General features: G+C 42.0%; 17 protein-coding genes across 27 annotated transcripts in view; 4 read left to right on the top strand and 13 right to left on the bottom strand.

Annotated features, from left to right (window-relative positions):
• Positions 1-2,513: 2,513 nt before the first annotated feature.
• Positions 2,514-4,726, bottom strand: LOC137601984 (cytosolic sulfotransferase 3-like). The gene is made up of 9 exons (XM_068324495.1): positions 4,654-4,726; positions 4,267-4,405; positions 4,036-4,164; positions 3,670-3,770; positions 3,416-3,542; positions 3,152-3,249; positions 2,860-3,034; positions 2,608-2,741; positions 2,514-2,543 (listed from the first exon to the last, which is right to left on the bottom strand). The coding sequence occupies exons 2-9, from the start codon at positions 4,403-4,405 to the stop codon at positions 2,514-2,516; spliced, it is 933 nt and encodes a 310-aa protein (XP_068180596.1). The 5' UTR covers positions 4,654-4,726.
• Positions 4,727-5,751: 1,025 nt separating this feature from the next.
• On the bottom strand, positions 5,752-7,685 carry LOC137609195 (cytosolic sulfotransferase 3-like). Its single transcript, XM_068336044.1, has 8 exons — positions 7,544-7,685; positions 7,313-7,441; positions 6,947-7,047; positions 6,726-6,819; positions 6,508-6,605; positions 6,212-6,386; positions 6,070-6,093; positions 5,752-5,840 (listed from the first exon to the last, which is right to left on the bottom strand). The coding sequence occupies exons 1-8, from the start codon at positions 7,680-7,682 to the stop codon at positions 5,752-5,754; spliced, it is 849 nt and encodes a 282-aa protein (XP_068192145.1). The 5' UTR covers positions 7,683-7,685.
• Positions 7,686-10,926: 3,241 nt separating this feature from the next.
• Positions 10,927-12,678, bottom strand: LOC137608794 (cytosolic sulfotransferase 3-like). The gene is made up of 7 exons (XM_068335378.1): positions 12,537-12,678; positions 12,306-12,434; positions 11,940-12,040; positions 11,686-11,812; positions 11,468-11,565; positions 11,170-11,344; positions 10,927-11,051 (listed from the first exon to the last, which is right to left on the bottom strand). Exons 1-7 carry the CDS (start codon positions 12,673-12,675, stop codon positions 10,939-10,941), a joined length of 882 nt encoding a protein of 293 aa, XP_068191479.1. The 5' UTR covers positions 12,676-12,678; the 3' UTR covers positions 10,927-10,938.
• A 6,085-nt stretch (positions 12,679-18,763) lies between these two features.
• On the bottom strand, positions 18,764-20,771 carry LOC137604945 (cytosolic sulfotransferase 3-like). The gene is made up of 7 exons (XM_068329213.1): positions 20,630-20,771; positions 20,399-20,527; positions 19,992-20,092; positions 19,738-19,864; positions 19,521-19,618; positions 19,223-19,397; positions 18,764-19,104 (listed from the first exon to the last, which is right to left on the bottom strand). Exons 1-7 carry the CDS (start codon positions 20,766-20,768, stop codon positions 18,992-18,994), a joined length of 882 nt encoding a protein of 293 aa, XP_068185314.1. The 5' UTR covers positions 20,769-20,771; the 3' UTR covers positions 18,764-18,991.
• A 1,343-nt stretch (positions 20,772-22,114) lies between these two features.
• LOC137604952 (cytosolic sulfotransferase 3-like) lies at positions 22,115-24,063 on the bottom strand. The gene is made up of 8 exons (XM_068329226.1): positions 23,922-24,063; positions 23,691-23,819; positions 23,325-23,425; positions 23,071-23,197; positions 22,853-22,950; positions 22,555-22,729; positions 22,413-22,436; positions 22,115-22,203 (listed from the first exon to the last, which is right to left on the bottom strand). Exons 1-8 carry the CDS (start codon positions 24,058-24,060, stop codon positions 22,115-22,117), a joined length of 882 nt encoding a protein of 293 aa, XP_068185327.1. The 5' UTR covers positions 24,061-24,063.
• Positions 24,064-29,501: 5,438 nt separating this feature from the next.
• LOC137614036 (cytosolic sulfotransferase 1-like) lies at positions 29,502-32,981 on the bottom strand. Its single transcript, XM_068343477.1, has 8 exons — positions 32,710-32,981; positions 31,354-31,492; positions 31,123-31,251; positions 30,717-30,817; positions 30,463-30,589; positions 30,246-30,343; positions 29,948-30,122; positions 29,502-29,829 (listed from the first exon to the last, which is right to left on the bottom strand). Exons 1-8 carry the CDS (start codon positions 32,713-32,715, stop codon positions 29,717-29,719), a joined length of 888 nt encoding a protein of 295 aa, XP_068199578.1. The 5' UTR covers positions 32,716-32,981; the 3' UTR covers positions 29,502-29,716.
• A 1,796-nt stretch (positions 32,982-34,777) lies between these two features.
• LOC137614028 (cytosolic sulfotransferase 3-like) lies at positions 34,778-38,858 on the bottom strand. Its single transcript, XM_068343466.1, has 8 exons — positions 38,764-38,858; positions 38,377-38,515; positions 38,142-38,270; positions 36,911-37,011; positions 36,656-36,782; positions 36,393-36,490; positions 35,151-35,325; positions 34,778-35,032 (listed from the first exon to the last, which is right to left on the bottom strand). The coding sequence occupies exons 2-8, from the start codon at positions 38,513-38,515 to the stop codon at positions 34,896-34,898; spliced, it is 906 nt and encodes a 301-aa protein (XP_068199567.1). The 5' UTR covers positions 38,764-38,858; the 3' UTR covers positions 34,778-34,895.
• Positions 38,859-38,954: 96 nt separating this feature from the next.
• LOC137614020 (cytosolic sulfotransferase 1-like) lies at positions 38,955-43,197 on the bottom strand. Of its 3 annotated transcripts, none has more exons than XM_068343442.1 (7): positions 42,884-43,197; positions 42,432-42,570; positions 41,929-42,329; positions 41,675-41,801; positions 41,505-41,602; positions 40,287-40,461; positions 38,955-40,181 (listed from the first exon to the last, which is right to left on the bottom strand). In XM_068343442.1, the coding sequence occupies exons 2-7, from the start codon at positions 42,568-42,570 to the stop codon at positions 40,069-40,071; spliced, it is 1,053 nt and encodes a 350-aa protein (XP_068199543.1). In that variant the 5' UTR covers positions 42,884-43,197; the 3' UTR covers positions 38,955-40,068. The 3 variants fall into 3 exon arrangements, with proteins under 3 accessions (XP_068199543.1, XP_068199533.1, XP_068199552.1); XM_068343451.1 differs by lacking the exon at positions 42,884-43,197 and having other exon boundaries at positions 39,345-40,181; positions 41,929-42,029; positions 42,201-42,329; positions 42,432-42,867; XM_068343432.1 differs by lacking the exon at positions 42,884-43,197 and having other exon boundaries at positions 42,432-42,867.
• A 260-nt stretch (positions 43,198-43,457) lies between these two features.
• LOC137614039 (cytosolic sulfotransferase 1-like) lies at positions 43,458-49,036 on the bottom strand. Its single transcript, XM_068343490.1, has 8 exons — positions 48,768-49,036; positions 48,376-48,514; positions 48,145-48,273; positions 46,584-46,684; positions 46,340-46,466; positions 46,076-46,173; positions 45,688-45,862; positions 43,458-45,584 (listed from the first exon to the last, which is right to left on the bottom strand). Exons 2-8 carry the CDS (start codon positions 48,512-48,514, stop codon positions 45,472-45,474), a joined length of 882 nt encoding a protein of 293 aa, XP_068199591.1. The 5' UTR covers positions 48,768-49,036; the 3' UTR covers positions 43,458-45,471.
• Positions 49,037-50,171: 1,135 nt separating this feature from the next.
• On the bottom strand, positions 50,172-64,369 carry LOC137604879 (cytosolic sulfotransferase 3-like). 4 transcript variants are annotated; one of them, XM_068329095.1, is made up of 9 exons: positions 64,333-64,369; positions 63,146-63,338; positions 54,877-55,015; positions 53,424-53,552; positions 53,101-53,201; positions 52,782-52,908; positions 52,587-52,684; positions 50,698-50,872; positions 50,172-50,592 (listed from the first exon to the last, which is right to left on the bottom strand). In XM_068329095.1, the coding sequence occupies exons 2-9, from the start codon at positions 63,314-63,316 to the stop codon at positions 50,480-50,482; spliced, it is 1,053 nt and encodes a 350-aa protein (XP_068185196.1). In that variant the 5' UTR covers positions 63,317-63,338; positions 64,333-64,369; the 3' UTR covers positions 50,172-50,479. The 4 variants fall into 4 exon arrangements, with proteins under 4 accessions (XP_068185196.1, XP_068185186.1, XP_068185205.1 ...); XM_068329085.1 differs by lacking the exon at positions 64,333-64,369 and adding an exon at positions 64,185-64,322; XM_068329104.1 differs by lacking the exons at positions 63,146-63,338; positions 64,333-64,369 and adding an exon at positions 55,484-55,596.
• A 957-nt stretch (positions 64,370-65,326) lies between these two features.
• wdr46 (WD repeat domain 46) lies at positions 65,327-69,804 on the top strand. The gene is made up of 5 exons (XM_068329127.1): positions 65,327-65,648; positions 66,090-66,237; positions 67,914-68,104; positions 68,238-68,351; positions 68,443-69,804. Exons 2-5 carry the CDS (start codon positions 66,132-66,134, stop codon positions 68,560-68,562), a joined length of 531 nt encoding a protein of 176 aa, XP_068185228.1. The 5' UTR covers positions 65,327-65,648; positions 66,090-66,131; the 3' UTR covers positions 68,563-69,804.
• Positions 69,805-70,214: 410 nt separating this feature from the next.
• On the bottom strand, positions 70,215-72,721 carry b3galt4 (UDP-Gal:betaGlcNAc beta 1,3-galactosyltransferase, polypeptide 4). Its single transcript, XM_068329072.1, has one exon. The coding sequence runs from the start codon at positions 71,932-71,934 to the stop codon at positions 70,819-70,821; it is 1,116 nt and encodes a 371-aa protein (XP_068185173.1). The 5' UTR covers positions 71,935-72,721; the 3' UTR covers positions 70,215-70,818.
• Positions 72,722-74,089: 1,368 nt separating this feature from the next.
• nr2c2 (nuclear receptor subfamily 2, group C, member 2) lies at positions 74,090-86,502 on the top strand. Of its 3 annotated transcripts, none has more exons than XM_068342348.1 (15): positions 74,090-74,240; positions 76,575-76,659; positions 77,210-77,305; positions 77,415-77,615; positions 77,693-77,798; positions 77,906-78,085; positions 78,857-79,013; positions 79,097-79,187; positions 81,401-81,546; positions 82,608-82,788; positions 82,997-83,118; positions 83,411-83,550; positions 83,684-83,821; positions 83,916-84,021; positions 84,350-86,502. In XM_068342348.1, the coding sequence occupies exons 2-15, from the start codon at positions 76,600-76,602 to the stop codon at positions 84,522-84,524; spliced, it is 1,899 nt and encodes a 632-aa protein (XP_068198449.1). In that variant the 5' UTR covers positions 74,090-74,240; positions 76,575-76,599; the 3' UTR covers positions 84,525-86,502. The 3 variants fall into 3 exon arrangements, with proteins under 3 accessions (XP_068198449.1, XP_068198468.1, XP_068198459.1); XM_068342367.1 differs by having other exon boundaries at positions 74,102-74,240; positions 77,229-77,305; XM_068342358.1 differs by having other exon boundaries at positions 74,102-74,240; positions 76,630-76,659.
• A 1,434-nt stretch (positions 86,503-87,936) lies between these two features.
• On the top strand, positions 87,937-91,078 carry mrps25 (mitochondrial ribosomal protein S25). The gene is made up of 4 exons (XM_068341241.1): positions 87,937-88,136; positions 88,792-88,898; positions 88,992-89,079; positions 89,705-91,078. Exons 1-4 carry the CDS (start codon positions 88,003-88,005, stop codon positions 89,901-89,903), a joined length of 528 nt encoding a protein of 175 aa, XP_068197342.1. The 5' UTR covers positions 87,937-88,002; the 3' UTR covers positions 89,904-91,078.
• On the bottom strand, positions 90,226-96,241 carry LOC137612610 (rabenosyn-5). Its single transcript, XM_068341228.1, has 12 exons — positions 96,149-96,241; positions 95,208-95,476; positions 94,818-94,949; positions 94,581-94,681; positions 94,413-94,458; positions 94,153-94,314; positions 93,806-94,068; positions 93,577-93,647; positions 93,410-93,496; positions 93,227-93,329; positions 93,036-93,140; positions 90,226-92,954 (listed from the first exon to the last, which is right to left on the bottom strand). Exons 2-12 carry the CDS (start codon positions 95,368-95,370, stop codon positions 91,875-91,877), a joined length of 2,313 nt encoding a protein of 770 aa, XP_068197329.1. The 5' UTR covers positions 95,371-95,476; positions 96,149-96,241; the 3' UTR covers positions 90,226-91,874.
• A 1,766-nt stretch (positions 96,242-98,007) lies between these two features.
• On the bottom strand, positions 98,008-100,197 carry trh (thyrotropin-releasing hormone). Its single transcript, XM_068342558.1, has 3 exons — positions 100,117-100,197; positions 99,449-99,649; positions 98,008-99,038 (listed from the first exon to the last, which is right to left on the bottom strand). Exons 2-3 carry the CDS (start codon positions 99,633-99,635, stop codon positions 98,473-98,475), a joined length of 753 nt encoding a protein of 250 aa, XP_068198659.1. The 5' UTR covers positions 99,636-99,649; positions 100,117-100,197; the 3' UTR covers positions 98,008-98,472.
• Positions 100,198-123,873: 23,676 nt separating this feature from the next.
• Positions 123,874-137,780, top strand: part of tmcc1a (transmembrane and coiled-coil domain family 1a) — a 38,538-nt gene continuing 24,631 nt past the window's right edge. The window contains exons 1-4 of one of the 4 annotated variants that reach the window (XM_068329398.1): positions 123,874-123,938; positions 124,665-124,738; positions 134,831-134,880; positions 135,600-135,880. In XM_068329398.1, coding sequence (XP_068185499.1) covers positions 134,874-134,880; positions 135,600-135,880 — 288 coding nt within the window. In that variant the 5' untranslated portion in view covers positions 123,874-123,938; positions 124,665-124,738; positions 134,831-134,873. Of the gene's footprint in view, positions 123,939-124,664; positions 124,739-134,830; positions 134,881-135,599; positions 135,881-137,578; positions 137,706-137,780 lie in introns of those variants that run through there. The other 3 variants (XM_068329408.1, XM_068329457.1, XM_068329446.1) reach the window with 3 other exon arrangements.

Here is a 137,780-nt window from a genome sequence, read left to right on the forward strand (position 1 = left end):
ACTTCTGCAAGATGCCTTTCAACACCAAAACCATCACTAGTCCATGCAAAAAACAAATGATATTGTATATTAATGTACAGTGGGCAAACATCTGTGTAGATGGAACGGTCCCGTATCACCAATTGCTGTGTCCTCCAGCATGAAGACACACCGACAGAGACGGGGGCAAAGCTTTCAGTTATCAAGAGCTCTGTTAAGGTGGAATCATCTCCCTAGTCTGCTTGGGGAACCTCCCATGACACTGAGCTCCTCTCTCACCATCTGTTTCGTATGTTGCTGTTACTCAAAGGAACAGCAACCTGGTGCCGTCTACCGACCAGCTGCCCCTGCTAATGTTATCGGAATTTTGTGCTTAAAATGTCTTAAAATACATAATAGGGAACTATCTATATTCAAAGCAACTTCAGTGAAAAATTATTTTGTTTGCCGTAACATGTGGTTCTTCTTTTCCTTTCGGCTTTTCCCTTCAGGGGTCGCCACAGTGAATCAATTTCCTCCATCTAACCCTGTCTTCTGCATCCTCTTCTCTCACACCAACTACCTTCATGTCCTCTTTCACTACATCCATAAACCTCCTCTTTGGTCTTCCTCTAGGCCTCCTGCCTGGCAGTTCAGAACTCAGCATCCTTCTACCAATATATTCACTATCTCTCCTCTGGACATGTCCAAACCATCTCAGTCTGGCCTCTCTGACTTTATCTCCAGAACCTCTAACATGTGCTGTCCCTCTGATGTACTCATTCCTGATCCTATCCATCCTGGTCACTCCCAGAGAGAACCTCAGCATCTTCATCTCTGCTACCTCCAGCTCTGTCTCCTGTCTTTTCCTCAGTGACACTGTCTCTAGACCAAACAACATCGCTGGTCTCACCACAGTTTTGTACACCTTTCCTTTCATTTTAGCTGAAACTCTTCTATCACACATCACACCTGACACTTTCCTCCACCCGTTCCATCCTGCCTGGACACGCTTCTTCACCTCTTTTCCACACTCTCCATTGCTCTGGACTGTTGAGCCTAAGGACTTCAAATCCTCCACCTTCTTGATCTCTTCTCCCTGTAACCTCACTCTTCCACTTGGGTCCCTCTCATTCACACACATGTACTCTGTCTTACTGCGGCTAACCTTCATTCCTCTCCTTTCCAGGACAAACCTCCACCTCTCTAGCTTCTCCTCCACCTGTTCCCTGCTCTCACTGCAGATCACAATGTCATCTGCAAACATCATAGTCCATGGAGATTCCTGTCTGACCTCGTCTGTCAGCATGTCCATCACCATAGCAACAAGAAGGGGCTCAGAGCTGATCCCTGATGCAGTCCCACCTCCACCTTGAACTCCTCTGTCACACCTACACACACCTCACCACTGTCTTACAGTCCTCATACATGTCCTGCACTGCTCTAACATACTTCTCTGCCACTCCAGACTTCCTCATACAATACCACAGTTCCTCTCTGGACACCCTGTCATCAGCTTTCTCCAGATCTACAAAAACACAATGCAGCTCCCTCTGGCCTTCTCTGGACTTCTCTATCAACATCCTCAAAGCAAATACTGCATCTGTAGTACTCTTTTATGGCATGAAACCATACTGCTGCTCACAAATGTTCACTTCTGCCCTTAGTCTAGTTTCCACTCCTCTTTCCCATAACTTCATTGTATGGCTCATCAGCTTTATTCCTCTTTAGTTGCCACAACTCTGCACATCTCCCTTGTTCTTAAAAATGGGCACCAGCACACTTCTCCTCCATTCCTCAGGCATCTTCTCACTATCTAAGATCCTGTTGAACAACCCAGTCAGAAACTCTACTGCCACCTCTCCTAGACACTTCCATACCTTTACAGGTATATCATCAGGACCGACTACCTTTCCACTCTTCATCCTCTTCAGTGCCCTCCTCACTTCATCCTGACTAATCTTTGCTACATCCTGGTCCACAACAGTCACCTCTTCTAGTCTTTGTTCCCTCTCATTTTCCACGTTCATCAACTCTTCAAAGTACTCTTTCCATCTTCCCATCACACTACTGGCACCTGTCAACAGACTTCCATCCCTATCCTTAATCACCCTAACCTGCTGCACGTCCTTCCCATCTCTGTCTCTCTGTCTTGCCAACCGGTATAGATCAGTCTCTCCCTCCTTACTGTCCAACCTAGCATACAAGTCATCATAAGCTTCTTGTTTGGCTTTTGCTACCTCTACCTTCACCTTACGCTGCATCTCCCTGTACTCCTGTCTACTCTCCTCAGTCCTCTCAGTGTCCTACTTCTTCTTAGCTAACCTCTTTCTCTGTATACACTCCTGTACCTCCTCATTGCACCACCACGTCTCCTTATCTACTTGCCGAGTCTCTTTATCTACTTCCAAGTCTTATCTACATCTTATGTGTTTGAATCCAAAAATACAGCAAACAGAATACAGTTACCTCTCCTTGCGATGACATTAGAAATAAATCACCATATAAGGTTTGTACAGCATAGCCTTTATTAAGACACCAGCCTCCATTTACTGTCATGATCCATAATAATGCCTCAGAGTGACCTGCCAGCATGTGACGACAATGACTGTCAGTCTGACTGTAACATAAAAAGCTGCTATAACTTACAATCATGATTCCCCTCCCATCACAGATGTCAGTACGGAAATGAAGAGTGGGATCCTTCATCTTTCTCTTGTAGTCTTCATCAAACTCTTCATTCTGGGCCACAGTGAAGTGGTTCTTCCAGTCACCAACCTTCCCTGTGGAAGAAAAACAGAAACAAGTCTGTTGTTTTAGCTGCAGGTGGAGAGTGTGTTTTCTGTAATGCCATATTTGTGTAAGATAATGCATTTCATTATGTGTCATTTTCCACATTACCTTTTCTCATGAAAGGTGAAATTTTTAAATTCATGCGTGGGTTTGTAGAACAGTTGACCATATCATTGTTTTTCATATTGTCAAACTGCACTTCATTTATAATTTGTTTCTTCTCCTCAAGTGATGGAGACAAACCGAGAAAGGAGCAGAGTTTGTCTAATTCTTTTGCACAATCCTGAAAAATACCATGAAAAAATGAAATCATTTCAATTTTCCCAATTAGACAGATAGAATTGTTGCCTGAATACAAAAGCACAAATTAATCATCATAAAATAACCTGTTGGTGTGTACCTCAGTCATATCTTCATAGAACATGTAATGGAGGTTTGAATAAGTCTGTTTTTTCTTCCACCAGCCGTTCACATGGTCGTACCAGGATCCAAACGCCACTGAAGGAACACAGTTAAACCCAATGAGACTGTTCATCAGTGTGTTTGTCTCATCCACACGTCTCTGTTCCACCAACAGACTGATATATACCCTTTCCATTCATACATTTATGGAAATTATAATTCCAAAATGAAGAGCTGTGTTATGATTATATTTCCGATTTACCCTTCCCCTCCATGAATCTCTTGAGGTAGCTGTTCCAGTCTCCAGGGTCAGGCTCAATCATGAACATGCAATCGAAATGAAAATAAGACACCACGTCGTCTTTGGCGTTGCGGGCTACATAGACAATCTATAGAAGAAAGAACATTAATATTTCAGGTGTTTTCCGTCTATCAATGGAATCACCCTTGTTGTTGAATGGACTTTACATGTTGTGATTATACCAAAATAATGTTAATAACACTCAAACTACTGACCTTACAGTTTTGCTCCCAAAAGGACTTTGGTATGAACTGGACTGGAAGATGAGTTTTAATGATTCGTGGAGAGGTGGGAAGATTCTCTGCCCGTTCAACTCCTTTATAAAAAAAGAAATGGAGAAATCAATCTGAAATCCTCATTATAATGTTAAATGCATCATATGTGATATTTAAGTGTTTGAGCCCTCCACATAGCAGCATGTACGCAATCAGGTACATGTAGTGAGTGGATAATCCAACATGGCCCAGTTTGTAAGTCTATAAAACCGAGGCACCTGCATCAGCCAGTATGTGGAGTTAGTTCTGATGAGTGAATGACTGACAAACAGGTAAGGAGGTTAAGTATATTTTCATTAATGGAACCTGAATGCATTGGTAGGCGTGCGATCTCCAAGAAAGGCACTCTGTCATAGATTGGGATGGATGTCAGTCTCTCTGGGGATGTCTGACCAAAGTACAGCAGGTCAAGAATGTAGGAGACCCATGTTGTTCCTAAAAGACAGAGAAAGGAGAACACTTCTATGTACTGAATCCACACATCCATGTCCTTCACCCACTGTAAAGCCTTCACACTGACTGATCACATGGACTGACCTGCTTTAGGATACGTTACAATCAGAATGTCATCTGGTCTGGCCTTAAAGGTCTGAACTCTCTCCCAGGTGTCAGTGAAATAATGGGTCATTGAGACGCCATGAAAATCAAAGAGTTCTGGTCGAGGAGGAAATTCCATCTGTTGAAGATTTTTTGATTACTGAACCACAAACTCTTGCTGGTCTATAAGATATCAAAGTGTTCATTAGCTCAATATTTCACATGCCTCAAGTAATGAACTCCACTTAACACTCAAGTACACTGAATGATTTAGATATACTGTATTAACAAAGGGACACACCTTGGCTAAAGCAAACATCAAGACTTCTGAATTTCCCAGTTTGGGATCAAGAAAGTATATCTTATCTCATCAGATGCATTTCTTACCTCTTCTCGCGCTGTGACATCCAAGATAATCTGATTACTCTACAATCAAAAGGTCACTGTTTTAATGTTAAACTCAACTCAGGAAAAAATGTTCCAGACCAACCCCTCCTTCTCTCTTTGGAGTTTTATTCAGGTGAGTCCTTTATTGGTTTTGACTCACAGTAACAATGTCATTACTTGGTTCACATTCACCGTGGACGATCCTGTTTGGAGTTTGAATATTGTCTTCCACGACCAGAAACATGCAATGTAGTTGACTTGATGATTCTAAACTGCCCATAGCCATGAATGTGACTGTGTTTGGTTGTTTGTCTTTCATTTGGCCCTGTGTGTCTAGGGCATACTCCATGTTCCTGTGTCTGACTGTGTTCTAGTTCTCTACCATATTTTCAGAGAGCAGGAGTCCCCACAACTGTTGTGGCATGCCTTTCAGAGGTTGTCTGCCCACAACTTCCTTTCAGATTGCTCCATTAGGGGTCACCACAGCCTGTCACCCTTCTTCCATATTTTTTTGGCAAAGTTTTTCATCAAAAGTCTTTTTATATTCTTTCAAGAAGTTACCTGAAGTCCTTCACAGTAAAGAGAATTTTTTTTACTTTTTTTATTAGTTTTATGGCAAATACGAAGTACATATGATTGACAACCTTTTGGAGGATTGGATTTTGATTCCTCCCATTGATTTCTGTGTCATGCATACTGATGAAAATACAAAAACAACATATTTCTTCATGCTGTCATTGTTCTTGAGTAAAGTGAAAAACGTAACAATTTGTCTATGCACAGAAAATGGTTATTCCCCTCAATTTGGGGCTGGTTAGTAGCTCAGTCCACTAGGTTTTGGCTCGTGGACCAGAGGTGGACCAGTTCAAGACCATCAAGGAGTAGTTTACCTCCTTAGCACTGCTGAGGTGCCCTTAAGCAAACACCAACCCTCCCCACAAGTTGCTTGTTGAGTGCTACGTGGCTGCCAGCATCTCTACAGTAGATTTGTTGGTTAGTTGGCAGATTGATTGATCGTTTGTTCGCTCTTTGTTCATTCATCCTTTGTTCGACTTTCGTTTGTTCGTTTACTCATTGAATCGGATTGTTCGGTCCTGCTTAGATTTCAGTGCGGAAATGAAGTGTGGGGTCTTTCATCTTTCTCTTGTAGTCTTCATCAAACTCTTCATTCTGGGCCACAGTGAAGTAGATAGATAGATAGATAGATAGATAGATAGATAGATAGATAGATAGATAGATAGATAGATAGATAGATAGATAGATAGATAGATAGATAGATAGATAGATAGATAGATAGATAGATAGATAGATAGATAGATAGATAGATAGATAGATAGATAGATAGATAGATAGATAGATAGATAGATAGATAGATAGATAGATACTTTATTAATCCCGGAGGAAATTGTATTCAGTGGTTCTTCCAGTCACCAACCTTCCCTGTGGAAGAAAAACAGAAACAAGTCTGTTGTTTTAGTTGCAGGTGGAGAGTGTGTTTTCTGTAATGGCATATTTGTGTAAGATAATGCATTTCATTATTTGTCATTTTCCACATTACCTTTTCTCATGAAAGGTGAAGTTTTGAAAGTCATGCGTGGGTTTGTAGAATAGTTGGTCATATTGTTGTTTTTCATATTGTCAAACTGCACTTCATTTATAATTTGTTTCTTCTCCTCAAGTGATGGAGACAAACCGAGAAAGGAGCAGAGTTTGTTTAATTCTTTTGCACAATCCTGAAAAATACCATGAAAAAATGAAATTATTTCAATTTTCACAATTAGACAGATAGAATTGTTGCCCGAATACAAACAACACAATAAATTAAACATCATAAAATAACCTGTTGATGTGTACCTCAGTCATATCTTCATAGAACATGTAATGGAGGTTTGAATAAGTCTGTTTTTTCTTCCACCAGCCATTCACATGGTCGTACCAGGATCCAAACGCCACTGAAGAAACACAGTTAAACCCAATGAGACTGTTCATCAGTGTGTTTGTCTCATCCACACGTCTCTGTTCCACCAACAGACTGATATTTACCCTTTGTTATGATTATATTTCATATTTACCCTTTCCCTCCATGAATCTCTCTATCATGAACATGCAATCGAAATGAAAATAAGACACCACGTCGTCTTTGGCGTTGCGGGCTACATAGACAATCTATAGAAGAAAGAACATTAATATTTCAGGTGTTTTCCGTCTATCAATGGAATCCCCCTTTTTGTTGAATGGACTTTACATGTTGTGATTATACCAAAATAATGTTAATAACACTCAAACTACTGACCTTACAGTTTTGCTCCCAAAAGGACTTTGGTATGAACTGGACTGGAAGATGAGTTTTAATGATTCGTGGAGAGGTGGGAAGATTCTCTGCCCGTTCAACTCCTTTATAAAAAAAGAAATGGAGAAATCAATCTGAAATCCTCATTATAATGTTAAATGCATCATATGTGATATTTAAGTGTTTGAGCCCTCCACATAGCAACATGTACGCAATCAGGTACATGTAGTGAGTGGATAATCCAACATGGCCCAGTTTGTAAGTCTATAAATCTGAGGCACCTGCATCAGCCAGTATGTGGAGTTAATTCTGATGAGTGAATGACTGACAAACAGGTAAGGAGGTTAAGTATATTTTCATTAATGGAACCTGAATGCATTGGTAGGCATGCGATCTCCAAGAAAGGCACCCTGTCATAGATTGGGATGGATGTCAATCTCTCTGGGGATGTCTGACCAAAGTACAGCAGGTCAAGAATGTAGGAGACCCATGTTGTTCCTAAAAGACAGAGAAAGGAGAACACTTCTATGTACTGAATCCACACATCCATGTCCTTCACCCACTGTAAAGCCTTCACACTGACTGATCACATGGACTGACCTGCTTTAGGATACGTTGCAATCAGAATGTCATCAGGTCTGGCCTTAAAGGTCTGAACTCTCTCCCAGGTGTCAGTGTAATAATGGGTCATTGAGACGCCATGAAAATCAAAGAGTTCTGGTCGAGGAGGAAAATCCATCTGCTAAAGAAAACAATCATATGACAAAAGATTTATAATAACTATATGGTTAAAGCAAATGAATACTTACTGTTTACAGAAGAAGTCAGATTTTACTTGATTACCGAACCACAAATTCTAACTCTTGCTGATGTATAAGGCGTCAAAGTGTTCATTAACTCAACATTTCATGTTTATCAAGTGATAAACTCCACTTTACTCTGAAACACACTGCTTCCTTTAGTAAATCTTAAAAAAGAGACACACCTTGGCCAAATCAAATATCAAGACATCAGAAGTATTTCTTACCTCTTCTCACGCTGTGACACCCAAGACAATCTGATTATACTGTTTTAATGTCAAACTGAACTCTGAAAGTTTTTGAAGTCCAGCTCCTCTTTTTCTCTTTGGAGTTTGAATCAGGTTACCCGTTTATTGGTTTTGACTCACAGCATGAATGTCATTCCTTGTGGAGTTTGCATGTTCTCTTTCACGACTAGAAACACGCGATGTCATTAATTTGGTGATTCTAAACTGCCCATAGCCATGAATGTGACTGTGTTTGGTTGTTTGTCTGTCATTTGGCCCTGTGATAAGCTGGCAGTGTGTCCATTCATCGTGGACAATCTTGTATGGAGGATTGTCCACAGTGATTGGAATCATGAGGCCCTGTGATAAGCTTGGAGACCCCTGCCATAGAGAGTGCACTGGGTGACTGCATTGGCTGCAAGGTGCAACATCCTCAACCAGAAATCTTTATGCTGAAAGGCTCTGCTCAGCATATCACCAGGATGGTCCTCGCCCCCATAGAAGGGCTTTACACCTGACAACGTTGGAAAAAGGCAACAGGGATTATTAAAGACCCACGAAATTAGAAAGTAATACACAAAACTGAGACAAGAATCTACCCAGACATTCCTGTGTCCATACACAAGGAGTTGGTCTGTTACCAAGTACAGCATACAAAGTAAAGCATGGTGCTTTAACAGGGAACAGTCTCTGACTCCAATCTGATTATAAGGAAGAAAAGGACTATCTATTGATTTCTGACATCTACTACTATTCCTGCATCACTGTTGGTGAGATCAAACCAATGCATCTCTCTATGTACCATTTCCCTCAAGACGACTATATTCTCCCCATACATAGATAAATGATTATCTCCAACACTTTGAACAGCACATACAGCAGCAGTCCGAGAAGGTGTTCATAATGTACCTGTGCAAAAACATTATCTTACTCTCTAAAACATTTTTTGTCTCGACTTTGGATGCCTCTGTCTCACAATAAATTCTTTAAGATGTCCAAACATAACTCAGGAAGAAAACACATTGGAGTCCTATTTATTCTGTATTGTCCTGTACATTGGAAGTGGAAGTTAACCTGCTGTAACAAACTGAAGTCAAAGGGAGGCAGCATTCAGTATGATAATAGTTATTCAATCAAAATGCAACCAAATGCATTGTATTATATAGTTCTATACCGGACAATTAGTAGCTGCTGCCTGAGAACATTCCATTCATCAATCTTCTTCCGCTTATCCATATTAGGGTTGTTGGGGCAGCAGCTTCAACAGGGAACCCCAAACTTACCTTCCTCCGGCCACATCCACCAGCTCTGACTGGGGGGTCCCAGGGTGTTCCCAGCTAGTGTTGAGATATAATCCCTCCACCTGGTCCTGGGTCTGCCCCGAGGTCTCCTCCCGGTGACCTGAAGGCATTGGCACCAGATCCCCAAACCACATCAACTGACTCCACGCGAAGGAGCAGCAGCTCTACTCTGAGCCCCTCGTGAACAGCCATATTTATCACCCTATCTCGAAGGGAGACACCAGCTATCCGCCTGAGAAAGCCCATTTCCACCACTTGTCTCTGCGATGTCGTTCTTTCGGTCATGACCCATCGCTCATGACCATAGGTGAGGGTAGGAAAAAAGATTGAAAGGTAGATGGAGAGCTTTGCCTCTCAGCTTAGCTCCCTCTTTGTGACAACAGTGCGGTAAAGCGACTGCAATACCGCTCCTGCTGCCCCAATTCTCCGTCCAATCTCACGCTCCATTGTTCCCTCACTCATGAACAGGACCCCGAGATACTTAAACCCCTTCATTTGTGGAAGGACCTCATTCCCCACACGGAGAAGGCAGTCCACTGGTTTCCTGCTGAGGACCATGGCCTTGGATTTGGAGGTGCTGATCCTCATCCCCGCTGCTTCACACTCGGCTGCAAACCGGACCAGTGAGCGATGCAGGTCACAGGCTGATGACGCAAACAGGACCACATCATCTGCAAAAGCAGCGATGCAATCCTCAGGCCACCAAACTGTAACCCCTCCTCTCCACCACTACGCCTCAATATCCTGTCCATGAAAATCACAAAGTACAGCCCTAGCAAAGGCAACAGGTACTCGGACAAGTTCGATTTACTGCTGAGAACCCGAACACAGCTGTCTTCGGGCGTACAGGGATTGGATGGCCCTGAGGAGAGGCCCCCCCACCCCATACTCCCACAGTACCTCCCACAGTATACATTTACACAGTACACAGTGAACATTTGTGAAGCTAGATTAAGGGCAGAAGTGAACATTTGTGGGCAGCAGTATGGTTTCATGCCAAAAAAGAGGCACCCAAGACCTTGAGACCACAGCTTTGAGCTGCAGCTTCAGCAAAAGAAGCTCTGAACATCGACCATTCAGGTTCAATATTGACAGCCTCCACAGATATGCACGAGAAGCTCTTCCGGAGGTGTGAATTGAAGGCCTTGCGGACCGAGTCCTCCTCCAGACGTTCCCAGTTCACCCGCACTACTCGTTTGGGCTTACCAGGTCTATCCAAAGGTTTCCTCCGCCAAAGGACCCAACTCACCACCAGGTGGTGATCAGTTGACAGCTCTGCCCCTCTCTTCACCTGAGTGTCCAAAATACACAGTTGAAGGTCAGATGATATGATCACAAGATCGATCATTCACTGAAGGAGAAAATCAAAAGAAATAAAGTTGACAGAATTTCACTTTATTTTAATACAGTTTGACAGGAGACAAGCAGTAACGGATGAAGTGACAAGCGGTGAATACAAAGGGAGAAAGAGAACAAATCACAGAGGAAGGATTGTTAACATGATTCTCATGCATTACTGAGAAACAGATGATCGATGCCACTGCACACTGACGTGATTCTAACCAACTGTTTTCTCAAGTTTGTGCTCGTCCTCAGATTAAACACTGGAAACTATAAGTTCAAACCCTGATTCGTTAGTTATTTATATACAATGTTCCCATCATTGTTTAGATTTCAGTGCGGAAATGAAGAGTGGGATCCTTCATCGTTCTCTTGTAGTCTTCATCAAACTCTTCATTCTGGGCCACAGTGAAGTGGTTCTTCCAGTCACCAACCTTCCCTGTGGAAGAAAAACAGAAACAAGTCTGTTGTTTTAGCTGCAGGTGGAGAGTGTGTTTTCTGTAATGCCATATTTGTGTAAGACAATGCATTTCATTATTTGTCATTTTCCACATTACCTTTTCTCATGAAAGGTGAAATTTTTAAATTCATGCGTGGGTTTGTAGAATAGTTGGTCATATCATTGTTTTTCATATTGTCAAACTGCACTTCATTTATAATTTGTTTCTTCTCCTCAAGTGATGGAGACAAACGGAGAAAGGAGCAGAGTTTGTCTAATTCTTTTGCACAATCCTGAAAAATACCATGAAAAAATGAAATTATTTCAATTTTCCGAATTAGTCAGATTTAGAATTGTTGCCCGAATACAAACAACACAATAAATTAAACATCATAAAATAACCTGTTGGTGTGTACCTCAGTCATATCTTCATAGAACATGTAATGGAGGTTTGAATAAGTCTGTTTTTTCTTCCACCAGCCGTTCACATGGTCGTACCAGGATCCAAACGCCACTGAAGAAACACAGTTAAACCCAATGAGACTGTTCATCAGTGTGTTTGTCTCATCCACACGTCTCTGTTCCACCAACAGACTGATATTTACCCTTTGTTATGATTATATTTCATATTTACCCTTTCCCTCCATGAATCTCTTGAGGTAGCTGTTCCAGTCTCCAGGGTTCGGCTCTATCGTGAGCATGCGATCAAAATGAAAATAAGACACCACATTGTCTTTGGCATTACGGGCTACATAGACTATCTATAGAAGAAAGGACATTAATATTTCAGGTGTTTTCAGTCTATAAATGGAATCACCCTTTTTGTTGAATGGACTTTACATATTGTAATTATACCAAAATAATGTTAATAACACACAAATTACTAACCTTACAGTTTTGCTCCCAAAAGGACTTTGGTATGAACTGGACTGGAAGATGAGTTTTAATGATTCGTGGAGAGGTGGGAAGATTCTCTGCCCGCTCAACTCCTTTATAAAAAAAGAAATGGAGAAATCAATCTGAAATCCTCATTATAATGTTAAATGCATCATATGTGATATTTAAGTGATTGAGCCCTCCACATAGCAGCATGTACGCAATCAGGTACATGTAGTGAGTGGATAATCCAACATGGCCCAGTTTGTAAGTCTATAAAACCGAGGCACCTGCATCAGCCAGTATGTGGAGTTAGTTCTGATGAGTGAATGACTGACAAACAGGTAAGGAGGTTAAGTATATTTTCATTGATGGAACCTGAATGCATTGGTAGGCGTGCGATCTCCAAGAAAGGCACCCTGTCATAGATTGGGATGGATGTCAGTCTCTCTGGGGATGTCTGACCAAAGTACAGCAGGTCAAGAATGTAGGAGACCCATGTTGTTCCTAAAAGACAGAGAAAGGAGAACACATCTATGTACTGAATCCACACATCCATGTCCTTCACCCACTGTAAAGCCTTCACACTGACTGATCACATGGACTGACCTGCTTTAGGATACGTTGCAATCAGAATGTCATCTGGTCTGGCCTTAAAGGTCTGAACTCTCTCCCAGGTGTCAGTGAAATAATGGGTCATTGAGACGCCATGAAAATCAAAGAGTTCTGGTCGAGGAGGAAATTCCATCTGTTAAAGAAAACAATCACATGACAAAAGATTTATAATAACTGTATGGTTAAATCTATAAATACTCACTGCTTACAGAAGAAGTCAGATTTTACTTGATTACCGAACCACAAATTCTAACTCTTGCTGATCTATAAGGCGTCAAAGTGTTCATTAACTCAACATTTCATGTTTATCAAGTGATAAACTCCACTTTACTCTGAAACACACTGCTTCCTTTAGTAAATCTTAAAAAAGAGACACACCTTGGCCAAATCAAATATCAAGACATCAGAAGTATTTCTTACCTCTTCTCACGCTGTGACACCCAAGACAATCTGATTATACTGTTTTAATGTCAAACTGAACACTGAAAGTTTTTGAAGTCCTGCTCCTCTTTTTCTCTTTGGAGTTTGAATCAGGTTACCCGTTTATTGGTTTTGACTCACAGCATGAATGTCATTCCTTGTGGAGTTTGCATGTTCTCTTTCACGACTAGAAACACGCGATGTCATTAATTTGGTGATTCTAAACTGCCCATAGCCATGAATGTGACTGTGTTTGGTTGTTTGTCTGTCATTTGGCCCTGTGATAAGCTGGCAGTGTGTCCATTCATCGTGGACAATCTTGTATGGAGGATTGTCCACAGTGATTGGAATCATGAGGCCCTGTGATAAGCTTGGAGACCCCTGCCATAGAGAGTGCACTGGGTAACTGCATTGGTGCCTGTTATGGAAGGTGCAACATCCTCAACCAGAAATCTTTATGCTGAAAGGCTCTGCTCAGCATATCACCAGGATGGTCCACGCCCCCATAGAAGGGCTTTACACCTGACAACGTTGGAAAAAGGCAACAGGGATTATTAAAGACCCACGAAATTACTAAGTAATACACAAAACTGAGACAATGATCTATCCAGACATTCCTGTGTCCATACACAAGGAGTTGGTCTGTTACCAAGTACAGCATACAAAGTAAAGCATGTTGCTTTAACAGGGAACAGTCTCTGACTCCAATCTGATTATAAGGAAGAAAAGGACTATCTATTGATTTCTGACATCTACTACTATTCCTGCATCACTGTTGGTGAGATCAAACCAATGAATCTCTCTATGGACCATTTCCCTCAAGACGACTATATTCTCCCCATACATAGATAAATGATTATCTCCAACACTTTGAACAGCACATACAGCAGCAGTCCGAGAAGGTGTTCATAATGTACCTGTGCAAAAACATTATCTTACTCTCTGAAACATTTTTTGTCTCGACTGTGGATGCCTCTGTCTCACAATAAATTCTTTAAGATGTCCAAACATAACTCAGGAAGAAAACACGTTGGAGTTCTATTTATTCTGTATTGTCCTGTACATTGGAAGTGGAAGTTAACCTGCTGTAACAAACTGAAGTCAAAGGGAGGCAGCATTCAGTATGATAATAGTTATTCAATCAAAATGCAACGAAATCCATTGTATTATATAGTTCTATACCGGACAATTAGTAGCTGCTGCCTGAGCACATTCCATTCATCCATCTTCTTCCGCTTATCCATATTAGGGTTGTTGGGGCAGCAGCTTCAACAGGGAACCCCAAACTTACCTTCCTCTGGCCACATCCACCAGCTCTGACTGGGGGGTCCCAGGGTGTTCCCAGCCAGTGTTGAGATATAATCCCTCCACCTGGTCCTGGGTCTGCCCCGAGGTCTCCTCCCAGTGACCTGAAGGCATTGGCACCAGATCCCCAAACCACATCAACTGACTCCACGCGAAGGAGCAGCAGCTCTACTCTGAGCCCCTTGTGAACAGCCATATTTCTCACCCTATCTCGAAGGGAGACACCAGCTATCCGCCTGAGAAAGCCCATTTCCACCACTTGTCTCCGCGATGTCGTTCTTTCGGTCATGACCCATCGCTCATGACCATAGGTGAGGGTAGGAAAAAAGATTGAACGGTAGATGGAGAGCTTTCCCTCTCGGCTTAGCTCCCTCTTTGTGACAACAGTGCGGTAAAGCGACTGCAATACCGCTCCTGCTGCCCCAATTCTCCGTCCAATCTCACGCTCCATTGTTCCCTCACTCATGAACAGGACCCCGAGATACTTAAACCCCTTCATTTGTTGAAGGACCTCATTCCCCACTTGGAGAAGGCTGTCCACCGGTTTCCTGCTGAGGACCATGGCCTTGGATTTGGAGGTGCTGATCCTCATCCCCGCTGCTTCACACTCGGCTGCAAACCGGACCAGTGAGCGCTGCAGGTCACAGGCCGATGACGCAAACAGGACCACATCATCTGCAAAAAGCAGCGATGCAATCCTCAGGCCACAAAACTGTAACCCCTCCTCTCCACCACTACGCCTCAATATCCTGTCCATGAAAATCACAAAGTACAGCCCTGGCAAAGGCAACAGGTACTCGGAACAAGTCCGATTTACTGCTGAGAACCCGAACGCAGCTGTTTTCGGGATTGGATGGCCCTGAGGAGAGGCCCCCTCATCCCATACTCCCGCAGTACCTCCCACAGTATATCCCTGTGGACCCAAAAGCTGTTTAAGTCAATCCACTGGATGTTAAGAAAGTTCTTGCCAAGAGACTGATCATGCCCCAGCTTATAAACCCTGTTGGGTGTGGATATCCACCTGAGGATATCCTGACTGGACCTTTGTGAAAGCCCACACAGGATCCAGAAATGAAAACAACCCAGTGAGGACAGAAGTGAACAAGTGCAATGGTATAGTGATCCCATATGTGTCTAGAGTTTCGGAAAACCTGAGGAGGATCTTTAACAAACACAAGGTTCCTGTGTATTTTAAGCCAGGCAACACCCTCCGACAAAGACTGGTCCACCCAAAAGACCCCCCACCACACAGTCAGAAGAGCAATCTGATGTATGCTGTTAAATGCAACGAGGAATGCTCAGATATCTACATAGGGGAAACCAAACAACCACTACACAGACGCATTGCTCAACACAGAAGAGCCAACACTTCAGGATAGGACTCAGCAGCCCCCCCCCCCCCCCCCCCCAAGGAAGAGGGACACTCATTTGAGGACACTGATGTTCAGATCTTGGACAGGGAAGATAAATGGTTTGAGAGAGGAGTGAAAGAGGCCATCCACGTCAAAGTGGAGAAGCCATCTCTGAACGGGGGGGGTGGTCTGTGCCATCACCTTTCTCCCATTTATAATCATGTCCTTCTGCGCTTAGCTAGACTAAGGGCAGAAGTGAACATTTGTGAAGCTAGACTAAGGGCAGAAGTGAACATTTGTGAGCAGCAGTATGGTTTCATGCCAAAAAAGAGTACTACAGATGCAGTATTTGCTCTGAGGATGTTGATAGAGAAGTACAGAGAAGGCCAGAGGGAGCTGCATTGTGTTTTTGTAAATCTGGAGAAAGCTGATGACAGGGTGCCCAGAGAGGAACTGTGGTATTTTATGAGGAAGTCTGGAGTGGCAGAGAAGTATGTTAGAGCGGTGCAGGACATGTATGAGGACTGTAAGACAGTGGTGAGGTGTGTGTAGGTGTGACAGAGGAGTTCAAGGTGGAGGTGGGACTGCATCAGGGATCAGCTCTGAGCCCCTTCTTGTTGCTATGGTGATGGACATGCTGACAGACGAGGTCAGACAGGAATCTCCATGGACTATGATGTTTGCAGATGACATTGTGATCTGCAGTGAGAGCAGGGAACAGGTGGAGGAGAAGCTAGAGAGGTGGAGGTTTGTCCTGGAAAGGAGAGGAATGAAGGTTAGCCGCAGTAAGACAGAGTACATGTGTGTGAATGAGAGGAACCCAAGTGGAAGAGTGAGGTTACAGGGAGAAGAGATCAAGAAGGTGGAGGATTTGAAGTATTTAGGGTCAACAGTCCAGAGCAATGGAGAGTGTGGAAAAGAGGTGAAGAAGCCTGTCCAGGCAGGATGGAACGGGTGGAGGAAAGTGTCAGGTGTGATGTGTGATAGAAGAGTTTCAGCTAAAATGAAAGGAAAGGTGTACAAAACTGTGGTGAGACCAGCGATGTTGTTTGGTCTAGAGACAGTGTCACTGAAGAAAAGACAGGAGACAGAGCTGGAGGTAGCAGAGATGAAGATGCTGAGGTTCTCTCTGGGAGTGACCAGGATGGATAGGATCAGGAATGAGTACATCAGAGGGACAGCACATGTTAGAGGTTCTGGAGATAAAGTCAGAGAGGCCAGACTGAGATGGTTTGGACATGTCCAGAGGAGAGATAGTGAATATATTGGTAGAAGGATGCTGAGTTTTGAACTGCCAGGCAGGAGGCCTAGAGGAAGACCAAAGAGGAGGTTTATGGATGTAGTGAAAAAGGACATGAAGGTAGTTGGTTTGAGAGAAGAGGATGCAAAGGACAGGGTTAGATGGAGGCAATTGATTCGCTGTGGCGACCCCTGAAGGGAAAAGCCGAAAGGAAAAGAAGACAATCATGTCCTATCAAAACTCCCAAAAAGATTGTCTCAGCAGATTGACCCAGGTGATGTGTTTCATGCTATTGACCCTCATTAGCATACAAAGCGGAAACTCACATCTCAGCGACCCCCTTTGGCACCCACACCAACAATCGTTGAGGAGCCAGACGGGATTCGATGACGGTCGGTGGAATGTGAAAAGCACTGACCACACCCCACAGGGTTTATAAACTGGGTCATGATCAGCCACCCTCTGAACTGAATAAGTCTCTTGGATGACGTCTTCAAGAACTTTATTAACGTCCAGTGGATTGACTTAAACAGCTTTTGGATAACCATGACCAGGATGACTGAGAACCTACGCAGACAGCCCTGGGGACCCGATTGTACGCCTCCAAGTCCACAAAACACATGTAGACTGGATGGGCATACTCCCAAGCTTCCTCTAGGATCCCTGCGAGAGTAAAGAGCTGGTCTGTTGTTCCACGACCAGGACTGAACCCACATTGTTCCTCCTCAATTCAAGGTTCGACAATAGGCCGGACCCTCCTTTCTAGCACCTTGGAGTAAACTTTCCCAGGGAGGCTGAGGAGTGTGATTCTCCTGTAGTTGGCACACACCCTCTGGTCCCCCTTTTTAAAAAGAGGAACCACCACCCCAGTCTGCCACTCTTTCTGCAGTCTCCCAGACTTCCACGCAATGTTAAAGAGGCATGTCATCCACGACAGCCCCTCATCACCCAGAGCCTTCAGCATTTCAGGGCAAATCTCATTAACACCCGGGTCTTTGCCACCATGAAGTTGTTGAACTACCTCGGTGACTTCACCCAGAGAGATTGATATAAAATCCTCCAGCTCTGCCTCTACGAAAGAGGACAGGTCAGTTGATGTAGTTGGATTCAGAACTTCCTCAAAGTGTTACCTCCACCAACCAACAACCTCCTCAGTCGAGGTCAACAGTACCCCATCCTTACTGTATACAGCTTGGATGGTCCCCCGTTTCCCCCTCCTGAGGTGTCGGACAGTCCTACAGCACAACTTTGGTGCCGTCCGAAAGTCCTTCTCCATGGCCTCTCTGAACTCCTCCCACACCCTCTGTTTTGCCTCCATCACAGCCGAGGCTGCAGTCCTCTTGGCCTGTCGGTACCCTGCAACTGCCTCGGGAGTCCCCAGGGACAACATGCCCCTGAAGGCCTCCTACTTCAGTCGGACGGCTTCCCTGATGTGACTCCACCACCGTGTTCGAGGGTTACCGCCCCTTGAGGCACCCAAGACCTTGAGACCACAGCTCTCAGATGCAGCTTCAGCAAAAGAAGCTCTGAACATCGACCATTCAGGTTCAATATTGACAGCCTCCACAGATATGCACGAGAAGCTCTTCCGGAGGTGTGAATTGAAGGCCTTGCGGACCGAGTCCTCCTCCAGACGTTCCCAGTTCACCCGCACTACTCGTTTGGGCTTACCAGGTCTATCCAAAGGTTTCCTCCGCCAACGGACCCAACTCACCACCAGGTGATGATCAGTTGACAGCTCTGCCCCTCTCTTCACCCGAGTGTCCAAAATACACAGTTGAAGGTCAGATGATACGATCACAAGATCGATCATTCACTGAAGGAGAAAATCAAAAGAAATAAAGTTGACAGAATTTCACTTTATTTTAATACAGTTTGACAGGAGACAAGCAGTAACGGATGAAGTGACAAGCAGTGAATACAAAGGGAGAAAGAGAACAAATCACAGAGGAAGGATTGTTAACATGATTCTCATGCATTACTGAGAAACAGATGATCAATGCCACTGCACACTGACGTGATTCTAACCAACTGTTATCTCAAGTTTGTGCTCGTCCTCAGATTAAACACTGGAAACTATAAGTTCAAACCCTGATTCGTTAGTTATTTATATACAATGTTCCCATCATTGTTTAGATTTCAGTGCGGAAATGAAGAGTGGGATCCTTCATCGTTCTCTTGTAGTCTTCATCAAACTCTTCATTCTGGACCACAGTGAAGTGGTTCTTCCAGTCACCAACCTTCCCTGTGGAAGAAAGACAGAAACAAGTCTGTTGTTTTAGTTGAAGGTGGAGAGTGTGTTTTCTGTAATGCCATATTTGTGTAAGATAATGCTTTTCATTATTTGTCATTTTCCACATTACCTTTTCTCATGAAAGGTGAAGTTTTGAAATTCATGCGTGGGTTTGTAGAATAGTTGGTCATATTGTTGTTTTTCATATTGTCAAACTGCACTTCATTTATAATTTGTTTCTTCTCCTCAAGTGATGGAGACAAACGGAGAAAGGAGCAGAGTTTCTCTAATTCTTTTGCACAATCCTGAAAAATACCATGAAAAAATGAAATTATTTAAATTTTCCCAATTAGACAGATTTAGAATTGTTGCCCGAATACAAACAACACAATAAATTAAACATCATAAAATAACCTGTTGGTGTGTACCTCAGTCATATCTTCATAGAACATGTAATGGAGGTTTGAATAAGTCTGTTTTTTCTTCCACCAGCCGTTCACATGGTCGTACCAGGATCCAAACAACACTGACGAAACACAATAAACCCAATGAGACTGTTCATCAGTGTGTTTGTCTCATCCACACGTCTCTGTTCCACCAACAGACTGATATTTACCCTTTGTTATGATTATATTTCATATTTACCCTTTCCCTCCATGAATCTCTTGAGGTAGCTGTTCCAGTCTCCAGGGTCCGGCTGGATCATGACCATGCGATCAAAGTGAAAATAAGACACCACGTTGTCTTTGGCATTGCGGGCTACATAGACTATCTATAGAAGAAAGGACATTAATATTTCAGGTGTTTTCAGTCTATAAATGGAATCACCCTTTTTGTTGAATGGACTTTACATGTTGTGATTATACCAAAATAATGTTAATAACACTCAAACTACTGACCTTACAGTTTTCCTCCCAAAAGGACTTTGGTATGAACTGGACTGGAAGATGAGTTTTAATGATTCGTGGAGAGGTGGGAAGATTCTCTGCCCGTTCAACTCCTTTATGAAGAACAAATGATAGAGACAGCAAACCCTTTTAATCTGAAATCCTCAATCCTAATGTCAAATGTATCTTGTATGATATATTAATTTTTGAGCCCTCCACAAGGGCAGCACCAAAATCTTCCCCCTAAAAAACCCAAGGTACCCAATCAGGTACATGTAGTGAGTGGATAATCCAACATGGCCCAGTTTGTAAATCTGTGAATCCGAGGCACCTGTATCAGCCAGTATGTGGAGTTAGTTCTGATGAGTGAATGACTGACAAACAGGTAAGGAGGTTAAGTATATTTTCATTGATGGAACCTGAATGCATTGGTAGGCGTGAAAACTCCAAGAAAGGCACCCTGTCATAGATTGGGATGGATGTCAGTCTCTCTGGGGATGTCTGACCAAAGTACAGCAGGTCAAGAATGTAGGAGACCCATGTTGTTCCTAAAAGACAGAGAAAGGAGAACACATCTATGTACTGAATCCACACATCCATGTCCTTCACCCACTGTAAAGCCTTCACACTGACTGATCACATGGACTGACCTGCTTTAGGATACGTTATAATCAGAATGTCATCTGGTCTGGCCTTAAAGGTCTGAACTCTCTCCCAGCTGTCAGTGAAATAATGGGTCATTGAGACACCATGAAAATCAAAGAGTTCTGGTCGAGGAGGAAATTCCATCTATTGAAGATTTTTTGATTACTGAACCACAAACTCTTGCTGGTCTATAAGATATCAAAGTGTTCATTAGCTCAATATTTCACATGCCTCAAGTAATGAACTCCACTTAACACTCAAGTACACTGAATGATTTAGATATACTGTATTAACAAAGGGACACACCTTGGCCAAAACAAACATCAAGACTTCTGAATTTCCCAGTTTGGGATCAAGAAAGTATATCTTATCTCATCAGATGCATTTCTTACCTCTTCTCGCGCTGTGACATCCAAGATAATCTGATTACTCTACAATCAAAAGGTCACTGTTTTAATGTTAAACTCAACTCAGGAAAAAATGTTCCAGACCAACCCCTCCTTCTCTCTTTGGAGTTTTATTCAGGTCAGTCCTTTATTGGTTTTGACTCACAGTAACAATGTCATTACTTGGTTCACATTCACCGTGGACGATCCTGTTTGGAGTTTGAATATTGTCTTCCACGACCAGAAACATGCAATGTAGTTGACTTGATGATTCTAAACTGCCCATAGCCATGAATGTGACTGTGTTTGGTTGTTTGTCTTTCATTTGGCCCTGTGTGTCTAGGGCATACTCCATGTTCCTGTGTCTGACTGTGTTCTAGTTCTCTACCATATTTTCAGAGAGCAGGAGTCCCCACAACTGTTGTGGCATGCCTTTCAGAGGTTGTCTGCCCACAACTTCCTTTCAGATTGCTCCATTAGGGGTCACCACAGCCCATCACCCTTCTTCCATATTTTTTTGGCAAAGTTTTTCATCAAAAGTCTTTTTATATTCTTACAAGAAGTTACCTGAAGTCCTTCACAGTAAAGAGACTTTTTTTACTTTTTTTATTAGTTTTAATGCAAATACGAAGTACATATGATTGACAACCTTTTGGAGGATTGGATTTTGATTCCTCCCATTGATTTCTGTGTCATGCATACTGATGAAAATACAAAAACAACATATTTCTTCATGCTGTCATTGTTCTTGAGTAAAGTGAAAAACGTAACAATTTGTCTATGCACAGAAAAGGGTTATTCCCCTCAATTTGGGGCTGGTTTAGTAGCTCAGTCCACTAGGTCTTGGCTCGTGGACCAGAGGTGGACCAGTTCAAGACCATCAAGGAGTAGTTTACCTCCTTAGCACTGCTGAGGTGCCCTTAAGCAAACACCAACCCTCCCCACAAGTTGCTTGTTGAGTGCTACGTGGCTGCCAGCATCTCTACAGTAGATTTGTTGGTTAGTTGGCAGATTGATTGATCGTTTGTTCGCTCTTTGTTCATTCATCCTTTGTTCGACTTTCGTTTGTTCGTTTACTCATTCAATCGGATTGTTCGGTCCTGCTTAGATTTCAGTGCGGAAATGAAGTGTGGGGTCTTTCATCTTTCTCTTGTAGTCTTCATCAAACTCTTCATTCTGGGCCACAGTGAAGTAGATAGATAGATAGATAGATAGATAGATAGATAGATAGATAGATAGATAGATAGATAGATAGATAGATAGATAGATAGATAGATAGATAGATAGATAGATAGATAGATAGATAGATAGATAGATAGATAGATAGATAGATAGATAGATAGATAGATAGATAGATAGATAGATAGATACTTTATTAATCCCGGAGGAAATTGTATTAAGTGGTTCTTCCAGTCACCAACCTTCCCTGTGGAAGAAAAACAGAAACAAGTCTGTTGTTTTAGTTGCAGGTGGAGAGTGTGTTTTCTGTAATGCCATATTTGTGTAAGATAAGGCATTTCATTATTTGTCATCTTCCACATTACCTTTTCTCATGAAAGGTGAAATTTTTAAATTCATGCGTGGGTTTGTAGAACAGTTGACCATATCATTGTTTTTCATATTGTCAAACTGCACTTCATTTATAATTTGTTTCTTCTCCTCAAGTGATGGAGACAAACCGAGAAAGGAGCAGAGTTTGTCTAATTCTTTTGCACAATCCTGAAAAATACCATGAAAAAATGAAATTATTTAAATTTTCCCAATTAGAAAGATTTAGAATTGTAGCCTGAATACAAACAACACAATAAATTAAACATCATAAAATAACCTGTTGGTGTGTACCTCAGTCATATCTTCATAGAACATGTAATGGAGGTTTGAATAAGTCTGTTTTTTCTTCCACCAGCCGTTCACATGGTCGTACCAGGATCCAAACGCCACTGAAGAAACACAGTTAAACCCAATGAGACTGTTCATCAGTGTGTTTGTCTCATCCACACGTCTCTGTTCCACCAACAGACTGATATTTACCCTTTGTTATGATTATATTTCCTATTTACCCTTTCCCTCCATGAATCTCTTGAGGTAGCTGTTCCAGTCTCCAGGGTCAGGCTCTATCATGAACATGCAATCGAAATGAAAATAAGACACCACGTCGTCTTTGGCGTTGCGGGCTACATAGACAATCTATAGAAGAAAGAACATTAATATTTAAGGTGTTTTCCGTCTATCAATGGAATCACCCTTGTTGTTGAATGGACTTTACATGTTGTGATTATACCAAAATAATGTTAATAACACTCAAACTACTAACCTTACAGTTTTGCTCCCAAAAGGACTTTGGTATGAACTGGACTGGAAGATGAGTTTTAATGATTCGTGGAGAGATGGGAAGATTCTCTGCCCGTTCAACTCCTTTATAAAAAAAGAAATGGAGAAATCAATCTGAAATCCTCATTATAATGTTAAATGCATCATATGTGATATTTAAGTGTTTGAGCCCTCCACATAGCAACATGTACGCAATCAGGTACATGTAGTGAGTGGATAATCCAACATGGCCCAGTTTGTAAGTCTATAAATCCGAGGCACCTGCATCAGCCAGTATGTGGAGTTAGTTCTGATGAGTGAATGACTGACAAACAGGTAAGGAGGTTAAGTATATTTTCATTAATGGAACCTGAATGCATTGGTAGGCATGCGATCTCCAAGAAAGGCACCCTGTCATAGATTGGGATGGATGTCAATCTCTCTGGGGATGTCTGACCAAAGTACAGCAGGTCAAGAATGTAGGAGACCCATGTTGTTCCTAAAAGACAGAGAAAGGAGAACACATCTATGTACTGAATCCACACATCCATGTCCTTCACCCACTGTAAAGCCTTCACACTGACTGATCACATGGACTGACCTGCTTTAGGATACGTTGCAATCAGAATGTCATCAGGTCTGGCCTTAAAGGTCTGAACTCTCTCCCAGGTGTCAGTGTAATAATGGGTCGTTGAGACGCCATGAAAATCAAAGAGTTCTGGTCGAGGAGGAAAATCCATCTGTTAAAGAAAACAATCACATGACAAAAGATTTATAATAACTATATGGTTAAAGCAAGTGAATACTTACTGTTTACAGAAGAAGTCAGATTTTACTTGATTACCGAACCACAAATTCTAACTCTTGCTGATCTATAAGGCGTCAAAGTGTTCATTAACTCAACATTTCATGTTTATCAAGTGATAAACTCCACTTTACTCTGAAACACACTGCTTCCTTTAGTAAATCTTAAAAAAGAGACACACCTTGGCCAAATCAAATATCAAGACATCAGAAGTATTTCTTACCTCTTCTCACGCTGTGACACCCAAGACAATCTGATTATACTGTTTTAATGTCAAACTGAACTCTGAAAGTTTTTGAAGTCCTGCTCCTCTTTTTCTCTTTGGAGTTTGAATCAGGTTACCCGTTTATTGGTTTTGACTCACAGCATGAATGTCATTCCTTGTGGAGTTTGCATGTTCTCTTTCATGACCAGAAACACGCGATGTCATTAATTTGGTGATTCTAAACTGCCCATAGCCATGAATGTGACTGTGTTTGGTTGTTTGTCTGTCATTTGGCCCTGTGATAAGCTGGCAGTGTGTCCATTCATCGTGGACAATCTTGTATGGAGGATTGTCCACAGTGATTGGAATCATGAGGCCCTGTGATAAGCTTGGAGACCCCTGCCATAGAGAGTGCACTGGGTAACTGCATTGGTGCCTGTTATGGAAGGTGCAACATCCTCAACCAGAAATCTTTATGCTGAAAGGCTCTGCTCAGCATATCACCAGGATGGCCCTCGCCCCCATAGAAGGGCTTTACACCTGACAACGTTGGAAAAAGGCAACAGGGATTATTAAAGACCCACGAAATTAGAAAGTAATACACAAAACTGAGACAAGAATCTACCCAGACATTCCTGTGTCCATACACAAGGAGTTGGTCTGTCACCAAGTACAGCATACAAAGTAAAGCATGGTGCTTTAACAGGGAACAGTCTCTGACTCCAATCTGATTATAAGGAAGAAAAGGACTATCTATTGATTTCTGACATCTACTACTATTCCTGCATCACTGTTGGTGAGATCAAACCAATGAATCTCTCTATGGACCATTTCCCTCAAGACGACTATATTCTCCCCATACATAGATAAATGATTATCTCCAACACTTTGAACAGCACATACAGCAGCAGTCCGAGAAGGTGTTCATAATGTACCTGTGCAAAAACATTATCTTACTCTCTAAAACATTTTTTGTCTCGACTTTGGATGCCTCTGTCTCACAATAAATTCTTTAAGATGTCCAAACATAACTCAGGAAGAAAACACATTGGAGTTCTATTTATTCTGTATTGTCCTGTACATTGGAAGTGGAAGTTAACCTGCTGTAACAAACTGAAGTCAAAGGGAGGCAGCATTCAGTATGATAATAGTTATTCAATCAAAATGCAACGAAATGCATTGTATTATATAGTTCTATACCGGACAATTAGTTGCTGCTGCCTGAGCACATTCCATTCATCCATCTTCTTCCGCTTATCCATATTAGGGTTGTTGGGGCAGCAGCTTCAACAGGGAACCCCAAACTTACCTTCCTCTGGCCACATCCACCAGCTCTGACTGGGGGGTCCCAGGGTGTTCCCAGCCAGTGTTGAGATATAATCCCTCCACCTGGTCCTGGGTCTGCCCCGAGGTCTCCTCCCAGTGACCTGAAGGCATTGGCACCAGATCCCCAAACCACATCAACTGACTCCACGCGAAGGAGCAGCAGCTCTACTCTGAGCCCCTTGTGAACAGCCATATTTCTCACCCTATCTCGAAGGGAGACACCAGCTATCCGCCTGAGAAAGCCCATTTCCACCACTTGTCTCCGCGATGTCGTTCTTTCGGTCATGACCCATCGCTCATGACCATAGGTGAGGGTAGGAAAAAAGATTGAACGGTAGATGGAGAGCTTTGCCTCTCGGCTTAGCTCCCTCTTTGTGACAACAGTGTGGTAAATCGACTGCAATACCGCTCCTGCTGCCCCAATTCTCCGTCCAATCTCACGCTCCATTGTTCCCTCACTTGTGAACAGGACCCCGAGATACTTAAACCCCTTCATTTGTGGAAGGACCTCATTCCCCACACGGAGAAGGCAGTCCACTGGTTTCCTGCTGAGGACCATGGCCTTGGATTTGGAGGTGCTGATCCTCATCCCCGCTGCTTCACACTCGGCTGCAAACCGGACCAGTGAGCGATGCAAGTCACAGGCTGATGACGAAAACAGGACCACATCATCTGCAAAAAGCAGCGATGCAATCCTCAGGCCACCAAACTGTAACCCCTCCTCTCCACCACTATGCCTCAATATCCTGTCCATGAAAATCACAAAGTACAGCCCTAGCAAAGGCAACAGCTACTCGGAACAAGTCCGATTTACTGCTGAGAACCCGAACGCAGCTGTCTTCGGGCGTACAGGGATTGGATGGCCCTGAGGAGAGGCCCCCTCACCCCATACTCCCACAGTACCTCCCACAGTATACATTTACACAGTATACAGTGAACATTTGTGAAGCTAGATTAAGGGCAGAAGTGAACATTTGTGGGCAGAAGTATGGTTTCATGCCAAAAAAGAGTACTACAGATGCAGTATTTGCTCTGAGGATGTTGATAGAGAAGTACAGAGAAGGCCAGAGGGAGCTGCATTGTGTTTTTGTAGATCTGGAGAAAGCTGATGACAGGGTGTCCAGAGAGGAACTGTGGTATTGTATGAGGAAGTCTGGAGTGGCAGAGAAGTATGTTAGAGCGGTGCAGGACATGTATGAAGACTGTAAGACAGTGGTGAGGTGTGCTGTAGGTGTGACAGAGGAGTTCCAGGTGGAGGTGGGACTGCATCAGGGATCAGCTCTGAGCCCCTTCTTGTTGCTATGGTGATGGACATGCTGACAGACGAGGTTAGACAGGAATCTCCATGGACTATGATGTTTGCAGATGACATTGTGATCTGCAGTGAGAGCAGGGAACAGGTGGAGGAGAAGCTAGAGAGGTGGAGGTTTGTCCTGGAAAGGAGAGGAATGAAGGTTAGCCGCAGTAAGACAGAGTACATGTGTGTGAATGAGAGGGACCCAAGTGGAAGAGTGAGGTTACAGGGAGAAGAGATCAAGAAGGTGGAGGATTTGAAGTACTTAGGGTCAACAGTCCAGAGCAATGGAGAGTGTGGAAAAGAGGTGAAGAAGAGTGTCCAGGAAGGCTGGAACAGGTGGAGGAAAGTGTCAGGTGTGATGTGTGATAGAAGAGTTTCAGCTAAAATGAAAGGAAAGGTGTACAAAACTGTGGTGAGACCAGCGATGTTGTTTGGTCTAGAGACAGTGTCCCTGAGGAAAAGACAGGAGACAGAGCTGGAGGTAGCAGAGATGAAGATGCTGAGGTTCTCTCTGGGAGTGACCAGGATGGATAGGATCAGGAATGAGTACATCAGAGGGACAGCACATGTTAGAGGTTCTGGAGATAAAGTCAGAGAGGCCAGACTGAGATGGTTTGGACATGTCCAGAGGAGAGATAGTGGATATATTGGTAGAAGGATGCTGAGTTTTGAACTACCAGGCAGGAGGCCTAGAGGAAGACCAAAGAGGAGGTTTATGGATGTAGTGAAAGAGGACATGAAGGTAGTTGGTGTGAGAGAAGAGGATGCAAAGGACAGGATTAGATGGAGGCAATTGATTCGCTGTGGCGACCCCTGAAGGGAAAAGCCGAAAGGAAAAGAAGACAATCATGTCCTATCAAAACTCCCAAAAAGATTGTCTCAGCAGATTGACCCAGGTGATGTGTTTCATGCTATTGACCCTCATTAGCATACAAAGCGGAAACTCACATCTCAGCGACCCCCTTTGGCACCCACACCAACAATCGTTGAGGAGCCAGACGGGATTCAATGACGGTCGGTGGAATGTGAAAAGCACTGACCACACCCCACAGGGTTTATAAACTGGGGCATGATCAGCCACCCTCTGAACTGAAGAAGTCTCTTGGATGAGAAATGAAACGTCTTCAAGAACTTTATTAACGTCCAGTGGATTGACTTAAACAGCTTTTGGATAACCATGACCAGGATGACTGAGAACCTACGCAGATATTCCTGGGGACCCGATTGTACGCCTCCAAGTCTACAAAACACATGTAGACTGGATGGGCATACTCCCAAGCTTCCTCTAGGATCCCTGCAAGAGTAAAGAGCTGGTCTGTTGTTCCACGACCAGGACTGAACCCACATTGTTCCTCCTCAATTCGAGGTTCGACAATTGGCCGGACCCTCCTTTCTAGCACCTTGGAGTAAACTTTCCCAGGGAGGCTGAGGAGTGTGATTCTCCTGTAGTTGGCACACACCCTCTGGTCCCCCTTTTTAAAAAGAGGAACCACCACCCCAGTCTGCCACTCTTTCTGCAGTCTCCCAGACTTCCACGCAATGTTAAAGAGGCATGTCATCCACGACAGCCCCTCAACACCCAGAGCCTTCAGCATTTCAGGGCAAATCTCATTAACACCCGGGTCTTTGCCACCATGAAGTTGTTGAACTACCTCGGTGACTTCACCCAGAGAGATTGATATAAAATCCTCCAGCTCTGCCTCTACGAAAGAGGACAGGTCAGTTGATGTAGTTGGATTCAGAACTTCCTCAAAGTGTTACCTCCACCAACCAACAACCTCCTCAGTCGAGGTCAACAGTACCCCATCCTTACTGTATACAGCTTGGATGGTCCCCCGTTTCCCCCTCCTGAGGTGTCGGACAGTCCTACAGCACAACTTTGGTGCCGTCCGAAAGTCCTTCTCCATGGCCTCTCTGAACTCCTCCCACACCCTCTGTTTTGCCTCCATCACAGCCGAGGCTGCAGTCCTCTTGGCCTGTCGGTACCCTGCAACTGCCTCGGGAGTCCCCAGGGACAACATGCCCCTGAAGGCCTCCTACTTCAGTCGGACGGCTTCCCTGATGTGACTCCACCACGGTGTTCGAGGGTTACCGCCCCTTGAGGCACCCAAGACCTTGAGACCACAGCTTTGAGCTGCAGCTTCAGCAAAAGAAGCTCTGAACATCGACCATTCAGGTTCAATATTGACAGCCTCCACAGATATGCACGAGAAGCTCTTCCGGAGGTGTGAATTGAAGGCCTTGCGGACCGAGTCCTCCTCCAGACGTTCCCAGTTCACCCGCACTACTCGTTTGGGCTTACCAGGTCTATCCAAAGGTTTCCTCCGCCAACGGACCCAACTCACCACCAGGTGATGATCAGTTGACAGCTCTGCCCCTCTCTTCACCTGAGTGTCCAAAATACACAGTTGAAGGTCAGATGATACGATCACAAGATCGATCATTCACTGAAGGAGAAAATCAAAAGAAATAAAGTTGACAGAATTTCACTTTATTTTAATACAGTTTGACAGGAGACAAGCAGTAACGGATGAAGTGACAAGCGGTGAATACAAAGGGAGAAAGAGAACAAATCACAGAGGAAGGATTGTTAACATGATTCTCATGCATTACTGAGAAACAGATGATCGATGCCACTGCACACTGACGTGATTCTAACCAACTGTTATCTCAAGTTTGTGCTCGTCCTCAGATTAAACACTGGAAACTATAAGTTCAAACCCTGATTCGTTAGTTATTTATATACAATGTTCCCATCATTGTTTAGATTTCAGTGCGGAAATGAAGAGTGGGATCCTTCATCGTTCTCTTGTAGTCTTCATCAAACTCTTCATTCTGGGCCACAGTGAAGTGGTTCTTCCAGTCACCAACCTTCCCTGTGGAAGAAAAACAGAAACAAGTCTGTTGTTTTAGTTGCAGGTGGAGAGTGTGTTTTCTGTAATGCCATATTTGTGTAAGATAAGGCATTTCATTATTTGTCATCTTCCACATTACCTTTTCTCATGAAAGGTGAAGTTTTGAAATTCATGCGTGGGTTTGTAGAATAGTTGGTCATATTGTTGTTTTTCATATTGTCAAACTGCACTTCATTTATAATTTGTTTCTTCTCCTCAAGTGATGGAGACAAACCGAGAAAGGAGCAGAGTTTGTCTAATTCTTTTGCACAATCCTGAAAAATACCATGAAAAAATGAAATTATTTAAATTTTCCCAATTAGACAGATTTAGAATTGTTGCCCGAATACAAACAACACAATAAATTAAACATCATAAAATAACCTGTTGGTGTGTACCTCAGTCATATCTTCATAGAACATGTAATGGAGGTTTGAATAAGTCTGTTTTTTCTTCCACCAGCCGTTCACATGGTCGTACCAGGATCCAAACGCCACTGAAGAAACACAATAAACCCAATGAGACTGTTCATCAGTGTGTTTGTCTCATCCACACGTCTCTGTTCCACCAACAGACTGATATTTACCCTTTGTTATGATTATATTTCATATTTACCCTTTCCCTCCATGAATCTCTTGAGGTAGCTGTTCCAGTCTCCAGGGTCCGGCTCTATCGTGAGCATGCGATCAAAATGAAAATAAGACACCACGTTGTCTTTGGCATTGCGGGCTACATAGACTATCTATAGAAGAAAGGACATTAATATTTCAGGTGTTTACAGTCTATAAATGGAATCACCCTTGTTGTTGAATGGACTTTACATGTTGTAATTATACCAAAATAATGTTAATAACACTCAAACTACTAACCTTACAGTTTCGCTCCCAAAAGGACTTTGGTATGAACTGGACTGGAAGATGAGTTTTAATGATTCGTGGAGAGGTGGGAAGATTCTCTGCCCGTTCAACTCCTTTATGAAGAACAAATGATAGAGACAGCAAACCCTTTTAATCTGAAACCCTCATTATAATGTCAAATGTATCTTGTATGATATATTAATTTTTGAGCCCTCCACAAGGGCAGCACAAAAATCTTCCCCCTAAAAAACCCAAGGTACCCAATCAGGTACATGTAGTGAGTGGATAATCCAACATGGCCCAGTTTGTAAATCTGTGAATCCGAGACACCTGCATCAGCCAGTATGTGGAGTTAGTTCTGATGAGTGAATGATTGACAAACAGGTAAGGAGGTTAAGTATATTTTCATTAATGGAACCTGAATGCATTGGTAGGCGTGAAAACTCCAAGAAAGGCACTCTGTCATAGATTGGGATGGATGTCAGTCTCTCTGGGGATGTCTGACCAAAGTACAGCAGGTCAAGAATGTAGGAGACCCATGTTGTTCCTAAAAGACAGAGAAAGGAGAACACATCTATGTACTGAATCCACACATCCATGTCCTTCACCCACTGTAAAGCCTTCACACTGACTGATCACATGGACTGACCTGCTTTAGGATACGTTACAATCAGAATGTCATCTGGTCTGGCCTTAAAGGTCTGAACTCTCTCCCAGCTGTCAGTGAAATAATGGGTCATTGAGACGCCATGAAAATCAAAGAGTTCTGGTCGAGGAGGAAATTCCATCTGTTAAAGAAAACAATCACATGACAAAAGATTTATAATAACTGTATGGTTAAATCTATAAATACTCTCTGCTTACAGAAGTCAAATATTTCGTGATAACTGACCCCTGAAGGGAAAAGCCAAAAGGAGAAGAAGAAGAAGTCTGAACCACAAATTCTAACTCTTGGTGGTCTATAAGGTATCAAAGTGTTCATTAGCACAAAATTTCATATTTATCAAACTATACAGTAAGTCACATGATTTAGAACATCTTAACAAAGAGATGCACCTCGTCCAAATCAAACACCACGACATCAAAAGTATTTCTTACCATTTCTCACGCTGTGACATCCAAGATACTCTGATTACAGTACAATCAAAAGGAGACTGTTTTCATGCTAAACTCAACTCAGAGAAAGATTATGAAGTCCAGCTCCTCCTTCTGTCTTCTGTCTGAATGTGTTATAGTTCTTGTCAATTTATAAACCATATTTTCAGAGAACTACAGGAGTGCCCATAACTGTTGCTGACACCACTCTTTCAGAGGCTGTATCATGTTTTTTGTGGTAGTGAGCATTGAACAGCCACACAGTTTTCAGGTGCCAAATTGTCTGCCCATAACGTCCTTTCAGATTGTCTCCTTAGGGGTCACCACAGCGCGTTACCCTTTTTTTATTTTTCATCTTTTTATTCATTTATTTTTCGTACATGTGAATATAACAGACTCCACACCTTCATCACATTTACACCATCAACAACAACATCTGTAAAATAAAGGGCTGACGGGTAGAACCCAACAGGCTTGTGAAATTCCCGTCCCCCAGAATCAATAAACATCTCATTACATGATGTTGTCAGCCAATTCAGACATTAAATGTTTTCAACCAGTTCATCCATTGAATTTTGGAAGACGTTCATACTCTTATCCACTTCCAGATATTAGTCTTTGTCCCAGATACAACCTAGAGCATGATCAAGTTTACATTCTTCCTCGGAACACAAGGTTTGTTGACATCATAGATGGTAAAAACAAGAAGTTGACCTTGCCAGTGTTCTTCACAACGATATCATGATCATATTCACCTTTTTCAGCAGACAGACTTTTTTAGTGACATCAGCATTGTTCGTAGTGAGATTCTCATAAATGTAGACATGTTTTCCTTTGAAGCCTTGTTTCAGAAGATTAATTTTGTGTTTACGATTCTGTAATTTTATCAGCACTGCAGGTGGTCTCTTACCTCCATATGGCTGTCTCAGTCTGGTCCAGATCTATACATAGTTATCTCCAGATCCCTCAGTTGAGAAACCAGTTGTTGCTCCACAGCCTCTGTGTCCACGCTGCGCTCAAGTTAGGGTTTGGCTCTGAACAAAACCCTCTTCAGTTCTTTAACTCAGTTGAGAGGTTTATCTTCAATGATGACACAAATTGTCTTCCAAAAAGGGTTTACTGAAGAAGTTCAGCAGTTTACCAGTTGGTGAGGATATAGCACTGGGCTCTCCAACAGATGCAGCAACACACCTCTGGAGAAGAGCCCCGAATGTTCATTGGCCGTGATCTTTATAGTGTTTGGGTTAGACTGTCATTGAGTCATCAGCCATCTGACTTATCCTCACATGTACCAGTTATCTATTTGCTGTGCTTGTGCTGTACTTTTGTGTTTAGAAAATGATGTGATAGACAAGAACTGAGTGTTGTGCTTTGTGTGTTTGTGTAAGCAGATGCGTTTTGTGCTCATTTCCATAGTTAAATGGAAATTCCCAACACTCAGGTCCCTCTCCTCCCACCATAGCATGTGCGTTATTCCTCGACTTGATTTTGATGCCAGTGAAGATCACATCATTTATACGAATGCTTTGTTCCAATTTTTCCATGGCGTCTAGCACCGGTTTAAGCTTTTATTCCAACTTTTTATCAAAGACACTCCTTAACTTATCAAAGTCGCTCTTTAGTGCAGCTTCATTCCTCAACATTACTTGCATGCTAGATCATCTCTGTAATCCAGCGTGATCAAGAAAACTGAGACAATGATCTGCAGACACTGCTGTGTACAGACACATAGAGTTGGTCTGTTAACAACAAAAATAGCATATGTAAAACAACATGGTACTTAAACAGGGAACAGTCTCTGAAAAAGAAGGACTATTGATTGATTACTGACATGTGAGAAAACCTTCAGGTCTAAGGTTTGACTTGGACTGCATTGCACTGTGTATACAGCGGGTCGTCCACTGTTCTAAGACCGGCAGTTCGATTCTCGCTCCTGCCCAAAAACACACGTTGTGTGAGCTGACAGTGGGAGGTGTCAGCTCACCTCCGGAGCACTGCCGAGGGGCCCTTGAGCAAGGTGCTGTCCCCTTTACAAGTTGCTCATTTGAGACGCACCAAGAAGGAGCTGCCACCACTCTACCACCCCCTGCATGCCCACAGGCCCCTTGTGTGTGTTTGTGTGTATTACACAATCCCCTTTGGGGACCATAATAGTATACAAAATTAAAACCAAGAAAGGAACAGATCTCATCTATTTCACATTCAGTATCCTGGAAACACATTAGCTGCATGGGTTATCCTGTGACTATTGGCTTTAGCTCCGTCCAGCTACTTATTCCATGTTTTTGGAGATTTGTCCCTCGATGACACGACATTGTTGATTTAACAAGACAAATCAGCTGCCCTAACATACGTTCCCTCACAGACCTATGTCTATAGCTTATCAAGACCACCCTGCTCACCTATCTATACGATCTGGACTTCTGTAAGACGCCTTTCAACACCAAAACCATCACTAGTCCATGCAAAAAATGAATTATGTTGTATGTTAATGCACAATGGGCAAACCCCTGTGCAGATGGAACGGTCCCATATCACCAATTGCTGTGTCCTCCAGCATGAAGACACACCGACAGAGACGGGGGCAAAGCTTTCAGTTATCAAGAGCTCTGTTAAGGTGGAATCATCTCCCTAGTCTGCTGGGGGAACCTCCCATGACACTGAGCTCCTCTCTCACCATCTGTTTCGTATGTTGCTGTTACTCAAAGGAACAGCAACCTGGTGCCGTCTACCGACCAGCTGCCACTGCTAATGTTATCGGAATTTTGTGCTTAAAATTTATTAAAATACATAATAGGGAACTATCTATATTCAAAGCAACTTTAGTGAAAACTTATTTTGTTTGCCGTAACATCTTATGTGGTTGAATCCAAAAATACTTAAAATTGAATCACCTCTACTTGTGATTACATTACAAATAAATACTGTTACCAAAAAAGGTTTGTACAGCATAGCCTCTATTGAGACACAAGCCTTTATTTACTGTCATGATCCATCATAATTCCTCAGAGTGACCTGTCAGCATGTGACCATAATGTCAGTTTTACTGTAGCATTACAAGCTACTATACTGTAACGTACAATCATGATTCATTCTTTATTTATATGCTACGTTCCAATCACAGATTTCAGTGCGGAAATGAAGAGTGGGATCCTTCATCTTTCTCTTGTAGTCTTCATCAAACTCTTCATTCTGGGCCACAGTGAAGTGGTTCTTCCAGTCACCAACCTTCCCTGTGGAAGAAAAACAGAAACAAGTCTGTTGTTTTAGCTGCAGGTGGAGAGTGTGTTTTCTGTAATGCTATATTTGTGTAAGATTATGTATTTCATTGTTTGTCATTTTTTACATTACCTTTTCTCATGAAATGCAAAATTTTGAAATTCATTCGTGGACTTGTAGAAAAGTTGACCATATCATTGTTTTTCATATTGTCAAACTGCACTTCATTTATAATTTGTTTCTTCTCCTCAAGTGATGGAGACAAACCGAGAAAGGAGCAGAGTTTGTCTAATTCTTTTGCACAATTCTAAAAATAACGTGAAAAAATTAAGTTATTTAAATTTTCCCAATTAGACATACAGTGGTACCTCTACTTACGAATGTCTCTACATACCTAATTTTCTACTTACGAAAATTCTCTGCAGGAAAATATTGCCTCTAGTTACGAAAGAAATTTCGACTTACGTAAGGTAAAAATACAGTATGGGCTGATACTCACAGGTCCCACAGGTTCCAGAATGCAATATTCTCATTCTCATTGCTGCTCTGCCATTGGCTATTACCTAGTATCTTCCTGGCATCCCATTGGCTAAGAGGGACCTCTGTGTGGAGCTAGATACTGTAGGTGTCTATGCAGCGTCCTCGTCATTCTGCCCTTGACCCATGAGGTGTTCTGATAGTTTTACGTAAATATATTAACTTTTAGAGTATTCACTATGGACCCCAAGAAAGTGACGGAGAAAAGAGGAAAAGAAAAGACGAAGAAAAGAGTTTTTTTGTCCGTACAAACAAAGCAAGAGATGATAGAAAAGCCTGAAAAAGGGATGCGTTTGGTTGATCTCACCAAAGAATATGGCCGTAATGCATCTACAATCACCACGTTATTAAAACAAAAGGAAGTTTAAGGAGTTTAAGGCGTCGCGTGGGTGGTTGGAGAAGTTCAGAAGGAGGACTGGAATTCACTCTGTTGTTCATGGTGGGGCAAGAGGGCATTAACCAAAGAGGGCAAAAAAAATGAGGGCAGCAGTTAAAAGGTAAATGACCGTCATTTTTATTCTTTACTCTATTCTTTGTTTTTTTCCATTATGCACAACTCTCATTTATTGTATAATAATCTAATTTTAACATGTATTTGTTACATGTTTTGATGCATTTTTATACTTTATAAAACATTTGTGTTGGAATTTTTGGGGGCTTGGAACAGATTAGGGCATTTGCATGGAAAACGCGTCTACTTTCAAAATTTTCCACTTACGTAATTTCTTCCAGAACCAATTAATTTCGTAAGTAGAGGTACCACTGTATATAGAATTGTTGCCTGAATACAAACAACACACTAAATTAAACATCATGAAATAACCTGTTGGTGTGTACCTCAGTCATTTCTTCATAGAACATGTAATGGAGGTTTGAATAAGTCTGTTTTTTCTTCCACCAGCCGTTCACATGGTCGTACCAGGATCCAAACACCACTGAAGAAACACAATAAACCCAATGAGACTGTTCATCAGTGTGTTTGTCTCATCCACACGTCTCTGTTCCACCAACAGACTGATATTTACCCTTCCCATTCATACATTTGTGGAGAATTGTGTTCCTTTGTGAAGAGCTGTGTTATGATTATATTTCATATTTACCCTTTCCCTCCATGAATCTCTTGAGGTAGCTGTTCCAGTCTCCAGGGTCCGGCTCAATCATGTCCATCCGACCAAAGTGAAAATAAGACACCACGTTGTCTTTGGCGTTGCGACCTAGGTAGACTATCTATGGGAGAAAGAACATTAATATTTCAAGAGCTGTTCAGTCTATAAATGGACTCTTGAGTGTTGTTGAATGGACTTTACATGTTGTGATTATACCAAAATAATGTTAATAACACACAAACTACTAACCTTACAGTTTTGCTCCCAAAATGACTTTGGTATGAACTGGACTGGAAGATGAGTTTTAATGATTCGTGGAGAGGTGGGAAGATTCTCTGCCAGGTCAACTCCTTTATGAAAAGATAAAGATGGGAAAAACAAACCTTTATAATCCAAAATCCTCAGTATATCATCAAATGTATATGATGTGAAACATGTTTTTGAACCCTGAGTTTTTGAGCCCTCCACAAGAGCAGTGCGGCAGTTTTCTCTCTCAAAAAGCCAATATACAGTATGCAATCAGGTACATGGTCTCCCTTTGCTACCTGTGATCTGCACCATCCCAGACCACACGTCCCTCATGTTGTTCAGCTAGAATTTGGCCTCCAGCTTGCTCTTTACAACCCCTCAGTTTCTCCTTGACTTTGTGCTGCACTCTCTTCAATTCCCCTTGGTCACCAGACCTGAAAGTCCTCTTCTTCTTAATGAGTGCCTTTAGGTCACTGGAAATCCACTGCTTGTTGTTATGGAAGCAGCGGACAGTCCAGGTTGGTATGGTTGTGTGTTCACAGAACCTGATGTATTCTTTGATGCAGTCAGTCAAGTTGTTAATGTCCTCCCCATGTGGCTCACAGATCACATCCCAGTCCATGGTGTCAAAGCACTCCAGCAGCTCCTGAGTCCATATCTGAACCGTCTTGGTGTGGACAGGCTGCCTCCTAACAAGGGGGGGGGGGGCGTACTTGGGAGTTACCAGGGCTAGGAAACAGGTTAAACTTGTTAAAAGTTAAACTAATTAAAGGATAAATTGAAAAGTGCCTGGTAACCAGATACAAAACAAACACTCTATATGTTTATTTACACACACAAGTGGACCAGCAAAAGGCAGGATAAAAGATGGACAGACCGTGTCCAGTGAGGTACAGCCAAAGCTTGTGGTCAGAGATGTAAATCTAGATTTTTGGGATGGGAAGAAAATAGATGATTGCAAACAGGCAGGGACAGAACTGTGAAGGCAATCACACAAAACTGGAAAGTCTTGCATGAATGGCAATCCAGGAGGGAGTCCATGTTGGGGAGAAGCATTAATGGAGGCTTGAGGCACCTGCAGCAGCAAGTATGGGGAGTTAGTTCTGAGGAGTGAGTGGCTGACAGGTGAGGAGGGATAGGTGGAGAGTACAGGATGGGACATAGAGAGGAGAGAATGTGTTTGTGACGCATGTTTGTGAAAATGTGGTGAGTATATCTTAATTCATGGAACCTGAATAGAAAGATGGGTGACCAAGCTCCAAGAAAGGCACCCTGTCATAGATTGGGATGGATGTCAGTCTCTCTGGGGATGTCTGACCAAAGTACAGCAGGTCAAGAATGTAGGAGACCCATGTTGTTCCTAAAAGACAGACAGAGAAAAGAAAACACATCTATGTACTGAATCCACACATCCATGTCCTTCACCCGCTGTAAAGCCTTCACACTGACTGATCACATGGACTGACCTGCTTTAGGATACGTTGCAATCAGAATGTCATCTGGTCTGGCCTTAAAGTTTTGAACTCTCTCCCAGAGGTCGGTGAAATAATGGGTCATTGGGACGCCATGAAATTCAAAGAGTTCTGGTCGAGGAGGAAATTCCATCTATTGAAGATTTTTTGATTACTGAACCACAAACTCTTGCTGGTCTATAAGATATCAAAGTGTTCATTAGCTCAATATTTCACATGTCTCAAGTAATTAACTCCACTTAACACTAAAGTACACTGAATGATTTAGATATACTGTATTAACAAAGGGACACACCTTGGCCAAAGCAAACATCAAGACTTCTGAATTTCCCAGTTTGGGATCAAGAAAGTATATCTTATCTCATCAGATGCATTTCTTACCTCTTCTCGCGCTGTGACATCCAAGATAATCTGATTACTCTACAATCAAAAGGTCACTGTTTTAATGTTAAACTCAACTCAGGAAAAAATGTTCCAGACCAACCCCTCCTTCTCTCTTTGGAGTTTTATTCAGGTCAGTCCTTTATTGGTTTTGACTCACAGTAACAATGTCATTACTTGGTTCACATTCACCGTGGACGATCCTGTTTGGAGTTTGAATATTGTCTTCCACGACCAGAAACATGCAATGTAGTTGACTTGATGATTCTAAACTGCCCATAGCCATGAATGTGACTGTGTTTGGTTGTTTGTCTTTCATTTGGCCCTGTGTGTCTAGGGCATACTCCATGTTCCTGTGACTGACTGTGTTCTAGTTCTCTACCATATTTTCAGAGAGCAGGAGTCCCCACAACTGTTGTGGCATGCCTTTCAGAGGTTGTCTGCCCACAACTTCCTTTCAGATTGCTCCATTAGGGGTCACCACAGCCCATCACCCTTCTTCCATATTTCTTTGGCAAAGTTTTTCATCAAAAGTCTTATTATATTCTTACAAGAAGTTACCTGATGTCCTTTGCTATAAAGAGAACATTTTTCCTTTTTTCATTAGTTTTATTGCAAATACGAAGTACATATGATTGACAACCTTTTGGAGGATTGGATTTTGATTCCTCCCATTGATTTCTGTGTCATGCATACTGATGAAAATACAAAAACAACATATTTCTTCATGCTGTCATTGTTCTTGAGTAAAGTGAAAAACGTAACAATTTGTCTATGCACAGAAAAGGGTTATTCCCCTCAATTTGGGGCTGGTTTAGTAGCTCAGTCCACTAGGTCTTGGCTCGTGGACCAGAGGTGGACCAGTTCAAGACCATCAAGGAGTAGTTTACCTCCTTAGCATTGCTGAGGTGCCCTTAAGCAAACCCTCCCCACAAGCAACTTGTGGGGAGAGTTGGTTACCATCGTCCTACGGTAAGAAATGCCTTTATAAATGGAATAAATGGTTGTTTGATTTGCGTTGGGTTTCATTCTGAGCGTCAGCAAAAGCAAGGGACTGTTTGAGGGCAAAACAACTGCAATGGAGAGCCATCAGCTTCAGGTTCCATGCAGTATGTATCAGTGAGCACCTGACATGTAATCACCTCACAGACTCTATTACCAAATCATCCACACTATGGTTCTGCTTCCTCTGCTGGGTGTGGAAACTCTATCTGGACTCCACAATAGTCTGCAGCTTCTATATGTACATTAGTGCCTGTTATGGCAGGTGCAACATCCTCAACAAGTGATTGAGTAAATAACTGATTAAATTTCAGTGCGGAACTGAAGTGTGGGGTCTTTCATCTTGTTCTTGTAGTCTTCATCAAACTCTTCATTCTGGGCCACAGTAAAATGGTTCTTCCAGTCACCAACCTTTCCTTCAGAACCAAAGACAATCAGTCAGTTTAAAGGTGACATTTACTTTTGTTTCATGTTTGATTGTCTAATGTGAAACACTTGCAGTAATTCTTTTGTCACTTTACCTTTTCTCATGAATTTAGATATTTTGAAATCCATGGTTGGAAACGAAGAGTAGTTGGCCATGTTGTTCTTTTTCATACTGTCAAAATGCACTTCACCTCTAATTTGTTTCTTTTCTTCAACTGATGGAGACAAACCAAGAAAGGAGCAGAGTTTGTCTATTTCACCTTCAGTATCCTGGAAACACATTAGCCATATGAGTTACACTGTAACTATTGGCTGTCTCTCCACCCAGCTACTTATTCAATGTTTCTCAGTCCAGATATATCAGTCCAGATTCCTCTTTCAAAAATAGGAGAGCAGGGACTCTCCTGGTTGTATGAGGTTACACATTATTGCTATTGACTGTTTTTCATAATGTCAAACTTCACCGATAATTTTTTTTTGTCCTCAAGTGAGAGAGACAAACTGAGAAAGAATCAGAAAGTGTACCATCCTAAAAGTACCATGGAACGATATAATTTCATTATTCCCAACAGTCAGAAAAGGGTGGAGTGCCCTCTCCAGGTTGGGGATGAGATCCTGCCCCAAGTGGAGGAGTTCAAGTATTTTGGGGTCTCGTTCACGAGTGAGGGTACGATGGAGCAGGAGATCGACAGGCGAATCGGTGCAGCGTCTGCAGTGATGCGGAGACTGTATCGGTCTGTCGTGGTGAAGAAGGAGCTGAGCCGAAAGGCAAAGCTCTCGATTTACCGGTCGATCTACGTACGTTCTCACCTATGGTCACGAGCTGTGGGTCGTGACCGAAAGAATGAGATCCCGGATACATGCGGCCGAAATGAGTTTCCTCCACAGGGTGTTCGGGCTCTCCCTTAGAGATAGGGTGAGAAGTTCAGTCATCCGGGAGGGACTCAGAGTTGAGCCGCTGCTCCTCCGCATCAAGAGGAGCCAGATGAGGTGGCTCGGGCATCTGGTCAGGATGCCTCCTGGACGCCGGGAGGAGGCCCCGGGGACGACCCAGGACACGCTGGAGAGACTATGTCTCCTGGCTGGCCTGGGAACGCCTTGGGATCTCCCGGAGGAGCTGGACGAAGTGGCTAGGGAGAGGGAAGTCTGGGCTACCCTGCTTAAGCTGCTGCCCCGCGACCCGACCCCGGATAAGAGGAGGAAGATGGATGTATGGATGGATATTCCCAACAAGACAGAATTACAAATGTTGCCTGAATACAACAAATAGAGAAAGTATGTGATACAATATGAGATAACCTGTTGGTGTGTACCTCAGTCATATCTTCATAGAACATGTAGTGGAGGTTTGAATAAGTCTGCTTTTTCTTCCACCAGCCGTTCACGTGGTCATACCAGGATCCAAACAACACTAAGGAAAGAAAATATATTAAATCATCCAGTGATGAGATAAAGCTCTATTATGATTATATTTCATATTTACCCTTCCCCTCCATGAATCTCTTGAGGTAGCTGTTCCAGTCTCCAGGGTCAGGCTGGATCATGAGCATGCGATCAAAGTGAAAATAAGACACCACGTTGTCTTTGGCGTTACGGGCTACATAGAAAATCTATAGAAGAAAGAACGTAAATATTTCAAGCATTGTCAATCTAGAAATTGACTCTTGAGTGTCGTTGAACGGACTTCACAGTTTGTGAATACATAGAAATCATGCAAATAACACTAAAACTACTGACCTTACAGTTTTGCTCCCAAAAGGACTTTGGTATGAACTGGACTGGAAGATGAGTTTTAATAATTCTTGGAGAGATGGAAAGATTCTCTGCCTGTTCAACTCCTTTATGAAAAGGTAAAGATGGAGAAAACCAACCCTTACAATCTGATGAGTGAGTGGCTGACAAACAGGTGAGGAGGGGCAGGTGGAGAGTACAGGATGGGACATAGATAAGAAAAAGTGTGTTTGTGATGCACCATGCAAATATGGTGGGTATATTTTCATTGATGGAACCTGAATGCATTGGCAGGTGTGAAAACTCCAAGAAAGGCACCCTGTCATAGATTGGGATGGATGTCAGTCTCTCTGGGGATGTCTGACCAAAGTACAGCAGGTCAAGAATGTAGGAGACCCATGTTGTTCCTAAAAGACAGAGAAAGGAGAACACATCTATGTACTGAATCCACACATCCATGTCCTTCACCCACTGTAAAGCCTTCACACTGACTGATCACATGGACTGACCTGCTTTGGGATACGTTACAATCAGAATGTCATCTGGTCTGGCCTTAAAGGTTTGAACTCTCTCCCAAGTGCTGGTGACATATTGGGTCATTGAGACGCCATGAAAATCAAAGAGTTCTTGTCGAGGAGGAAATTCCATCTGTTGAAGAAAACACATCACAAAAAATTAAATGCATAAACACCGTGTGAAAGAAATAAAGCTGACACTTTGATTGCATAGAAAACATTAACTATTCACAGAGAGTGAACTCAGATTTTTTATTGATTAATGAACCACAAATAGTAACTCTTGGTGGTCAATAAGATATCAAAGTGTTCATTAACTCAACATTCCAATTTATCAATCAATAAACTCCACTCCACACTAAAGCACACTGCATGATTTAGTAAATCTTAATGAAGAGACATGCCTTGACCAAATTAAACATCAAGACATCAGAAGTATTTCTTACCTCTTCTCATGCTGTGACATCCAAACTGAATACTTCACAGGCTCAGAAGTCTCTGTTTTAATGTTAAACTAAACTCAATGGAAAATATGTTAAGGTTCAGTTCCTCCCTCTCCCTATGGAGTTTGATTGACGTCAGTTGTTTACTTTTGGTTCACAGCAAGAACCTCATTCCTTGGTTAACATTCACCGTGGACGATCCTGTGCAGAGTTTGCATGTTCTGTCCATGTCTTTGTGGGTTCTCTGGCTTCTTTCCAGGAACAGAAACACACTATGTAGTTGACTTGGTGAATCTGAATTGTCCATAGCCATGAATGTGACTGTTTGGTTGTTTGTGGCCCTGTGATAAGCAGGCAGTGTGTCCAGGGTATACCCTACATCCCACCCAATGTCAGTTGTGATGGGTCCCACAGTGTCAATGTGTTCACGTTCTTCACAATAAGTTAGGGACAGTGTTATTTACATTAGTGCTTTTCCTATTTGGTCTGAATTTTAATGAAATAAGTAAAAGTTTCCTTTGATATTACTAATAATGAATGAGAAGAAACACAATTTTCATTAGTTTAATATTTATTACCCCAAAAATTTAGACAATAATAAGGATAGCCCACGAATAACAAAAATTGACAATGTCAGCAGTAGGTGTTTTCACCATTTACCGCAATGGTAGCTTGACAGTGAAGTCTCATGCTCCTCACTAGCCTCGTGATGTTGTTCTGAGGCAATGCCTTCCACTCTTCCACAAAGTTCGCCCAGGGGGTGGGGTACGATATCGTAGGAGGGACTCTGACTTCCTGAAGTCAAGCTGTGACAATTCTGGCACGATGTGGTGGAGCATTATTATCCATGAACAGAAAGTTGGGGGTGTGTTGGCGGAATTGGGGGATGATGATGGGTTCGGTGATGTCTTAAGGGAACAACGGGCAGTGACTGAGTCATCTACAATAACCAAATCTGTTTTGCGCTGGCCGGTGATGCCTGCCCAGACTGTTTCACCTCCTGCAACAGTGGTGACCCGACACTTACCAGTGAACAGGACGGTGGACCGCTGTTGCATTGTCCAGGTCACATGATCTTGTGCTCAGTGCAAACGTTCATGGCTGTGTCTTGGTGTCAGTGGAAATGAGGTGTGTTATCACCCCAATACAGTTGCCTCCCTATCGCTGAAGTGAAACAAACACCGTATGTATGACACCCACTAAGTCTCTCAAAATATCCCTCACTCATTGTGAGTAGTATATATGCCATATTTTCAGAGAACTACAGGAGTGCCCATAACTGTGCTGACATGACTCTTTCAGAGGCTGTGTCATGTTTTTTGTAGTAGTGAGCAATGAACAGTCTCACAATTATCAGGTGTCCTGTTATCTACCCACTACAGCCTCACAGTTATCAAGGGCCCACTTGTCCCCCCAAGTTGTGTCAACTAAAATATCATCCACTACCATCAGAAATGTCTTTAGCTGCTCAAGACTTCTTATCTAATGTCCTTCATAGTAAAGAGAGCTCCTTTACATATTATTAGTTTTATTGAAAAATGCAAAGTACGCATCATTGACAATCTTTTAGATACATTTTGATTCATCGCATTGATCTTATCACAAATGAAAATTGAAACTGCCATTGTTCATGAGAAATCTGAAAGATGTAAGACTTGTCTATGCGTAGAAAAGGGTCCCCACAAATTTTGTTCAGAAGTTTCCAAATACATTCCCTGTTTAAGGTAGAAATAACACAACAACTGCCTTCAGAAATGAATGGTTGTTGGATTTAAATTGGGCTTTATTTTATGTCGTCAATGCAGTACATGTATTTTATGTGCATCATGAGCCCTGGTAGGTGCAACATCCTCATCCACAAATCTCTATGCTGATAGGATACATCTGCTCAGCATATCACCAGGATGGTGCTCGTCTCCATAGAAGACCTTTACACCTGGCAACATTTGAAGAAGGCAACTGGGATTATCAAAGACCCACGTTACCATAGCAACAAGCTCTTCTCCCTGCTGCCATGTGGATGACGGACTGCAGCATCTGGGTCCACACCAGCAGGTTGAGAAACACCTTCATCCTTGTTCTGCACATACAATGCCACCAAATTGCTGAGTTCCTTTAGTTTTATTTTATTTTGCTCTATTCTACTTTTGTGTATATTCTGTTAATAGAAATTGTATTCCTCTATCTCATCACCTAATATAATTTGTCAATCACTACTTTCTAAGCTTCAACTGAGAGAGCTGTCAAAACAAGGATTTCCTTGTCAGGGACTGAGATTGTGTAAATGACTTTAAAGAATTGATTGATTGATCCAGTGACTGATCAATCGATCATTTGGTCAGTTGATCTAGTCTGTCGGCTGGCTGGGTGACTGACTAGTTTGTTCATTCATTCATTCATTCATTCATTCATTCATTCATTCATTCATTCATTCATTCATTCATTCATTCATTCATTCACGTAGCATATTTAATTGCCTTAGTTTGATCAAAAATATCAATGAAACGCGAACCACACTTCTGCTATTTGACAGAAATGCTACATATGCAGTCACAGGTTCATCTCCACACATACAGCTTGTTAAATCCTCGCTAGATTTCAGTGCGGAACTGAAGTGTGGGGTCTTTCATCTTGTTCTTGTAGTCTTCATCAAACTCTTCATTCTGGGCCACAGTAAAATGGTTCTTCCAGTCACCAATTTTCCCTTTAGTAGCAAAGACAATCAGTCCGTTTAAAGCTGACGTTTACTTCTGTTTCATGTTTGATTGTTTAATGTGAAACGTGCAAAAATATATTTGTCAGTTTACCTTTTCTCATGAATTTAGAAATTTTGAACTCCATGGCAGGAAACAAAGAGTAGTTGACCATGTTGTTCTTTTTCATACTGTCGAAATGCACTTCACCTCTAATTTGTTTCTTTTCTTCAACTGATGGAGACAAACCAAGAAAGGAGCAGAGTTTGTCTATTTCACCTTCAGTATCCTGGAAACACATTAGCCATATGAGTTACACTGTAACTACCATTCTAGGAGTGAAGAGACTTTGTCTCCACCCAGCTGCTAATTCCATAGTTGGAAAATACAAAGTGGGCCTGCCATGAACCCTTCATGGCAGGCCCACTTTGTTATTGCCTGAATACAAAAAGCCCACAAATACAATAAATTAAACATCGTAAAATAACCTGTTGGTGTGTACCTCAGTCATATCTTCATAGAACATGTAATGGAGGTTTGAATAAGTCTGTTTTTTCTTCCACCAGCCGTTCACATGGTCGTACCAGGATCCAAACACCACTGAAGAAACACAGTTAAACCCAATGAGACTGTTCATCAGTGTGTGTGTCTCATCCACACGTCTCTGTTCCACCAAAACACTGATATTTACCTTTTCCATTCATACATTTTTGGTGACCTTTGTTGCATTGTGAAAAGCTCTGTAATGATTATATTTCATATTTACCCTTCCCCTCCATGAATCTCTTGAGGTAGCTGTTCCAGTCTCCAGGGTCAGGCTCAATCATGACCATGCGATCAAAGTGAAAATAAGACACCACGTTGTCTTTAGCATTGCGAGCAAGGTAGACTATCTATGGGAGAAAGAACATTAATATTTCAAGAGCTTTTCAGTCTATAAATGGACTCTTGAGTGTTGTTGAATGGACTTTACATTTTGTGATTATGTTAATAACACACAAACTACTAACCTTACAGTTTTGCTCCCAAAAGGACTTTGGTATGAACTGAACTGGAAAATGAGTTTTAATGATTCTTGGAGAGGTGGAAAGATTCTCTGCCAGTTCAACTCCTTTATGGAAAGATAAAGATGAGGAAAGGAAATCCTTTTTATCTGAAATCCTTAAATACTCTTTGGTCTGCTAATATGTGGTAATGTAATGATTTCAAACAGCATAATACTGTTAACGTCTACTGTAATAATTCAATATGTCAATGAAACGAAGGAATCTTCAAAACAAAGGTTCGACCCGGAGCTAAAAGACCTGCTGAGGGAACGAAGGATCTTAAATCCAAACCCAGTGCAATACAAAATGATCGACAATAAATTTCAGAAAAAGTGTAAGAAGGCAAAAGACAACTGGCTATTGAAAGTCTATCACTTAATCCAAAGGAGATGTTTAAGAAGATCAAGGAGATCGTAGGAATACAATCGTCTCCCACCTCTGAATATACTAAATCTAACGATGATCATATCCTCCATGAGTCAAAAGATATGTCTGCTTGATGGGAAGAGTACATCACAGACCTGTTTTGCAACGATCAGCAACAGGAAGAAATTAACTAAATTAACCCAGAGTACGCTGAAACCAGTGCCTCCATCCTCAAGTCAAAGATAAGATGGACATTAACCAAATTGGAGAAAGAAAAGTCCAGTGGCCCAGATGGTGTACGCACAGAGATGGGAAAAGCATTAGACAATGAAGGAACGTGATATGGAACCAAATTTTTGACATTTATGAAGCTGGAAAGTGACCAAAAGACATGTTTAAGTCCATTTTCATGACCCTGTCCAAGATCCAAGGACTGCAAACCACGGGACCAGTAGCCTACAGTCGCATTTACTCAAAGCACTGCTAAAAATTGTTCAACAGCGAATCAGAAGACCAATACTTTCAGAAATTACAGAAAGTCAGTTCTGTTTCATGAGAGTAAGATGGACTAGAGACGCAGTCTTCATCTTGAGAATGCTGGGAGTACCTGCTATCAAATGTGAGCAAGACCTGTATCTCTGTGAGCTCCTGCTTGACTTCTGAGAAGGCTAACAGCTCTGCTGGCAGGTCCCTTGGACATCCCTGACAAATGTAGAAGCATAACTGGATCCTGCTCTGAGGCTTCCTTCAGGTCTTGTAGAGTGACCGTGAACTCAAGCGAAGTGTTTGTCATAGAATACAGACAGTATCCAGTACGGTACAGCCAACGCTCCTGATCATTGAAGGAAGTGTAGAAGTTTGGGATGGTAGCAAAATGGAGATCCGTAAACAGGCAGAGACACAACTAGGATGGCAATCACACAAAACTGGAAAGTCTTGCATCAGTGACAAAGACCTATCTGGCAGGGAGTCCATTGGGGAGCAGTGTGAATGGAGGGTTGATCTGAGGCACCTGCAGCAGCAAGTTCTGATGAGTGAATGGCTGACCAACAGGTGAGGAGGGACAGGTGGGGAGTACAGGATGTGACATGGATAGGATAGAATGTGTTTGTGGTGTATGTTTGTGAAAATAAGTTGAGTTTATTTTCATTTTCTGAACCTGAAATCATAGGTGGGTGTGCGATCTCCATAAAAGGCACTCTGTCATAGATTGGGATGGATGTCAGTCTCTCTGGGGATGTCTGACCAAAGTACAGCAGGTCAAGAATGTAGGAGACCCATGTTGTTCCTAAAAGACAGAGAAAGGAGAACACATCTATGTACTGAATCCACACATCCATGTCCTTCACCCACTGTAAAGCCTTCACACTGACTGATCACATAGACTGACCTGCTTTAGGATACGTTGCAATCAGAATGTCATCTGGTCTGGCCTTAAAGTTTTGAACTTTTTCCCAGTTTCTGGTGAAATATTGGGTCATTGAGACGCCATGAAAATCGAAGATTTCTGGTCGAGGAGGAAATTCCATCTGTTAAAAAAAAGTTTGATTGTTTAGTAAAGTTTTACCGTTTAAAGAAGTCAGATTTTTCTTGATCAATGAACCGTAATTTCTAAGTCTTACTTGCCTTTAATTTATCAAAGTGTTCATTAACTCAACATTTCACATTTATCAAGCAATAAACTCCACTCCACACTAAAGCACACTGCATGGTATAGTAAAGATTAACAAAGAGACACACCTTGGCCAAATCAAACATCAAGACATCAGACATATTTCTTACCTCTTCTCACGCTGTGACATCCAAGCTGAATACTTAACAGTCTCAGAAGCCACTGTTTTAATGCTTCACTTGAACTCAGTGAAAGAATGTTGAACTCCAGCTCCTCCCTCTCCCTGTGGAATTTGATTCAGCTCAGTTGTTTATTGCATTTGATTCCCAGCAATAACGTCATTTCTTGGTTCACATTCAGCCTGATAATCCTGTGTGGAGTTTGCATGTTCTCTCCATGTCTTTGTGGGTTCTCTGGCTTTCTTCCATGACCAGAATTATGCAACGTAGTTGCATTAGTGACTCTAAGTTGCCCATAGCCATGAATGTGACTCGTTTGCTTGTTTGTCTTTCATGTGGCCCTGTGATAAGCTGGCAATGTGTCCAGGACATACCCCTCCTCCCACCCAATGCCAGCTGAGATGGGATCCACAATCTGAATGTGTTTTAGTTCATACTAAAGGCATATTTTAAGAAAACTACAGTTCACACAAACATGGATAACACAACTTTCTTTCAGAGGATGTAGAATGCTTTTTGTAGTAGCAAGCATTGAGCAGCCTCACATTTAGCAAGTTGGGATTAGGTTTATGTTCACCCGACTCGTGATGACACACCCTGTTTGGCCATCATTGGCTGCAGGTAATCACACTACATTACTTGGCCAATCTGTGCTGCAGGACATTTGGTGTAGCCAATAGTCGATTCAAATTGAGCAACTACAGTTTAGCACCAACAAAACTAAGAGAACACTTCCTTAAGCTGCATGGAGATGGGCAATACAAGAACACAACTTTCACTGAATTCAAGGGGAAGAAAGCCAGATTCAATGAAAAACCTGGTCTGCCCGTTCTCACCCATCATCATACTGATTCTCACAGTATCGTACAAAGTTGCTTTTTTCATTGCAAACAGGGCCAACCACATACCATTGATGAAACACTCAAGACACCAGCTGTTGAAGAACCCTAACCCTAAACTTTAGAGTCTTCCCGGTCATATTGACTAAATATGAATCACTGCTGTCATAAAGAAGTGTTATTAGCTGCTCGAGTGTTCTTACAAGAAGTCATCTATCTATAAAGTGATCTGTCTGTCTGTCTATCTATCTTTAAAGACTTTGTGTGCAGAAAGATTTTATTGCCCTCAATTTTTTTTTTATTTATGGTAGAATTAACATTAAAAAATGCCTTAAGAAATGAATGGTTGTTTGGTTTGCATTAGGCTTTATTATAGGTCGTCTATGTGTTATATATGGTACATGTGTTCTATGTACATCATGAGTCCTAGTATTTTGGCGCCATGACCCTGATCTCATTCTGAACATCAGCAAAACCCTGACCCTAACCCTAACCCTAACCCTGCGCCTCCAATGCCAATAAATTACACATCGTTCTTTTTATTTTTTTTGCTTTATTTTGCTTTGTGTATATTCTGTTTATATAGATGTTAGGCCTTCATGTCATCACATATTTTTTGAGTCAATATATTTGTTGAACCAGCTTGTAAAACAAGAATTTCATTGCCGATGACTATGCGATTGTGTAAACGACTGTAAAAGATTGGTTGGTTGGTTGGTTGGTTGGTTGGTTGTTTGGTTGGTTGGTTGGTTGGTTGGTTGGTTGGTTGGTTGGTTGGTTGGTTGGTTGGTTCATTGATTGATTGATTGATTGGTTGGTTGGTTCATTGATTGATTGATTGATTGATTGATTGTTCGGTTCTGATTAAATTTCAGTGCGGAACTGAAGTGTGGGGTCTTTCATCTTTTTCTTGTAGTCTTCATCAAACTCTTCATTCTGGGCCACAGTAAAATGGTTCTTCCAGTCACCGACCTTCCCTTCAGAAGCAAAGACAATCAGTCAGTTTAAAGGTGACGTTTACTTTTGTTTCATGTTTGATTGTTTGATGTGAAACACGTGCATTAATTTATTTGTTGATTTACCTTTTCTCATGAATTTAGAAATTGTGAAATCCATGGTTGGAAACGAAGAGTAGTTGGCCATGTTGTTCTTTTTCATACTGTCGAAATGCACTTCACCTCTAATTTGTTTCTTTTCTTCAAGTGATGGAGACAAACCAAGAAAGGAGCAGAGTTTGTCTATTTCACGTTCAGTATCCTGGAAACACATTAGCCATATGAGTTAAACTGTAACTACCATTCTAGGAGTGAAGAGACTTTATCTCCACCCATCTTCATAATCCATATTTTTGAAGATTTGTCCACCGATGACACATGACATTGTTGATTTTACAACAAAAAAACACATCAGCTGCCCTGACATGAGTTCTCTCACATAACTACATCTATACCTTAGTAAAACCACCCTGCCCACCTATTTATGTAACGTATATGTATGAAACTTCTGTAAGATGTCTCTCAATGTCAAAACTATCACCAGTCCATGCAAAAAGCAAATTATGTAATTAATGTACATTGTGCAATCATATCATCGACTGCTGATGTTTCCTCAGCCTTCAGGTAGCTCTTGCACCATTACTCAAACATGCTCCCAGCATGAACAGGTGGTGCCAGTTGAGTCCTTGCCAGTTGAAAGGTCTGTACCATGGAAATGGAAGGTCTCTTGGAGGGTGGACAGTCCTTTCAAGGCTCAAGCCCAGAGCCAAAATCCACAGGAAATGGATTTAAACAGAACCGCTTGGTCTTTGAAAGAAGGTCTTTGTGGGTTAGAAAGTCTTGGGGTATTTTCTCTGTCACTGGTGAGATGCCCAAGTACCAGACCATGAGATACCTGCTCACGGCAAGAGGCAGTGACGGGGCAAAGAGTCAGAACAAAGGGGGAAAGAGAGGATAAAGGGGGTCCTGTTGGTTTAATCCATGGATGTCAGGGACAGCTGAGGCCATGTCTGAGTCACCACTAGAGGGAGTCTCCATTGTGCCTGGCTTGGAGCTGCTGTTGCCTCACTCCCTGGTGTAGTGGGTTTAGTGGAGAATGTTCAGAGGACCACACATCCACATCCAACCGCACAACACAAACAAATACAACACCTGGTGATGTAAGGCCCCGTCCACACGATGACGGATTTTTTTAAAACGCAACTTTTTAGTTGCGTTTACGCCTTCCGTCCACACGACAACGCAGATATCCAGAACGAAAACGCAACTTTTTAAAAACGCTGGCCGAGGTGGGTTTTTTTAAAACTCTGGGTCTGCGTTGTCGTGTGGACGGCGTATCCACAACTTTTTAAAAACGCTGACGTCTTGCCAGCGACGAAAACCTCTGTGACGTCATATTTATGGGCCTGTGTGTTGTGACAACAAAACACGGAGGATTCCTATTGGATAAAATTTGACTCAATACTGCCACCACATGGTTTGGCATGCTTATAGCTGTCTTCGTAAATGCACTGCTGCGTTTACGTGTGGACGGAGATTTTTTGAAAACGCTGCCGTGTGGACGCGAATCGTTTTCGATGCGTTTTTAAAAAGTTGCGTTTTCAAAAAAATCCGTCATCATGTGGGCGGAGTCTGAGACAACAGCTCTGCATACAAGACTGCCTTTCTTCAGAAGATTAGAAAATAGTTGATTTTGTCTTTTTCCAGCAGTTTGTCTTGACGGGTCAGCATTGAGATTTGAAAATCTGATTGATGACATACACAATGATGTCTTTAGATTTAGATTGTGTGCCTGTGAACAAATGCCATGTGTCTCACAAAGTAATCTATAACACCTGACAAATTCCTGTACTTGGCCAACATGTTGCTGGTTGGAGTGATAATGTTGATTGCAAACAAGAACATCATTATTTCCAACATGAATAGTTCTTTGGAAAAGTTGAATAAGAGGAACCAACACAAACAACTTTTAGTACCTCAATCATGTCTTCATAGAACATATAATGAAGCTTTGAATACGTCTGTTTCTTCTTCCACCAATTGTTCACATGGTCGTACCAGGATCCATCCACCACTATAGCAAAGAACAATAAATATACACTTTGATAATGTTTAGTAAAAACATGTGTTCCAGGATCTAAACCTCCATTATTATTGTATTTTATAAATACCATTTCCCTCCATGAATTTCTTGAGGTAGCTGTTCCAGTCTCCAGGGTCCGGTTGACCCATGTCCATGCAATCAAAGTGAAAATAAGACACCACATTATCTTTGGCATTGCGAGCTACATAGACAATCTGCAAGGGGAAAAACAAACACTGCAATTACAACAATATGCAAAACATATTTGGACACAGATTTGATGTGGAAGCTTCAAGCAGACTTGTCTCAAATTCACTTGTTGCATATTGCCTCTGTACTGTTCCATGACCTACTTTGCCCTCTATTATCTCGGTATCTTGATGTTATGCAATTCACAAACTACTGACCTTGCAGTTTTGCTCCCAAAAGGATTTTGGCACCAACTGAATCGGCAAATGAGTTTTTATGAGTCGTGGAGTGGTTGGAAGGTTTTCTGCCTGGTCGACTCCTGCATGGTGATGCAAAGGTGGAATAAGTTAAACCCAAATCTAGGGAAGTGTGTTAATAGTTTTGGTAAATATTGTCTTCTAAGAGAAATGCTACTTAAAAATTAAACTTTAACATATTCAATTATTCTGAAATAAAGTGCATTGAAATCTAACTAAAAGTAAAAGCATTTGAATTAGATGATATGCTTGATGCAAATTTGTGTTTGTTCATTTGTTCAAACCTGCTTCCATAGAGGGGTCACTGATTTCTAAGAAAGCCACTCTCTCATGTATTGGGATGGAAGTCAGTCTGTCTGGGTCTGTTTGACTGAAGTGAAGCAGTTCAAGGATGTAGGAGACCCATGTTGTTCCTGAAAGAGAACAGAGAAAGGAAACTCTGTGTGTGTGTGTGTGTGTGTGTGTGTGTGTGTGTGTGTGTGTGTGTGTGTGTGCGTGCGTGCGTGTGCGTGTGCGTGTGCGTGTGCGCGTCGACTTCCATGGGATCTTCCCCCCTCTGGCTTTTACATCTCTTCCTCTGCTGAATCCTCAGGGGTGAAGAGGCTAAATTCAGCCCTAATCCACTGAACTGACCTGAATGACGCGCTGATGTCACTTCCTGCTCATCAACAGACACGCCCCTTTCTGTTTTATGTCTGTTTGATTTCATGAAGTTTCTCAGTTAATCTACCAATAGTTAACATCAAGTAGAAAACATTCAACTAGAACATGTTCAGCATTAGCGTCAGTTAATGCTTCCAGGCAGAAACCTAACCCGAAAACATTGGTTCCTACATCATTTAATTCCTACAGGAGGACAACATTGGTTCCTACATCATTTAATTCCTACAGGAGGACAACATTATTCATTACTTATGACCCCGTCAGTAATGAATAAATGTGAACTAACAGCAGGTGGTGACAGAGTTACCTGACAGGTAATCTAAAGTCTACATTGCTGCTCTAACTTTCAACCTGACCTAAATTGTCTTCAGTCTCCATGTTAGTGGACGTCTCTATGAACAGAAATGCATTGTGGGTTTGTTTCCTGCTTGGAGTTCAAAGAGATGTGGAGAAAAGAAGGAGGAAATGCTGCAGATGACGCCATCAGGAAAGACCAAAAGACTACAGGAAGTGACATCAGAGCAAATTGTTCACTGAGTTTGAGATGTGCTGAGTCATGTTAACATGACACGTGAAACCTGAACCTATGGGGTGCTAAGGTTGTGTTTTGCAGACCGCTAGTGGTCTGTAAGACTCTGGCCATGTTGGTGTGATCGCCCCTTTTCATTGGTCCTGAAGCCTAGATAAGAAATCTTCATCATATCCAATCCTATTCATCATCTTCATCTTCCACATTGTGGCCAGGACAGAAAATTGAATGTGTAATGTCTTGTTCAGTTTTTTTATTAAATATGACTGTTCAACTGTTCAATATTTAAGCTTAGGGGCCTACCATAAACCTAAAAAGGAATTAGACCTGTTGATTGCTTACATTTTCATTATTAAAAAAAACAACAACACACCCCTCATATGTCTGTGTAGATGTGCACGCAATTGTTCAGGTTTATGTGTGTTTTCCTCAGTTGTGTATTTATCTGTCTCTGTACTGTAATTGTTTTTCTCTGTATGTACTTATGTAAGGTAAATACCTATCTTTATCTAAAGCATTCATGCTGACTGATCACATGGACTGACCTGCTTTAGGAAACGTGGCAATCAGAATGTCATCAGGTCTGGCCTGAAAGTTTTGAACTCTCTCCCAGGTGTCGGTGAAATAATGGGTCATTGAGACGCCATGAAAATCAAAGAGTTCTGGTCGAGGAGGTAATTCCATCTGTTAAAGAAAAACATTGCATCACATCAGACAAGATGCATATTAACTGTTTGAGAGTAATAAATCTAACAGTTTGATTGCAATAATAAAGATTAACCATTTCCAGACAATGAAGTCAGATTTTTATTTTTGATTGTGGAATCACAGATTCTAACTCACGACGTCTATAAGGTATCGAAGTGTTGATTAACTCAGCATCTTATGTTTATCACGTAATAAACTCCACTTTACACTAAAGCACACTGCCTGATTTAGCAAAGCTTAACAAAAACACACTTTGTTCAACTCAAACATCAAGACATCAGACATATTTGTTACCTCTTCTCACGCTGTGACATTCAAGACAATCTGATCACTCCACAATCTCACAAGTCACTGTTTCAATGCTGCACTGTAATCAATGTGTAACATTAGAGTCCAACTCCTCCCTCTTTCTTTAGAAGCAGTTATTGAGTGTTTTTTACTCACAGCAAGAACAACATTCATTGATTCCATCTTTCACAAAATGGGGAAGGGAAATTCTTCCTGGTTCAACGTTGACAGTCTAATTCTATGAAGAATTATATTTGTTCTGATGGCTCAGATTTCTTTATTATATGCACCATAAAGAGAAGATTTGCAGAGTTTTCTTCCACAGCTGTAATATCTATACAGATTTTTTACCCTTTCAGACCAATCCACAACAACACGACGCCTAGGAACCCCCCCTGATTCCACAAGGTGCTCTTCAATTCACACTGTTGTATAAATACCTTTACCATTTCCCACAGAAAAACTCACACAGAAATCTCATAGCTTGTGCAAATATTTCACCCACAGTGATGTCGTTCAAAGTGCAGAAGGAGTTTCACTGAATGTGATAGCAAGTTAAATATTAAGAGATATAATGTTTTATTTCCTGGTAATGTGTTCCACACTTTTGAACTATAGTGGATAAAAGCAGCATCTGTGATTTTCTGAATGACAGAAAACCTCCATTAAACTGTTAGCTTATTAACACAGTGTTCTTGAAGGTAAAAAGTGAAGTTGGTAGAATGCTATCCGATTATGATTTTGTAAAGGAGGACCAATAAGTCTTTCAGCAGTTTTCCAATTTAAATAAATACTTATATTCTTGCCACATTTTAAAGATCTCTCTTTCTATGTGACGTAAAACATTTCAATTTCAGATTTAATCCAGTTTATATGATTTTGATCTCCTTTAATTTAAATAAACAGTTATTCGTCCATTTATGAAAAGCCCAAGGGAAGGTGGTAAGGGAGTCCATAGCAGCAGTATCATTTGGTTCAATTGAGATGTACGGTTGTCCTTGTGAATAATGAAATTATGAAGTAGCTCAAAATTATGCTCAATTTCTTTCTGAAAACAGCATAACAGGGTTATTTAGTCTTAATAAACATATATTTTTTAAATGAAAAAAATTTCTCGAAATAATATCGAATTCATTAAAAAGTAACATTTTTATTTCGTGTTGAAAGGGTTAAACATTGAAGCCGGAAACATAATTTCCCACGAAGAAAACTAACGTACGTCACCGGAAGTGAGAAACGTACACAACAAAAATGGCGTCTTCTAGTGAGTCCGTGGTTACCGGTTCACACGTGGGGAAAAAGAAAAAGGTATCTTCTAATAATAAGATGAAGTCACTGCAGGTGTTTTATTATTTATTGTCAACTGTTGCTGATTTATGTCTCATCTGGACGGACATTGACATCATTGACTGATTATTTGTGCTACTTATTGTCGGCTAATGGAAGTAGCATTAGCTCTTTGCTAGCGGACAAGTATCGTTTTACGATAAGTCAAACTCTGTTCTCTCGTTACAGTTACCATTGCTGACTTGTTGTCGTTTGTGTATTTTAGTCGGCAGCCCGTTACTGGCAAGAACAACGAGAGGAGAAGGGAAAAAATGATAAAGTGGGACAAGACGGAGATCAGAAGCATCAACTGCAAGGCGAACAGAAAAAGAAACAGAAAGCCAAGAAAAGAAACCATGAAGACCAACAAACAGATGGAAAGAAGTTCATATCAGGGGTAAATTGTGTGTGTGTGTGTGTGTGTGTGTGTGTGTGTGTGTGTGTGTGTGTGTGTGTGTGTGTGTGTGTGTGTGTGTGTGTGTGTGTGTGTGAGAGAGAGAGAGTATTGTGATCGTGCAATACTTCGGGTCAAAAGAATATCGTAATATTTTTGATGCAATACCTAATCACGAGGTTCTGACCTTTTAATTCAGTCGATTTAAGCTTCTAAAAAGCACAAACATTTTACTCCACACTAGTTTGCAGCAGTTGCCAGTTTCATGGTATATAATTTGATTGTCTAACCATGAAAATGTGCTTATTACAAACTTAATAATAAAAGTTGAAGTGAGTTATTCGTACTTTCACTTTGAGAATATTGAAATGTGTAAAAGGGAAATGGTGTTACAATATCATTGCTCTCCTTTCCCTAGAAAGAAAACAAAATCAGACACGTGGCTTTAATTATTTTTTCTTCGTTAGTATCAATATGATCTTACTTAAAATCATAGTTAGATGATAGTTTTATCACAACTCTCATTGTCATTATTAAAACACGTTCCCAAAAGTAGTCAATCAACATTACTATGATAGTCTGATGTCAGGAAAGTTGTAAGTATATTTCTGAACTTTGTTTCTCCTCTGCTTTTGTTAATTTAACACCACAGATTCCAAATGGCATGCCTTTTTATACAGAAGTGTTGCATCTAATTCAATAACTTGCTTTAATGTATGTTAACAAAAATCTACAGTTTTTAAAATTATTGTTTATATTTCTACAGAAATCTGACCCTTTCCCTGGGCCTGCTCCTATTCCAAAAGAAAACATACAGAAGTTCAAGAGGAAAGAGAAAGTTAAAAAGGTAATTACCTCATACTGTATGTGTATAATTTAGAATTTCTCTTAGCAAACAGCGATAGCTTTGGTCACTCGCCAACATCTCATTCCTCTCTTCTTCTTCCTCTTAGCCTCACTACAGACACTACAAGCTGAGGGAAGTGATCCATAAGTCAGAAGTGTCTTCAAAAATGGCCCAGAAACAGGCTGCCCGATTTGACCTCCTACTTCCAGAGGATGCTGGGTAATTTCTTCTAAAGTTTGTCGACTGTTTCCCATCATGCTGTATGATGTGTAGAAAAAAAATGTTACTCTAAGCCTGTTGTTTCAATGCAACATTTTCCTCTCAAATCAGGTTCCTAGAGGGAGATGAAGATGAAGACACATGCACAATATCGCAGGAAGATATCGCCGAGGCTGTGGATATAACATCAGGAGCAAAGGTGGTACACAGTCTGGACACCAGTGTGGATGCTGGAATGCCCGGATAACTGAAAACAAACTGGAAACCCACAGTTTAGCTAATCCCATGTATCTGCATCTGTCTGTGTTTGCGCTGAAAGACCAAAACATATTCACCCAAAGAAAACCGGAACATCGTCAAATATGGATTGAAGCAGATTAGTTTGAAGGATTAAAACATGCTGTGAATTTTAAGAATTTTTACATTTGCCATTTTTCATGAACCTTTGTAAAACCTAGAATTATTATTAATATTTGGATCAGTCATGTTGGTTATAAAAAGTTCTCTCCAACCACTGACAGTCTGATAATAATGTTACTAATAATGTAACACTGATATCAATAGTTTTGTAAGATCTTCATTTACAACTGTGCAGAAAAGCTAATGGCAACAGAAATTTGCATGGATCATTCTAAAGAAATAAATTTATCTCAAATCTACATTTTGTGAATCAACACAGCGAAACTTTCATTAATTTGTTGTTTCTTTCTCCCACTTCCTCCTCAGTACTTTAATCTGAAACTGCCTCAGTTTGGACCATATCGAGTGGATTACAGCAAGACTGGACGGTTGGTAGTGCATTCCACTCTGATGGATACTTGTCTGTCTTAAACTTGCTTGCATGTTGTTCTTTCAAGCTGCATCCTAGACAGATTAACCCTTAGCTCAGTTTGAGCAATACAACCATAACAGACAGCATCTCTGGATTAAATGAAACAGACATGAATGTTCTTAATGACACTTCATAATCTGTCATTTCTCTGCTGGTTCATCTCTGAGCAACAAGGCATCATAAAGGAGAAATTGTCACTTAAAATTTTGAGTTTTGGGTACATTATGCTTTTTTTTCTTTTCTTTTTTTTCCCCCTTTAGTCACCTGTTGCTTGGTGGGAGGCGAGGCCACATTGCTTGTGTCAACTGGCAGTCCAAGCATCTAATGTGTGAGATAAATGTGATGGAATCTGTGAATGATGTAAAGTAAGTTGTCCAACAATAGATTGTACATCACATGTTTCACCTGCCAGGAGTTGTGATGACTATGTGTGTTTCCCCGTCCTGTAGGTGGCTCCACAGCGAGGCCATGTATGCTGTGGCTCAGAAGAAGTGGCTGTACGTCTACGACTCCAAGGGAATAGAGCTTCACTGCATACGCAAATTCAACGACGTCCTGAGAATGCAGTTTCTCCCCTACCACTTTCTGCTTGCCACAGCAGTAGGTTCAATAAGTCTGGAGTAACGTGTTTCACCCAAGTTGTATTCAATGGATCAGCAGTAATGATCACAACATCGACTGCCTAAGATAACGTGAATACAGTGCGCCCTCATTCCTCGCGGTTAATGCATTCCAGGAACCACAGGCGAATAGCGAATTGCGCAATGTTGTGAAAAATTATTTATTTTATTATTTACAGTAATTGCCGGTCCCAAGCCCGGATAAATACAGAGGGTTGCGTCAGGAAGGGCATCCGGCGTAAAACTTTTGCCAAATCAAATATGCGAATCAAACCTATGACTTCCATACCGGATCGGTCGAGGCCCGGGTTAACAACGACCGCCATCGGCGCTGTTGACCTACAGGGCGCCGGTGGAAATTGGATTACTGTTGGTCGAAGAAGGAGAGGAGGAAAGTGCGTTCGCACGAAGAAAGAGAAGAGGAACACCAAGAGTATAGGACTGAGAGTAGGGACGTTGAATGTTGGAACTATGACAGGAAAAGGTAGAGAGTTGGTTGACATGATGCAGAGAAGAAAGGTAGACATACTGTGTGTCCAGGAGACCAGGTGGAAAGGTAGCAAGGCTAGAAGTTTAGGAGCAGGGTTCAAGTTGTTCTATCATGGTGTAGATGGGAAGAGAAACGGAGTAGGAGTTATCTTGAAGGAGGAGTTTGTTAGGAATGTCCTGGAGGTAAAAAGAGTGTCAGATAGAGTGATGAGTCTGAAGCTAGAAATAGAAGGTGTGATGTTCAATGTTGTTAGCGGGTATGCTCCACAGGTAGGATGTGAGCTGGAGGAGAAGGAGAAATTCTGGTCGGACTTTGATGAAGTGATGCAGAGCATGCCTAGAAGTGAGAGAGTTGTCATTGGAGCAGACTTCAATGGACATGTTGGTGCAGGAAACAGAGGTGATGAGGAGGTGATGGGCAGGTTTGGTATCCAGGAGAGGAACGCAGAAGGACAGATGGTAGTTGACTTTGCAAAAAGGATGGAAATGGCTGTAGTGAATACTTTCTTCCAGAAGAGGCAGGAACATAGAGTGACCTATAAGAGTGGCGGTAGGAGCACACAGGTAGACTACATCTGGTGTAGACGGTGTAACCTGAAAGAGATCAGTGACTGCAAAGTAGTGGTAGGTGAGAGTGTAGCCAAACAGCATAGGATGGTGGTGTGTAGGATGACTCTGGTGGTGAGGAAGATGAAGAGGGCAAAGGCAGAGCAGAAGACGAAATGGTGGAAGCTGAAAAAGGAAGAGTGTTGCATGACTTTTAGGAAGGAGTTAAGACAGGCTCTGGGTGGTCAGGAGGTGCTTCCAGATGACTGGACAACTACAGCTAATGTGATCAGGGAGACAGGCAGGAGAGTACTTGGTGTGTCATCTGGAAGGAAAGTAGATAAGGAGACTTGGTGGTGGAATGAGGAGGTACAGGAGTGTATACAGACAAAGAGGTTAGCCAAGAGGAAGTGGGACACTGAGAGGACTGAGGAGAGTAGACAGGAGTACAGGGAGATGCAGCGTAAGGTGAAGGTAGAGGTAGCAAAGGCCAAACAAGAAGCTTATGATGACTTGTATGCTAGGTTGGACAGTAAGGAGGGAGAGACTGATCTATACCGGTTGGCAAGACAGAGAGACAGAGATGGGAAGGACGTGCAGCAGGTTAGGGTGATTAAGGATAGGGATGGAAGTCTATTGACAGGTGCCAGTAGTGTGATGGGAAGATGGAAAGAGTACTTTGAAGAGTTGATGAACGTGGAAAATGAGAGGGAACAAAGACTAGAAGAGGTTACTGTTGTGGACCAGGATGTAGCAAAGATTAGTCAGGATGAAGTGAGGAGGGCATTGAAGAGGATGAAGAGTGGAAAGGCAGTCGGTCCTGATGATATACCTGTAGAGGTATGGAAGTGTCTAGGAGAGGTGGCGGTAGAGTTTCTGACTGGGTTGTTCAACAGGATCTTAGATAGTGAGAAGATGCCTGAGGAATGGAGGAGAAGTGTGCTGGTGCCCATTTTTAAGAACAAGGGAGATGTGCAGAGTTGTGGCAACTACAGAGGAATAAAGCTGATGAGCCATACAATGAAGTTATGGGAGAGAGTAGTGGAAGCTAGACTAAGGGCAGAAGTGAACATTTGTGAGCAGCAGTATGGTTTCATGCCAAAAAAGAGTACTACAGATGCAGTATTTGCTTTGAGGATGTTGATAGAGAAGTACAGAGAAGGCCAGAGGGAGCTGCATTGTGTTTTTGTAGATCTGGAGAAAGCTTATGACAGGGTGCCCAGAGAGGAACTGTGGTATTGTATGAGGAAGTCTGGAGTGGCAGAGAAGTATGTTAGAGCGGTGCAGGACATGTATGAGGACTGTAAGACAGTGGTGAGGTGTGCTGTAGGTGTGACAGAGGAGTTCAAGGTGGAGGTGGGACTGCATCAGGGATCAGCTCTGAGCCCCTTCTTGTTGCTATGGTGATGGACAGGCTGACAGACGAGGTTAGACAGGAATCTCCATGGACTATGATGTTTGCAGATGACATTGTGATCTTCAGTGAGAGCAGGGAACAGGTGGAGGAGAAGCTAGAGAAGTGGAGGTTTGTCCTGGAAAGGAGAGGAATGAAGGTTAGCCGCAGTAAGACAGAGTACATGTGTGTGAATGAGAGGGACCCAAGTGGAATAGTGAGGTTAGAGGGAGAAGAGATCAAGAAGGTGGAGGATTTTAAGTACTTAGGCTCAACAGTCCAGAGCAATGGAGAGTGTGGAAAAGAGGTGAAGAAGCGTGTCCAGGCAGGATGGAACGGGTGGAGGAAAGTGTCAGGTGTGATGTGTGATAGAAGAGTTTCAGCTAAAATGAAAGGAAAGGTGTACAAAACTGTGGTGAGACCAGCGATGTTGTTTGGTCTAGAGACAGTGTCACTGAGGAAAAGACAGGAGACAGAGCTGGAGGTAGCAGAGATGAAGATGCTGAGGTTCTCTCTGGGAGTGACCAGGATGGATAGGATCAGGAATGAGTACATCAGAGGGACAGCACATGTTAGAGGTCTTGGAGATAAAGTCAGAGAGGCCAGACTGAGATGGTTTGGACATGTCCAGAGGAGAGATAGGGAATATATTGGTAGAAGGATGCTGAGTTTTGAACTGCCAGGCAGGAGGCCTAGAGGAAGACCAAAGAGGAGGTTTATGGATGTAGTGAAAGAGGACATGAAGGTAGTTGGTGTGAGAGAAGAGGATTCAAAGGACAGGGCTAGATGGAGGAAATTGATTCGCTGTGGCGACCCCTGAAGGGAAAAGCCGAAAGGAAAAGAAGAAGAAGAAGAAACATTTATGAATCCTACCCATAATGATATTAAACCACCTTCTATTTGTATTACCTTTTCCCAAACTCTGATAGACTGTTTAAAGCACTTTTGTGTCTCACCGAAGTCCAAAACTCACAGAATGTAGCGCACTTCTGGACGTTAGCCAATAGAATGCGCGTACGGTATCACATAACTACCTACTAAAAATCAGTGATAACCATGACCTGGATGACTGAGAACCTACACAGACAGCTGTCTGTGAACATGTTTTGTTCTCATTGTGCTCCTCAGAGCGCTACGGGCTTCCTGCAGTACCTGGATGTGTCTGTGGGGAAGGAAGTGGCAGCGATCTGCACCAAAGCTGGTCGCCTGGACGTCATGTGCCAAAATCCACATAATGCCATCATCCACTTGGGTCACCACAACGGTACGGTCACCCTGTGGTCGCCCAATCAGAAAGAGCCTCTGGTCAAGATGCTCTGTCATCAAGGAGGCGTTCGGTCTCTGGCTGTGGACAAGACGGGAACGTGAGTAACCGAAACATTTTGGAGAATATAAGGAGTCTGGTTGGTCTGGTTATCCAGTTAAACCACCTCCATAAGTCAGCCCCATGATCACAACAACCAGGTTTCATTTCTCATTAATGTACACATCATGTTCCCTTAATTACACACTAAAGCACAGCCAATCACTAGCAATAACAGCTGTGTGTGACGTTACAGGAAAACAATTAACATGCAGTATAATTCAAATTCAAAAAACTACATTTGTCCCCAAGGGACAACTAAAGGCGCATAAAGCAGGATTAATGCACAAAAAAGAAATGCAGAGTGCAAAAACCAGAATTAGTACACAGAAAATTAATACTAACACTGAAATATACAATAAACAGAACTGTACAATATAAAATATGAAAAGGTATGTGCAATGGTGTAAATAAAGATATCTAAATAAAGACCCTTCATATGTAATGTGGGACTTATGAATCTGTCAGTCATTTATATTCTCAGAGAAAGAGGGAAAATTTACCTCAGCTATAAAACTATGATCAACAAGAACTGAAATAACTCCCTCACTGTCCGTTTAAGTCAGTTTTCCATGTCCTGGTGTGACGTAACCCAACCAGAACCATCGGCAAAGCTGCCTGCAGCTGAATGAAGGGGTTCTATGAATGTCATGATATTTATGTGACACAGTACTAACGTTAACGGCAGCATGATCAAGAGCTGCGCAAAATAAAACCCCAGATCACGACCGAGGAGATCCACAAGACGGATGTGTTTCCAAAGACGATAAGCAAAGGTATCCCTGAAAGATCACGAAGTCATGACATGACAGGAGGAAAAGGTGAAACCTGACGAGCAGTGAACCCAACATGTGGGGCGTCGACCCCGTCTGGGTTAGAGGAACTTTGCTTTACAATCCCAATTCCAGTGGCGATGAGGCATTGTGTAAAAAAGTAAATAAAGCTGAATAAAACTTCAATCAAATAAATTTCCTACAGCCGATCGGTTCTTCAGTTCAGTGCAATGGTGAAATATGTTCTGCCCTCCAAATGAGGTTAACAAGTTTTTACTTGTCAGCCTGACTACATACTTGCTTGATGACTCTCCCGTATCAGCTGAATCCAGTTCTGCATCAATCATCAAGAATTTCAGTGAGAGCTGATTAAGGGAAAAGCTAACGACCTTCTCTCTTTTTCATTCAAATTCTCTCTCTCGCTTGATTTGCAAAGCATGCAAAGTAGATATTACTTAATGTTAACATTTACTCTTAGAAGTCAAAAGTGATAGAATATTAGCCAACAGAAGGTTAAAGATTTAAATGTTATTAAAATACCAACATTTAAATTAGTAGTTATTTAAACTAAAGCTTGTATTTTTTTACATCTTAGTAAAAAAATACAAAATAATTCAAATAATTGATTTTTTTAAAATAATTTGTGTATCTGGTGATCAAATCTTTTTTTTTTGGGGGGGGGGTTTGTTTCTATTGCAATTTCTGATCAACCACTGTTTTGTTCAATTTCTCAATTTCAGGCAACAGAGATTAAATTTTGGTTTAAGCGTCAACTAGTTCCAGTTTAAGGAGCCGCTTGAACAAAATTCACTCTATGGTTTATTCGCTCATCCTTAATTCTTCCTGTAATCACTGAACAGTATCTGTTTTTTTCCTTTCTGGATCATTGAAAAATTAGCAGAAAAGATCCTTAAGTGATGGAACTGCTTCACTGTTAAACTGGATAATTATTGCCTCTTAAAACCTGCTGTTATTCACAAGAGAGCGTGTTGTTTTCCTTTTCTTTTGGCAGATACATGGTGACGTCTGGCATGGATAAAAAGCTGAAAGTATATGATATCAGAGCCTTCAAGCCCCTCAAGTCTTATTTCATCCCAGCTGGAGCTTCCTGTTTGTCACTGAGCCAGAGAGGGCTGCTCTCTGCAGCCACCGGAGATATTGTCCAGGTTATTAATACTTCCACATTACACATGTATGAATGGTCTGTGAAAACCAGTCCAGCACATCATACAGTATGTGTTTTGTGGAAAATGGATTAACAGACGCTGGTTGTCAAGCGGCTAATGTCAAAGAATCGTCACATCGCTGATCGGGGACATCTTTGTTTTTCGCTTCCTGTCTCATCAGGGACTGCAGCGCTATTTATAGGGAAGCAAAGACTATGTTTTGGGGCGGCTAGAGTCTGGTTAATATTTTTGGATTTAAAAGTTCATTTCCAGGAACATTGCAGAAAAACACAAAGAACCCTTTTCATCGAGATAAGGAAAAAAGGGCTGCATTCATACTTTGCTCGTTGTCCGTAAGTCATATAAAATCCTAAAGAATGCTGTAGGGAGAAGTAAAGATATGCTGTATAAATAGGCTCATCTATAAAACCTGACTGGGAGAGCACAGGCGTTCAGGTGTGGCTGGTTTAATTAGAAACCCTGAAAGGGTTTGTATTTGCTTAAAACTCATGCTGTGAAATTAATCATTAACTGTAGCACAGCTCATGTACAATACACAACACACACACAATACATTTAAAAGTAAATATCGTTAGAGGGAGGAGAGAGAATCACTGAGCACCAGTCACTCCGCAAAGCAGCGGGGAAGAGAAATCAGTTCCATAAGTTTCTTTTTAATCAAATGACAAACTGAAAAAAGATCACATTTTTGATCACATGAAAATGTGAAACATCTTCTTCCCTGTTTGTTCCCTCCTCCCTCACATCACTTCATGTGAACTTTGTCTCTGCAGGTGTACAGGGACGTGTGGAGCACCCCGGTGGACAAACCCTACATGGCTCACAGAGTCCACGGGACAGTTTGGGGGCTCAACTTCTGTCCTTTTGAGGATGTCCTCGGTGTTGGACACGGAGATGGTTTCACCAGCATGCTCACACCAGGTCCTTCTTTTTTTTTCCACCTACATGTTATCAAAAACATTAGACATTGTGTGTGGGGTACCACAGGGGTCAGTGTTGGGTCCAAAATTCTATATACTTTACATTCATGATTTATGTAAGGTCTAAAAGGTCCTTAAAATGATACTCTTTGCGGATGATACAACCATCCTTTGCAAAGGAAACGATATAAATAAACTAACTCAAACAGTAAACGAGGAATTAGCCAAGATGTAATTATGGTTTGGTATAAACAAATTATCCTTGAATCTAACCAAAACTAAGTATATGTTATTTGGGAAGAAAAGTTGCAAACACAAAATCAATATTAAGGTGAATGATGTAGATATTGAACGGGTTAATGAATTTAAAATGCTAGGAGTGATTATTGATGAGATGCTAAATTGGAAACCTCATTTAAGACAACTGCAAATTAAGTTAGCTAGAAGTGTATCCATACTCTGGAAAACTCAAAAACTATTAAATCAGAAGGCAGTCCATATAATATAGTGTGCACTAATCTTGCCCTATCTGGACTACTGTGCTGAAGTTTTGGGAAACACATATAAAAGTGACTTGCAACCTTTATTCCTGACCCAGAAAAGAGCCTTGAGAATTATTCACAATGAACATTATAGAGCTCACACAAACTACTCATTTATTACATCTAAACTACTGAAAATACATGACATCATCAGCTATAAAACTGTACAACTTATGTATAAAGCCGCCAATAACTATTTACCTCAAAATACACACTCACAGATAAAAATTAATGAATCCAAATACCAACTAAGAGAAAACAGCATTTGTACAGAAGAAAGCAAGAACAACATTAAAAACATTTTCATTATCGTTCACTGGTGTCAAACACTGTAATAAAGTGGATAATGAAATTAGGAGTATGGGAACTCTAACTGCCTTTAAAAAAGCTTTTAAAAACATGATTTTGTAAGGTTATATTTTTGACATGAATGATGATTAAAGGACTAAACTGGTATGGCGAATTAAACTTCATGTTGTCAATCCTGTGAAACAAATGTCGCTGTAACCTTTGTGCAGTAACTGAGTACATGCAAGATGTTACGACTGCTATGAAAGTGGAAAGGAGAGGAATGCTGAGTAAACAAGGACACTACTGACCAGAAACAACCCTTGAAATGGGTAACAAAATGAACATTAACAAAATTTGGACTTTATTCAAGAATTGACAAAGAGGTGTGCAAAGATGCACGCCTATTGGACTGAATGTATAGATTAAAACAACGATGTACCAGAATAAAATAATTGAAACTGATTTGTGACTTGCAATGTATGAACTGGTTGACAATGTGCTGTAATGAGAGAGATGTTGATGATTTAGGGGACGGGAACCTTACAAGCCAATGGCTTCTACCCGTCAACCCTTTTTTTTCTTTTCGGATGTTGTTGCTGATGTCTCAACACTGATGGAAGTGAAGTCTGTTGTAATAACATGTCTGGAAAGAATAAAATTAACTGAATAAATAAATAAAACATAAGTAAATAAATATAATTGTATAATCCGATCAGCTTCACTGGGTTTCCATCCTTGTAAAACAAAACATCCTTAAGCTGTGTTTTTCATGTTTCCCATTCATTTGTGTTCATTAAAACCGTCTCTTGACTGTCCTCTCATCCTGCTGCGTTTGTCTCCACAGGGGCAGGAGAGCCCAACTTTGATGGTCTGGATGCAAATCCATATCGCAGCACAAAGCAGAGGCAAGAATGGGAGGTTAAAGCCCTGCTGGAGAAGATCCAGCCAGAGCTCATCAGCCTCAACCCAACTGACCTGGGGAGGGTCGACCGCGCCACGTTTGACCAAAGGCACCAAGACCGAGTTGAAGCTCTGGTCAGTTTCTGGAATCACTTCACAGAGTTTGTTAGATTAATTACTTGAACCTGACAGACACTCATCAGAGAGAGAAATAAATCGAAGGAGTGACTCTTCATCATCTTCTATAATCATGTTTTTGTCTTCTCAGGGCTTCGACCCACTCGCCAAAGAAAAATTCACCCCCAAGTACAAGAAAAAAGGTCGTAGCTCTGCTGGTAACATCGAAAGGCGTAAAAAACAAGTGGCTCACGAGGACCAGAGAGTAAGTCGTCCAGATCTGAAATGAGTCTCAGGAACGTCGTGAAATTCTTTTGTCTGCATTGTTTAACTGCCTTCTTTGGGTTTCCCCACAGGATGAGATCAGACTGGCTGTGGAGGACAAAGTGAGAATGCAAAAGGAGAGAAAGGACAGAGAGAAGAAGGCAGCAGTGTTATCGAGCCACAGATCTGCTCTGGACAGATTCAAAAAATAAAGGGGGGGGGGGCTTTGTGCAGCACAAAACACTCACATTCTGTGGGAGTGACCTTCGAACTTTTCACAAAAAAGACATTTTTTGGTCACATTACCCCCATGTGGGAACAAAATATGAACTGGAGGACTTCAGGAACAGCAGTGGATGAGTTCTGTGTCCTGTTAACACACGTGTCTCCAGAATTTATGTTGTTTGCTTCTCTGTACTGATTAAAACAAATCAAGTTTTTCATGTTGAATGGATGAATTGTCTATGTATGTTGGATGTTTCATTCCCTGGTTGGATGATTGGTTTTCTTCACTAAAGTTACGAAGAGATTTTGATAGTTCTTGCAGCGGCCGGACATTTACTGAGAAGCAGCTTCGATCTGGATCATCTTTACATCTTTAACTTTGCAGAATATGAAGCAGCAACAGAGTTTTTGCTTTTAATTCATGTCTAATGCAGAGAAGTGTTAGACAAGGTCACATGATCACATCCTTATTAGAACTAACACAAAGAAGTCTGGTCTGGATTCACCTTATTTACATTTTTAGAGCTCAGTAGCTGAGAGACGATAATAAATCAAGATTTTTTTTTCCTTTTCCTTTCCATTGTTTTTACAGAGTTCACTGACCTTTGAGATTAAAATATGAGTGGATGGAGATATCTGCAACACAATTCAGCAGAAAGTGGAAAAACAGAATCCAGGAAATGGTGTGATAGTTGGAACAAAAGTGATCTCACACCTGTGGAATTGAGACCCACAGGAAATGTTTCCTTTTCCACTCAAAGCTAGTTGGATTCCAGAAAACTTATGTGATGATTAACTGCAGGTCGGATGTACTATCAGGTCAATCTTATTTTCAGAATATTCATTCTATTTCCTTCCTTATCAGTATTAAAAATACTTCTTATTCTGTGTGACTGTTTACTACTTGGAGCTCACAATTGAAAATACAATCTAGAAAGAATGATGATTCACATTCTCCAATATTTGTTTTTTTGGTGATGAAGAACCAAGGGCAAAGCCAGAAAGAACATCACCCACCACAAAGCTGCTCTTCACACTTTATCTAAGTTGTTTAATCTACATACAGACTCTACAGATCTTAGGCCTGTTTTTACGCCAGTTTCATAGCAACAGGAAGAAGCAGTGTCTGTAATTGAAGAAGCAAAACTTCCTGTGCACATCTGGACGACTGTTATTGCTCAGTCGTGCAATAACAGTCAAGTTGAATGTAACCCAGAAGTAAGCACAATATTAAATCCGTGCAATGCATTCTTAGTCTTTTTAAATATTCATGGTTTTATCTAAGACAGATTTCATATCCTGGGGAATGAAAGCTGCAGTTTTGGACATTTAGGTATTTTAATATTTTTCTACATTTGAAATGACTGGTAATGAATTACACGGGTTATTAGTATTATTGAGCTTAGCAGCATGAGCCATGCTGGACTCGTTTTACTGCAGTTAATGCCCCAGCAGATATTGACCCTAAAAATATGCTGTGAGTCATGTACCCTGCAGCACAGAATGAAACCGCTGTCGGACAAAAGAGGAACTTTAAAACCCCTGGGAAATACATTTTTAGTTTGCATACATAAAGTATTCAGTTGAAATGAAGTCATCATGAAATAATTATTTATAGTACAGATAAAGAGAAGAAGGCAACATTTTTATGATTTAATGAATGGAAATATTTTTTTAAAATATTATTTACAAATGCCATAAAGCCTGTACATGAAAATATTCATAAAATGTTGAAATAAATATTTCCATAAAGATAAATATCTCTACTTTTACCAGTGGATTTCTTTTGGGCTCAGGTGTAGCAGCACTGTTGAGTGGTACTGATTAATAGTTGGCCAAGCTGAAGTAGCTTGTTTGACACATTTCACACTCGCAGCAGGCATTCAAGACAGAAAATGTGATGTGAGTCCGACAGTCGGTGCCCTGGTGTAACTTCAGGTCTAACAATGGGTGCCCAGCTTCTGTGGCTGTATTCCTGTCCGAACAGTAGCACACTGATGTCATTAGTTCTAACCCTACATGAACAAAGTAAAATAATGCCTTAAACAGTCATAGGTAGACTATCACAATTCCTTTTGTGTCCATCTGCTTTTCTGCAAATTGAAAAGCTGATTTAAATACATTACAGTGTGTAAAAAATACAGATATAAAAAAAATACGGTGACATTTTCTCAGTTCACATTTGTGGCTTCCCATCCTGACGAGCCTCTGAGCAGCGGTGGTGCTCCCGGCTCTGACGGCCCTCACAGTCCCTGCTCCAGCCCCAGAGCCGTGCCGAGCATCGCCCGGACTTTGCACACCCCCAGAGAAACACGCACACTCAGCCACGAGCAGCGCTGCGACGAGTGGCTCTCGGCCCAGTAGCGCGTCATCTCCCCGGGGGAGATGTGGTGGACGGCCACCATGGCCTGATAGCAGCATCGCCCGTACGGCACGCCCGGCCCACCGGAGAAAAACGGGCAGTGTGAGGGCAGCACTCCGGCCACCCGAGCGCACAGACCCACAAACACGTCCTCGGGGGGCAGAGGTGCAGATAAGGGTAACGCAGAGGCTGCCAGGGAGATTTTGAGCAATGCAGAGCGGGACAGGACGTAGGCCGTACCGCTGCAGTAGTCCGGATAGACAGAGGGAGGGTAGGCCCCCGGGGGGTGGTAGTGCTTGCTGTCCGGGTCGCGGTCCGGAGCCACTTTGAGATGCACCCTCCCCAGGTACAGGTCCTCCTGTTCGTACGGGTTACGGCTTTTGTTCAGGAAGTGCAGGAGGGCGCTGGGGTTGAACAGGACATCGTCGTCCACTTTGGCCGTGAAGTGCGCCTGAGGGCAGAAGCGCCTCGCCCACCCCAGCATGGAAAGAGTTTTCAGGGTGAGGTTGGAGTAGGTGTCCAGAAAACGCCCCTGCACGACATCTCCACGCTCTCTGGCCTCTTCTATCAGCAGCTTGGACAAACCAGGGTCGGACGCCACACCCACCATGAAGAGGGTCATGACCCGCAGGCCCCCGGCCTCCACCACCCCTCCCCAGGTGTCCCTGATGGCTTGGCGGGCCCTCTGATTGGCAGGAGCTGAGATAACCATGGTGATGAGGTGAGGCTTGGCGCGCTGGCACACCAGCGGGCTGGGCATGAGCAGGAACTCCTCCGGTCTGGTTGGAGGGACGCTCTGCGGGGGGAGGACACCGACCTGCGGCTCCAGCGCTGCGTTCATGCTCATGGATGTGACCCACGACTCGATCAGGTCCACGAAGAGCAGCGCCAGCAGCGCAGCGCCCGACACCGACGCGCAAAGGAGCGGCGCAACGCCAAGCCTGGTCCCTCGCTTCCCCAACCGGATCTTGCATACCCACAGCCCCCGTCCCACCATGACCGGCCCCTGTCTGGCTCCGGGACCCGCTGTAGCCGACGCAATCAGTCCGCTTCTCGGTGGTTCCTCTTTGCGCCCACGACTAGAATTTGTCCGCCGTCATTGCGCGTCCTGGTGTCCGGAGGGTCTGCAGCCGGAGGATGCGGCAACAAAGAGGTCCTCTTGTGTCGGTGCTGCAGCCCCTGATCCAACCCGGCTGGTCTGACAGAAGTAGGATATGCAGCTGCGCAAACGAAGAGGTCGATGTGTTCGCTGCCCGCAGCTCTTTTTTTTTTTTTTTACTACAAAGATGCTTTTAAATACCGCGGACCGACTCTGATTCTGACGCAGGCTGTGACCGGATTCTGCCAATGATCGGACTCCCCCTCCCTCAGGCTGCTGCTGCCTCGAATGATTGCTTTTTCTTGTTTTCTTTTTTTTCTCTCGACAGTATTGGGACAGATTGGCTATTACGTGGACGAACCAGTCCGGAATTCTGATTTCAATCCGTATCAACACATTTACATCTAAATGTCTAATCGCATCAATACATGCCATCTGGAAGCTTTATTATTAAAAGGTTGTCTTATTATTTAACCAGCGGTACTTGTTTCATCTTTTGTGTGTTTGTAGGTTTAAGTGTATATTTTAATGTATGCATGTGATATAAAATCAGATGAATCACTAGTGGGTTGTGATTTGTTATGTTAGAATCTGAGAACAGAATTGGAATCAAGTTAGAACATGGGAGAGGCAAGAACAGTAGAGAATGTTATTTTCGTGGGGTCATTTGATGAGGCGTGAAGCTCCTCCGGGCGCTTTCCGCTGCGCCCACGTCTCCTGAGCGCCGGTGGGGCAGGGCGACATCTGGTGGTCATTCTGAGGTACTTTCTGACGTTACCAGAGGTTCAGTCTCTGCATTTACATTGACAAAGGTCAATGTAAATCCAGTCAAATCGCACAGGCAAATAGAGATTTCTTTTCTTTTCTGCTTCACAGATTTAAATAAGTGCACGAAGGAAAAGAGAACAAGTAGACAAGCCCCAGAGATGTCTGCACATTCGATATGTAAGGTGATCGTTCACTTGATAACAGCTGTACTACACCTTACTACCTTACTTTCATTTAGTGAAACACAAAAGAGAGATTTCTAGATTTTTATTTTGTGCAGATGTTTATTTCCAAAGAATGTTGGCACAGATCCTTGTATGTGGGTGGCAACTTTCAAGTGTTTGCATCTGCAACTGCTGTAAACTAGAAGAGGATTGATTTGCAATGTCTTTAAATCCTGTTTATACATCCACATTTCCTGAAACTGGTTTATGATGAGCGCTACAAAAGTTTACACTTGACAGGAGATTGAAGTGAATTTTTTTTTCTACTGTTAAATACTCAGGTTAAACGGACAAAAATGAACACACATATGAATGGATGTTGAATTATATATTACAAAACACATATGATCAAAAGTTCAATGTCAAAGAGGATACTATGCTACACTCAGTGATTTATATGCCAAAAATGTTTTAGGATACTTTTGATTTATCTATCTATCTATCTATTTAAATCAAAAGTATCCTAAAACATTTTTGGCATATAAATCACTGAGTGTAGCATAGTATCCTCTTTGACATTGAACTTTTGATCATATGTGTTTTGTGACCCATAAGTGCATGATTAAATTGTATCTATATCATTAGTGTTATTAATAATAACTTATCAATAATTAGTAACTACTTAGTAATATACTTGTAGAATTTCTTAGCATAAACAACAGCCGCACTAGATTTACTTTCTATAATAATACAATATTAAATAAATAGTATACCATAATAAAGAGGAATGCAGTTCTTTAAAGAGTCAGATCTAAAGCCATGACCACATAAGTATGCTATATTAATCTCCATTTGTTCTCAATAAATTTGAATTCATTCCTATGGCTTTAACTGAAATTAAAACTATTAATACAATAAATATGAATAAATTGTCATATTTCAGTTGATTTTGGGTGTGTGTGAAATGTATGACATACTATCTCTTTAGTTTATTACTATTTTATAATCTATAAATTGGATTATGCATATCCATACCCGTTGGCGACCGCACGTGATGACGTCATTCCTGTCTGGCTGTCTGGGGGTGGGGGCGGGGCTGGAGCGGGGCAGAGGCACGCGGGGACTCGAGAGGAAAAGAAAAAAAAAACGAACCCATCACCGACGCGCTGGCAGACAGGGGTCACGAACTATGACCTTTAACAGACGAAAACCAAAACAAACATTTTATAACACCTCAGAGAGCCCGGATTCTCCGACCCCCGTCTCCCGGAGGTAAGTGTCAATCCCGGATTTAAATCCGATGAAAGCTCTGAGAAGCTGGACGGTCTCGCGCGCGGCTAATCTGCAGCTAGCTTGTTAGCCGGCTGATGCGGAGCTCCGACACCAGCCTCCCGGAACCCAAAGGCGGAACGCAGGGCGCTGTCCGGCTGCGCGGACATGATTCACTGACATTTAAACTAATTATTACTATCTTAAGTGTCATTCGAGAGACTGGTCCCCAGGGATAGTGCGTCAAACCCGGGAGGGAGACGAGAGCAGTCCGCTCCGGGCGGTGTGGTTCACTTGTGTCAGCTAGCTTAAACGGCTAGCAGCGCAGCTGTAGATGAACTCGACCCTTTTACCTTTGCCACACCGGACAAACAAGTGGGTTGTCATTACTGACTGTATTCACCAAAGATTATTATTTTTTATTTATTATAACTGCATCAAGACTTTCCCACCCAGCTGTCTGGAAGGATAACCGCTCCAATTTATTTATCATTAAGATTCCTCTCCGGTGATACTGGCTGACAGCCAGGTTCTCCATTTTGTTCTGTGTTGTGATGCGTTTGGGGGTATTGATGGTCATCCTGTTGGAACAATCGGTCCTGGATATGGACCGGGATGCCCCTCCCTGTGGGGGGAGAGTTGCAGTGGGGCTGCCGTGGGTAAATGAGTCCGTACTGTCAGTGTTTATTACCAGCTGACAGAGACTCGAACACAGCTGTAAAGAAGTAGATGTTCTGACTCTGAAGGATTCCTGAACGCACCATTCTCCATTCAAAGAGATGTTCCAGCACCAGTAAACTGTTCAGTGTATTATGGGATGTTTGGGTAGGTGTCATCAGCTGGGTTATTGTTAAAGTGCATGGGAAATGGATTTATGGATGATCAGAATAAATTATTGTTATTTCTCCACCGTTTTTACACATTCTGTCAATTTTAATCAAAAGAAAATCAATGCAGTTATCTTAGCTTCACCCATTCCATCCATTCATCCAAGCATCACATATAATATAATTATCAGAACATTTAGCAGATGTTTAAGCACTCAGAGTTTTATTATTTACTTCTCAAAACCTTATTCTTACTTCTGTGGTGTCACCTCATTCCCTGAGAGTGAATGGGAAACAATTTAAGTTCATAATTCTGTGTGAAGAAAAAAAAGAAACATAGATAAAAGACAAAATGGCTCAAATATTATAAGTAAAGTTAATCAATTAAAAACATAAAATATGGATAAAAACAAAAGCATATAATCAGAGCAATAAAAAGTAAGATAAAAAAGATAAGACAAAATGAAATCTGGTGTCTATCTAGATGTTAAAAGCCAAGGAGAAGAGGTAGGTCTTCACACGAGATTTAAAAACAGACTTCTAATGCAGGGACGTGTATATTAAAGCTGCGTATTAATTTCTATATAGGGATGTCATTTGTTCATATTTGTGTCATATAAGATACAATGAGGTGAGAACTGTGATGTAACCTGATTATCAGATATCTCTTTTATAGGCCCAGGTCTCACTTAGAGGTTATAGTCCACACTCATATGCAAGTGGAATAGATGTTGAGGCTTTAAGTAAATTATTTTTCTGTCAGTTATTCACATCATGATTCTTTTGTTGACCCCTGCTCCCCTAGTACTATACTGGTAGTACTATACTGTACTACCAACTTGAGTGCCACACTCTTTATATTAAATTCGTATTTCAAATACTCCTCAAGTTGCGTGGATCGATTGCCTCCTATACTACTCGCTCAAGGAGAGAATGTGAGTACCCACTGGTTGTGTTTAATAATCAATAGGTTTTTTTATATTCAGGTGGTGTTCCAGAATATTTGAGGACTAAAACTTTTTTATGCAACCACAGATTTTAAAAAATCTACCGTTACCCATCAGGATACAGCAAGTCCTGACCAATGACAACTTTTCTTGTAATTGTAAAATTGCTTGAGAAAATGGTCTCAATAAAAGTCTTCAAATCACAGAGACAAACATTTATGAACAATTTAAGTCAGGATTGAGGTGGCATCTCAGCTAATATTTGAGATGCATTTATGGTTGACATTTTCAAAGGCTGTGTTAGAGTCCACCAATCCTCTACGATTTTAAATACTCATATTTCAACCTTGTGTTGGTGGATACAGCCTTCGAAAATGTCAAACATAAACGTATGCTCTATGACTTTAAATACACTTTTATTTACCTTTCAAATTCACACATGTAGATTTTATATTTGTGGTTTTGTGCTTGTTAGAAAGCCATTTGTGGTGATGTTGCTTCTATAATGTTCTATGCTATGAAACATGTGACATCTTTGAAACATTTGACATTTTTTCAAACAGACCTCACTAATGACCTTGCACCATCATGACAACCAACCTCAATCTGCTCTCTCAGCAGAACGTGGACTCTGACCATGAGGCAGAGGTGAGAACGCAGTCTGAGTTGTTTCATTTAGTCCGTGTTATAGATGCTTCTTATTCAAATCACTGTGGTCATCTTTAGTTTCTGTTGTTGTGGGTGATGCTTTATTTGAGACTTACCTCCTGTGTACAGAGCTTCTACAGACATTTTTTATAAATTTTATCCTTGATCAGATAAAGAACATATTTTATTTTCAACTGCAGAATGGCAGAAGGTAGAGCCTCTAAAAAGAGAGGGGAAAAGGTTATAAACAAAACAAGTTTAAAATACAACAGGCAGGATAAAGATGAGCACAGCATCAGTCGACAAATTAACAAAGTGACCAATATAGAAATCATCGATTAACCAGAGAAACAGGAAGGCTCTCATTCCATATGACAGAAGTATGTTTCTTTAAAAACGTCTTGAGTCGTGTCTATGTAAAACAGTAGATTATATTATATGTATAATAACGTCTTTATGTTTCACAGTCTCAAGTAGAATATATTTGTGACACATTTACTCATAATTTGTATGCATGTTTAAGCTTGTTGGAATGTGTTTGAAATCGTAGGTGTCATCCTCTCCTTCAGACTCAATGATGAGTGAGTCTCCACAGCGCTTTCAGGTCATCTCCGCTGAGCCTGCCACAACGCCACAGCGAATACAGGTAACTGCTGTGCTCTAGTTCATGTTTTCAGCAATGTTAGCAGTGAAGAAGTTGACATAACAACACCAAACTTGCTCCTGCCTTCTCCTTCCAACTTTAACACCCTCAGATTGTAACCGACCAGCAGACGGGTCAGAAGATCCAGATCGTGACAACCATGAAAGCGTCTGGTGCTCCCAAGCAGCAGTTCTTTCTGACTACAGCAGACAGCTCAGGGGCCGGCAAGGTGATCCTGGCCTCACCGGACAGCCACAGCACGAAGCAGCTCATCTTCACGTCTGCTGACACCTTGATGCCGGGAAGGATACAGGTATTATTAGCGATATGGTGGTTTTGGTGTCTGTGATTTTTCCACAGATTAATGGTAGATGTTGGGCTTTATCTCAGATTGTCACAGATCCATTGTCTATGGAACAGCTGTTGGGACACTCGGGGGACTTGAGCCGACCGCAGCCAGTTGAATACTGTTTGGTGTGTGGGGACAAGGCTTCAGGTACTGAAGCTTACAGCTGCATAAGATGATGATTTGAGGTTTTGAATGCTAAGAATCAGACATGCACCCTTACATAAAGAAACACAAACACCATTTCTCTGTGTCAGGGCGTCACTACGGAGCTGTCAGTTGTGAAGGATGTAAAGGCTTCTTTAAGCGGAGTGTACGCAAGAACCTGACCTACAGCTGTCGCAGCAAACAAGACTGCGTCATCAACAAACATCACCGCAACCGCTGCCAGTTCTGTCGGTTGAGGAAATGCCTTAAAGTGGGGATGAAGACAGAGTGTGAGTTTGCGTCCACATCCAGTGCACATACAGTATTTTAAGAAAAAGAAGAAGAAAACAGGAAAACTAAAGAGATTAGGGATTATTAGGTTGTACACAGGTCTGAAATTAGGCTATCAGGAGATGTCATACATCCCTAAACTACAAGTGAATCTGGTTAGACAGGAGGTCGTTTAATCCTTTTTGCGTAGCTTCAGTCAGCACCATCAGATCTATAGCAGACAGTTGTCAGGAACATCGTCTTTTACAAGGCAAGTGTCAAGTTTTGCAAAATAATAACATCAACTTAGAGATAATTGGTCAAATTTGATTTAATTTATCATGAATTAGACCATAAGTGTTCAATTTATTGATGAAAGAATAATGACTGAATGAATATATTGCAGTTTTGTCCTGTGGTAGTTGTGGTTATAGCTGGCAGCAGCTGTGGTGAAAATAGAAAACAGTCTGTTTGGTTAGGATACAGTGGTACCACTGTCATTACTGAGCGTATGTTGTCACTTTAAAGAAATGACCAAAGCCAAATTGATATACAGGTATTTATATGTGACTATTCGAGGGTTTGTGGTTCCTACTGGGATTTTATCGTCATGTGCCTCTAAAAAATAAAAGTGTCTTATTAACATTAATCTATTGGTAAATCATAACTTTGGCGAAATCTGAAAAACAAAACGGCAGAACATTTATCTGTGCGAAGTTTTATGATTCTAAACCAGCACTCATAACTAGAAGTACATATTGATATACGTTCTCTGATCATTTTCCAATCAGCTGTTCAGAGTGAGAGGAAGCCCATCGATGTGGTTCCCAGAGAGAAACATGCAAACTGCGCCGCCTCCACCCAGAAGATCTACATCCGCAAGGACCTAAACAGTCCGCTCATCGCCACGCCGACCTTTATATCTGATGCAGAAACTGATGGCTCCAGGTCGGTGTCGTCACTGCAGACGTCACTGTGTAGTTTTATTGTGGTGATGTGAACTGTGTTCTGATGATCTGTGTAATGTGCAGATCCAGTCTGCTGGACCAGGGGATGCTGGTTAACATCCAGCAGCCAGTCATCCAGAGTGATGGAACTTTGCTGCTGGCCACTGACACAAAGGTAGAGCCACCTTTAACATAAATCTATTTTTATTTATTCAGTTTATTCTTTAAACTAATTCTTGAGAAAAGTCCAAATTTTGTTAATGTTCATTTTGTTACCCATTTCAAGGGTTGTTTCTGGTCAGTAGTGTCCTTGTTTACTCAGCATTCCTCTCCTTTCCACTTTCATAGCAGTCGTAACATCTTGCATGTACTCAGTTACTGCACAAAGGTTACAGTGACATTTGTTTCACAGGATTGACAACATGAAGTTTAATTCACCATACCAGTGCAGTCCTTTAATCATCATTCATGTCAAAAATATAACCTTGTAAAATCATGTTTTTAAATGCTTTTTTAAAGGCAGTTAGAGTTCCCATACTCCTAATTTCATTATCCACTTTATAACAGTGTTTGACACCAGTGAACGATAATGAAAATGTTTTTAATGTTGTTCTTGCTTTCTTCTGTACAAATGCTGTTTTCTCTTAGTTGGTAATTGGATTCATTAATCTGTATTTGTGATTGTATATTTTGAGGTAAATAGTTATTGGCGGCTTTATACATAAGTTGTACAGTTTTATAGCTGATGATGTCATGTATTTTCAGTAGTTTAGATGTAATAAATAAGTAGTTTGTGTGAGCTCTATAATGTTCATTGTGAATAATTCTCAAGGCTCTTTTCTGGGTCAGGAATAAAGTTTGCAAGCCACTTTTATATGTGTTTCCCAAAACTTCAGCACAGTAGTTCAGATAGGGCAGGGTTAGTGCACAATATATTATATGAACTGCCTTCTGATTTAATAGTTTTTGAGTTTTCCAGAGTATGGATACACTTCTAGCTAACTTAATTTGCAGTTGTCTTAAATGAGGTTTCCAATTTAGCATCTCATCAATAATCACTCCAAGCATTTTAAATTCATTAACCCGTTCAATATCTACATCATTCACCTTAATATTGATTTTGTGTTTATAACTTTTCTTCCCAAATAACATATACTTAGTTTTGGTTAGGTTCAAGGATAATTTGTTTATACCAAACCATAATTACATCTTGGCTAATTCCTCGTTTACTGTTTGAGTTAGTTTATTTATATCGTTTCCTTTGCAAAGGATTGTTGTATCATCCGCAAAGAGTATCATTTTAAGGACCTTTTAGACCTTACATAAATCATGAATGTAAAGTATAAATAATTTTGGACCCAACACTGACCCCTGTGGCACCCCACACACAATGTCTAATGTTTTTGATGTCCTCCCGCCCAGAGTGAAGTATTGAGACCTCTCATGTAAATAACTCTTTATCCAATTTAGTACTGCACCCCTAAATCCAAATCGTTCTAGTTTCTCAATTAAAATTTTATGATCAATTGTGTCAAAAGCTTTTTTAAGGTCAATAAAGATTCCTATGGAGTACATCTTTTGATCCATAGCATCAGTAATGAGTTCTATTGTTTCTGTCAGCGCTAACGCAGTGGAATGATCCTTCCTGAAGCCGTACTGACTACAGTCAAGGAGATTGTGCTTTTTGTGAATTTATCCAGTCTGTTATTGAACAGCTTCTCTAGGATTATTGATAACTGTGGTAGTATTGAAACAGGTCTGTAGTTTGTAAATTCACAAGCATCCCCATTTTTATATATCGGAACCAATTTGCAATCTTCATTTTGTCAGGAAACACCCCAGTTTGAAATGACAGATTACATATGTGTGTAAGTGGTTGCAGAATTCCATCCAGTGTGTCCTTAATTAGCTTCATATCAAATCCATTCACATCAGTAGAAGCCTTTGAAACGCATTGACTGACCAGGTGTCTTATCTCGGCGTCCTTCACTGGCGCCAGAAACATTGAGTTTGGGTTCCTTCCTCCAATGTCGTCCAAATAATCCCAGTGCGAGTGTGAGACAGGAATGCTTCCTGCCAGCTCTGGCCCAACACCCACAAAGAATTCATTAAATTTATTTGCTACTTATCCATGTCCTCTAATTTTGTATTTTTAATATTAAGGTATTCTGGATAGGATGATTTGGCCTTTTCATTTCCATTTCCAAACTTTGTCTATAAATATTGTTGTTCACAGTTTGACCTGGTTTGTTTTTTCCATATGGTTTTAGATGAAGGCAATAATATTGTGTGTAGATTGACACTGATTTAGCTCTTTGAACACCATACTAGCTGCCCACACTGTGTTGGATTTAATGACTGAATATAGATGTTTTCTCCTGTCTTCAGATGGAGTCTGGTCAGGGGGACTTGGGGACACTAGCCAATGTGGTGACATCACTGGCCAACCTTAGTGACTCGCTAAAAGAGAACCTAAACAATGGTGATACCTCAGACAGCCACCAGGAGGAGCAATCTGCCAGCGACATCACACGGTGAGTTGGCAATGCACTGAGAGGAACTGTGTCATCTTAGACAAGTAGTCCTCGACCTACAAACACAACTGGTTCCCAGAGGACGTTCATGAGCTGTTTTGTTTGTAAGTTGTTATTTATTAAATTTCAGTCTTTAATGGACTGGATTGTGGACTGTCAGGTCCGAAGGTTTGAGTTTGTGCGTGAATGGTTTTTTGTCTTTCGTGTGGATTTGCGAAGAAATGAGAGTGAGAAGTTATTGTCGATGAGGGTCAGAGCTGTCACTGAAGAGATCATTGCCGTTACCACTATCATCACTAGCCTCATGCTTTTTCCTGATAACGCTAGCAGTAGCTTTTACTTTCTCATCCATGATAAACAGTAAAGTATCCAAGGGGGGGGACGAAGCCTGACGCCCTGAGATGCTCACAGAGACAACAAACAACAACAAGAGGGAGAAACGAGTGTTTGAGCTGCGTGAAGGCAGTGGTGCTGCCCCCTGAGGGTTGTGGCAGGAAGGGAAACTACAGTAGTCGGATATGACGGTTTGTTCATTTCTACGAATGTTTTTAAGTCAGATGTTCATATCTTGAGGACTGCCTGTGTCTCCTCTCTGCCATCTCAGGTGTTTTTAACCCTCGAGGACCTATTAAAATGGATACACACATTACCTTATTGGGTCAGAAAAGGGCCGTCTCATACAAGTGTAAAAAATGTAATACAGAAATATTTTTTTTCTTTAAATGCACCAGATCTTTTCCATTACTCCAGATTTATCCATAGATATAAAGGTTATTAGATATTTTTTATTATTAGATATGTTTATATGGAATTTGCTATTAGAACCCTGTTTTTATTTAAATGGGAAAACACAAAATATGGAATATTTCCAAGTTAGTGCACAGTTTAATACTTCTGATAAAGATATTACAACTATTGGATGAATGTTTTTGCAGGTGTGTAAACACAGACAGTTGATTAATCAAAAGGTGTGTGTGTGTGTGTGTGTGCGTGCGTGCGTGCGTGTGTGTGTGTGTGTGTGTGTGCGTGCGTGCGTGCGTGCGTGTGTGTGGTACACACAGTGCCTTTGACACCCTGGCCAAAGTTTTCAACCCTCCTGACGTCGGGGTTGGACACAGACTGACAGAGAAGTCCTTGCAGTGCGTCGGTGGAACCACCATCCATCTGATTGGCCAAGACCAGGAGACTCCGATCATGGAGGTGGAGGGGCCGCTCCTCACCGACAGCCACGTCGGCTTTAAGGTGAGTGGAGAGGAATCCTAGCTAATGGCCAAAGCCACACTAACATGACCAGACGTTATTAGTGGGTGGCTGGGGGGTTTTTCTGTGGGTTCGTTACACTTTAAACTGAATAAACTTTCTCCAAAACTGCTGATGACATGCAGATTTGTTTTCAAAACTCCTTCTTATGTATTTTACGGTCTGAATGTGTCTGCTGCTCTCTGTCTAGCTGACTATGCCCAGCCCCATGCCCGAATACCTGAACGTACACTACATCTGTGAGTCCGCATCCAGGCTGCTCTTCCTGTCCATGCACTGGGCGCGCTCCATCCCAGCATTCTCAGCTCTCGGGTGAGAAATCACTTCCACATAAAAGCTGCAGTGGTAATCACTCCTGGTTTTACTTTAGTAACACCGCCTGTCAGTTATGAAGGTAAAACATACAGAGAGGAAGAAATTAGATGCGTGTCTTTCACCTCTTGTGATAATTTTGATAATGTACAGTGTTTAAAAGGCAGGTGCGTAACGCCACAGGCTCCTATCCTTTACAGTTTCACTCCCTGAACATTACAGGAATGCAGTGCGTTAGCTTCTGTCTACTCACTCACACTTCACTTTTTTTTGTTTGTTTCTTTCTTCATAGTCAGGAGACGAACACCAGTTTGGTCCGAGCCTGCTGGAACGAACTCTTCACTCTGGGTCTGGCTCAGTGCGCTCATGTGATGAACCTGTCGACCATCCTCACCGCCATCATCAACCACCTTCAAAGCACCGTCCAGGACGGTAGGACCGCCGAACGCATCGCTCCTCCACGCGTGTATTGAAATACGATAACTCGATGTTGTTGACGTCTTTTTGGGGTTTTTATCAGTTAGTTATGAACGCTGACTCAAACCGGTCCCTTAATGTCTCTCAGACAAGCTTTCGGGGGAGCGGGTGAAGCAGGTGATGGAGCATGTTTGGAAGTTCCAGGAGTTCTGTAACAGCATGACACGGTTGGAGACTGATAGTTACGAGTACGCCTACCTGAAGGCGATTGTGCTGTTCAGCCCTGGTGAGTCACATCACAGACATTAAAGTATTGAATGTGACCTGTAGATGCATTCTGGGAGACGACTGTAATCTGTATTATCTATCCGATCGATCAGATCACCCAGGAGTGGACGGCAGCCTGCAGATTGAGAAGTTCCAGGAGAAAGCCTTGATGGAGCTGCAGGACTATGTGCAGAAAACGTATCCGGATGACACTTACAGGTAAATTCATTCACACCTGAGCCAGGCTCACGGTTACATGGACAAACAGGATTGTCTTCTATGTAATCAATAGTGTTAAACACTATGAAGTTGAAGGTCCATTGAATTCAGTACCTTTAGGACTAGATGGGGGTGTTGAGAGCTGCTTGAGCCGATGGGGTCCTGTGGGTACATCAGATTAGGATTGCCATAGGATTAAACGGCCAATTTGTTCAGCTGATGTGGAATTATGATTTCACTGTAGAAACAGAGCTGAGCGTTCAAAAGCATTACAGAATCAGTCAGGAGATTTGACGGTAACGGCAGGAACCGCTGTTTGTTTCCGCAGGCTGACGCGTATCCTGACGCGCCTGCCGGCGCTGCGCCTCATGAACTCAAGCATCACAGAGGAGCTTTTCTTCACCGGCTTGATCGGTAACGTCTCCATCGACAGCATCATTCCCTACATCCTCAAGATGGAGACGGCTGAGTACAACAGTCAGGACTCTGACCTCACAGAATGACAGCCAATCACTCCAGCACCTAAACATGTTCTGTTAAAGATTAACGAGTGTCCACGTCAGCTCCTCCAGTCCTTATAGAATGAAGTCATGTCGGGGCACTTTGTTTTTTAATGTGGGGCAAAGCCATTCAGGAACCTTCGGCATATTACGTTACGTTTGGCGCTGGAGAGCCCAGGGAGACAATTTGAATGTTTTCTTGAGCGGACATAGCATGGGAAACTTTGTGGCATAAAAACATTTTGCTCAGACTGAATGAAGAAACAATCTTCTCCTGAACTCTTCAAGAGTTTCATGACACTTCAAGCTGACAGCCCTCTGAGTTAAGTGTTTGTAAGCCTTAAGAACGCTCTTGTAATAACATTCAACAACACTGACTGTGGCTGAAGACGATCCAAACATCAGAAACACATCTGAGTGCTGGACTGAATGAGTTTAAGAGCCTGTTTTTAATTGAGGCATTCACAAAGACTAGGTCACGTCACACAACAGAGAACGAAATAAATGGAGCAAAAGTCTCCTTTTTCAGTTTTGGAATGTACACAATTCTTTAGAAGGTACATCACAATAATAAACACTTCTTAAAAATCTAAATAGTGTATTGGATTGAGAACTGACGTGGAACAGAAACTAATCTGAATAATGACGGATCTGTGTTCTACGGACTGGCTCTTATAACACTGATGAGCCAGAGTCCGTTCATAGCTCATGAAATGTACAACAGCTTGCAGTTTCTCGTTAAACTCGCAGTAATAAGATGACAAGTCAAATTAGCCATTTTAACGGACCTGTTGTCTTTATTTATACTGAATGAAATCAATGCATTTTGACATTTGGGAGTATTTTAAGTTTAAGGTACGCTTATTTATGGTGTGTCATTATGGCGCTAATATAATCTGTGCAATCACCTCATCACTTATCCTTTTATGACAATCAGTTCTGTGTCTTTTCCTTCAGTCACAACAATGTTCTGACTGTCTTTATTTTTCATTTTTGTATGTTTATTTATCGATGGCAATTATTTCCTTTAAGGAAGTGGATCATCTTAAAGAGTTTCAGTTCAGATGTTTCTTTGTGTAGCTATGCTATTATTTTTGTTTGTATTTGTACTCTGCTAAATGCACCGATCAGCTTGTATGGCGTTCTACTGCGTTGATGCTGATCTAAACATCCTGTTTTGTATGTTTTTTGAAAATTTTCAATTTCTTTTGTATAAATTTGCTTGTTGCATACTAAGTGTACTTAAAGTACCTTCGGGCAGGTTTCCCTGGTTAAAATCGAAACAAACAAATAACCAATGTAACTAGCTGTTTGTTTTTATAAGACGTTCTAGAGAGACAGTTGTGAGTGCACTGATGTTTCCCCATTAGTAAACATCTAACAGGGATGTAAAAAAGTCAAGAAAGATTGTGTTGTGAAATAAATGTCACTTGTAATATTTGGATTTAAAACCCGTGCAGACTTGTTGAAGGCGCTGTCGTTAAATGACTTTGTACACGTGGTTTCATAAAAATGATTGCATGTTGTTTTTAAGCAGGGTTTTATAATCTTGTTGTTGTCTGTCCTATTCACGGAGCATTGTTATAAGTTTTATAGTGCATTGCAGTGCATGATGAAGTTGCTTAAGTGCATTTTATTAAATGCTGTATGAAAAATGCTTATTCAAATGTTGTGGCTTTAAAATATTTACCATGAGCAGCTCCCATATTAGGGGATATTAGCTTAGCAGATTGAATATACAGTACTAAGGTTAAACTTTTATACTATGTAAATATAACTTTTTTTTCTGCTCATGTAAAAATGTATTTGTTTAAACAAGGAAATTGGAAAGAAGTCAAACAATCTTCATGTTTGTCACAGCCCTACATTTCTACCTCACATTGATGGAATACAAATGTATTGAAGACTGAGGTCCTGTATCAGCATTCCAGCCTCTGAGGCTGTCTTCTCTGGAGCCACACATTATAAGAGGAATAAACAATTCATTCTGAAACACGGCGTCATTGAGTTTGTTACTACTGAAAATGGAAGGCAGGAAGATGTTCCTGGTTTTCAATTGTCAGGTCTTTCTGTAACAAAGAAGAACAAGTGGGGTTTTGGCACCTCCCCATTCGAGATGCGGTGAGATCATTCTTTAATGTCCTAAACTTTACAGCAGTATTCAGCTAAAGAATGGAGGCTTTATAAAACTTCATTTCTTCAGTAGCACCAGATATTTGTTTCTACTTTTCTCTAGAAATAGAATCAGCAGTTTATTTTATAATTGATTCCAACTCAAGTGATGTGGAAAGCATGAGCTTCAATGTGGGAAGGCACGGGGAGACGTATGTAAACTACCAACTCTGAGCTGGAACAAGGATTAATTTGATCATTATTTTGTAATTGTTTTTTAAAATTATAAAATGGAACTTTAGAAATCCACCGTCTTTATCACATTCAGTAAATGAGATAAACAGAGAACGTCTTCAAATGAATTTAAATATGATGAAAATTTTCAAATAACACTCCTGTATTTTTATTATATTTCTTAAATTTATTTATTATACTTTAAATTTCAAGTAAAATTAAAGGCCGTGGTTCTTGCGGGTCCTCAGCTGTGCGGAGTTAACATCAAGTGGGAACACCTGGTGTGTGTTCCCAGGTTATTTAACCCCTGCCTGCCCAGTCACTTGGGTGTCACCTCCAGTAGCAGACGCTGGGGTTGCAGCAGGGGTGGTGGCTGTGGGGTTCTTTGGGGTTCTGTGTCTTCTCACTAATAACATGCTGTTATTTGTTTTGAACACTAATTGTTAAATAAGCTTATGGGGCCACAGCTCCTGTATTTGTTGCGGTTTCTGAGTCAGCTTTAACAGTCCTGATCCGTTCCACGGCTGTGGTTCCTCTGAGCAGTTTGGTTGTCTGCCTGGGTGACCCTGCGGTGGCATGTCAACAAATCCAGGGTGTACCCTGTCGACCGTAGGCACCCGAGTAGGCTCTAGCACCACCCACATGGATGATTCCTTAAACTTCCTTTTGGCATGTATAGGGCCTACACCGTGAGCCCTACAAGTTCTGGCTATAGTGTAGTAGGCTATTGCTGAGTATGGTTTGAACCTACACAGGGAGGCCCCGAAGGATTTCAAATCCAACTCCTTCTTTTATAAAACATCTTAGATTAAAAACTAGAATTGTACATCACATATTTATATTTGGTGATTTTTTTAAAAAACACATTAATAAATTCTTTTCTCCATAACATCCCTTTTTTCCAAAATAAAATCCCAAACATTTTAGCATAACACAAAATCTGACTTTTTAACTCTTTGAACATATTTGACCAAAATCAAAATCGCATGCATATGGACGGTACATTCGTTTTTTAAATTGGTTTTTAGTCGCTTGGTTGTGACGTACTTGTGACGGCATTTCAAGGCGCTTCATCTTGAGCGTCTGCAGCTTTTGGTGCTTATCCTTATCGAATGGTGTAAAAAAGGGCTTCAAAATGCCAATGAAGGGAAGCTTTCCGATCCGGAGGACTCTGGGTTACCTCCAGAAGGGCGAAATCATCTTCAAACCGAAAGTAAAGATCATGACGGTGAATTATAACACGCGAGGGGAGCTGAGCGAAGGAGCAAGGTCAGAGCTAGCAGCTAGCTACACCGCTAGCTACAGTTAGCTTCACCGCTAGCTAAAACTTAGCTACACAGTTAGCGTTACGGTTCCCCTGGTGATCACGAATCATTCTAACGATTTCATGTCTGAATAATGTCTAACAAACATTGAGTTGTTCTGAAATAGTTCGATATTAGAAAGATATTTGATCTTTAAACAAAAATGCTCTAAACGATTTCGCATTAATTTTCAATGTTTTGATTTGAGAGTAATTCATGGAGGCTGCAATCAGTTAATTATATAATTTGTGTCATAAATAATCAGTTTTTCAAAGACTGTCCATTAGATTTTTTGCATATTGTCTCAAATGTCAATCTGCCTATTTTCAAATGAATGAATCATTTAATTTTGTTCAAGATTAATTTTATATCTTCCACATGCTTTTACATTTTCCTAGTAATTAAATACCAGTTCCTGTTTTATCCCCGTGTTCAAAGATCAGATATGTGATGTGGACATAATAAATTAGAGCCATGGCTCTTTCCATTTAGGATCCAGAAGAATTTTGAAAACCTGAAGTGTGGTTGACAGTTTTTAAAATCTTACAATATTACTAGTTAAAGAAAGACTATTATTGCATTGGATTCAGAAAAAGTGATGTGTTCTTTTTGTTTTTCAGAAAGTTTGTGTTCTTCAACATTCCTCAGATACAGTACAAGAACCCGTGGGTCCAAATTATGATGTTCAAAAACATAACACCATCACCGTTCTTGATGTTTTATCTGGGTGTGTATCTTTGTGCTGTTGGTGTATATTAATTTTTATACATAGTATTAATGTCATTATTTTATATCGTCTAAATCTTCTGTTTACCTGCAGCTGATGGGGAGAAAGTTCTGGTGGACGTGGAAGGAAAGGACCATACCCAAATCACAGAACATGTGAAGAAGATTTTGGGCAAATCAGAGTAAGACAACTGAACGTTAAACGTGGATCAGGTGTTATGACACAGGACAGGATTGGTTTTGTGATTTTGGGTTTAGAGTTCATGTGACAATGTCTCATAACATCTCACTAACAGCTTCTGAAAACAGAGAAAGACATCATCTAAGTTTATTTTCATTTGTGTTTTCCATATCAGAACCTCAAATGAAGTGCTTTAACATTATAAATCAGCTAATGGTGTATATTGATAATACACGATTCATTAATCACAGATAGCATTCATATAATCCTGATGGGGTCATTTTCTGTAAATATTTGTAAATGTATTTGGATAAATCATAAGGCTTTGTTCCTGACCCCATTATTTGTCCATAGAATTAAAATGACTAAATTGTAAACTAAAGCGTTTAGGCGTCTGGACCACAGCAGACCCTCTTCACATCAGTGTTTGTGGCCTCTAGTAACATTACCTATGACTGATGCGTTAAGGTGACTCATTAAGCCTCATCTGAATGGATTGTGGCCGTAATGGATGACTCACACGCATGTTTTCCTGACTTCACACAACTTTGTTTTCAGTATTTAAGACTAAATCCCTCTAAGATACAAATACTAAACGTTAAAAATTTGCCGTCTTTTGTCCACAGAGCCGTTTTACAGGCGGAAGTTCGAGCCAAGCTGAAGGCCTCCAACCCTGCCAACTTCGGGCATAAGAAACACTGCCTGCGGTTGTGTATGTGTGAAGTGGAGGGGCAGGTCCCGTGTCCGGGCAATATCCCCCTTCCCAAGGAGATGACGGGCAAATATCGAAACAAGCTGGCAGCTGAACAAGCGGAGGAGAGCTAACCGATCCGGTGGACGGGAGAACGGCGCTTTAGTGTTGGACTTGAATGACTTCTCAGATGGACTGAGATGCTGCGTATTTTGTTGTGAGTACATTGACGGGTCTGACTGAACTGTGAGCTCGTCAGCGGCTGGACCGAATCTTCTGGCCCATCACCAACAGGGACCCCCCCCCCAGCACTCTGAGGGAGTCTGGATGACTTTGCACCTGCTGTTTGGAAATGATCACAGTGTCAACATTGCAATGTTTAAATAAAAGTTCATTTGTATCTGTGCTGTTAACATTTTGTGCTACATCATGAATATCAAAACCACAAATTTGACATATTTTACAGACAATTTTAATTGGTGAGCTTGAATTTTTTTAAAGGCAATAACAAATGCAACTTTTAAGTGCGTGTTTTCCATGTCAGCCGTTCAAACAAAGAAGCTCAAAGTTATTCACTGTCAGAAAACCCTAATGTCACGTTGTGATTAATCTGGACATCTCGGAAGCAGTGGCAAAAAAACACGTCTGCAAAGAGAAATATGGAAATTCTGACAAGAAAGCACAATGTCAAATACAGGTGAGAGTTAGCAGCACTGAGATATAATACTTGCTGGTATTCATGTAGTGTCGACCTAATAAAAATAAAATTAGAACGTTACTGTCACCATAGCGTTGTTTTGATCTCATATACAGATGAACATGTACACAATGGAATTCCAGTGAATTCTGTTGCTTTAGTTGCTGAGTGACGAGTCTGAATGTAATCGGAGTTTTCCATATGACACGTGAAGGGATAACATGCTTTGCATTCACATCTTTATCGACACAAAGGAACAGTAGTTACGTCTCCAGAGATGTCAGGAAGACACGTTTGGCCACTCAGTGCTCAGCCAGCGTCAAATACAAAAATACGAACAAACCTCGTGACACAAGGCCGTAAACATTTAGATCACAACTCTCACGGGTCCATCAGCAGGGCGTAGAAAACGTTTGTTCTTTTCGCTCACAGGGACTGAGGATTTGTTTTTAAAATAAGGTCTAAAATGCAGCTGTGCCGCGGCTGATGACATGTAAAGCTGAAAACGCTTAAATGAAATCATTCATGCACTACGACAGATGACTCACAAAGGAAAGGTGTTCAGATTCATTTGAATTCAGTGGTAACATAAAAATTTATCATGATTAATATTAATTCAGAATGTGAGTGTGATTAATAATAATACAAATAAAGTTTTCAATATTTTCCTCCTGTTAGTTACAAACATGAACTGGTCCAGTTTGATTAGTGTGCCTTTCTATTCAGTGAAAGTTTTACTTTAAACACAAGGATACGGACTAAAGGTTGGCATTTTTTCCCCTCAATGATCGATCATGATTAATATTATTTAATATTATGGTTAATTTCTATAATGACTTTCGGAATTTGCTTGAACGAAACCTGTATGGGCTTCTTTGGTATTAGTTTATCTAACGGCAAGCATTTAGAACTCATCCCAGGTTTAAGTTAAAACTGTGTTAAAATCAACACAATGTGAGTAACAGATTAAATGGAGAACCACTACACATGATTGAGTTTTATTCTTGGGGGGGGACACCTGTCCATCAAGCCTCAGATGATTATTAGATGATTATCATTGATTAGATGGTTATCTTAATTTGGCAAAAATAAAACTGATTTAACTGCCGACCACAGACATTAAGATGTGCATAAATTACCCTGTGGCTCTCAGTTCTTCTCCCTCAGCAAAATATGGTTTTGCCTTTTTACTTGCAGTGTTTAAAACGTGTGCACGCTGGGCCGGGCGCCGGCCCTCCGCTACCCTGTGCCGTCGAGTGGTTTAGAAAAAGCCTGAACGTTCAAACATTCAACTTTGGGACTGATATAATCGTTTTATGTGGCGCAGCAGAGCTCAAGTCGTGTCACGTGGACACGTTGGAGGAAGCAGTGGGTCATCGTGGGGGGGGGGGGTGTAGAGGGGACGGTGTCATTCCTTTTTCTTCTGCTCCTGGAGGGTGTGCTGAAGCTCTCGGAGGTTCGCTGACAGGAGCTCCACCTCGTCCAGACGGCCGCTGAACTTGGCGTCGAAAATGTAGGCCCTGATGTTGTCGATCTGCTGCAGCAGCAGCTCCTCCTCGATCAGGTCCAGATCGCGCAAAACCTCCTCCTCATCCTCATCGCCATCAAACGGGTTGGTGGAGGCTCCTGGAGAACTCCCAGAAGCCTCTAGGAAAGGGTTACCCGCATCTCCATCACCCTCCTCCTCTTCCTCTTCCTCTTCCTCATCGAAGGGGTTTCTGGGTATTTCCTCAGTCTGTTTGTGATCTTCGGCGTCTTCCTCTTCGTCGAACGGGTTGTACTCTTTCTTCCCGTTGGTTTTCTTGTCGTGCTCCCGTCTGATGTCCTCTAAAAACGGGTTGGACGGATCGTCCTCAACGGGAGTGGACTCCTCATCAAAGGGGTTGAGGGAGGGGCTGTTCTGCAGTTCGCCACCAGGTGGGGTCACGTGCCCCCCTAAGCTTCTCAGCCTGGGGGGTGACTCCTCCTGGTTTGTGAGAGCAGGGAACGAATTTCTGTCGGCTTTGGGGGTCAGCTCCTCTTCTTCATCGGTTCCCTGAGCTGCGCCGACGCCTCCCGCCGTCTCCCAGGTGGCTGGGGGATGGACGGCCTCCACAGCCGGGCCCCAACGCTCCCCCTCCTCCCACTCAGGGGTTCCCACGATAAAGGCCCCCCCCTCAGCCAGCTTCTGGGAGAGCGCTATGGCCAGACTGGTCTGCTGCTGGTCGTACTCGTCCTGAAGCTGACGCAGGTTCTCCTCCAGCATCAGCACCTCGTCCTTCCTGTCGGCCTCCCGCGCCTGCCGGAGGAACGACTGGATGTTTTCGATCTGCTGCAGGAGGGGGTCGTCCAGTTCGCTGCGGGCGTTGGCGGAGCCTGCGGACGGCAGCCACCCCCCGGCTTTGGTCATGCCTGGAGCTCTGGAGGCTGGGGGCAGCTCGCCGTTGGTGCTGACCGGCGGGCGGCTCCTCTCAGACTCCTGCCTCCTCTTCAGCGTCTCTTTGACTGCCTGTTGGGGGGGGGGTATATGAACGACAGGCTTTTAGCAGCTTGTTTAGTTCGTGACAACAGAGAAGCACAAACATCTCACCAGTCGCTCCTGCTGCAGTTTCTTCTCTTGTTCTTGTTTCCTCTGTTCTTTCAGCTCTTCATATTTCTCTGCAGTGGGTAAAGACATGAGACCCAGCAGCTTCTCCTGAAACAGGAGGTATAGAGATGGAGGTAAATATTTTTATTGCCCCTCTGTCTCACCGTGTTCCTGTGTGTGAAGGTATGTCACACCTGGACGAACAGCGTGGCTGAGTATCGGATCATCTTTTGAAGCTGGAGGGATTTGGGACGTGGTGGAGGATCATCTTTTACTCCCAGTGTTAGAATCCTCTTACTAAGAACAGAACACACAACCCAATTCGTTTTTTTGAAGACAAAAATGAGGTTTTTTGTTCATTTAGAGTTGATATCTACCTCAGTGCGTCTATTAACTCGTAGTATTTCTGTACTTCCAATCTGAGTCCTGCAGCCGTGTCAAGATTATAAGTGGTTTCTCCAGCACTGCCAAAGCAAACAGCCACAGATTAAAGATCTCAGCTCATCACAAGAGCTTTTCAAACAACGGTTTGGGGGGGCCTTACTTGAGAGACTCAGCCATTTTGATGTATTCTGGAGCCTTTTCATCCACCTTCTCCATGCACATCCTTAGCCTCTAGCAGGAACACATTTGAACAAATAAACAACAGGAACCTCTAAAAGAGTGTAAAGTCAACACAGCGTCAGCAGATAGAAGAACAACTGACCAACCTGCAGCTGAGAACAGAAAAAAGAGATGGATACTGAAACCTGAAAGTAACTTTTTTATTTTACCTCATAAAGTTTCACGATATCTGGAACGTGATCCTTCTCCTCTAACTTCTGCTGCCTCTTCAGCAGCGTGTCCAGACAGTGCTGGCAGCAGCGGATCTTCTCGTCATCCTTTTCTTCCAGCATGGAGGTCACGCTGCTCAGACTGCTTATGCTTCCTCTCCTAGAACCCATCCCGGTGCCGCCACTTCCTGCTGGGGGGGACTGGGACTTAGCAGGGCTTCCGGGGAAACACAGGGCCTCTCGTGTGCCACTGATCAGCTTTTCTGTGGATAGAAGAAAATAGGTTACTAAAACATAAGATGCCACGTGGTTTTCTCTGGTTTACAAGGAGTTTTTTTCAGACTTACGAGCCGTGGGCAGGAGGACAAACTCCATGCACCTCCTGCACATGATGGACCCACACAGACGGCAGTGGTGGCGCCTGTTCCGCATGTTGAACTTGTTTCCACAATCAGGACAGAACGGAACGTCCGAGTCATTCACCCACGACACCACTGACTTTTCAATGGCTAAAAAAAGGGGATGAATGCTATTTCATTTAGAGTATTAGATCAAATTTGAAAACACTTAGCAGAAACGGGCTTATAATGAATATATATGGACAAACCTCTGATTGTAGCAGCATCTGAACTGGTCCTGTCAAATGATGTCAACTGAAACAACAAATTTCAAGGTAAATAAATTGACACTGCAAAGATTATGCAGGGTAACATCTCAAACAATGAGGCGTAAAATAATAGCATGACTTAGCTGTGAGAGGCTACTGTTAGCATACCTTTTCCAGTCTTATGATGAGCTTGTTCACCTCAATGACATAATGATCTATCCTGGCTGCTCTGTGCTTCTTAAAGAAGTCCAGGTGACTTCTGGATGTTCCTACAAAGAACAGGAGAGAACCACAAACATGAGAGATCAGCAGGGGGTCCGGTGACTCTACATCAGACTGTCAGTCATAATAATTACGTATCTATTTTGATGTTAAAAAAGGGTTAGAGATGTTTTCCCCTCTCACCCAGTTCCTGAGGGTCCCACATGTAGTGGTCCACTCCACCATAGAAGGACTCATAACTGCCTGTTTCTAGTCTGTCGTCTCCATTCCTTTTCAACAGCTTGTCCTTTGCTTTCTTTGCCTTTTGAACCAAATCTGTAAACACAGGAAACATAAAATTAATGGAAGATGCAGACAGGATAATATGCAAACACAGGGGAGTTATCTATCATTTGTGTACGTATAACAAACAAGAACATCCACTTTTTTTGTGAACAGCTACATAGAAATCTGCTGATACATCAGAAAAAGAATGAATTAATCCTGGCTAATATTTCACCAACTTTTGCTTGTTAAGCAGCTCGTAAAGAAGTCACACACTCTTGAGCGATCAATAAAAACAAATGATCTCACTTTTGAGCTGTCCTTTAACATGGCTGTCGTCGCTAGAGTGCTCCTCTTCATAGTGACCTTGTAGCTGGTAGAATGACTGAAGGTCCTTCAGGCACAGCGGGCAGATAAAGCCCTCCTTCACTTCCCCCGTGCCCTCAAAGGGAGATGGGTAACTGGAGGCCATGGCAGCCGTCGCTTAAGTTGTTGGAAAGGAGGATTTTGCTGCGATCGACGTGTCATAGGGAGCGACACCGACCCCATATTAACTCCATCACCACAATCCTGGGGAGCTGAGGAGTAGGACAATGAAGAAGAACAACCAGAATTAATGCATGGAATTCCACATGCATGAATGGGTTCAAATACTAAGATCATACCCAAAAAATACAGAAAAAGGGGGAACAAGCACAGTAATCACATACTGATCTGCTACTCCAATGATAAAGTGACTTTTCATTGATTAAAACAAAGAGACAGGAAGTCAAAGTAATGTAACTCACAATTTGAAGACAGGATATATCTTGGGGTCATTACAGCAGAAAAGATTTAGTTAGTTTTCATGTGGTTGCTTTAAAGTGAAATATTTACATCCCCTCCAGTCACCTATAGCTGCATGTTCTTTTAAATTTTTGCTAACAAAGCTAACAGAATCAACACAAATTTTGCACGTCACTAAGTTTACAATAATTTAACATTAAGCTGTATTTCTCTGATTTCAAAAATATTAAAATTAACACGTCATTCCAACTATTCGACAGAGGAAATTGTGAATGTTTTTAAACCTGGCTAATGTTGGCTAATGCTGTCTCCGTTGAAGTGAACGAGAAGAGCAGCTAGCTCCAGGATGCTAGCAGTAGCTCTCTCTCTTAGCCACCATTTCTCCAGCGCAGGAGTTTTAAATCATTTAAATCCATCAATAATGTCTTTGAAGTTCACACAAATAACGTAGAACCACTACTTACAACTTAATCAGTTAAAAACTAAACCGTTGACACTTCGTTGACAGCTTGACCAAACCAGCAGCAAAAGAAACAGCCCCGTCTGGTCATGTGACCAGTAGACTGTCTGTAAGGCAACGCAAGAGGGACAAACTACACGAAACGCGAACGTAATTAATATCTATCTATCCATCTATCTATCTATCTATCTATCTATCTATCTATCTATCTATCTATCTATCTATCTATCTATCTATCTATCTATCTATCTATCTATCTATCTATCTATCTATCTATCTATCTATCTATCTATCTATCTATCTATCTATCTATCTATCTATCTATCTATCTATCTATCTATCTATCTATCTATCTATCTATCTATCTATCTATCTATCTATCTATCTATCTATCTATCTATCTATCTATCTATCTATCTATCTACCTTATCTATATTATTTTTGACATAGGTTTACTTTTTCAATGGGAACTGACTTTCTCTCATTTGAATGACTCATTCATTATTTAAAGAAAATTTAATAAGTTTATATTTATAGGTTTATATACGTTTTACATAAATGAAAACCTGAACCGGAGCCACTGGTTCAATGTGTGTCCACTGGTTTGGGACAATTCATTCATTGATAATTTGTTCAGGATCGTTTACTATGATATGACTTAAAACGATAAGAATCCTACAATGGATCTTATGTGCTCCTGTGGTGTAAAGTATGAAGATTTACTCCATGTCTTTTTAATACAGTATCCAAATTTCATTGGGTAGTTTTATAAACATATTGTAGCTGCAGGTCTTTTAGTAAGTAAGATGCACTGTGTGGTGCATCATGTGTTTTTACTTTTTCAATCCAAAAAGAGGCTTCCAAATGCACAGAGTTGGTGAAAACAGATGTCAGAGGCCAAAAAAGTGATTTATGAAGCCTCAAGTTTGTCCATCAGGGGGAAATTACAATATAATAATTAGGCCTGTCTTTATGTGGGCCCCTGAATCATAAATCTTAGGTGTCACAATATTTCTGCTATCATAAATTATTTAATTTGTCCTTTTTTGTGATATCCTGGATCTTTTCTTTTCAAGCTCCCAAAGACATTCAAATTCAGGATTGTCAAGTCAAAGTTACTCTTGGGATAAACAAGAGCTCGAAGGACTTGCATCATTCACAAAGACTAATATTGTGTTGGGAGGTCTGTATATCTTTCATAAATACTAAATACATATGAAGTCACTCATAATCTTTATGATTTACATCTATGCTCTGTTGCTGCCTGTTGTGATTTCTTGTTATCTAAAGGAGATCATGCATTAAATGTGAATCACCTGAAGTTGTTCACCCTGTAGTTCATCTGAATTTCCACCTTCTTGTCCTGGACCTGAAGCTCTTCCCCTGGGTTTCAGTGGAGCATCCCCACCATCAGCCTCCACCTCTGCTGAATAATTTGCATATTGATCAGTCCTGTGGACAGCTGCTCCCCAGACTCTGATGGAATGAGCCCAATTAAAGTGGGAAGAGGATTCCTGACAATGTCTGAGAGGCTATTGAACTGCATTTATCAATCTAAATGAGGCGAAAGCAGGGCGATCGCTTTGTTCCTTACAGCACAGTCATTAACATTAGACTTGGACTGGATAAATGAAGTTTAGCAGAGATAGAAAATAAAATACACTTTAACGGACTTGATGACGTTAGCAGCTTAATAGCTGGATAGTGTTTAAATAGATTATTATAGTGACTTGAGCAAAACCATTCATTTTCCACTCATGCGTTTTATTGTCCAACAAAAATATTGGTGGTCGACTTGAAGACCAAAAACATGTAACACATGTCATAATGTACAGAAAATAATCAATGACACATTTGGCTTGCTGTGGTATTAGTTATATTTTACATAAGTAGAAAAGAATGAAACACAAATAAACTGATGGAGAGGTTTCTACATAGAAGTGATTTAACAGATTTCACGCATCTCTGTACCAACGAGGGTGAGTTGACTCACAGAGGCAACGTCGCAAAATCCAGTGGACTGATATTTTCATCCTTGGAATTAAGTTCATTTAAGTAAAGAGAATAAAGGAATGGATTTGAAAGAATTACAATCAATGCACGCACTCTTATGAAAACCTTATTTACATCGATATTACTGGAGGACAGTTAAGCACAAGCTCCCGAAACAGACAAATGTTTTTCAGTCGACAATACAACAACTGTTTACAAAGAAAACTATGGCATGAAAGCAAAAATAAATTCTTTTTTCATTTTTAATGATTGGTTTTGGTCACTTAACACGTATGTGTTCACAACACAGCAGGAATCGCATAGCAGCCTTTCATTCTATTCTCCTTCCTCCAGATCCTCCTCGGGGTCGAACCTTTTGCCCGGGTGTTGCCGCTTCTCCTCGGGGTGACTCTTGTTAATGTTGTCTAAAAAGTCGAGCAACAAACTGGCCTTGCTGCAGCTCGTAGGGTTCAATGCGTCACACGGATTGTCTGTGCCTAAATCCGGATTGGAGTTATACCAAAACCGTTTTCCTGGGTGTTGACGCTTTTCCAACTCGGCGGGCTCTTCGTCTCCTTCCGCGCCCGCGTCCCAATCCTCATCCCCGTCCTCATCCTCGAGATGGCGCTTACCTGGATGCTGGCGCTTGCTGTGCAGCACCAGGTAGCGCTTACCCGGGTGCTGTCGTTTAGAAAGTTCACTCAGAAACATAATGGGAGGTTCAGAAACATGTTCCATCATGGTCCGCTTTCCCGGGTGCTGTCTCTTTTGAAAATCTAAGAACTGTTCATCTCCGTCTTCGTCTCTCCTGCCCGGATGCTGCCGCTTCTCCAGATCGTCGGTGTATCTCTTACCGGGATGCTGTCGCTTTGACATCCATTCAGTCTGAAAGGAAGATCCCTCTGCGGTAAAACAACAGAAATATTCACGTTATTTCAAGTGGCTGATTGTATAACAATCATTTTACCTGGTTCTACATCGTGCGTACGCCGTGCGTAAATTGCGCGTAATTGGGGAGCGGTTGATGACCCGAATTCTGTACATTAATTTTAAATCGGAAGGTGACTCAGGTGGTTTAATGACTTTAAACACAAATATTAGTCATGATTTTTGTTCATTATTTTTTTATTTTTAAAAAAAAAGGCAAACTAGACCTTTCCAAATATTTTCATGGCACGGAGAAATGAAAAGGAAGGACAAGTTTAAAACTGAAAATTAAATACCTTGAAGAACTTTTTGACAACACTGTACATCAAATCCAAAATTCCCGGTTTGTCTGAAGGAGGAACCAACTAGAAGCTATTTTACGCACCGTTTCTTTCGTCTTCTTGCATCCTTTGCAGAATTGACCGCAGCAGGAGACTTTTTGCGTTTTGTAGTATGATGTCGTCTATGGTCATTCGGTTGGGTTCCTCCTCATCGGAGATGCTCTGTCCTCCACACGCAGTCAAGTTGCAGACCAAGAAAGACGCCAAGATGAGCAGACATGTCGACTTCATGGTAATTCGGTCGTCTGTTGAAAAGAAATATTATTGTCGAAGGGAATTTATTGCAGGGATTAAATTAACGACAGGGCAAACCGAACTCCCATACTACTTTTATTATGTCATTTAATTCATCACGCTGATGAAGCCCCAATCTATTGAATAGAGATTGATGAGGATACATTTGTTGACGGCAAATGAAAACCTGTTTCGACTTGTTACGGGTGTTTGGTTTTTTTCATTTCTGATTATCTTGGTTTAATCTGTTGTATGTTCTTCAAACAATCATCAAGAAACCCAGTTTGCACTGGAAACTAGGAAAACGTTTCCCTTCCCGGCAGCACCGGCATTCGGAACTTGTTTCACAAACAGAAACGTTGTCAGATGAATGTCAGCTGTCCAAAAAAACAACATCTGATCCCTCCAGATGTGAAGAATCCGAGCCAGTAAACTACAGATGCAGGCAGCCGTTATTTTCTAAGTGCGCCGGACTCACCTGGAAGTGTTCAGGGTCTCCTCTTTCTCAGCAGCGACGGTGACCCGTAAAGGCCAAGTCAGGTATGAACAGACAACTTTCCGCCCCAGCTTTTATACTTCCTGTTCACTGTCGTCACACCAACGCTCGGCTCATTTTTCAGGATCCCTCGTTCCCTCTGATGTCAGTCGAGTCGTGCGCAGCTGGATGAGGTGAGCGCCTGTCTTATCTGGGCTGATGCCTAATTTGTCATTTCTAAGACAAATAAATGCCTGGTGGTGGAATAAAAACAGGGAGTACTAAAGAAAACGTGGATGGGATCAGTTTATTCATGAAACTGTACATTTCCCCCCTACAATTCACAATTTATTTGTTCATATTTAAATTGTGAATGTCTAGGTTAAAGAATTTCATATTACGAGGGTTTGTTTTGTTTAAATTAGTCAAATGTTCTATATTGAGTATAACACTCCTCACAATAAGATTCTGTTTTCGCCACAGTCATAAAGGGTCTATCTTCAGAAAAGCACTTCCATAGTTCTCCCAGTCACGCTGCAACACAGCTGAATATATAGATGATGGATCTCTCCCACAGAGCTGGGGAGTTCTAAGGTGGCACAGTGACTAATTATGGAAATATCTCTAGCCCGTTTGAGTGTTTGTGTGTTTACAACCACAGTTGAATTTAATTCTGTATATATTTCAAGTGATAGTTGGATCAAGTATAAATTTGTTTGCTTAGAATAAGTCTAAATAGTCCTATGGTAAGTGTACCTTTAATGTCAGCTACCTCCACATGAATGGAACATTTCATTGACTTAAAAAACAGTTTATTTTCACCTTAGTTTGAACAGATTAACAATTAATCCTCCCGAATGCCAAAGTCACCAAATTCCATGAGTTGTTGTGATTGGACCGGCACCAATCGCCCTCCACATGTTGATTCTACTCAAGATTACAGGGAAAAACTCAGTAAGAGTTCATTTGTATGCAGATGATACACTGATCTATAGGCTGTTCTCCATGAAGCTAAATGAAGCCAATCTGTCAAGTAAACTCTAAGTGACTTAAAATTCTGGGTGACCAGTAATTTTCTCCTACATAAATTGGACAGAGATGACATTTTTGGGGGTTCTAAACATCTTAAAATATATTCTCTAATGAAAGAAATACTTTTTATAATCAAAAATGATCGTATCATCACCGGGATATATGTTAGGAACTGAGAATTATTTGTACTTTTACCATATTGACTGACTACATCCTCTCATTTACTAATGTTGTGTTATTCTAGTGCACAAGATGTAAAGAATTCACTGCAGATGGAGACAAAAAACAAGCTTGATGTGTTTGGTTTTTTTTAAATTTATTGTGTTTTGTCCTTTAACAATGAAACTTTACATACTGATGTAAATATAAAGCGCTCTTGCTGAATAATCATGTATTACCCTCAGAAGCAGTGAGTGTGAACTGAACTGATCGTGTGACGCTATAATTAGTGGCTTTCAACACGGCTTCATGTCAAACACTTCACCAGGATTCTGGTTTATTGGGATGTTCTAGTGAACGAATCAAACGTCCTTTTGCTCATTTAAGCTTTGACATTTTTTTCCCTTGTTAACCCCATCTGACCAGTTTTGATCTGTCACCCCTCAGCGCGACGATAAATTAATATCTAACACGTGAGTCAAAGGCCGCTTTGTGTGTCTTGGTGATTTCTCTCTGCACTTTTGCTCCAGATTAACGCAGAAAGTGACAGTGGCACAATTAAGTCGTGTCCGATTCGTACTGGAATCCCATTTAGATCTGTGGTTCCCACCTTCCCATTAGGCCAAACATAAAACCACACGTGTAGAGGAACCAATTAATTGGCCAAAAGAATGTGTTGGCTTGATTTTAATTTAACAAGCCAGCGCTCCGTCCGAGAATTTCTTTCAGACATGCAGAATCTGTGAATTTGGTGCCTCGACGCTGGTGTGGTAGAACAATGAACTCAAGCAGAATGACAACAACAGATTTAAAATTCTTTTTTTCCGTTGTCACAACTGTGATTCATAAAAAAAACTTCTGGCAATTTCTCAACGTTAGTATTCTGTTCAGCATTATGTACCTCACGTAATGAAAAGGACAGGTTAAGTATACACCATGTGCAAAAGGAGAATATAATAAGACTCATTAGCATCTGTACTCTGTGTACTCCCCCTGGTGTTAATTATATATCTTTTAAAGTCATGGTGAACCTCTTTAATAACTTTCAGAGTAAGTTTCTGCAAAGCCTCTCACTCCGCACACGGTTTATGGTGTAGAGATCAGAAATCTGTACAGAAGAGATTGAGGTTGAGGGTGATCTGCTATGTTTGGAAAAGATGTGGTTATAGTTAACTATAAAGACAATCCAGATGTAGCTGTAAGGACTGAATGGTCATTTCCCAGTTCAGGTACCATGAGATGCTCTCATACTGAAAGGAAATGAACAGATGCTGAAGCTGGGGTCGGTGTTTGTTCCCCAGTTAAGGAGACCTGTTGGATTTATAGCCAATTATACATAATTTAATGTTTGATTTCTGACTGCAAACTGCTAAGAGGCACAGAAAACCAGGTCCCTGATGAGAAGTTTCGACATAGGAAAAACCTTTTCTTTTTGCACAACCTTGTGTTTGCTCTGCATTCACAGCAAGAACTCTAACTAACAGGACCACTGGGGGGGGGGGGGTATATCTGCATGATAACCGAATGAGCCTCATTCCTGTTGCACTATTATTCCTTCAAATCAAGTCGGGCTATTTATATACATACTGAAAAATAATCGAGTGAGACTCATATACAATAATAACAGCTATAATATTGTAAATAGTTCCGTCTGTAATAACTGATCTGATCATGATGACAGTATCAGGAGGTTCACTCCACCAGAGTTTCTGTTAATTAAATGAAATCCTTAAATTCCACCCAGAAGTGTCAGAATGACAGCCCCCAGGGTTCTGTTCAAGTGGGTGAAAATTAAAATCAAGGACCTGCGTCTTAACTCATCCCGAATTCTTTGGTTCCATTTTTACTCTTCTACTAAATTTAATGAAAATCTGTCAAGTACTTCATGTGTGATTGATTAAAATGGCTGAAAGTAGTCCTTTCTTCCCACCCCAAGGTTTTATTGTATTAATGAAGGACTTTTCTGGTAAAAACAAAGAAAATCTTCCTCCTTTGTCCACATTCTCTGTAAATTCTTTTGTCTAAACTTTTGTAAGTGTCTTTAAAATCAGAAACTACAAATTGGAAGGAAAAGAGAAAATGTCCACACAAAAAAAAAAGTTGGAAAATCTGAGTTCAAAATTTAAGCAGTTTGTCATAAATGTGTAGGTTTTATGTGAACATACAAACAAACAGATATGTTTTCATATTCTATTAGCTCATGAAGTGCTGCCTGATTACTGATCCAACAGACTGGATCAACACAGACGTTCATGTGGAGCATCATGTGCATCAGGAGACCTGCTGAATGCTAAATGATGATTGCTAAATTACCGAGACAACTGAATAGTGAATAGAAAAACAACTTATTTTAACTCGTGTTGATCACAGATGACCTCTCTTACTATTTTTTGTCTTATTTTGAGGAGTTGTTTTTTTGTTTTTTTGACAGAAACAATCTTTAGAACATCACTGCAGTGAGACGACAGTGAAGAATTCAGGTACTGCCTCTCATCCGTTGCTGCTTCATGTGCCTCCAATGAAAGAAACATAAAAGAATATGATTGTTAAAATTAATTCAGAGAAGGAAAAGGAAAAAAAAAAGTTCAGTGACTCTTTGAGAAACTACAGAGTGGTTTTTATCCACAGGTGAAATGCAGCTTCTCCGTCTTCATGGCCGATCAAAAGGTGGCGAGTTGAACGACACGGCGTCTGACTGTGACCACGGAGGCGTGAGAGAAATGCAGAGCGGCTGACGGACGGGATGGAGACGGACAGCAGCAAACAAAGTGAAGTAAACAAATAAATAAACAAACGGACACAGACGTGTGGAGAGATCAGCCTGTCGCACTAAAGTGACACTGGCTTGACAGAGGTCATCGTGGGGTGGCGGGGGTGAGTGGCAGCTTACAGGGTGTGTGTGTGTGTGTGTGCGTGTGCGTGTCTGTGTGTGTGTGTGTGTGTGTGTGCGCGCGTGTGTCTGTGTGTGTGTGTGTGTGCATGTGTGTGTGTGTATGTGTGTGTGTGTGTGTGTGTGTGTGTGTGTGTTTCCCATCCGACAGACTTCAGATGTCAGAGACCATCTTCTTGTGTTTGTCTTGCATTCTAATACTGTATCAGGCAGAACTTCTCACTCTTCATTCTTTCCACTTGAGATCCTCGTTCTCTGTCCATTCAGACGCACCGAGTCATGACGGTGTAACACTGAGTCATGACGGTGCAAAAGTTTGTTTTGCATGAACGCTTATTTGCTACATGAGCTATTTAGAGGATTTGATTTTAACTGCTGCGGTGTATTTTAATTAATAAATCACACAGTCTGCAGAGGACTTGACACCTGAGGTGATGTTTTTTTCCAGCCCTATTTGCTCTGTCGGAGAGCTGCGACAGTCGGATGGCTGCTGGTGAATATTAATCTTTGCTTTGCAGTGATTAGTAGGTGTCTACATTTGCATCACGAGAAGGGAGAGGATGATAGACATGCGTAATTTATCAGGGAGGATCTCTTCGCCACTCAAACTACTCAAACTGGGGCTCACGTAGGGGGATTTTACAGCAGCCCCTTTCACTGCAGATTTCATAAAATAATACTGCTAGAGGGGCCTGAAAATGTCTGTGACATCCATTAAACCACCATCTGTGGCGCGGCACCAACAGCGTAAGGAATATGAGAAATAATCTTCCAATTAAAGCAGGATTTGAGTGTAACACGTGCAGCATTCTACATGCTTTTACAGAAGTTTTTCTCACAAATAGAAGTAGATGACATCAGTGTCACCGGATACAAGAGAGCATCATAATTTATCTTTTTTATGCGTAGGAATCCAAAATCAGTCTTCAAAGTTACTTTGAAACTCGACTTGTTTTTTTATTTTTTTTTGCTCCCATATCGACTGGTTCCTTATTTCCTCATTTATCATCACACAAAACAGTTAGGAGTCACCAAACGTACCCAAAGACAAACACAGGCGTAAACACACAAACACCAACACAAAGAAGATTTTGCATAATTAATTTCCATATTTCATCTCTATCTTCTGCCGTGCGTGTGTGTGTGTGTGTGTGTGTGTGTGTGTGTGTGTGTGTGTGTGTGTGTGTGTGTGTGTGTGTTGCTCCCAGGATCCCATTATCTCCCAATAACCTGTGAGGCGTGTGTGTGTTCCTCCAGCTAGAGGCCCTGATTAGCGCGGCGCTAGCACATGCTACAGCCCACTCATCACGGAGCGCTCCGTCTCCCTTTAACTCCGTTTCCGTCCTCCCTCGTCCCCCCGCTCCTCCGTCACCGTCAGGTGGAGTCTGGGACCGGCTGTAATCACCGCAGATTGAGCTGATCTTTCAGTCTCACGTCTGACTGAAATGGAGGTTATAAATATTTCATTCACAGGAGAGAAGAAATGGAACAATTTTCATGGAATAAAAGTTCCATAAGTTCTCTCCAATCAAAGTGCCTCAGAGAAATCCACCATCTATTACGGTGTTTTGTCTGTGAAGAGGGCAGAAAATCTGAAAATCAATGATTTATACCAGTTTGGCTTTTGTTTCACTTCACATTTATGAGGATAACTATTTGATCTATAGCAGAAAAAAACATTGGCACGTGGAAATCGATTTGGACGTATGGATCACGAACCTGTTACGCAAATTTCTCGACGCCAGAACTGTAATCAGATTTCTCCGTCTAAGAGGAGCTCTTTCAGAAATTGTTGAAACCGATCAATTCGAGGGCAAATCAAGCCTCAGCGCCTCACAACCCCGTCGGGGGTTCCTCCGCTCGTAATGATCGACGGCTTCGGGGACACAATCAGCATCTTAAGATGGGGGGGTGAAGAAGTGAAGAGGAAAACTGTATCACTATCACAACATAGCATCACATGCAACCCGCGTGTGTGTGTGTGTGTGTGTGTGTGTGTGTGTGTGTGTGTGTGTGTGTGTGTGTGTGTGTGTGTGTGTGTGTGTGTGTGTGTGTGTGTGTGTGTGTGTGTGTGTGTGTGTGTGTGTGTGTTTCGTTAATCCAATTTAGAATAATACTAGGCGGCAGCACGTCGTATTAAATATTAAAAGAATATTTTTACCAAATGGAAATGCCTCAACATTTAAAAGCCGTTACCCCCCCCACCCCCAACTATCTGCCTGCATAGGTTGGAGCAGTTATGTCGTATTTATTGCATCCGCTCTGAGAGAAAGACTTCAACTGTGCTTTAAAGAATGTCTTATCGGAGACACAATGAGATTCTGAAATATTTATGTTTGGAGGAAGATCAGAAAGATCATGAATCTAGGAAACACGGCGTCATCTTGAACTTGAAGGAGAACATCAGTCGTTGACCTCTGACCTCTTCATGCTCACCTGTGTGGTGTGGAGTCCCTGAAGGCCACAGTCTGAATAATAAAGAGCTGCATCATCTGCAAAAACTCATTCATGGTCCACACAGACTACAGCTAAACCCCAGCTTACGTCGTTTTCGATTATATGTTGGTTTAAAAAACAAATAAAATGAAGTTTCGGTCGTTTTACTCCACTTTACATCTGTCTGCCGCAAATAATGGAATCATAAAATCACTATTAAACCATTAAAAGCGTGTAATATCATGTTACTGAACAATAAATCAGAATAAAAACATATAATATATTATTAGCCGGTAGCAACCCCCGTGACCCACGATGAGGAAGAAGAGATGAAGACAAGAAAGTAAAATTTAGTTGTCACCTTCAAATAGATTCATATTAACCAAATATCATCAAAATGCATTCATTAATAAAGTTCAGTTCATCTACAGCGTGTCCTGGAGACGAGTTCATTCAAGTTTTATCCTGGACATTTCAAAATGGATGTCGCTGGCGATGCATCTGGGGTGTACCCCACCTCTGGCCTGCAGCCAGCGTGTGTTTCTAACACACACACACACACACACACACACACACACACACACACACACACACACACACACACACACACACACACACACACACACACACACACACACACACACACACTCAAACAGCTCTAGATCTCTGACTGTTTGTCTCTCTGGAGAGCAGAAAGATATTTAAGACCTGTTCTCAGAATAACAACCTGCCCCCCCCCCCTCACCTCGGCAGGGACGGGTAAAATATTTACTCCTCGTTTAAGTCATGCACGGGGGATGAAGATACCTCGAGTCATGTTTTAAAACCAGCAACAATCAGGGGTACGGACCCCTGGGGGTGTCGAGAAAACAAACTCACCTGAAAACATCTAGAAAAGGAGACGCCCCTCAACTGGAGCAGAAGGTCACGGCGTTTCACGCCTTTAATTCTAATCTCAATTATTTAAATAATCTGACTCAGCAGATGGGCGGCACGGTGGCGCAGTGGTTAGCGCTGCCTCACAACACGACGGACCCGGGTTCGAGTCCCGCTCTGTGCGGAGTTCGCATGCTCTCCCCGTGTCCCCGTGTCCGCGTGGGTTCTCTCCGGGTTCTCCGGCTTCCTCCCCCCTCCAAAAACATGTGAGTCAGGTTGAGTGGCCGTTCCAAATTGCCCGTAGGAATGAGTGTGTGTGTGTGTGGTTGTCTGTCTTTGTGTGTGGCTCCACGGTGCACTGGCGTCGTGCCCGGAGTGTCCCCCACCTCACGCCCTATGCTGCCGAGATAGGCGGCGTAGGGCGTGACCCGCTGCGGCGGATACAGCGGTGGTGATCTGAAGATGACTGACTGACTGATTCAGCACAGAATTGTTGCATTGTGGAAGATTTTACAGCAACCCCCGTGACCCACGAAAGGGGATAAAAAGATTAATTCATCCCAGGTTTGGTCTTAGTTGAGAGTGACAGCAGAAGGGTGTGTGTGTGTGTGTGTGTGTGTGTGTGTGTGTGTGTGTGTGTGTGTGTGTGTACGTACAGCAGATCAAATCAAACCCAGGGTTGTACAGGAAGGATTCAGCTTTAGGATCAAGTAGGTTTCCATTCACTTCCATTTAAAATCTCAGGGGAAAAAGGGTTTTATTCTGAATATGATTTGCATTATTCAGCTTCTAGTTGTGCAACGCTTCCAAAAAACCAGCTGTATTGTCAAGAATTCTGTTATACATGATAAAAAAATATATAAATTCAGCTCTTATGTTTGTCTCCTGTTTTTGATGAGATGAAGTGAAAGATGTTAGTCTTCGTCTGCGCTCTCAGTACGTTTATTTCCTCCTATTTTGCTGACAAATTTATTAAATCTGTGTTACTCATCTTCAAAAAAACCTCAACGCAGCCGGTTTCCATAACCACCCAGTCACAGCATCACATCAGTGTCTCCTGGACGCTCGTCTGCTTCCATGAGCTCATCTTCAGAGGCGTCTGACGCGTTAGAGAAGAGTTACAAGAGATGATAATCACGATGATCGATCAGCTATTGATCTGATTCACCCATCCGGTGGAAGAGTCTTCTCCATAACGTGGATTTTCCTCCATTTGTGAACCCAGTTTGGAGGGAGCTTCTGTGCACACGGTCAGATCCTAGATGGTTTACCTCGACTTTTGAGAAATATAAAGTAAAAACATTTCTATTTCTATGTGTGATGTGTGCCTGCTGCAGCAGGTGGTGCCTCTCCCTGTTGACCTTTTCCTAGGAGACGGCAGCAAAGGTCATTACAGCAGGAGAACAATAGCCCACATCTTCATTGGCTGTCAGCATCCAGAGAGTGGCACCTGTATCAGTACTAATAATGTTGCTTTCATTACGTTTGCTGAATTGAAAGACGACCCATGAGGTCACAGCGATTGTTCTGCAGTTTTATCTTTCCTAATGAGGTTAAATCCAGCGGGGGCTAAGCTGCCGTTTCTGGCCTCTTTTGTCGTTCCGTCTGAATTTGGGTTCGTCGTCCCGTTCAGAGAAGCCCGTGTTCTCCTGGGACGACACCCCCACTATGGTTTACAGTGCAGAGAGGCAGAGACAGTGTCATCGGTTCCACAACATAATTGTCCGCAGGAGTGGATGAAGATGCCCTGCCATGTAAAGGTCAAGCTGCAAAGAGTCTGAGGGTCAAACTATCATGTTTTCTTGTCATTCTCACAGCTCTGAAAAATAAACCCCATCAGAGTTCCATCATGACATGGGATCCCTGGAGAATCCCTGGAGATGTAATGGAGCAAAAACTGCAATCAAAAGATGTATTTTACACATTTTATTGTCATTTGGAGTTAATATTTATGTTAAAGCGTATGACAAACAAAAGAAAATACAGGTAAACCTCAGTTTTCGTCGTTTCGAGTTCTAGATTATACGTCGGTTTTAAAAAAATATACAGATTAATAAAAAGAAAGTTTGTCATTTTACTCAATTTTACGTCTGTCCGCCACAAGTATTGAAATTATAAAATCGCTAGAAAAACGTTATAAACTTATAATATCAGGTTACTGTACCATAAAGAGGAATTAAAACATACAATCATATTAAAATACATACATATAGTTCCAGTACCTACCGTTAAGCATCACTCGTGATTCACGTGATCGTTTTAATCCAGATTAGTTTACGGTAAACTTTAATCTTTATAATTAAATCCTTGAGGAGAAGAAAAAGAAAAGACTTCAGGGAACTCTCCACCAGTTTTTAAGATCATCATCAACAACAGTCAGATTTTTATAATCCACAGCCGCTTACGTCCACAATGTAATTTACCAAGATGAATGTACGTATTGGTATAATATAATATAATATAATATAATATAATATAATATAATATAATATAATATAATATAATATAATATAATAAAATATGATAATTCCTGTATTTCTTAATAACCTTAAAAAGGTTTTTATTTTATCCATCATTGATGTAAACATCTCCTAGTTGGTATTCATAAATGAAGAACTCATGGAGTTCAAACACCAGTGGTGGTGGCGGCTGATGACCCTGCTGATCCTGAGGAGGTTGGTGGTTGCGTGGGCAACTTCCTCACTGTTCGCTATGACAACAAACGATTTTTTCCCACATGACCGTTGGAGGAACGACTCCCACATGTTTTGCTGTGAATTCGATCGGATTCGTTTTCTCCGTTGACTCAAAGCGATGCCAGAAGTAAACGACATGTTTGGTTTATTTTAACGTGAAATACTCCCCTGTCTGGGCGTGATGTTGTTACTGCCATGTCAAACGGAGTTCAAATGCCCCATTAAAAATAAATCTCTGCTCTGTCAGAAATGACCTTTGGTAGATCTACTTTGTTTGCTGCCATCATTTTCCTCCTGCTTCCAAACAGACGTTATTATCGGTCAACGTCGCGCATTTAGGGGAAAAACTGCGTTTGGTTGTGAACTCCTGACTCACGGGGCTGGACTGTTCATACTCTGTCGTTCCATTACTTCACAGATAATTCACAGGTAATGGTTGTGGGATCAGGTCCAGTGGTCAAAGACCACAGATTGAGATTGATTTTTTTGGTTTGCCATCAGAACTCTGATGGAGTTTTGTTAACAGAGTTGGTGAACTGAGCTTAGGGGTTTTTTTCCTCAGGAATTGATTTCAGTTAAACTGAGAAATCACAAAAAAAACTTATAAAAGCAAGTCTGTCTTTATTACATGACTTTTTATTAAACGTGTTGTAATAGTTCTATTCATGCCCTTCAAGATAAAATTCACATAACGTCGCGTGTTGTCGACTGAAAGAGAGGAAATCTCTGGATTTGATACTTTCTACCATCCTCTACCTCCCTGATCACTTATCTGTCACACACACACACACACACACACACACACACACACACACACACACACACACACACACACACACACACACACACACACACACACACACACACACACACACACACACACACACACACACACTGCCCTGCCACCCTGCCCTCCTGCTGCCAAACTGATGGAGCTCAGAAACAGCGAGTCTGACAGTGGTGGTGACTCACCCGCCCTGACCGGTCTTTAAATAAACCCCTAAATAACAAAAAAAAAGAATGTTTGTTTTTGTTATGTTGTGTTTTTCTATATTCTTCTTCCAAATACAAACAAACATTCTTCCCATTGATTTTCAGCAATTCAATCATAAACACAACTCCTAGAGATTCAGATTTAAATTTAAGGGCTGTGATTTCATGATTTCAGGTGCTGTTAGCCCTTCAGCCCATTTAAATATCTCTGAATCCCTGAATGCATGGATTTACAACACCAGTGTAATTTAGAAAAAAGTAAATAAATAATAATAATTAAAACCCTATAATTTATTTGAGATATTGTCTTCTACTATGGATTTAGGATTTTGATTGACTAGAAATTATATCATTTCTTTGATTGTACTTATTACACTACCACTAAAGTAATGTAAATAGATGTGTCTTTAATTTTCTGTCTGTTTTTGGTTTCATGATGGAGTTTGGACACGCGTGACGCGGTCGTGATCAGCTACACATTCCCTGTTTGTCCTGATCTCAGATTCTCCTTCAGTGTTCAAAGAAAGTGTTTTTTTTATATAACACCAGCAGTAATTTAGGGTCTTCACTGTTAGTGCAACGTAGGTTCACATGTAACAGGTGGCAGTAATGTGCAATAATTAACGGGCTTGTTGACTACAGTTGCCGCCCATGTTTGGCTTTACGTTGCAGTAAAAAGGGCCAAGGAGGATTCTGCATCATTTGAAGCAGCAGTATAAAATCTGAGAGCACTGGAGAGATGAAATGGTGAGGAGATGTTCTCCCTCTCTCTATGTGTGTGTGTGTGTGTGTGTGTGTGTGTGTGTGTGTGTGTGTGTGTGTGTGTGTGTGTGTGTGTGTTGGTGTGTGACAGACGTACGTATGCTGTGGACTGTAATAGAGAGGAGAGAACATTAGGCACACTCCACAGCGAGGCAGCAGGAACTCCACAGAGCCCCCGTCCGTCTGTAATCAGCTGAGTGAGGAGGGAGTCACACCGTCCTCTTCATCACACAAACAGTGCCTGCTCCTCTCCTGCCTCATTTGCTCATGCATGGTTTAGGCAAAGCATCGCTTCAAGAAAACCAAAAACTATCTAAGAAAATACAAAAATAACAGCAGAAAGATTTGAATGAAATTCTCCTCTGGTTGACTAGAAATAAAAACCCGTCTAAATTAAAGTCTCAGGTCTCTGCTGGGACGTCGTCACGTTTCACAGCAAGTGTGTTACTCAGGTCTCACCTCTTCTCCGTGTCGTTCTTCTGCACTCAGTTCTTATTTAGCCACAAATGCCCCTCAGTGGTGTCACCCCCTCCCACCCACCCCCGTCTGTCCTCCTCTGATGCTCCTCTGGGCAGACGGGGGTCCCTCAGCCCCTGAAGGAGCTAATTCATGAATAAATCACATCATCACAGCAGCTCGTGTGTGTGTGTGTGTGTGTGTGTGTGTGTGTGTGTGTGTGTGTGTGTGTGTGTGTGTGTGTGTGTGTGTGTGTGTGTGTGTGTTGTGTGTGTGTGTGTTTGATAGAGGGAAAAAGTGAGAGAGATTTTGATCACTTCTAACAAACTGTAATTAAAACAACCATTACACAGAATATGCCATTATCAGTTTTGAGTATCCCAAACCTTCACTGATAAATATCCACACTTGATTTTTACATTTTTTTCTTCATTGTAAGGAAAATTTCCCCCCAAAAAAGCGAATAAATAAAATGTACCCATGAATGGTGCTATGGGTTACATCATTTCATTCTATACGTGTCCCTATGGATGGTCTGTTTTCTTTTAGAAGGAAAAGAGGGAACTTTTTTAAATATTTATTCTGTTACTAAATACTAGAAAATGAGAAAAGAGAATATTTAATTCTTCCAAAGCCATCAGTGAAACACTTGTCTGATCATAAATGTTCAGTGAGAAGAATGGAGAAACATAAATAACGTGAAAGGAGTTTGGTACGGCGTTTAGCTCCATGAGGGGTTGTGTTGGTGTGATGTGGAGGAGCTGATGGAGGAGCTGGTGGAGGAGCTGATGGAGGAGCTGGTGGAGGAGCTGGTGGAGGAGCTGATGGAGGAGCTGGTGGAGGAGCTGATGGAGGAGCTGGTGGAGGAGCTGGTGGAGGAGCTGGGGGAGGAGCTGGTGGAGGAGCTGGTGGAGGAGCTGGGGGAGGAGCTGGTGGAGGAGCTGGTGGAGGAGCTGGGGGAATAGCTGGTGGAGGAGCTGGTGGAGGAGCTGGGGGAGGAGCTGATGGAGGAGCTGGTGGAGGAGCTGGTGGAGGAGCTGATGGAGGAGCTGATGGAGGAGCTGGGGGAGGAGCTGATGGAGGTGCTTGGGGAGGAGCTGGTGGAGGAGCTGGGGGAGGAGCTGGTGGAGGAGCTGGGGGAGGAGCTGGTGGAGGAGCTGATGGAGGAGCTGGGGGAGGAGCTGATGGAGGAGCTGGGGGAGGAGCTGGTGGAGGAGCTGATGGAGGAGCTGGGGGAGGAGCTGATGGAGGAGCTGGGGGAGGAGCTGGGTGTTCAGGTGCAGAATGAGGATCTAAATTTGCTGCCAAGAATGATAATTCGTAGTACTGAGACAGAGGCGCCTGTGGAGTTCCCCTCACGTCAGCAGCTCAGATGATGAATGGGGGGTTCAGATGGAGACTACAGAACAGCTGCAGAGGCTAATCGGAGGGGGGAACCACTTACTGCTGCAATGACCAGCCAATCCAACGGAGGGCGCTGCATCTGTGAGCAGCTGGGGGCTTCTGGGGCTGGAAATGATAGTCAAAGATGGGAGGAAGTCGTGACACCACAGACCCATTTTGCAGGAATGGTCCAGAATCATGTAATAATGACGGGTCGAAAAGGTTGGACTGACCTTTTAGCAGGTTACAGGTGGTTGAATTTGATAACCAGAAGATAACCATTCCCAGTTCTGTACTGAACTTTATTTATGAATGCATTTTTAATCATATTTAGTTAAATTTTATTTTTCAATATAGTAAAGAAAAAACATCACCGTCTCGTCTTCAGCTGCTACTTCCTCCTTGCGGGTCACGGGGGTTGCTACTGGCTAATAATATGACATTATATGTTTTTATTCTTATTTATTGTACAGAAACATGATGTTATGTATTTTAAGGGTTTACTAGTGATTTTATGATTCCAGTATTTGTGGCAGACGAAGGTAAAGTGGAGTCAGATGGTATAAACCTGATTTTTATTTTGAAAACTGACGTATAATCGAGAACAATGTATTCCTGTTTATCAGCTTGAGCCTTTTGTATTTTGCCTCTCCTTCCCAGGTGTTGAAAAAGTTGCACTTCTCTGATGTCTTGAGGCAAAAGCTCGACTTCACCACGACTTGAATTTGCCTCTGGGGATTCTGGGAGCGCAAATAATCAGCCAGCTTTGAAACTAAACCAGACTGTGAGGTGCTTAGAGTGGAGAGCTGCTATGGATTCATGTGTCGTTAGAGGTACAATCACACACACACACACACACACATACACACACACACACACACACACACACGACACAGTACACGCATGTAAGCCCACACCTGCTGACTGGTGTAACCGCCCACTGTCTTCCCCTTTAATTGACCAATTAATAAGGTGCTAAATGGAGCCGATGGCGGCGCTCTGTCATTGGTAAGGTCAGAGCTGTCATGTGATCGTAGACAGGATGTGTGTGTGGCATGTTTGGAGTAACATGATATTTGTACACATGCTTTTGTGTGTGTGTGTGTGTGTGTGTGTGTGTGTGTGTGTGTGTGTGTGTGTGTGTGTGTGTGTGTGTGTGTGTGTGTGTGTGTGTGTGTGTGTGCGAGTGCACGCAAAGGCCTTGTTGATTTTTGGATGATCTGCATTTTCCGTCCTTCCTCACTGATGAGGGAGGCACCAGCTGTATTATTACACAACTGTATTATATCCTAATAATGTGTGTATAATGAAAGGACATTTTCTACATCATAATAATTGAAAGATTGTCTGAAATCATTGGCTGGGAGTAGTTGTGTTGACTTTGTGCTAATATAAATTAACATTGCACAGTACTCACTTGGCGTTTGCTTTTCTGTAATAAATAGTATTTGTTTTAATTATTTTATTGTTTAAACTGACTTGCAACTTGAAGCACTTAGTAACTCATCTTTAAAATTTTCTATATAATTAATTATAACTATAAATAGCTGTTAGAGTTATTTTTATTGTCATTGTAGTTGTTGTTGTTGTTAGCAGCACTAGTCGTGATCCTTTCAGTGTCACGGTCGATGTGAACATCAGTGTTACTAAAGGTGCTCAGATGCTGCTGCTTTGCTCTCAGGAAGGTCTTTTCCTCCCACAGACTGTGAATGTTTCTTTTAAGTGCTCTCACCACGACGCCCAGAACGACTCACAAGAATTCAGCTGAGATTTTTATTCTCTAATCAGACGGAGTGTGGATGGAAAGCCGAGAGGCGCGTCCCATTAGCTCAGCCTGCAGCCAGGACTTCCCCAGGGTCAGCAGCATCAGCTCCAGGGCATTATGGGAGTGAACCTCACGCCCGCGCTGTCACTGAACACCAGAAGGCTACGATACAACACCCACATTGGTTTGCATCATATACCCATGATGCAACAGCAACATTTGTAGTTTCTTCTTTTTTTGACGAATACATTTTCTTTTAGTGTCTTCAGTCTATTATTAAATTCACAAGATATTCAAAATATTTATATATATTTTATATTTTATTATAGTATTTTATATTTATATACAGTACATATATAAAACTCCCATAGCATACAAAATAGCATAAAAATAAAAATGGATGGATGGATGGATGGATGGATGGATGGATGGATGGATGGATGGATGGATGGATGGATGGATGGATGGATGGATGGATGGATGGATGGATGGATGGATGGATAGATAGATAGATAGATAGATAGATAGATAGATAGATAGATAGATAGATAGATAGATAGATAGATAGATAGATAGATAGATAGATAGATAGATAGATAGATAGATAGATAGATAGATAGATAGATAGATAGATAGATAGATAGATAGATATCCCAGTAATGCTATAGACATAGATTAATAGTAATGATATAGATTATTTTCCCTGTACTGTATTTCCTGACAGAATGAGAATACATACTGATCTTTTTTTTATCTGTATGTTATTTTTATAATTATTTCTTGAGGTCGCTCCACAGAGAAAATAACTTCCTTTAACACTTACAGTAATCGAATGATGTGACAAGACTTTGGAAACAATTAGGTCTTCAACTGTCAGTTTCTTTTGGCACAAAGGTTCAGTTTATTGGTGTGATGTCGTACGGATCACTTCTGCTCTCCCGCTGCGTCTCTTATTAAATTATTTCAGATCAATAAGTCATGTTACCCACATAAGAAATTCTTCTCTATCCTTACATGTAAGAGTTAAATCCAATTAAAACCAGTTGTCTGGTGTTTCACACACTAGTATTGATATGCTGATATATTAAAGTCACTGTTGTGGATAATTTTTCTCACATCCTGCAGGCAAAGATTCCCCAGAGACTATAGGGGCCTCATTATTGTCTAACTTCAGCTATGGTACCACACCTATACCATGACTCATGCTGTACGGCGCCTCGTGAAGTATTTGTGTCGCAGCTCTCCTCCATTCCCCAGTGGTGACGAAACCCATAAATGTCAGGGACTTTAAATCAGCTTCATATAAAAGCAATTAGGCCACATCTTCACAGCAATTCTCTAAATACCTCCACAACCTCTTCTGCCCTGGTCCATGATTTTTCCATTTACCCTGAGAATATTTGGCTTTATTTAGGTTCTCGTTAGAGAGAAATTGACTTGAAGCGATTGTGATGCCTCAGGCGTGCTCCTAAAGCAGGCCGCGAAAAAACTCATTTTCTAGCTACGTTGTCTTTGTTCATATCAAATAAATGTAGCATTTTTTATTGACATTCTTTGGATCTTTTGTAATTTTTGTATGAAGATGATAATGGAAAGACTACACCTCGTGTTTTCCACCACACGCAGTCATTCTCAACGTGATCTTTTGCAGCAAAGGTTACTGACAGTCTGTGTATTAAAGAACATGGACTAAATTTCAATATTTGCAGAGATATTTCACTCAGAACCACAAATGTCAATACAATATTAGTATAGAGAAAATGTGGCAAAACCTTTGAAAGCTCAGGGATTTTTATTTGCAAAGTTTCAAAATATTCCCTTTAACGATTGGGTGCTACCTGTGATGAGGAGCATCTCCTTCTCCTCGTTTCGGCCCATCTTTGTGTTCCCTGTAGGAATGCAGATCAGAAATAACAACAGTTGACCTGATGTAGTCATTTTAACTGGTTTATGATTTAGCCATCATAGGCGGCTGACATTTATGCAGCGTTCAAAAGCATCATGTTCCACAAAAATATCTGGAATGTCTTCTTTCATGCTAACATGAGCTTTAGGGATTGTCTGCTCTGAAAGTTAGTCCTTCACTCTGAATGTTAATTCAAAACTATAAATGGCAAACAGCCATTTAGCATTCTCATCACCGTGGAGACACAAAAACACTAAGAATGGGTTTGGAGTCTTGACCTTATCAAAGACTTATTGGCAGCAATTGCACTCAGAATATAGAGTGTGTGTGTTCATTTTGTTGTCGAGTGTGTGTTCATTTCATTCACAACGTTGAAATTCCCTCGGAGTGTTCTCTCAACATCATCACCAAATTTTAAAGTGTGATTCATCTCTGTTACACTGGAGTTTCTGAATCACTCTGCACATTCAGCAAAGATGTTTTTTTTACAATAACACCAGATTTCTACTGTTTCTAAGAATAGAACTACCATTATTTGTTTCAATTAAGTATTTGCACCTTAATCAATAGTAGAGCAATACATTTCAGCGTATTTGTGGATCCACTAGTCCAAATTGTGGGCAAACATGTTAGTACTGGTTTTGATTTCCTCTGGGGAATAGTGATAGCTATATTTAGCTCAAAGCTCAATGATAATCACTTTTTTAACGTTAATATTACAATAGAATCGCTAAAATGCTGACGTTTAAAAGTCATTATCTCTACCATCTTCTTGTTACTTTGCTGATTAGGACACACAAACAAAGATACACCTGAGGATGGTTGGATCTAACTATAGTGGGTATCTGATCATCAGCTAAATCATGATGATAGATTCTGTATTCATTTGAATGCAAACCACCAAACTAGCTCCATTTCCCCGTCTATGTCAACTAAAGCCATGAGCATGACGACTGTATTACAACCCAGTAATGAGAGTCATATTAGAACCTTTATGAACTCGACCATCTCTTGTTCAAGATCTGCTCAGAAATTTGATATCACTGTCGTCCACTGTCCCGCCAAATGTCAGGAAAGTCCATCCAGTAGTTTTTTTGTGTAATTACATCATAAACTCTGAATAATTCCGTTTAATTCAGGGGACGGGAACTTCACAAGCCAATGGCTTCTACCCGTCAACCCTTTTTTTTCTTTTCAGGTGACGTTGCTGATGTTTAAAACTGATGAAATGAAAAATCTATTGTAACAACATGTCTGGAAAGAAGAAAATAAACGGAATAAATAAATAGTTTTGTGTTAAGACATTTCACTCAAAAAGCAAACACGTCAATCTTATGATGGGGCTTCAGGAAAAGCCAGGGATCAGAAAAAAATCACTAGAACGTGTCAAACCGGGTCAAATCTGAATCAGAATTCATAGCAATGCAGGATTAAAAGATAAAATAGCACCAGCTTACTCCTTCAATCCGGCTCAAACATTTCACACTTTAACTTGATATTAAAGGTTATGGACAACCCGTCATTAATAACATGGGATTCATTACATTCACATGGAGAGCAGAGATCGGTTTAACTCCCACGCAGGATGAAGATTTTTCAACACGAGGCGTGAAAGCTCAGCTCGCCGAGACGCGTTTGATTCTCGGAAGGCTCCCGAGACCAGAGAGAGGGAGAACGGTTTACAGCACACCGAAAAGTGTGAGTGTAACGATTTGAAGAGGTCAGACGCTGGAACACGATGAAGATGGAGCCGCTCCTCCCTGAAGGCGACCTCTCTGCTGTATGATAGAGGAGGAAGACGCCGTCCCTCGCCCCCCAGGCTTCCTCTGCCGCCCTGCCCTCAGCAGGCTGGGGATCAATCCCTACTTGGCCGCCTTTACTGCCGTGTTCCAGACTCTTCATTAGACGGGGGCCTTCTAGAGCGGGGCTCTAATTGGTGAGGGCCGCTGAGAGCCAGCATCCTCGTCTGCCGCGTTTTCAAAGAAAGGGTCGCCAGGCATCAGCCGCTCACACTAATCTTACCCATTATCCTCTGCTCGTCTGTGGGAGCAGGAAAAACAGCCGGCGTGTGGTTTTCTTTGTGAGTGGGTAGTGTGGGCTATATTATAACAGATTTCTGTTTGTGTGTGCTGCCGGGGCATTTGTTGTTGGTCCTCTGGGTAACGAGAGGGCAGGTCTGAACGTCAATACATCTGTCTACGACACCTCTTGGCAACTTGGAATTTGAGATTGTTGTGCGAAAATATTTTTTCTGTCCTTTAAGACTATATAAATATTATATAAGATAAAATCACAAATTCCTACTATATCGGTGCCTTTACTGAACTAGAGGTAGTAGACTTTATTTTCCCAGTTCTGCTGGTGATTCATGCGTCCCGCTGGTCTAATTTTGAAACTTAATCGTCATGATTGAACATTCTAATTTAGAAATTAAAGCAATCTACTGCACGGAAATATTAATTTGCATGGTCATTTACAATTTAGTCTAATGAGAAATGGGATTCAATTATTTTTACTTCTTACTACTCACTCAGAAAAGTGGGCAACAGTCATTAAAAGGACGCTGGAGTCAAAACAGGCTGACAGAAGTACGAGGAGGGACAGAAGGTTTGTCTGGGTTGGTCCAACGTTTTTATTTCTCTTGAACATTTGACTTCTCCATCCTAGCAGCAGTGAGGAAAACTCAGAGGGAGACTCAAAACCTAAAAATATCTTCTCCTTTACTGTAGTAATATTTGTTTTTTGGTTTTTTTTATGTCTTTTCCAGTCATATAGCCATGAAGAAGGGCTTTTTCAGGTTTCAGTAACTAGATTGTGATGCTCACATCCATAAATATATATATTGACTTTTCAAACTCAATTACTAACTGTACAAAATTGAACTTTTTAAAATCCATCCTCTTTAGCCCATGAACTTCCGAAACAAAATTTAGCAGAAATTGATTTTAATGATGGTGATGCCCGATCAAAATGACTCTAACCTCCTAACCTGACCTAACCCTGAAGGCCTCACCCAAAATAATTCAGTCAAAGAGCATAAAGAAAACAGAACGACTTCCTCCTTTATACAGAAACACAGAGAAGACGATGAGGTTAGCGGGGAGGAAATAGACACACCTACCTGCACACACTCATGCCGTACAATACAGACCCCCCCACCTCAGACCATGTATCTTCATGTGGGGAGAGCACCTTAATCCCATTCCCTCCACTCTCCCCATCAATGAATATCGAATTCAGCCGCCACACAGAATTTATGCGCTGGACAGTCATTACACGACAGGAGCAGAGCATCCACTTTGTTCTTAACAGGTGAAGCTGCTGGGAATCAGGAAATCTGTGCTTGACTCACATTGAATCAGGACTTTGGGCCTTCCTGTTTCTGATTTTTATCTATAGAGGCTCCCTGTAGGTGTGAAACGGAGACTCCAGAAGGTCCATCAGTTTGAATTTGACTCCAAATACACATCAACCCTGGAAAGGATATGTACTGACTGAAAATGAATAGCTGGACAGAATGAATAGCTGCACTGACACGTCTGTGTGGATGTTGACATCTAGTGGAGAGAAATGGAGCTTAAACACAAAGCTATACAGGAAAACCTTGGCTTACGACGTTTGGAGTTACGGCGGTCTCGATTATACGTTGGTTTGCAAAAATAACACACAGTAAATTAAAATCAAGAATATGTCATTTTACTCCAATTTATGTTTGTCCATCACAGATTTTTAGAGTAATAAAATCACAAGTAAACTTTAGATTAAAAGAATTTGCATTACTCAAATAGTATTGAAAATGTTTGCATGAATAAAGTTCAGTGCAGAACTGGGATGGTTATTTTCATATTAGCCTGGAGACTAGTTAATCCAATTTACATTGTTTTTCGATTTGAGTCTCCTGAGACTGACTGTTGATGTGGAGTGATGTACTGAACTTAATTCTTCTGAAATGTGTTTAAAATATGATAAAATCATCATTATAATCTGAACAGGAGTAGAGAAAAGGGTATAAAATATAAGTAATACTACAGAAAACTGCACACTAAAGGTTTGTGTAAACTGCCCTATCCTGCTGACAGGCACAGCACATCCTGGCTATGTTTAAAGAATATTATTCTATGAATGAAACATTATGGGGTTCAAGCCGGGGACAAACATTAAATGTGATGAAAATAGTGATCCTTTTCTTGATTTATGTTCATATCAGCCTTTTTATCCTGCAAAGCAAAGCAGCAGGTGACACGAACCATCCCAGCGATGCAGGGGAGATGTTTCAGTCATCAAAGCCACAGAGGAAACAACTTTTTATTTGTGACTGTACAGGGGAAGGATGCTGAGCAACCGTGGTGTTCGAGAAAGTTCATAAACGCTGTTCTTTCTCCAATCACCCCCACCCCTTCCATTTTGTTGATGATTTCAGAATAGACCCTCAGCTTTAGTTTGTGTTCAATCTCCAACGTTTATAATCACTAGAAATTAAATTAGACGTTGTGTTTCCTGAGTCACAGTGACTCAGGAAAATAAGGGTCACATATTTCTATTTCAAGCAGATTTTAAATGATGTTAAGAAAATTTAGAGAAACCTATTGGATGGCAAAAGCAGAACATGACAAACAACAATGTGATTATATAAAAAGGTTTAGCATTGGAGCCTGTTGAAGGTGTGTAATACGTAATGGGGTCGTGTTTGGGTCCTCTGAAAATACGCCTTCTGACTGCATCAAATGCTCAGTCAGTAATAAAAAGGCAAACAAAACACTTTCACATTATTAAAGTGGGACGGGAACCTCACCAGCAAGTAGCTTCTACCCGTCAACCCTTTTTTTAAATTTTCGGATATTGTTGCTGATGTTCATTTCGGATATTGTTGCTGATGTCTTAACACTGATGAAAGTAAAATCTGTTGTAATAACATGTCTGGAAAGAAGAAAATAAACTTAATTAAAAAAAATAAAATTACATTTAAAACAATTATTTTATTTTATAAATCAGCTCACAATAATTAATGCAGGCTATGCAAATTGTTAATTGAGCATCTCCTGATGTGATTCAGCTCTATTGTCTTTTTTTGTGTAATTCTGGTTTAAGTTACTGTTTTTGATTTAATTCAGAATTTAGGATAGAATTTTTTTCATATTCATTATCAACAACAAACAAAACAGAAATTTATGGGGACATAATTTTTATTCAAGTTGTACTGAAGACCAAGACAAATGGGAAACAACAGATGCATTTGAGGAAGAGTATTAATTCATATTTTGATGTGTGATTTAATGGCTCAACTGGACTAAATAATGTTTACTGCATTAATATAAAAGGAAAGATACAGTTTTAATTTTAACCTACTGAAAACTGGATTCTTAATCAGAGGTGTTGATTAAGATTTATGACTCAATGTACTGTATTTGCGTTAGTCGCCCTGCTTGAAGAAGTAGGAGGATGCTGCCCCCTAGTGTCTGGCAGAGCAAATAGCATCTCGTTGAAGTTGGTTTGCTCCACTATCGTGGGCCCCTGAAAAAAGGACCAACCTGAAAACTTCTTACACAGGAAGTCCTCTTCTATCTGTGAACAAACTGGAAGGTATTATAGGTTCAGTGGGGGCCCAGATGTCTGTCACTAAACCAACAACCCGTGGCATGATGTTGGTTATTCATCAGAAGCTTTTGCATAAGCAGTTTCAGACATTTTAAATCACTGAAGCAGGTGAAGCGTTACAGATCTCAACAAATTGAATACATCCCGTCACATATCACAGTAGCAGCTTCAGCAGTGCTCATTAAAACCGACAAAGTAGGAAAGTACAAAAATGTGTAATTCTGAGTTCACATTTTCTCATCTTTTCTGTCATCTCAATCTTCATCTTTTCATATATTAATTAACGATAATTATCTCTGCGTAGATTAAATCTTGACCTAATTTTCCAGTTTAATTATCAATTAACAGTTAAAATCTATAGAAAAAACTCTTCTCTATTTGGCTGCAGTATCTGATGCTTGAAATCCACTGTATGGGTTTGTTTTAATGCTCTTCCATTCATGAAGAACTCATTCGGAAGGTGAAATAAAACTCAGTTTAGTTTGTTTTACTGAATATGTCCCATAGCATAAAAATAGCATAAAAATAAAAATGGTATAAACTTGATTTTTATTTTAAAAATTGATCACTGATGGATATATAGATAGATAGATAGATAGATAGATAGATAGATAGATAGATAGATAGATAGATTTTCTTTTTCTTTTTAAAATTTTTTTGTTTTTGTTTTTGTTTTTCTCTCTCCTGTTTCCGGTTTTAACAGCTGTTAAATCCACAAGCTCCGCCCCTCGGAGCCCTTAAGTCTCACGTCGCTTCACGCCCTACGTGATGACGTCAAACGGGGCGGGGCGTCGGGCCGTGAGTCGGCCGTCTGCTCCCGGAGGAGGAGAAGCGCTCGCCGCTCGCTGGTCGGTGTGAGCCGTGGTGCAGCTCACGGTGAGTGTGACCTGGTCTTGACTCGCACTTTGTTTCGGGCTCGTTTTGACGTCTGTTAACCGCACGTGGGTCACGTGACGCGTCCGCACGCCACCGGACGAGCCGTGAGAGCGTCGGTGTGTGTGTTCCATCGCGTCAGCGACACTAACGGGACCGTCAACCTGACTCCGTTAACACACCGACAACAGCGTTCAGCACCGGAGTCACGGTTCACGCTCCGGTTTGACTGATTCCGTGGAAACACGAGGACCTCTTTGTGTTCACGTCATAGAAACAGACATTTAGTCAAACTTTAAGTTGTTTCACTGCTGGGTTCATACATTTATTTTGGATTATTACACACAAATGTGGAGAAAAATGATATTTATTATTATTGTTGTTATTAATTTTTATGCGTTCAAATTATTTATTGATTTACTGTCATTTTGCTCTTTGTGATTTTACTTTCTTGGTACCTGTGCAGGTTTTTAATGAACCTGCAGCATCATCTGATCTCAGCTGACTCATGGAATCTGAGGACACATCACATCCTCACTAAATGCAGACTCCACCTCACAGAGGAGCCTTTTATTTTATTCATTTATTTTTTGCAGCCTATTATTATCAGTGTCTGGGAGTCAGACCGATAGAAGTCCAACATTATGCAGATCGATGTGCAGACGACCCTGTGCCAGGGAGGCATTAAGGAGATTACAGCCTCCGTCTCACTTTCTCTTCTCTTTGTAGATTTATGCCCTGGAGCTGCAGGTCGTCGTCTCTGCAGTGGAAATCCTGTCCTGCAGTTCCATCATGGACTGAAGGTTTGTGTTCCTCCACCTGTTTTCTGTCTATTTCTGCATCTGTGATCGTCTGTGAAGCCTGATGTGAATTAGACTCAAACGTGGAGGGTTGGTGGGGGTCTGCTGTGACGTGATGCATCACGCTATCCGCTCAGGATGTTCTGTTAGGAGGCTGAGAGCTCGGCTGCCCCCTCAGGCCGCTGCTTCCATCAGCCGTTCATGGTCAGACCACCGGGGTGACGCGACCCTCCTGGTCGAGTTTTCTCTGCTAGGAGCTGAGCTCAACATCATTAGTGGGACGGGTGTGATATGTACCGGTATATACGAGCATTTATATTCATGGTACTGTGAAATGAGACTACATGGTCCCTTGAGATGGAGTTTCCTCCTCTGATTGGGCTCCAAAGTGCTGAAGATGTTCCCATCCTGGACAACATCACAAAAACAGGACATCTTTGTGTATCTGTTACTAATTTATTATTTCGGCTGAGCCTTCTGGTATAGCTGTGTGGTTTACCCAGATCAGAATCCTATCGACGCCATGATATTTGGATCATTTCCGTTATAATATTATATTTAACAATCTGATAAATATATATAATTACGTTCCAGACCTTTTGCTCTAATGTATGTCTCCAGGATAAATCGTAACGATGTTCAGCAGGGGGATTAAAAAGGATTCGATCACCGTGTTTGCTCAAAAAGCCTCACCGCTGATAATTACACGGGCCGAGGTCGACGCCAGTGAAGGCTGGCACTCTAATACACCCCTGGAAACAAATAATGGTGAATAAACCCCTGGATTCTTTCACGTTTATGCTGGGTTTTTTTACATGTGTGTGTGTAATCATCAGGACATTGTCTTTTTGTCCTTTGAAATCTGCGTGTCAGCATCATTCATTCAGTGACGGGTCAGCGAGGCCGGCGGTGGCTAAAGAGGAAATGTCGTACCTCTGAGAGGAAACACCCCCCCCAGCTTTGCCTTTATTCGTTAGACTCAAATCTGAGCCGTAAACACAGGCTTTTGCCATCCATCATCATTTACATTCAAACATTAGCCTGTGCCATCCTGCTCTCCATGCCGCTGTGGACAAACCGGGTTTCTTCTGGCTGATAGGACGAACTCCCACACTTCCATAATGACGGTGGAATTCCTTTAAAAAAGCTCTTGTTTCTCGTGGCAACGAGCTGCCTGCTTCCCTCCAATCCCTTCCTGTTTGAAAAAAAAAAGAAGCCGGGTTCACACGGCGTCGCCAGAAACCGGGCTCAGTTCACTGTTTTATTATGTGTACACATATTTATCCTAGAAGGCTTTAGAATCTATTGAAACAGAGTCGTTTCAGTTTAACATCACGCTGTCTGCACCCGGTAGGAAAAAGACAAATCTGGCCATAAAAGGATTAGAATTTTGGAACGGGGCCACAGACGATCCAGATTAAAACCTTTTTTCTTTAAAGAGAAGGTGGATTTTATTCAGACAGACAATTTCCTTTTGGTTTTTTCTTCTGCACTTAACTGCATACTTCTGTTAGAGTTTGTTTTCTTATTGTCTTTAAATGTGTGACTGTAGAAGATCTGATCTCAGGATCTGGACGTCAGGATGAATAATTCACCTTCAAATTAAATCTTCTCCTGGAGTGTAAACTTCATGTTGTTGACCTGCAGGGTATGTGTTGAACCTCATATTGCACTCATAGTAAAAGCTTTAAGCCCAGTGATTGGACATGCTGATCCCCTCTAACCCCCCCCCCGCTGGGCTTCGGGGGTGTCCGGTTGCTGGCGCTCGGAGATGTGACTGAGGAGTTATTTAAGTAGGCGATGATGCAGATGATTTACCTCTGACTGAGTGAAGCAGTTCTCCGCTCCAGATGCCCCTCGACCCCAAAACCCGGCCAGTTCGTTTCCTCGGCGTCGACCCCGACTCACGTTCCCGATGCCCCCGCACCTGTAACGCCATCCGAGGTGTCAGCTGGTGGCTCGGGGGTTTCCGAACCAGGTGACGGTTGAAGATGCTGGAACCTGAGCCGCGTTGGCCCCGTTGGGCCGCTCTCAAACATCTGTTTAGCAGATGAAAAGCACTTCGCAGGGCGTTAAATGACTCGTTTCATCCTGTAACCGATGGAAACCCCCCCTTGTAGAACCGTCAGGTTGCACGCCAGGTCTTGTTGTAGTTGTTGTTAGTGTGAACCAGTGTCACCTCCGTGCACACGCTGAATTATTCACGTGGACACTTGTTGTTGTGGTGAGCAGGGGAGCAGAGGTGTGACGTAAAGGAGCAGTTCACCAGAAAAAAGAGGAAATTCAGTCGCCGTGACGATAGAATGTCTGGAAAGTCCATAAAGCATTTGACTTTAAAACATGTTATTTACTTTTTTTTATGCTAACCTGTTAGCTGAAGCTGATCAAACTGCAGGAGAATCAGGACTAAACTAGCGTCAGCTAACATGCTACCGTTAGCAGGTATCTTCATAACCGTTTCCTCATCCAGACGGGTTTTGTCAGTCGCAGTTTTGGCTCTAATTACAGAATTGTCCACACTACAAGGTGCGACTAAAGCCTTTCATTTACTCAAAAACCGACAGTGCGCCCTATATATGAAAAAGATGAGTTCTCAGATGAGTTCTAGTCAGATGCACTTTATAATCCAGTGCGTTTTATAATCCAGTGCGTTTTATAATCCAGTGCGTTTTATAATCCAGTGCGTTTTATAATCCAGTGTGTTTTATAATCCAGTGCGTTTTATAATCCAGTGCGTTTTATAATCCAGTGTGTTTTATAATCCAGTGCGTTTTATAATCCAGTGCATTTTATAATCCAGTGTGTTTTATAATCCAGTGTGTTTTATAATCCAGTGCATTTTATAATCCAGTGAGTTTTATAATCCAGTGCGCCTTAAGCATACGCATGTGATTTGATTTGATTTGACTAACTAGAGTGTGCCACTAATTTCCCTTCAGGGATTAATCGAGTATATAAAATAAAAAAAAATACATATAATCAGGTAGGGTTTATAATCCAGTGTGCTTTATAGTGCGGATAATACTGCATTCATTATTTACATATCTATTTTTTCATTAATGTCTAGATTGCAAATTGTTATCGATCTCAATTAGCCGTGTGATGGCAGGAGTCTGGATGGCTTCTACAAATAAATCTGCATCTTTAGGAGGAAGTGTCGACCCTGTTTTTCTGCCAAGCTGCAGAAATATTTCACATCACAATAAACTTCACCTGACTTTTCATCCGTGCGTGAGTCAACCGTTAATGACTGAATTTTTCACTCTCGGATGAATTGTGCCTTCAGATAACCGGTACATTATAGGATGTCAGATCTAATTTAACATTTCAGCTTAGTGACTCCCAGCCGCTCCGTCATTCTGCTTCATTTCACCGCCGTTCTGCCTGCGTTCACTCACTTTCTCTGCACCTCAGTGATGCGTGTGATGTCTGGACGATCAACACGGGGGCTGCTTCGGACAGAAACGTCCGTTTGTTGCTCCGGCGTCGCCGTCTCCCCCCTCACAGACTGAGTTACATGAGTCAGAGGCGCTCCACACCTAACACCTGTTTCCCTATTATGTCTGCATGTGTCTTGTGATATATACACCTAAAATCAGTCAGCTATGACCTCACATCCACATTTGAAGCTTCATCAAATGCATTTGAATTAATTCTTGGATCAATAGGCGACTGACGGTGTTGGTTTTTTTCTCTGCACGCACAAATAAATCATTGCTGTCTTCTGGTTTTTCTTGTTCCTGGAATGCGGATCCCAACTTTGGCAGCGCAGACACCCAACAGGTTCACGATTGGTCAATAGGGCATTGTCCCCGCTTCCATCAAAGAACCAACCGTCATTCAGCTCCTCATTCAGGCTCACTGCCGTGAAATGTTCACGTCCAGGTGAGACCTGCCAGATCCAGTCCGGTTTGGATGTCACCGATGTGATATTATCATTAAAAAATAAAAGTATGTGTTTCATTATTGTTTGGTAAGTTCAGTTAAGATCTGAGGTCATCTCCCCACATCTGAAATGGAAATACTGTCAGCAGCTGCTGAGGACACGTTCAGACCGTCAGAGCCATACATTTAATTTAAAATTTAAAATTAAATTTAATTCCTCTTTTCCAAAGACAATGTTTTTAATGAGATGTGTTTTTCTGTCCAGTATCGCGCCCGCTCTTCGCCGTCCGTCACAACGACCCGAGCGGAGACTGACAGTTGCCGTCGGTAACGCCTGCTTCCACCTCACGTCTCACACGGCCTTCCTGTCCCCCACTGATTCGATTTAGTGCCAAACGTTTGAAAACGCCAGCTGTGCTGGAGTGAATCATCCTGACATAAATATCGATAAAGCAGCTGCTGGTCCAGGAGCGTGTTGGACCTCATTCTGAACCTCTTCTGTCGCTCCTTGTCCTACCAGCAGTCCTTTTATCACACTCTTTGCAGCGTGCTGAAGTCATCTCCTGCCCTGTCAGAGCTGACTGACACACACACACACACACACACACACACACACACACACACACACACACACACACACACACAACTGATACACAAATACAATAATGATTGTTCCTGTTTCCTGCCTCTCAGTCTGCAGCTGCTGACTGAGATACGCTCCAGTTTCCATCGGTCAAACTCAACACACACACACACACACACACACACAGTCGTCCACACGTTTCAACACAAACACACTCCTGCTGACTTTCTCTTTCTCTCTTTGTCTCTGTCTGATCTAAACGTGTGCAGGTACACACAGATATTTGTGCGTTTGCTCACATCCCTTCCAGAACTCTCTGGCCTGATTCCCCTCTCATTGATGTGCGTGTGTGTGCGTGTGTGTGTGTGTGTGTGTGTGTGCGTGTGCGTGTGTGTGTGTGTGTGTGTGTGCGCGCGCACGGCGCTCCGGGAACAAAGACGGCTCTATTTCATGGAAACACTGCGTGGACTTGTTGAAGCTGCGGCCAAATTTCGAGTAAAACGATTGTGTGTTCAACAATGAACAACAACATGGCTGCCTTGGGGTCAAAGGGCGCGGGCCAGCGTGACCTCTGCTGGTGTCGGTCGTCCCCAGAGTGTAACATGAGGAGAAAGGTTAAAGATAAAACGAGGATATTTACTTTACTGATGGCCATAAAAACCTCCAATCCGTCAGGATGTTCTGATAAATAATTAATCTGATTTAAAGTTTCGCCACGTTGCAGAATGTCTGCCGTCTTAGTCAGCTGTTTGTAGCCGCGCAGCTCCATCTGCTCTCTACATGATCACCTGGATTACCTTTAGTAATGATGATGATGATGGATGCTTCATCATTACACCCCCTCTGTCAATCCAGGGAGCTAACACTAATGTATGGGGTCATTATTTACAGCTAAGTGACTCACGGCTGACTGGTTCTACACCGTCTGCCTTTGCTGAAGCTTTGCTCACATGTGTCAAACTCATGGCCCGGGGGCCAAATGTGGCCCACGGGAGGTCAGTATGTCTAAAAGTAAATGGGTCAAAAATGTGCTTTGACCAAAACTACATTTCCCACAATGCAGTAGTTCAGCCCATTTTAACTCTGACTAAACGTAGTGAACAAAGTTAACGTCCTAACTTGTGTCTGATGTTATTTTTCTTTATTGATTGATAGTTTGATCCTTGATTGATGGAGTTCTGTGGGTTTAATAACCTGACAAATGAAAAGGATTTATGTTAGAACAGAGAAACAAACAAACATGTTTTTTCTGTCTAACTGTAATGTTTGGAACTAGAATCAGTCAGAAATTCAGTTATTTAACATTAAGGAGTAGTTACATTTAGTTACATTACACTGAGTTACATTTAGTTACATTTATTAGTTACATTAAGGAGTAGTTACATTTAGTTACATTACACTGAGTTACATTTAGTTACATTTATTAGTTACATTAAGGAGTAGTTACATTTAGTTACATTACACTAGTTACATTTAGTTACATTTATTAGTTACATTAAGGAGTAGTTACATTTAGTTACATTACACTGAGTTACATTTAGTTACATTTATTAGTTACATTAAGGAGTAGTTACATTTAGTTACATTACACTGAGTTACATTTAGTTACATTTATTAGTTACATTAAGGAGTAGTTACATTTAGTTACATTACACTGAGTTACATTTAGTTACATTTATTAGTTACATTAAGGAGTAGTTACGTTTAGTTACATTACACTGAGTTACATTTAGTTACATTTATTAGTTACATTAAGGAGTAGTTACATTTAGTTACATTACACTGAGTTACATTTAGTTACATTTATTAGTTACATTAAGGAGTAGTTACATTTAGTTACATTACACTGAGTTACATTTAGTTACATTTATTAGTTACATTAAGGAGTAGTTACATTTAGTTACATTACACTGAGTTACATTTAGTTACATTTATTAGTTACATTAAGGAGTAGTTACATTTAGTTACATTACACTGAGTTACATTTAGTTACATTTATTAGTTACATTAAGGAGTAGTTACATTTAGTTACATTTAATAGTTACATCTGGCCCTTTGATTACAGCTGATGCCCCCAGTGGAGATGAGTTTGACCCCCCCTGGTTTAGATGATCAGAGACAATGGCGGCGCTCAGCTGAATGGAATGAGCTGCAGGGCGAAGGACAAGGACGTGTGTGTGTGTGTGTGTGTGTGTGTGTGTGTGTGTGTGTGTGTGTGTTTACACAAGCGGATGAGTGAGGGTGACGCGGTCCAAAGAGGCCATTGTCCACGCAGTCGTTTGTCATTCACCTTTTGACAGTGGTGCCGTGTTTCAGTGAAACGTGCTGCGTCACTGTGGGTCTGACCCCAGCTGTCGTGACACCTGTTAATCACTGATCCGTCTGCACACAAGCAGATTCACCCACTGGCTTTGAATTTTTTTCTGCAACTGAAGACGTTTGAATCGAATATTTCAGGAAATTAGGAATGAAACCAAATCCAGTTTCAGGAAAACTGATCTTCACCTGCAGAAGCAGAAAGAAACGTTCACGAGCATCGTTTAAATGACACAAAGATCAGCGACCTCAGAAACACACACACACACACACACACACACACACCCACAAAGTCGGACAATAAGTCTGTGTCCTCCTGAAAGAGGATTTAGTTGAATATAAAACAGTAGGCAATCAAGAAAACATCTTTTCAGCGAGGGGATCATCCTGGGGGTGAGTTATTCTGTGGACACAGAGACGGGACGGAGCTTCAGCCTCAGGACGGGATTAACTCTCCATTCATTGGCTGAAAACACAGTGCTTCACCATAATCAAAATAAACTACAAGTAAATTCCCCTTGTTGTCTCTGACATAATGCTCACATACACGATTAATACGTGTGTAACGTGCATTAAGATGTGGAATCTCGCTATAAAGGTTTGAATTAGATTAAACTGAATAATGACATCCTGTGAAGCACTGATGTTTGTAATTGTCAACGTGAAACAAAAAGCACATGACTCAGGCAGCAAAGGGGATGAAAATGAGATGATGACTTTGACCTTGAGAAAACTAGGTCAAGGTCATATTTTAACTTTCATACCTTTTTAGGTACACATCTCTGAAACCTGATGACATATAATCACAAAACAAAAAGCGACATTTTCAGGAAGCCAGAGACCCAAACGTGATGATGACCTTCACCTTTGGAAAACTAGGTCAAAGTAAGTAGGTCAGGGTAAAACGTTGAATTCAGGGGTGTCGCAGGATGTTGCTCATTTGCAGCCAACAACCACACCCAGTTCTAACGGGGTCATCAGTGTTAAAGCGTCGGCTGACGGATCCACAGGACAACATTTAACCGACCGGCATGAATGAAACATTTCAGCCGTTTCCAACCGACGAGCTCAGGCGAGACCGGAGTCGTGATCGGGGTGAGCAGAGAGCGGTGGCCGCCGGTCGAGCGTGGCGACGGGCATCAATGTGGCCTTTCTTGGCGGTGACAGTGTTGTCATTGTGAGACGAGACACGGGACCCCGAAGGAGCTTCGTACCAGCGCCGATCGATTCCCCCGGACGGACGGACGGACGCCGCGCCGACACCAACCGCCCGGCGGGCTCCGTGTGATGTGATGCGGTTTGAATGGAGCCTGGTGGGGCTCCTGCACACGTGCAGTCCTGCTATGTATGTTTGAGATGGCGTGCATGAGGCCTGACGGTGCAGCTGAAGGACTACAGCGTGTTTGTGTGTGGCTGTCCCTCCCCAGGGCTCACAATATTCCTGCCACGCTTGTTTTGATGAATCTAGATGCTGCAGGAGGCTGGGGGGGCCCGTCTGTCTCTGGGCTGACCGCTGCTCCACCAATCAGGCTCGGTTCTGAGAGACAGCGTGTGTGTTGTCAGGTGGCCCCCCCAGTCGACTGGGATTCAGCCCAACAGCTCATGAGGGGAGGGGGGGCGATCCACGCGCTGGGCTGTTTGTTGGTTTTGGTCGTCTCTTGATACCACAGAGTTAACCCTTTGGGATGCTAAATGAGCTGAAGGAGCGTACACACACACACACACACACACACACACACACACAACAACACACACACACCTTTTTGGTTTCCAAAAGGTGTTATCGGCCGACGAAGATCAAAATGTCTCGAAAACAGTAGAACCAAAAGAGAGCAACAACACGTAATGTAGTGGAACCACCAGGCTAGGCTAGGCTAGGCTAGGCTAGGCTAGGCTAGGTAGCTCAGTTCAACATGGATCATGTTCAAATGGCTACAGCTTCCAAGTCATTCACAAACACTTTGGAGGACGTTTTTTATTGGTCAGCATTCACCAAATTTATGGAGAGGGAACGTTCCCCACAATGATTCCCCTGAGGGTTCTTGGAGTCTGTGGACGTCTCTGTTCAGCCGTCAGGACGTTGGGCCACCAAAGGAAGGTTGGTGATGTTCACCTGAGGCTTCATGGCCTCCAGGCATTGATTTCCTGGTTTATTGCTTCCTTGATCTGTTCCCAGAGGAGACGATGGAGGGCGCTGTGATTTCAGCTCACCCCGTCTTTCTGGAACGCGTCAGGTCAGTTTGGCAAAACCAGAGCTCACGTCTGAAGTGTGAACGCGTCTGAACACGACTTCTGTTAATAAAGTTCTTGCTTGTAGTTCTTTTAGAGCAGATTCATGATCCAGTTATTGATTTGAGATTGAACAGTGGGTTCAGCAGAATCTGTCAGTGATTTGATTCAGACGACGTCTCTGCGTCGCTCGTCTGTACAGTCGTCTGGTTTCCAGAAGGTTACGTGTTACTGCCCAGAATGTAAATGATTATTAACTGTAAGCTGAACGACAGCTTGTTTTAGTGTCTAACTGTTAAACAATAAATCTACTGCACCGAAACTATAATCAAGTAAAACCTCGAGATAAGAGTTGAAAGTGTTCCGTTTTAAAACGACTAAAATCACTTTAATAAATTCTTGTAGAAGCCCCGAACCCCCGAAGTATGAAAAAAACATCCGGTCTCACTGATGTCATATCCATCCGCCAACACGTGGTAAAGAACGAGATCCGGTCTCACTGATGTCGTATCCATCCGCCAACACGTGGTAAAGAACGAGATCCAGTCTCACTGATGTCGTATCCATCCGCCAACACGTGGTAAAGAACGAGATCCAGTCTCACTGATGTCGTATCCATCCGCCAACACGTGGTAAAGAACGAGATCCAGTCTCACTGATGTCGTATCCATCCGCCAACACGCGGTAAAGAACGAGATCCGGTCTCACTGATGTCGTATCCATCCGCCAACACGCGGTAAAGAACGAGATCCAGTCTCACTGATGGCGTATCCATCCGCCAACACGCGGTAAAGAACGAGATCCAGTCTCACTGATGTCGTATCCATCCGCCAACACGCGGTAAAGAACGAGATCCGGTCTCACTGATGTCGTATCCATCCGCCAACACGCGGTAAAGAACGAGATCCAGTCTCACTGATGGCGTATCCATCCGCCAACACGCGGTAAAGAACGAGATCCGGTCTCACTGATATCGTATCCATCCGCCGACTAGCGGTGGTGTCTCTAAGCACAGTTCGTATCTGGAGGTACTACTTTCTGACATTGATATACTAATGGAACTGTTTCATCCCGTCTCTCAGGTGATCGACTCCACTGAGTGACCCCCGGCTGACTGTTGGGCTGATGGTAGGTGGGTTGTTCTCTCAGCTCTTCCTCTAACCCCCCCCCTGACTGAACACACACCTTCCTGTGTGAATTAATCTGTGCTTCATGTTAACCTGAGTCTAGTTTTCTTTTCTCATGTAACTTTGGCCTCTTAGAATGATTAAGAGACTTGGAACAGGATTTTCCCTGTCATCCGGGTGCTGACCTGCAGACAGTATAATCCCAGTCGGATTATTTTTCCTCCATATTCTACTTTATATTTAAAAACTGCGGTCTGAAACCAGATTAAGTGTAAACTGGCACTGGTTTGTCACGGGGTCTGGTTCTGAACCAGCATGACTGCTTCCTGCATCACAGATGCACCAGTCCCTGTCAGACCCCCCCCCCCCAAATTAATGTTTGATAGGAAGGTTTCTTCCTGCTGTTCGTGACAGGTCAGTGGGGCCACGTGCAGCGGCAGGGGGTCAAATTCTGCAGCTTGAAAAGAGGCAGTGGGTTCAGGGGCCCCATCATCCGCCCCTCCCTCAGTAAGATGAGCCAGAAAGGCAAGGAGAGCATGAGGGGGGGTTGGCCAGGAACTAAAACAGCTGTTCCAGCATCAGCGCAAACACCCCCCACCCTCTGATGCACCAGCATCCCCACCTCATCTTCCCCCCCATCTTCCTCCGTAGCGTCAGCAGGTGGCCCCCCAGGGACGCCGGGGGCCTCTCCTGTGTCTGACTGCCTCTCTGCTCCCCCCTGCAGCTGGGCGGGGCGGGGCCATGATGAGGCGAGGGGCCAGTCTCCAGAGCCGTCGTAGCAAGGGGTCGGCCTCGGGGTCCGGCAGCGGGGACCGCGACCCTTCAGGGAGGGGCAGCCCCCAGGCGCCGCACCGCCGCAATACCCACGATCCTCAGCAGCATGCCAGCCGCCCCCGCTCCTCCTCCACCACCGACACCACCCCCAGCAGCCCCACACCCCCGGGAGGCTCCGGCGGGGATGCGGTGCTGTCGTCAGGGTACCAGTCCACGGAGGAGGTGGACCGGGTGAGTGGAACGCCGAGTCAGCTGTTTACTGCTGGTCACGGATGTGTTGATGGATAGATAGATAGATACTTTATTAATCCCGGAGGAAATGGAATGCAGGAGGACATGAAATCTAGAAAACACACGTGTATGTATAAATAAATATTTATATTAATAGTAATAATTCGCTGTGATCGCTTCTGTTTTTGAGGAGCGTTCAGACATCCTTCTATAATTAAATAAAAATTCAAATAACTACAGTAATCCCTCGTTTCTCGTGGTTAATGCATTCCAGGATTAATGAATTCCATGATAAAACCACAAACTATTTTCTTATTATTTCTGTTTCTGAACCCCCCCATACTGATGTTAAACCACCTTCTATCTGTATTACCTTTAAAACACTCTGATAGGCTGTCTAAAACCCTTTTGTGTCTCACTTCAGGATGCCGTCAGCCAATAGGATGCGCGTACGGTATCATGTGACTGCTTACCAAAAATCCAAAATCATATTTAGTTTTCACAGTCGTCTATCTGTGGTACATTTTGTGTGTTTGCAGTTGGTGTGTGTTGATTTTAGTTCCTTAAAACCTCTAAATCCTTTCCAGTTCTGGGTTTTTCCTCTGTAGTTTCCTCATTCGGCCACTAGAGGTCAGTGTCCGATCAGCCAACCTGCGGTAGGATTGGGTTTGTTTCATGTGGAGGTTGATCAATGAAACGGGACGTGCCTGATAGACGTGTGGGGGGCTGTGAACCCACTACCATCCAGCTGGGTGGGGGGGCTGAGATCCATTAACTCACCTGTAATCTGAGTTTATTCTGCCTCCCTCCCCTGAGCTCACCCCCAAAGTCCCGCCGACGCCGAGGCCTCCGTCCTTCACGTTCACGCGGAGACGCGGCAATGTCGTTCAGGTCACCAGAGCGGTCGCCGTGGTTACCCTGAATCACGCAGTGAGCCTGCCTCAAACGACGCCCTGCGCCGGTTGCCATAGTAACAGTGTGGTTGACCTTGAAAGTGAGAGTTACCCTTCAGTTATCGGAAACGCAGCTGGTTGGAATTCTGAATTTTTATTCCTGAATGATGGAGTTTTATTTTCTTTAACCCCCGACGTTCCTCCAGCACCCCCCCTTTCTTTTCTTTTCATACACTTTTTTTTTATCTCGTTCCCTCCCAGTCCCCCCCCCCCGTCCGCCCCTGGAGACAGTTAGCACAGACTCCCCCCGCCTCCCTTCACTCAACCTTTGGGCTCATTGACAGGAAGCAGGAGGCGACCGCGTCTCATCCCTGTGTGTGTGTGTGTGTGTGTGTGTGTGTGTGTGTGTGTTTGTGTGTGTGTGTGTGTGTGTGTGTGTGTGTGTGGGACACTGGAAGTCACACCGTGCGGCGTCGTGTGTGAGGCAGGGAGATGGAGACGGAGTGAGAGGATTGCGCTGAATATGAGTGGGGGGGGGCACCACAGCCGAGCTGCCTTCATCTGCACTTTCTCCCCCCTCCCTCTCTCACCCCCCCTCCCTCCTTTTCTCTCCGTCTTCTCACTCGTGTTTGCATAGTGAACGAAAGCAGTGTCAACTAGAAATCTGAGTGTGTGTGTGTGTGTGTGTGTGTGTGTGTGTGTGTGTGTGTGTGTGTGTGTGTGTGTGTGTGTGTGTGTGTGTGTGTGTGTAAATGGATATCTGTAAAGGAGGGCAGCTTGTGAACCTTCAGTGTGTGTGTGTGTGATAGAGAACGTGCAGTGTGTGTGTGTGGTGGGGTGTACCGTGGAGGGACGTGTGAGTGGAGGGGACTAGAGCGCGTCGCTCCAGCAGGATGGTGCAGCGCTTCAGCCTCCGCCGACAGTGCTCCAAGGTAAGCTGGAGACGCTCCACACACACACACAGGCACACACACACACGCGTGGACGGTGGAGTGGAATCATGCACC

The sequence above is a fragment of the Antennarius striatus genome, chromosome 2 (assembly GCF_040054535.1).
Source record: "Antennarius striatus isolate MH-2024 chromosome 2, ASM4005453v1, whole genome shotgun sequence".
Classification (NCBI taxonomy): Eukaryota; Metazoa; Chordata; class Actinopteri; order Lophiiformes; family Antennariidae; genus Antennarius; species Antennarius striatus.

Coding starts and splice junctions, on each gene's coding strand:
- LOC137601984 (XM_068324495.1), bottom strand. CDS start 4,405: ATGGAATTTCCTCCTCGACCAGAACTCTTTGATTTTCATGGCGTCTCA. Junction 3,543..3,669: donor TTTGGGAGCAAAACTGTAAG/GTCAGTAGTTTG, acceptor TTTCTTCTATAG/ATTGTCTATGTAGCCCGCAA. Junction 3,035..3,151: donor TCTATGAAGATATGACTGAG/GTACACACCAAC, acceptor GGTATTTTTCAG/GATTGTGCAAAAGAATTAGA.
- LOC137609195 (XM_068336044.1), bottom strand. CDS start 7,682: ATGGATTTTCCTCCTCGACCAGAACTCTTTGATTTTCATGGCGTCTCA. Junction 7,048..7,312: donor ATGCCTACCAATGCATTCAG/GTTCCATTAATG, acceptor TTTTTTATAAAG/GAGTTGAACGGGCAGAGAAT. Junction 6,387..6,507: donor TCTATGAAGATATGACTGAG/GTACACATCAAC, acceptor GGTATTTTTCAG/GATTGTGCAAAAGAATTAAA.
- LOC137608794 (XM_068335378.1), bottom strand. CDS start 12,675: ATGGAATTTCCTCCTCGACCAGAACTCTTTGATTTTCATGGCGTCTCA. Junction 12,041..12,305: donor ACGCCTACCAATGCATTCAG/GTTCCATCAATG, acceptor TTTTTTATAAAG/GAGTTGAGCGGGCAGAGAAT. Junction 11,345..11,467: donor TCTATGAAGATATGACTGAG/GTACACACCAAC, acceptor GGTATTTTTCAG/GATTGTGCAAAAGAATTAGA.
- LOC137604945 (XM_068329213.1), bottom strand. CDS start 20,768: ATGGAATTTCCTCCTCGACCAGAACTCTTTGATTTTCATGGTGTCTCA. Junction 20,093..20,398: donor ACGCCTACCAATGCATTCAG/GTTCCATCAATG, acceptor TTCTTCATAAAG/GAGTTGAACGGGCAGAGAAT. Junction 19,105..19,222: donor TTCACCTTTCATGAGAAAAG/GTAATGTGGAAA, acceptor TTTCTTCCACAG/GGAAGGTTGGTGACTGGAAG.
- LOC137604952 (XM_068329226.1), bottom strand. CDS start 24,060: ATGGATTTTCCTCCTCGACCAGAACTCTTTGATTTTCATGGCGTCTCA. Junction 23,426..23,690: donor ATGCCTACCAATGCATTCAG/GTTCCATTAATG, acceptor TTTTTTATAAAG/GAGTTGAACGGGCAGAGAAT. Junction 22,204..22,412: donor GGTTGGTGACTGGAAGAACC/ACTTAATACAAT, acceptor ATCTATCTATCT/ACTTCACTGTGGCCCAGAAT.
- LOC137614036 (XM_068343477.1), bottom strand. Junction 30,344..30,462: donor GAGATTCATGGAGGGAAAGG/GTAAATATGAAA, acceptor GTGTTTCTTCAG/TGGCGTTTGGATCCTGGTAC. Junction 30,123..30,245: donor TCTATGAAGATATGACTGAG/GTACACACCAAC, acceptor GGTATTTTTCAG/GATTGTGCAAAAGAATTAGA.
- LOC137614028 (XM_068343466.1), bottom strand. CDS start 38,515: ATGGAATTTCCTCCTCGACCAGAACTCTTTGAATTTCATGGCGTCCCA. Junction 38,271..38,376: donor TGCAACGTATCCTAAAGCAG/GTCAGTCCATGT, acceptor TCTGTCTTTTAG/GAACAACATGGGTCTCCTAC. Junction 36,783..36,910: donor TTTGGGAGCAAAACTGTAAG/GTTAGTAGTTTG, acceptor TTTCTCCCATAG/ATAGTCTACCTAGGTCGCAA.
- LOC137614020 (XM_068343432.1), bottom strand. CDS start 42,588: ATGTGTTTTCTTCAACAGATGGAATTTCCTCCTCGACAAGAACTCTTT. Junction 42,330..42,431: donor TGTAACGTATCCCAAAGCAG/GTCAGTCCATGT, acceptor TCTGTCTTTTAG/GAACAACATGGGTCTCCTAC. Junction 40,182..40,286: donor ATCTAAATTCATGAGAAAAG/GTAAAGTGACAA, acceptor TTGGTTCTGAAG/GAAAGGTTGGTGACTGGAAG.
- LOC137614039 (XM_068343490.1), bottom strand. CDS start 48,514: ATGGAATTTCCTCCTCGACCAGAAATCTTCGATTTTCATGGCGTCTCA. Junction 48,274..48,375: donor TGCAACGTATCCTAAAGCAG/GTCAGTCTATGT, acceptor TCTGTCTTTTAG/GAACAACATGGGTCTCCTAC. Junction 46,467..46,583: donor TTTGGGAGCAAAACTGTAAG/GTTAGTAGTTTG, acceptor TTTCTCCCATAG/ATAGTCTACCTTGCTCGCAA.
- LOC137604879 (XM_068329085.1), bottom strand. CDS start 64,207: ATGTTGGGTTCACTGCTCGTCAG. Junction 53,553..54,876: donor TGCCACGTTTCCTAAAGCAG/GTCAGTCCATGT, acceptor GTTCTCTTTCAG/GAACAACATGGGTCTCCTAC. Junction 50,873..52,586: donor TCTATGAAGACATGATTGAG/GTACTAAAAGTT, acceptor ATGTGTTTCCAG/GATACTGAACGTGAAATAGA.
- wdr46 (XM_068329127.1), top strand. CDS start 66,132: ATGGCTCACAGAGTCCACGGGACAGTTTGGGGGCTCAACTTCTGTCCT. Junction 66,238..67,913: donor CACCAGCATGCTCACACCAG/GTCCTTCTTTTT, acceptor TTGTCTCCACAG/GGGCAGGAGAGCCCAACTTT. Junction 68,352..68,442: donor TGGCTCACGAGGACCAGAGA/GTAAGTCGTCCA, acceptor GTTTCCCCACAG/GATGAGATCAGACTGGCTGT.
- b3galt4 (XM_068329072.1), bottom strand. CDS start 71,934: ATGGTGGGACGGGGGCTGTGGGTATGCAAGATCCGGTTGGGGAAGCGA.
- nr2c2 (XM_068342348.1), top strand. CDS start 76,600: ATGACAACCAACCTCAATCTGCTCTCTCAGCAGAACGTGGACTCTGAC. Junction 83,119..83,410: donor CCAGCATTCTCAGCTCTCGG/GTGAGAAATCAC, acceptor CTTTCTTCATAG/TCAGGAGACGAACACCAGTT. Junction 83,822..83,915: donor GATTGTGCTGTTCAGCCCTG/GTGAGTCACATC, acceptor CCGATCGATCAG/ATCACCCAGGAGTGGACGGC.
- mrps25 (XM_068341241.1), top strand. CDS start 88,003: ATGCCAATGAAGGGAAGCTTTCCGATCCGGAGGACTCTGGGTTACCTC. Junction 88,137..88,791: donor GAGCTGAGCGAAGGAGCAAG/GTCAGAGCTAGC, acceptor TTTGTTTTTCAG/AAAGTTTGTGTTCTTCAACA. Junction 88,899..88,991: donor GTTCTTGATGTTTTATCTGG/GTGTGTATCTTT, acceptor GTTTACCTGCAG/CTGATGGGGAGAAAGTTCTG.
- LOC137612610 (XM_068341228.1), bottom strand. CDS start 95,370: ATGGCCTCCAGTTACCCATCTCCCTTTGAGGGCACGGGGGAAGTGAAG. Junction 94,069..94,152: donor TGTCCTCCTGCCCACGGCTC/GTAAGTCTGAAA, acceptor TTCTATCCACAG/AAAAGCTGATCAGTGGCACA. Junction 93,497..93,576: donor AAAATGGCTGAGTCTCTCAA/GTAAGGCCCCCC, acceptor TTGCTTTGGCAG/TGCTGGAGAAACCACTTATA.
- trh (XM_068342558.1), bottom strand. CDS start 99,635: ATGAAGTCGACATGTCTGCTCATCTTGGCGTCTTTCTTGGTCTGCAAC. Junction 99,039..99,448: donor GCAAGAAGACGAAAGAAACG/GTGCGTAAAATA, acceptor GTTTTACCGCAG/AGGGATCTTCCTTTCAGACT.